Genomic DNA, 144179 nt, shown 5'->3' with positions numbered 1-144179 from the left:
CCTAGTCGGTTGACTAACTCTTTCATTCGGTCAACCAACAGAATACATTAATTCTTTCTTTTTGGTCTGATTCTTTTCTAATGCTTGTAATTCTTCTCCAAAGCTCTTGTGATGTTTTAGTTGGCTTCAAAAATCATCTCGTGGATATGTAAGTGTTCCAAAAATGGGGAAGTTAATTAATGTTGGGAATTAAAAATGAAAATCATGAGTTTTTAATGGTGAATTCATGTAATCAACTTGTTTGACCTTGAGAAATAGTATGAAAATGAATCCCAATGAATAATGCTAAATCACGTGGTAAAAATATCATTAGCTCATGTGAGGATATAATCTTGAAATGTCTAAGTGTGCATGATGATCATGATGAGAACATTTCTAATAATGAAGCGTGTCGATATGTTTACTTGAAAACCTTCATGAGCATTGCATGGTATTATTATTTATGGTATGGAAATGAATCTCAATGAATAATGCCAAATCATATGATGAAAATATCATTGGCTCATGTGGGGATATAATCTTGAAATGTCTAAGTGCGCATGATGAATATGAGGAGAACATTGCTAATAATGAAACATGTTTGATATGTTTACTTGAAAAGGATATCCTAAAGAACGCCTGACACGGGTAAGGTGGCCATAAACCCTGTAGGCGATGCTCAAGCTAAGTGAATGGCTAAATGATTTTTCTATGTATATGTATGCATGCATGTGAATGAAAGGCCTTGAGGGCCGATATGCTGCATGGAAAATTATATATTCATGAGAAATGAAATGATGCATAAAATGCATAATGATGATGGCATGGAAATGATCATAATGATTGAGAAATGAAATGATGCAGAATTGCATAATGCCAATGGCATGGAAATGATCATAATGATTGAGAAATGAAATGATGCATGAAATGCATAATGACAATGGCATGGGAATGATAATAATGATGGGATCTAATGGGAAATGCTACTCGTACTTGGGAAGTCGGGTCTATTCCACTTTGGTTTATCCATGCCTTGACTCTATTGATTTATTTGTTGTAATAAATACTTGCTGAACCTTGTGGCTCACCTTGTTTATTCTTGTCATTCCAAGTAAGGGATAAGTTATTGCTGAGGGCGAGTCAAATGAGGCTAGAGCTTGGGTTTAATTGTGTACAGGGATGTCCCAGCCTCAAGATCTATGAGTGTAATGTTGAGGGCAGGAAATAGAGGGTTCAAATTGTTGTTAGAACCTTAGTGCCCTTTATTTGAAAAATGTATGGGCGGTAAGCCCAAGATGATAAGGTAAAGGGTATGTAATATTTATTTTAAGCTCCTATTGATAGTGAGCAAAAGTGGAGAGATTTTATTTTGGCTCCGGCTAATTAGTGAGCAAGTAAAAAAAAGAAAAAGTTAATATGGTGTTTATTGTTCTTGGATCCATTTTGTGATGACCTCCTTTCGGATTTCCTATGCTAGCAGGATGATCCGGGAGAGGGTGTAATTCCTTTATAAATAGATTGGTTAATTATAGCAATAAGTATATGACCCTAAAGAAATTATGGAGTATCAAGATAAATAATTATTTAGAGGTTAAATGGGGTTTTGTATGTATATACATTTTAAGTATATATGTACATAGCATGTATGTATGTATTTAAGTATATATGTATGTACATATGTATGTATAAAATTAGTAGGTGTATAGATAATTAGTTTAAATACATAAGTAAATATAAGCATATAAATATAGTAGTATAATTTGGTACGTATGTATATAGTTATGTAGATATATCTGTATATACAAAAAAAAAAAATTCTGGAAAATCCTAATTTTGCAGAAGCAGTGCGCGGCCAGAGCATGGCTGCGCCTGCAAGCGGCGTTCAGGGCAAGGAGGGGCTTTTAATGCCGAAGTGACCCCGGAATGGCCTCTAAGACGCGTGGCCATCGATGGTGAGGCAAGGCACGTCGAAATCGGGCTATAAATAGTCAAGTTCGCACAAGCCATTTCATCCGAAAATTGCGAGACTTAGATCGGTCGATTGGGAGAGAGTTTGAGAGATTTGAGAGCAGGGTTTTGATCCTTGAGTCTTGGGCATCGTTTCTGGAAACTTTGGTGGCCAACGGAGCAGCAAGGAGGGAGAATCGAAGCTTCACCGGAAAATTGCAACTCGCCGGAGCCGCGCCTTCAATCGACGATTTGAGGTATTTTTAATGCTTTTTTCCAGTTTTTAAGGCTATTTTTGGAATTAGAGGGTCGGATATGGGGGGAGAAGAAGCTTCGTTTGAAGCTTCGGGCTCAGGCAGTGTCGCCGGCGGCGAGAAGGCTACTGGAGAAGATGGACCAGCACGGGTGCGTGGCTACACGCGTCCGCGAGTAGGAAGAAGGTGCTTGCAGCCCATGCGCCCGTCAGAAAATAAGAAAATAAAAATAGAAAAGAAAAGAAATAAAAAGAAAAATGTAAATAAAAGAAATAAAATTTTGAAATTTTTTTATTAAATCTGAAATGTTGTTTATGATTTATTGGTGAAGAAATTTTCTGGAAAATGCTAGATTTTCTATTTTGGAAATAAAGAAAATTGAGATTTTAATTCCAAAAAATTCCAAGAAAATTTCAGGATAGTAGAAGTATTATTTAAGAAATATTAGTGAAGAGAAATTGAATAAAATAAAAGATTAGATGATTATTATGTGATAATTATATATTTAGCCATTAGGAAATAAGGGAAAAATAGGAATTTAAGTTGGAAAATTCCATGAAAATTCCATAATGATGAAAATATGTTATAAGGAAGATTAGTAAAGATAAATTATATTTTTTTGAAATGCTAGATAATTTTATGCAATACTTGAAGAAATAAGATTTAGAATTAAAGAGAAATTATGAAAAATAGTAAATTGATATTCTAAAAATAAGTTTGATGTCTAGGAGTCTTTGAGGGCAAGAAGTAGCCGGTCGACACGAATTTCGAGACTGACACGTCTTTCGAGGCGACGTAACTGTAAGTATACCGCTTGAACTTAGTACAATTATAAATGTTAATTTCGAAAATGCTTTTATCATATTGGTAAGCTATGATGTGAAATCAACACGTAGACTACATCAATGACATGATCATGAAATGCATAGATACGCATTGATACTGTTGATCACACGCATATGAGGCCGTAGGGAGTACGAACTGGCACCGTTGCCTTATCAAGGGTGCACCCATACACCCCGACTTCGAAAGAGGTGGCCGCTAAAATGATAGGCAGCATGAGAGGTGCAGTTGACATCTATGATAAAAGACATTGCATACACTCATGACATTGCATTTGGTCCCCTTACTTAGATGGTTCATCATCTAACATGGGTTCGTCCTTGGAACATTCAACGTTCCAGTCGGGACTTGCAGAGATGATTCCGAGATTAGTGATGAGTAGGGGCATGAGACATCGAGATACGAGTATATGTACCATGATATATTGTAATATGGATAGTTTAAGAATTGTGTACATTGTATTTATCATCAGCTTATGTATTAACTTGTAATAAACGCCATGTCCAGTTATTATTATATGCGTTGCCATGGGCAGGTTCGATTCAGCTTCCGCTTTGTAATTATTATCTAGTATAGATATCTCATCTAGCACTAGATATGGTCTTAGGGAATCTTGGGATAAGTAAAAAGAAAAATATAGACCAAATTTCCTAAGGCATAACACGCCCGAGAAGGTGGGCTGTTACAGAGGGCCGCTACATCGCGCTTCTCCTCAGCTTTGTGAGTCTTCAATGATTTGCAGTGAGGGGATGATTTCCAATTCCCTGGAATTTCTTTTCCAACCACCCTGGTGATAATTTGTTTTCTATCAAAAGTGAGAAATGGCCATCACGTGACCAAAAGTGAGAATTTATATTACCTGAAAAATATAGCTAATCAAACACCACCAAAACTAGAATTTATATGGAAAATGACCATTTTTCATGAAAAATATGCCCAATCAAACAAGCCTTAACTTCTTATTTCTTGGACATCCATTGAATAACTCTTCCACTAAGACAAAAAATGTAAGTTGTTGTACCCTTCGTGTCATCTACTCATCCAACCCAATCATGATTAGTAAAAGATAAAAGATCATTGCTTTCACTTTTCACATACCTTATCCTATAATTGATTGTACCCTAAACATATCTCAAAATTCTTTTAAATGCTCTAAGATGATGTTTGCTTGATCTATGCATATTGATGCGGTCACCAATCAAGACCTAGTTCAAGGTTGACTCGACCAAATCGAAACAGTATCACCGGAATAGTAGCCCCAGAACAATATTTTAATACTTCTTAAGTTTTAGAATTCTACTTGATTTAGGATTCTATTTCATGTTTGATTAGGGTTTTATTTTTATTAAGATTCTAGTTGAATTTTATTTAGGATTTATTTCTATTAGGATTCTAGTTGACTTTTACTTAGGATTTATTTTTATTAGGATTCTAGTTGAATTTTAGTTACAAATATTAGATGGATTTGGATTAGTCAAACACTATAAATATACCTATAAGTTAGGGGTTGTAATCAAGTTTTTCTCAATACAAATTTCAACAACCTATTTGGGTTTTCTTAGCAAAACAAGTATTGTTTTTGCGCTTTCTTGAAAGCCAAGATTCGGTCATTGAAGTTTATTTTTTCAAGAGTTTATTTTGGTGTGCCTTTTTCACACCCATGCTACACGCTGCGTCAGGTGGTATCAGAGCAGTTCATCAACCAATCAGATAGCCAATCTTGAAGGTAATGGTAGTAACTAGTCTCGTGACGATGATCAGGGGCTGCTCGCGGTTTGGAGAGCAATCGAAGAATAACGAAAAATAACTCGTACAATGCAACAACAATTAGAGCGAATCCGCAACCAATTGGGCGTTTTATAATGAGTTAAGGATAATCGGAGTCGAACTAATGGTGTGAATCAAGCCGGTTATGTTAAACCAGGAAGACTAGCCATTAATCACGTCCTCGTTAATCCTAGAAGACTAATGATGGATGATAGCGATGGTGAGGATGATATTAGTCGTATGATAGCCAACCCTAGTTGTAGATCGAGGGGTTAGGAGGAACGCACAACAACACAACCATTGGGGAAACGATGAGTGTAAACTAAAGAATGGTTTTTCGGTGAGTTTGGAGCTTGATTTCGAACATTATGTTGTCCCAGCAACCTCAACATTTGCAAACTCATGTTTAGTTTATGCTGTTAACATGACAGAAACTCCAAGGTTGTTGACTCATACTGGGGTATTTTCCAATCCCGAGGGCTCAAGTATTGCTTCGCAATCCAAGGATGATAGTGTTTCTTCTGATCGGCTTGACTCTATAAAGAAGATGGAGGCTATAGTAGCAAATTCTTCTACAATTTTTATTTCATGTTTCTACTTGATTTAGGATTTTATTACATGCATGTTTGATTAGGGTTTTATTTTTAATAGAATTACAATTGAATTTTATTTACAATTTATTTCTATTAGGATTCTAGTTGACATTTACTTAGGATTTATTTTTATTAGGATTCTAGTTGAATTTTTGTTACAAATATTAAATGAATTTGGATTAGCCAAACATTATAAATCACGACAAGAAAAATAAGTTTTAGTGACAGAAGCCCCGTTGCTAAAAAATAAAAAATAAATAAAATTTTAAATTTAAATTTTAGCGATGGGCAAACCTGTCACTAAAAAGAAAAAAAATTAAATTTTAGCAACAAGCTACCCAGTCGCTAAAAAGAAAAAAAAATTAAATTTTAAATTTTAGTGACGAGACGAACTAGTCCCTAAAATGAAAAAAAAAATTTAAATTTTAGCGTTTGGCTAACCTTTCGCTAAAAAAATTAAATTTAAAATTAAATTTTAGCGACGGGCAAACTCGTCTCTAAAAAGAAAAAAATAAATTTTAAATTTTAGCAATGGGCAAACTTGTCGTTAAAAAGAAAAAAAAAATAAATTTTAGGGACGGGCAAACTAGTAACTAAAACGAAAAACAAAAAAAAATTAAATTTTAGCAACGAGTTAACCCGTCGCTAAAACATAAAAAAAAAATTAAATTTTAAATTTTAGCGACGAGCTGACTTGTCGCTAAAAAGAAAAAAAATTAATTTTAAATTTTAGCGACTGGCCTAACCCGTCACTAAAAAGAAAAAAAAATTAAATTTTAGCAACGAGCCAACCCATTGCTGAAAAGAAAAGAAAAAATTAAAATTTAAAATTAAAATTTTAGCATAGTTTATATTTAAATTAACTATCTCTTCTTAATTTATCTCTTCTTTTTAGTTTAAATTTATCAATTAACTCGTTTAATTTAATTTAATTCAAATAATTTATTTTTTAATTAATTAATTTAAAAAATTTTAAACCATGAGCTTCCCCACATAGTTTTCATAGTTAAATGTAAAATTTATAAAAATTCCAGTTAACTTCAAAATAAGAACAAAATTTTTCGTTGCTAATATGATAATTTATAAACTTCTATTTGAACTAGTAATGAATTAAAATTAATAAATATTAAAATTAATATTCATTAAATAAGTTTAGAAAATTTTGGAGTGTAAATGTAATATTGGAAAGTTTGAAAGAAAACTAAAAATTGCATTTTATCATAAAATGAAAATTTAAAATCATATTATATTTTAGATTAATTTATTTGTGTTTTGAATACCATGTTTTTCAAACTATATATAAACTCAATATCGAAAATATAATATTTATTGTCACGGGTATTTCCCGCACTACTTCTTATGGGCTGGGCTTGACCCAACAGGCCGACCCAATCGCCTGAACCCTAGTAAGCCTGAGCTCATCAGAACAAGGTCACACATTGCTGAAATCCAAGCTCAAATCGTGGAATCAAGCGGGCTCCTAGCAAGACTTCCAGCGAGCTCTCAGAGATATACTCAACGAGCTCCTAGCAATGCTTCTAACTAGCTCGCTGATCTAACCATTCAACTCGCTGGTTAAACTATTCAACTCGCAAAACAACAAGAATACGAAACAATCGGAAGAAGGGACCCACTCACTTTATGTGAGACAAACCGGATCCTTGGTAATACGGAGCCCACTCTCGATTTTATGAAATTGATAAGGACATTTTGTCCCCATGATGTCACTTTTCCAATCTTGGAAATTATGTAATTGTAAACACCCTCCACTATAAATAGGGGTCAAAAACACAATTGTAAAGGGGGAATGACAATAATAACATACTATTACTCTGTCGGAATGCCCAAAGGACAGTTGTGGAGTAGGCATCGTTTTGGCCAAACCATGCAAAAACCTCCTGCGTACGTTCTATTCCGTTTCTCCCCTTTGCATTTGGGCTTATTTCCTTATTGCAGGCCTACAAATCACGGTCGGCTAATTCTGAACGTCGATATAAGGCCCGCTTCTGAATACTTGAAAGAATGTCATTACAGAGATGATATAAAACAAAACTGAACTCAACTCATTTCATTTCTAGCAGCGAAAATTTAAATAAGATTTAATTACATTCCCAACATCTCATAACTCTAGGCTCGATGGCCATACAAAATAATAAGAGGCTCAAATGCCCATAACATAACAAATTCTCATTGTTACAAACCTCACCAAATCGCTAACTAGGATCTTTAAAGCTAGGACGCATCTCTGTACACCACATCCCTTGGCAGCAATCCTATTGGACTTGCCCCCAATAACCGACTTTCCTTCATCTGGAATGGCAAAGAAGATCAAGTAAGCCATAAGGCTCAGCAAGTTCGAGAAACAAAAAGCAGTATGTAGGATCCAAAAACATGATGACACCAAGAAGAGTAATCAAGGACTCCACAATTATATACAAGATTCATAATTCATGAATTTATCAATTCAACTTAATATATCATGTCACCATGTATCACTATGCAAATGTGCATACAATTCCAATATCATTATCAATTCTCACAGGCTCGCAAGCCATCAATCAATACATGCAAGAGTGCATCATTTCATTATCAATATCAGTTCTCCCAACTCACAAGCCATAAGTCGATGCATGCAAAAGTGCATAAGTTCCATAAAACCTCACAATAAATATGGAGCCAACCTGCCGGGCTATGGCCACCTCGTCCCATGCCAGGTGCTCTAAGGTACCATTTCTCTCTCCGCGCAAAATAATAGGTGCGCAAACCATATATATATATGTAACATGTACATGTATGCATCATGTATGCATTGGCTAACCACATGTATTTAAATTGTTGTTTCTACAATATTCATACTTTCATCATCACTTACGCATACCGGGTATTTTTCCATCATCAGATAAATTCAACATATCCTACTTCATAATGTTTACCACATTCAAGATGTAATTTATGACACAGAAATGCTTGATGTAATTTATAACACAAGAATAGTTTTTGAGACATGCTATTTAATATCAAATCTCGATTCACCAACTGAGTAGTATTATAAATTTAATAACTATTTTTTCCATCATATGATTGTAGTGATTTCATTTAACTAGTGATAGTATACATTTACTTGCATTTGGCTCATAGCTCAAATTCATTATTAGTCCCCATGCAATCAAATGACCACACCACGCAAAATTGCTGGTCAAACATAAACCTGAAATTTTTCTAAGGCAATGGACCAAATAGAACATATTTTGAAAATGTCTTCATTTTGAAAAACTAACTCCCGGTATTTTGATAACTAGCATTCATTGTTGTAAAAATGTTTTTTAATGAATTTTTCAAGAAACAGAAACTATGTATTTCGATGGGAGTAAAATTGTAAATTCGTGAATTTGTACTAAAACCAAAATTTTATCTTTTTATTTTTATGAATTTTGATTTTTTTGATATTTTTATTGAATCCAAATGTGGGGGTACTTTCTTATTTACATTTATGTATTAAAGTAAATGAAAGGTAAAATATAAATTAAGGAAAATGCAAACATTTACTTAATGTGAGTAGGTAGCTCCCATTCAAAGGCTTATGGGAAGAGCTAGAGATGAGCTTGCGATCAAGGCTTATGGAACGAGCTCGATGTCATGAGTTTGTGGCTTACGGAGAGAGAGCTCAAGAGAGCTCGCAGAAAGGATAAGCGGAAAGAGCTTGGAACGAGCTCGAGGTCATTCGCTGAACAAGAGTTCGCTGAACGAGCTTGCGGTCAAGGGGTTGGGCAAGAGTTCGCTGGACGAGCTCGTGCCAAGAGCTCGAGGTCAGGTGCGTGGCCAAGAGCTTTAGAAATGAGCTCGCGAGAACGAGCTCGCGATTAAGCTTATGGTCAGGGAGCATATAGGTGTGAGCTCGCGGCAAAGAGTTGGAACGAGCTCGCTAGAACATCAATGAAGCTGAACGTGTGTATATATATATAACTGGGTTTGTTGAACAGAACAGAATAGGGGCATTTGCACGACTATTTAAGCATGAGTATATGGTGGATTAGCTAGGCAGGGCATGCTCTAATAAGCTTTACAAATCTTTAAGGGGGTATTAGCTCGTTACGCATGTTGTATATATGTATTTACAAATGAATCTCATATATGGGTGAACAATATATATATTTTCAGTTGAGCTTTTGTTGTTTGTGTGAGACCTCCAAATACCTCAATGAAATCATTCGAATGGACTAAGCATTTTACATTCAAACACAACACATATACATATAAGAAACATTTGGATCAGCGAGCTCATTTGGATATGACACACACTCACACACACACACACACACATATATATATATACATTTAACACTACTTATTTGGATGCAGAAAGAGCAGAGGTTCTCATCCTCACCTAGCTATATAAAATGCCATTCACGAAGAAAGTTTGGGGTGAAAACAAACCTCATTTCGAGACCACAAGGAGACCCACAAAGAGATACAGAAACAAAAGGTTGAACACAGTGAACTAAAAAAAATAACACAGCGAGCTAAAATGAACTGAAATGGACATAGTGAACCAACATGTACACCTCAATCGTATCAGTAGAAGATGATGTAAAAAGAACTTGCAGCATGAAATTAAAGTAGAAGGTAAAAATCAAGGAAGCTTGCATTGAAAATGAATATATATATATATATAGGAGAGCTCGCACTAAAAATAAGTGGAAGTGCGTGAAGAACTTGCAGAACAATAAATGAAAAAGCAGGAAATCAAAGAAGTGGAATACTGAATGTATAAACGAGCTTGTACTGAAAATGAAGAGGGAGTGCAAAAAGAACTTGCCTGATAACTTTTCTATGCAGAGAAATTCTCCATTCCTGAAACTGCTATCCTCCTAGACGAAAAATACAAGCAACTAGGAGGGAAGAGAAGAAATAAGAAGAGGCCATAGATAGGAAATTTGGGTACACTCAGGAGAAAGGTTGCCAGTGCAGGTGCAGAATGAATAAGGAAAATGCGCAATCTGCAACTGCCACTTGGTCAAAATGACCTGATTGCCCTTCACCTTTACAATGGTCAAAAGAAAGACCAAGGGCACTATTGACATTTTGCTGGCCAACTCATTTTATTATGATTTTCCTTTAAGAATTTCAAATCTCAATTCTCAATTAGGCTCAGCCCATGCCGTGGGCCATTCCATGGCCCAACTCACTAACCCAAATAAATTATCATAATCCAAGCCCATTCATAATATAATTAAAATTCAAAACACATCTCAATGGCCCAATCTACTTGGGCTTTCTCCACATTTTTGGATTCCATTTAGATGGACTACCAAATTCTCATTTCCACTTACCCTTCATTCCATAAGCAAAGAAAAATATTTTCAACCCTCGATTAATTAAAGCAAAAATTTTTTAACCCAAAATAAAATACCCGAAAACATCTAGACCCCCTAACGGGTCGTTACAGTCGACATTTATTATGTTAATTAATTTATTTTATTTCATTTTATTTAGTTTCAATAGCAGTGACAGAATGTATTCTGTCTGTAAACTAAGGTTGTATTTTTAGATATTTTTATTTCATTTCATTTAGTTTAGATATCTTGAGAGTATTTTGGAAAATTTAGTTTAGATATTTTGTCACAATAAAATGTAATTTAGATAGATATTTTGTCGTAATTAAAATTAATTTTAGAAAATTTGGAAGAAAATATTATAAATGTATTTTATGCACATAAATAATTAAGGAGGACTCTAGATCGGCTGGTCGCGTGCGACGGATTTTCCTTTCACTAAATTACGGATTTTTTGTAGTGAATATATCTAAAAGTTAGGGGTTGTAATCAAGTATTTCTCAATACAAATTTTAGCAACCTATTTGGGTTTTCTTAACAAAACAAATCTTATTTTTGCGTTTTCTTGAAAGCCAAATTTCGATCATTAAAGTTTGTTCTTTCAATTATTTATTTTGATGTGTCTTTTTCACACTAAGTCTCCAGCCATGCTTCTGAAATACTTCTTATTTGTTCTTTGAAATCCATCTTCTAAAGATAACTCATCATTTACATTTAGAGGAGTGCTGACAGGTTTACAATTTGACTTTCCAAATCTCTTCAAAAGATCTGTGGCATACTTATTTTGACAGAGATATATGCCACCTGCATTTTGCATGATTTCTAAACCTAAAAAATATTGCAATAGTCCCAAGTCAAACAAACATATCAAACACCTCCATCACTAATGAATTCCAGTATATATTATATATCACCCACATACAAACATACAATTAATAAATCATTTCTAGATTTTTTAACATATAAAGTGGGTTCACTAACACTCTTTCGAAAATCATTTTTCACAAAATAAGAATTGATTACGATATACCATGCTCATGGTGCTTGATTGAGCCCATAAAGAGCTTTGCATAATTTATACACTTTGTGTTTAGCTCCTTTCACTTCAAAACGCCCTTGGGTTATTCAACATGCACATCTTCAGCCAAATCACCATTAAAGAAAGCTGATTTAATATCTAATTGTATGTAAAACCAACTATTATGAGTAGCTATAGCTAGAATTAGTCTTATTATATCTAGCCAAAGATTTTTGAAAAGTCAGTACTTGGAACTTGAGCATAACCCTTCACAACCAATTGGGCCTTATTTCTACTCATGGTACCATCTAGGAGGGGTTCCGCAACAAAAGAAGCAAATTCACAAGAAGCATAAATATTTGATAAACTTCCTACCTTTCTAGAAGGAGAATCTTGTTGAGCCAACTTACTCTATTCATGTTGTAATTAAGTTTTGATGATTAACAAAATTGATATTTTATACAAATATACTAATTGTAGTATTGAATTATTTTTTATTAATTTGTAAAATAATTTTTCATAGTATATGTATTACCAAAAATATTATTTTTCACTAAAATTATTTTCAAGTAATTTTAAAATACATAAAAAATTAATAATTTTTTTTTTTCAAAATTTGGATGAAAGTTGACTCTTGATGCTCCAACGGTCATATTTTTTACCATTGCTACAGTGACGATACAATGACACTCCAGTAATTTTCAGAATACCTATAAATGGCCCAAGCACGTTTTGAAGATTAAGAAGTGTACATATTGCATATTCAAAACAATTAAAAGCTCTCAAACACTCTCAAGCAAACATCCAAGCAATCTGTGTTGGTCCCCTAGGGTATGGCTACTCAAAAGGGGGGTGAATTGAGTAATTAAAATTTTTCTCTCTTTTAATAAATATTCTTGATTAATGATTTTATTTAAGAATATATATTTGATAAATATAATAAATTATGTTTGAAATTAATAATTAATGCAAGCCACAAAATATAACAAAAATAAATAATATGAGGCACAACACAATTTATAGTGGTTCGGTGTTTCCACACACACCCAATCCACTCTCCCAAGGTCTAACCACCATTGGGGTTCCAATAAATCAAAATCATCAAGATTTTTACATTAACTCACTTTGAAAACTAGATACACACCTAAATTATAATGGGTTCTAGGCAACTATTACACCAACGTTTTCTCCCTAGCTTACCTTAGAAACTAGATTCACCTAGATTTTAATGGTTCTAGGAAACCTATATAATCCTCAATAATAATTTAAATGTTTATAAATAATTTGTCCACACTTGAACACAAATAAGCAATTAAGAACAAATTATACAAGGAAATAATATTTAAATAAATAAATAAATTTATAACCTCAACTTGAGAAGTTCAGATTTGTCGTAGAAAACTTGAAGAACTTTTCTCCTCTTGCCTTGTGGCTCTTCGGTGGATGTGCAATATATTTAAGAAAAATACTCTTTTTGTTAATCACCAAAAATACTATAATTTATATATATTAAAAATTCTCTTTTTATTAATCATTAAAACTTAATTAATATGAGCAAGTTGGTTCAACAATCCGAGGCTCTCGAAACATTATTGAACATCCATCAAAGAGCCACAATGTAAGAAGAAGAAAAAGATTCTCAAGTCAACTACAAATTTTCTCCATCAAATTTGAGGTCACCAATTTATTTATTTATCTAAATATTATTGTCTTGTATAATTTGTTCTCTTTATTGCTCATTTATTTGTGTCCAAGTATGGACAATTATTTGTAATTATTTAAACTATTATTGCAAATTGTATAGGTTTCCTAGAACTACTAAAATCTAGGTGAATTTAGTTTCCAAAGTAAGATAGGAAAAAAATCTTAGTGTAGTTGCTTAGAATCTGTTGTAATCTAGGAGTGTATTTAGTTTTCAATGTGAGGTAGGGAGAAAACCTTAGTGATTGGTTTAGTAGAACCCCAATGGTGGTTAGACCTTAGGAGAGTGGATTAGGTGTGTGTGGAGACACCAAATCACTTTAAATTGCCTATTTTCTCATTTATTTATTTCTATTATATCTTGTGATTTGCATTAATTTATAATCTCAAACGCACATATACATATCTACACAAGCTTATCTTGTATAAAATTAAATAGCAAGAATTTTAATTAAGAAAATTACTTTAAGATTTTAAAGGCGCATATTCTCTTTGCATTTTAATTTTCAATTTTGAGTTTTGAATTCATTTTTAGTTTTCTATTTTGACAGCCTGTTTTTAGAAAATTGAAAATACGTTTAGTTTACAATTCTGAAAAATTATTTCTCAAAATAGAAAATTAGAAAATGCATTCTATTTGAAATTTTGAAAATAAATTTTTTATGACATTATATTCAATGAATTTGATTATCATACACTTAAGGACTTTGAAGAGCCAACAATATTGAATCTACTATGCCTCTTTTTTTTTTGGGGGGGGGGGGGAGGGGGGGCATAATTTACATTAATTTGGTAAGGAAATATCAAATGTGGATGGCAAAGCCTGATATTCCTCCCAAGTAGTGCTATCCAACTAGCAGGTAACTGACTCTTTCAACTTCAAAATAACCAACACAGCCATTAGCCAAGCCCACCCATTATACATAAGTCTTTCTCTCCCCTTCCTCCCTTCTTCGTCTGCTTCCACCATGCCTGACACCTTCCTTCTCCTCTGTCTCTCTACAATTTCTCTACTTTCCATCACTAGTCTCATCGATTCTTTAACTATCTTCCGACATTGCTGCCCTCAAAGCCTTCAAAGCGTCGATCACCCTCGCCACGATCCAACCCTTTGTTTGCTTCGGCTCCTGGAATTTTTGCTTTGTCCCATGCGCCAATCCTCATTGCATCCATTTCACCTATGGCATCAACTGTGACGGCAACCCCACCGCATGCCCCTCCTAAGTCACCTAGATCACCATTGACCTTGTCGGATACTCCGGCACACTCTCACCAGAAATCAAAAAGCTCACCCGGCACACTCTCGATGGTCTCTCACAGCTATTGTCTAACATCTCTGCTATTTAGGGCTTCTGGAATTTACCCCATCTTTCTAGGGAAGCCTCCTAAAAGATGTGTCTTGGTGTGAGAACGAAGGGGAAGGAAGAGAGAAGTGGGTAAGATTTTTTTTCCGTGTTTTGGGTTTTTGGGAGTGTTTTAGCTGAAAACACTCAAAACAACATTTTGTTGTTTTGAGTTTTCTTTACAAAATTTTCTCTTGTTTTCGAAAATGCGTTTTAAAAAACATGAAAATAAACACATTTTCACTGTTTTAAAAAACTGAAAACAGCATGAAATCAATAAAGAAAACATGCCCTTAATCACTCAATTCACTCCCCTCTTAAGTGGCCATTCCCTAAGGGACCTACAAATCTGTCGTAGAGTCAATTGTGAAAGCAGTAGGTCCAAAAGAGTTTATTGGTTCCAAATCAAGATATGAAATTTCTCTTTTGGTATGTAAAACATATTCTTCTTCTCAATCTCATGCTCCATTTTTAGTAAAGATGACATCTCAGCTAATAATTAAATTATTGGTGATGGGATTAAAGGGCCTACAGCCTTTTGTTTCCTCCCTATAACCGATGAAGATGCATTTAACACTTTTCTCATCAAACTTCCTCTTAATTCTGAGATGGAACAAAAGCATAAGTAATGGATTCAAAAATCCTTAAGTGCTTTGAAAATCCTACCAAACAAAGCTTCACAGGGAGTTTTTCCTTTAACAGCTCATGCTAGTGATCAATTGAGAACAATATTGTTGTAGCCATTGCCTACCTAAAATTTGTTTAGAAGACTCTTGTCTTTTAACATACTCTTCGCTACTTAAATGAATGTTCTATTCTTTCGCTCAACTACAATATTTTGTTGGGATGCATAGCTAACTGTGAATTGTTTTTGTATACCAAAGTTCTTGCAAAATAACTAGAACTCTTCAAATGTAAATTTATCCCCACGACCTATTCGTAATTTTATGATTAAGTTTCCAAATTCCTTCTCTACGATTGCCTTGAAATGTTTGAAAAAATTGAAAGCCTTAAACTTCTCCTTCAAAAAATACACCCAAGTCATCCTTGAGAAATAATCAACAAGGTTGAAAAAATACGTACTTCCATTCAATGATGATGTTAGCATAAGGTCATAAATATTTGCATGGATAGGCATTAGTGGTTTGTTGGCTCTCTAAGACTTGCCCACTTGAAACTTTTTAGAATGTTTTTCTTGAAAATGTAAGGCTCGCATTTGTTGTTGTTAGATCACAACAATGGGAGGTCTGACACCATATTTTGCTTAGCAACAAATGCAACCCATTGAAATTGAGATGAGCATATCTTATATGCCAAAGTATTGCATCATCACTTGAGGCTTTGAATGCCTTAAAGGCTAACTTGCAAAAAATTGATAGGAAACATTTTTTTTTCAAACATCTTTACTAAATACACCAACCGCATGCTCCTTTTATCCAAAATCATGCATTCACTGTTATAAAATATTGCATAATAATTGTTCTTCAACAACTAGCTCAAACTCAAAAGATTCCGAGCTAAGTTAGGAACATACATAACATTATAAATAAATTTCTTACCAATTGTGCAATCCATAATAGTTGTGCCTAAACCACACACGTGAATTAACTATTTTTATCCAAAGTTACTTGTGAATCCCACGAATCATTCAATCTATACAAAATAATTTATGTTGCCATTCATGTGGTTCCTATAGTTAAATTATCCGAACAATCATATTTCTCTTCATGAAAATTTGTTTGCTCTTTTTCTATATAATTCCTTGCAATATGACCATATTTCTTCCAATTGTAACACTAAACAATATTGTTTCATTTTTTCTTTTGTTCCAACAATTGTTCTCTTTGTGATTAGTTCTAATATAGTGCGAACATGGAGGTAGAGATGCAACATTACCTTGGATCCTCTCTTAACCATTTAATCTACTATGATCTCTTCCATGATATGAATGTCTACACCCACATCCACACTTATTGCCAAATCCATCTCATCCTAGGCCATCTTATTACTTAATATCAACCTACATTTGAAGAGCTTGCTCTAGAGATGTCCCAATTGATTTAATCAATCAAGCTTCTATCGAATTCCATGCTAGTTCTTGCTCCAACATGAAAGTTCCATTTCAGGGAAGGATGAGGTGCCAAGCTAAAGGTCCCCAGGCAAAGAGGTGCCAAGCTAAAGTTCCATTAGTTCAATTGTTAGATAATTGTCTCAAATAGGTTGCAATTTTATTTCTGTATTTTATGAGATAGATATATATGTGTGTGTGTGGTGTTATTTTTCTTTAGTTATAATGCTGATGGTTGATAGGTGGCAGTGTAATGTCCGTTTGATTTGCATCCCTTTTACCCACATATATATATATATGCGCTTGGATATAAGGAGAATTCAGAACACATGCTTTTACACTATCTCTCGTCTTCTCTCACCCTTTGTGACAGAAACCCTAAATCTAATTTGATCCCTTGATCTTTCTATGTACTCTTAATGTATTGTTTGAGAAAGAGCGATGCTTGTGAGAGTGTTGTTGATTCTTGATGAGATTGTAAGTTTGTGCTCATGGGTTACATCGTATGTTATTATAAGTTAGGTATTTTCAGTTCATAAGGTTTGGTTGATTGTAATCCTATTTTGCGTCATCTTGTTATTTGGATCTACTAGATTGACTACGGGTCAAAAGCCCCTACCGTGAGTAGGATTCAATTTCAAATTCGAACACGTAAACTCCTTCACCTCTTTGTGTGTGTGTGTGTAAGCGTTTCTTTATTGTTCTTGCATATCTGGTTACTTCGATCTTGTGGGTGTTTTGGTTTTGGATAATCAAATAGGTTCTACAAGTGGTATCAGAGCCCGTGTTGGTACCAAGATCGAAAGAGACATTCGGATTGTCTCAAGATTGGGCAAGAACACTTGAATAAAGTACGAAGGAAGAACTGTGACAGTCAGCAAATCTGATGACTGAGAGTTTTTGGCAACTGGCATTTTTTTTTTAATTTGCTAGTGACATCTTAAATCTGGTATATCGAACCCTTCTTGGTGTTTTCCTGTTTACTTATAGTGTTTTCTTGTTTGTTCTTTTTGTCTTAGTTGTTGTATTTTCTGTGTTTTGGTTGCACAGGAAAATGGGATCATCAAGACTTGAGATCGACAAGCTTTATGGCCATGGGGATTTCAACTTATGGCAGATGAAGATGAGGGCCATCCTAGTGCAGCATAAATGCATAAAAGTCCTAGAGGATGTGAAGGCAGTGGAGGGAGAGAATGACAAGATAGAGTCCACTCCCTCCCAAGAGATGCAAGAATTAGCCTACAGTCTGTTAATTCTCAATTTGTCCAGCAATATGCTTAGACAGGTAAGTAAGGAAAATAATGCCGCCCAAGTATGGTTAAAATTAGAATCTCTATATATGGAAAAATCACTGTCTAATAATATTCACTTAAAAGATAAAATGTTTACCTTTAAGATGAATCCTGCTAAATCATTAGAAGAGAACATTTATATGTTTAATGGAATAACTATTTCTCTAGCCAATATAGATGAAGAAATATCATAAGAAAATCAAACAATTCTTTTATTGAACTCTCTGCTTGAGTCACATAATGATCTTAAAACTGCAATGAAATATGGAAGACAATCTCTTACCCTAGAGGATGTATTGGTAGCTTTGAGGTCTAGGGACCTAGAACTAAAGAAAGAAAAAAGGCATACCCCAGCAAAAGGCCTGCAAGTAAGGGGTAAACCTGGTAGGAAATCCAAATCTAGGGGAAGAAATCACCCTATATCAATATCCAAGGATATGGGAAATCCTAAAACTTTAGTTTGCTGGTTGTGTAAGCAGGATGGACATCCCAATAGGCTTTGTCCTAAGAGAGGGAAGGGTGTTGACCATTATAAAGAAAAAGTAGATACTGCAAACCTCTCCGATAGTTATGAAAGCGGGGAAGGCTTAATCATCTCAGAGCAAAGCCCAAGTGATGAATGGATTGTTGGTCTCTTAGGGTATGGCCACTCAAGAGGGGGGTGAATTGAATGATTAAAATTTTTTCTCAATTTTAATAAATATTATTGATTAAAGATTTTATTAAAAAATATATTTGATAAATATAATAAATTATATTTAAGATTAATGATAAATGTAAGCCACAAGATATAAGAAAAATAAATAATATGAAACACAACACAATTTATAATGGTTCGGTGTTTCCGCACACACCTAATCCACTCTCCCAAGGTTTAACTACCTATGGGGTTCTACTAAATCAAAAATCACCAAGGTTTTCACACTACCTCACATTGAAAACTAGATACACACCTAAATTACAATGGGTTCTAGGCAACCACTATGCCAAGGTTTTTTCCCTAGCTTACCTTGGAAACTAGATTCACGTAGATTTTGACGGATCTAGGAAACCTATACAATTCTCAATAATAATTTAAATGTTTACAAATAATTTGTCCACACTTGAACACAAATAAGCAATTAAGAACAAATTATACAAGGCAATAATATTTAAATAAATAAATTTGTAACCTCAAATGGAGAAGTTCAGATTTATTGTAGAAGACTTGAAGAACTTTTCTCCTATTGCCTTATGGCTCTTCGGTGGATGTGCAATAATGCTTTAAGAGCCTCGAATTGATTGGATGTTTTGCTTGAGAGCATTTGAAAGCTTTTGGGTGCTTTGGATATGCAATGGAAGTATTTGGATACTCAAAAAATGAGTTTGGGGGGGTATTTATAAGCATTTTAGCCACTAAAGAAATGGTTAATATGAAGTTTGAAATTTAAAAAATGTTTAGACATTCTCAAATAATAAGAAAACATGTTTCACCTTTAATTCAAAATAAATTTACTTTTTGCATGAGAAATCAAAATTTGAAAGTTCAAATATAAGCTTTTGAGACATAAATGATTAAAACAAGAAAACATGTCTAAAAGCAATCTCCTTTAATTCAAGATAAATTTACTTTTTGTATGAATAAGAGAAAACATATCTAAAAATAATTCTCCTTTAATTCAAAATTTAAAAATTCAAATATAAGATTTTGAGACATAAATGATTAAAACAAGAAAACATGTCTAAAAGTAATCTCTTTTAATTCAAAATAAATTTAATTTTTGTATGAGTAAGAGAAAATATTTATATCATAAAACTATTTTTGTTAATTATCAAAACTTAATTAATATGAGTAAATTGGCTCAACATTCTCCTATTTTTTGATGATGACAAAAAAACATGATTTATGAGATGATTAATGTGATAAAATATTTTTGAACTCCCCCTTAATTTTATACTATAAGCTCCTCATTTCAAAAATACTAATAGCATAAAAATGTTTTGGATATAGCTTAATAGATAAAATATTTTTTAAGAATTTTAAAGACCAAATCTAATTGCCTTGATTGCACCTGCTTAATGTCATATCTCTCAGATATACTAACTCAACGACTATGTCAAAATCAGTGTGGTGAGATTGATATGACACATTGGAACTTTTTTCGACATTGGAACGCATTCCAATCAAGTGTACCCTGGCCAGGGGTTTCTACAATCAAGACCACCATTAATCACATAGGATGTTTACCTCACGCAAGAGGTCGATGGATCCCATTAGCAATTACCTATCTTCATATGCCACTACACAAGGACCACACAGTGCATCTCCCACTCGGTAACTGGATGGTTCTTAGTAACGGCAAATCCTTGGCACCGACACACAAGACAACTGTGTTGCCTTCGGTCAAAGGACCAGTAAGACAATCGAAGCCTGTGATAAACCATAGATCCCCTGAGCCATGTGATTTATCACGTGCTTCATATTCAGTAGATGTTCCATTAACATCCACCCATATGTATACTATATCTATCTCATGGATTATGGCATGCGACTCACAATCTTTTATCATTAGCATCTCATACTAATCAAATGTAGTATCCTATGTGCCAGTTCTTAGTCGACTAATCATAGTCTCCATTTGAGAAGTCTAAGGATTAGAAATTATTATTAAGATATCCTTATTACAAAGGTCAATTGTCACACATTCTTAACACTTAATAATAAGACCTTCAATAGAAAATCTAAGGACTCATTCATATGTAATGATTGGAGAGCTATAAATAAATATATGACCTCAAAATATGAAAACACATTTTTTGTGTATATATATTGCAAGAATTACATCATTAGTCCCATATATATAAATGTTAGATGTCATCTAAATTTAACATTATGGCACTAACACTAACACAGCCCTGGGCAAAATGCGATAACTCGTCAAACTTTCTTTCATATTCAGTTAGCATCATGTTGCCTTGTTTCAAAACAAGGAACTCTGCCTCTTTCTAGTTGCAGATATTGGTTGGATAGTATTTTTTGAGGAAAAGTTCCTTAAATTGATCCCAAGTCCACACATGTCCCTGAGGTCTAGATATGGCAGTCAAATCCCACCAGTGCCTTGCTTCCTGTTGTAACATGAATGTGACGCAAGTCACTTTCCTAGAATCTGGGCAATCAATGAGATCAAAGATCTGCTCAATCGTAGTTATCCAATCTTCAGCCACGAGAGGGTCCAACCCACCCTCGAAAGTTGGGGGTTGAAGCTTCCAAAACTACTCAACTAGGGTCGCATTGTTTCCTAGATTTGATTGGAGAGGTGCAACTGGTGGTGTGGCACTATGTTGCAAATGGCATCAATGAATTATTCATTGGGATTGTTGATATCGTTAGCCTTGCTCTGTGGACCCCTATTATTGGTACTTCTAGAGCGCGGGTTTCCATTACTTTATAAAATATAAACAAAATAATTAATTTCTAAATATAGGATCCTTTTAGGGAGGGAGAATATCTATATATTATTTTCATTTTTTTTGTGGAACTACGTGTTAATTACAATTTGTAAGTCCATCACTTCTCGCAACTAAAAGGCTTCCAGGTGAGAAGGGGGACATGTGGACCACTTAAATCCCACACTTACCTTAGACAGTTTAGGCATTTGTGACAAAGCCCTTCTTATGATTACACATATCAATAAACTCAATAATAAATTAGTGTTTAATTACGATTTATTATGCAAGCATTTCTTGATTGACTTGATTCCCAATTGATTTTGTCCTAATAGGCTCTTCATAAATAAGTATTTCCACTATAATTATGAACAATTAACTTCGAAGCACTTTAACTAACTGAAAAACACATACTAATTAATTACAAACAAGAATCATTACCTTTCACATACTATTTTAACGTGAGTGTCATACATGTGCATATGTATAACAACATATGTGCAAAAATATAACTTAAGAGAATAAGCATAATAATTCTTATGCCTTACTCAAAGATTGAAAACTTGAATAGGACATGGTGAATTTCAATTTGCCTTTAAAAAAAAAAAATACACCTTACAAATCTCCCTAAAAGCTCAAAATTTTGTTTTTGTTTTTTTTTTTTAAAAAAATGAGTCTATAGGAAAGTAAACCTTACTCTAATACTACTATGAAACACCCGTAACTTTATAACGAGAATCAAGACTTTCTTTAACTTATATATAATTCCAAAATCAAGATTTATAGCATTTATATAAAAAAACACAAGAAAAATTTTGTTTCAACAAAAAGAAAGGAGAAACTTAAATAGGTTTATCTATTAGACATCCGTAGAAAAAAAAAAAACTAAAACTTAAATTCTTGAAATCACCACACGACATGTCCATGCTCCAAACTCCTTATTCATATTCACCTAGGAGGGAGAAACATAGAGGTGGTGAGATAAATCTCAGTAAGCACAAATGAACTATTAATCGTATTTAAACATGAGATAACTTGAATTTGCATCATGAGGAGACACGTTAGATTCTACCAACTTGTGGGGGTAAGAACCTTCATGTGTAGCTATTAAACTCCAATCTCAAAACTTGCTAGTAAACATGACATAAGGGATCATAACTTGATTTCATGAAAAGACATAAATAGTTCATAGTGTACTTACCTTCAAACTTGGTTGGAAGAAAAAATAGATATTAATGCTTTTCTCTTAACAAAACCCTCACACCTTGTTGACTAGGTCGTAGCAAGGAAGAAATAAGGGAGTAACAAAGAAAAGAGAGGGAAGAAGTTGGCCCAAATGCTAGAAAATCTACCTCGTCTTACAGTTCCAATCCAAGAAGAAGAAGGAGAAGAGAAGAATAAAAGAAGAAATTTGAGTAAATGGAAGGAAGAATAACATATATAGCCATGGACTTGAGATTCAATCCAAAACTAAATTGGAATAAGATTTGGAATCCAAAACTAAATTAGAATAAGATTTGGAATCCAAAACTAAATTGGAATAAGGTTTGGAATCCAAAATTAAATTTGAATAAGGTTTGAAATCTGCAACCTTTAACTTCCACATTTGCCCCTTACTTTATTCTTATTTATAATACATTCATTTAAACCCATTTTTCAATTTATATTTACAACCCAATAAATTCTACAAACTCTCAATCGCTCTCCCATATGAATTCAAACCTTACCTTTTCTCTTAAAGATTTAAATCATAACAACATACTTAGAGAAATTCAACTTATTCATGTCATATCCAGAGAACTTAATTTATTTATATCCATAAAATTCAAAGAATTCTCAAGAATATTCTAGAAATTTGTGTGTCATGGTAGGGCTAAAATCTAAACTATCTATACTTTTCATTTTGGTCCCTAACGATGGTTTCAAGTATCACAATTGGCATGCTATTGATATGGTAATGAGGTACCTTAAAATTACCATGAACCTTGGATTACATTATCAAAAATTTCTCACTATCCTAGAAGGATATAGTGATGCTAATTGGAACACCCTTTCAGATGATTCCAAGGCTATTAGCGGATACATATTTTGTATAGTTGGTGGAGTTGTATCACGGAAGTCTAAGCAACAAACTATTTTGGCTCAATCTACAATGGAGTCTGAAATGATAGCACTAGCCACAGTTGTATCATGGTTAAGAAGTCTGTTGTCTAATATTCCTTTATGGGAGAGACTGATTACAGCTATCTTGATCCATTGCGATAGTATCGTGGCTATTGCAAAAGTTTAAACCCGTTATTATAATGGAAAAAGGCAACAAATACGTCGTAAACACAATACTATTAGAGAATTTCCCTCTACTAGAGTTATTAGAGTGAATCATGTACGAACTGATGAAAATTCAATTGCCTTTGACAAAAGGATTAGCTCGAGAAAAGGTTTTCAAAACCTCAAAAGGAATGGGACTTAAGCCCATAGATTGATGAGTCACTTATGATGGAAACCCAACCTATGGACTAAAGATCCCAAGAAATAGGTTCAATGGGTAATAACAAGTCATGACGTGATATGAGATGAATCATGTTGTTAAAATATAAGTTTTATTCTGAATATCTTACTTTGAAGCATGAAATCCTAAAGCGGTATAAGGATGAGTTATGTGTTACTCTTAACGGGTTCTATAACTCTAAGTGGAGTGGAGTACCTAGCTACAAGAGTACTCTTGATAGACTCACCTAAGTGAATATTGTGGAAGTGTGGCTGCTTCCTATATATGGAATAGTGGGCAAATTCTCTAGATCATTCACTACACTAGGATAAACATGCATGGCCGTAAAGGACAGGCTTTAAACTTCACCCTGGTAAGGTCGTGTGTGGGATGTTGTTGGAGATAGAGTTTAAAACTATGCAAGGATTCAAGTTGATAGACACTCTTGCTTATGCACGATTTTACATTGTATTGCTCGATGAAAATGTTTTAAAAATTCAAGTGGGGGATTGTTGGAACATGTGCAAAATTTTTAATAAAAAAAAAAATCAGTGTTATCTCTTAGAGATTGTGGCCAACCATCCATACCATTGTTCCTAAAATAAATGCATGAGAGACTCAATCCACAATTTTTTTTAAAATATACTGCCTGATTATTCTCTCAAAAAATCTTTCCATGATCTCCTCATCTCTCCACATTTTCTTCCTTGTTTCTTCTTCTTTCTGTTGTTGTTTCCTTTGCTATTTAAATGAAGAGAAAGCATAGTTTCGTATAGGAAAAAATACCAGCATTCAAAGGAAAAAAATTATTCTTTACAACTAGAAAAATTATGGTTGTTTCTGGTTTTTTCGAGCAATCAAAGGGTGTTTGTATTTCGGCCTTCTTCAGTGCAAAAGAGGTCTGAGACAAAGGTGATTATGGGTTGTTTTATCCTAGGGACAATGGGGTTGTTATACTGCTTGCACAACCTTGGGTAAAGCCGCAAAACTTCTTAAAGAAAGCAACCTTGTCCGCGACTCAATCTAAGATTTTTTGGTAACTTTGTTCTATTTATTTTCTATTGTAACAAGATTTGTTTACTTTCTGCTGCTACAAAAAGACTCCTGAAAACCGTCTTAAAGATCTTTTGTTTAGACTCCTCACAAAGAGATCAAATTTGAATCACAAGAAAATATATTTTTATTGAGAAATCTTGTACTGTATCTACGGGTTTCATCAATGAAATCTCGAATTCTCAACATAGTGTCCGCAACTTTATCATTACAATGCTTGACCCCTGATGATTTTGGAGCAAATCCCACTCTTCCTTTGAAGTGTTTGCTCCCATCACTTTTGGAAATAGAGCATTTGTTACGCCTTGTTGAATGATGAACAAAGCCTTAGCATTCTTCTTTTGTTTCTCCTTTAACTCATTCCACTAAGCTGTTGTCAATCTTAAAGCTTGCTTAGGATTAGTGAGTTCTTTAAATCCAATCTCGACTAAATCCCACAAATCTTAAGACTTAAAAAGTGTTCGCATTTTCACAACCCAAAATTGATAATTTGTGCCATTAAAAATAGGAACATTCTGGGTAATAGCGATCTAGTCTTTGCTCAAAAGTTTGATGTAAAAGGCCCCACTGAAGACTGGGAATGCTCTACATGGGTTGGGGTTGCTTTCAAAATGACTGATGAAAGATAAAGTATTTCAAGGACTTCATGACTAGTGGCATACAAGAGCACTGCTTCCGAAAAAGGTCGAGACTAATAATTCCAACGATCGAAAATAGGTAGGGTTCTTGACGTGGCGCTTGCTCTCACACCTCTGGTGGGTTTCAACGAGCATGATACTCGCATCAACAATGCAAAATCCTGGTGGTCATGGGTGTGGTTGGTGGTTTATAGCTTTGAGCCTTCTTTTAGCTCTTCTGGTTGTCGATTGCTTAGCCGGCTAAATCGCTGTGTATTTTCTCACCCAATTACCCCTTCCCTTACTCTCCTGTTTGAAAAACAAAGCACTAAATTTTTTTTATTGAAAATTGTTTCTCACCCACACAATTAACACATTAGTAATAGGTCCTCATATAGGCGGTTGGACCTTACAAATAGGAGACATTTACTTCATGGAAATGGATCCCCTACCAAAGGATTCAATGAATGAGGATTAGATATTGCCCAGTGAAGGAAAAAGCGCAGAATATTTAATCTGAAAAGTTTTCTATTTCAAATGCCCCTTCTCAAAATACATCAGATTATAGTCCAATTTATACATCTAGATGACAAAAAATTACAAAAGAATTAATATGGTCCTTTGAATACATTCATCCAATCACCAAAATTTTAGGAGAGATTTGACTCAAATAAGTTCAGTACGTGAATGATGTTGTACTTTTGTACATCAGTTTTAATGATGAAAAATATTTATTGGTTTAATCCCTAAGTCATGTGTCAAGTGTGTGGTTTTCAACATATATCAATTTTAATATCAAGTATCACTTTGTGAAAATGAAAACCTTGTTTTTGACTAAGTTTGGAAGGTTAGCACCTTATAAGGAGACCTATAAGAAAATGTTTTCTTTTTAGAAAACTATATCCCAGTAATTTAATATCTAACATTCATTAGTGCTAAAACGATTTTTAATGAATTTTTCATTAAATATAAAGTATATATTTTGGAGATAATAAAATCGCAAAATCTTAAGTTTGTACTAAAACCCAAAATCTACTTTCTTATTGATTTGGATTTTGATTTTCTAGATATTTTTATTGAATCCAAATAGGGGGTACTTTGATATTTACATTTAAAGTAAATTGAGGTAAAATATAAATAAAAGAAAATGTGGACATTTATTTAAACTAAAGAAATGTAAATAAGTTGTGATGTATACATGCTGTGGATTATGCTTTCATGCAAATGTTTTTGAATATTTGTCATGTTCTTATGCATGTTTCGAAACCTCTTTGAAAAAGTTTTCAATGTTTTCAAGTGCATATGCTATTTCGAAACATCTATGTAATAGCATTTGTTTTAAATTTTGAACTATGTTTCGAAACCTATATATCATGTTTCGAAATCTCATTTCCAGATAGGTGTGTTTCGAAACCTATGATGGTATGTTTCGAAACCTCATTTCTATAGAGGTATGTTTTGAAACCTATGATAGTATGTTTCGAAACCTATGTCTTTGTCAGCAAAGATCCGAGATACTTTTTGCTTTGCATTTTTAATATTTATCTAAAAGCTTCTCAAAACATTTTTTAATGCATTCTCCATGGCTTGCAATATTCAAATTCAAATTTGAAGTGGAGATCATTATTATGTGTTAGTGGGGAATAGATTATGTCTCCCACTCATTGTTGTCTCTTAGTGCACATCCAGTTGTAAAGGCTGTATGTTTCGAAACATGAGGACTATGTTTCGAAACCTGTTATTTATGTTTCGAAACCTACTTTTCTGTCTTGTCTCTAACCGCTATAAAATGACTAGATTTCTATCTTTTGGTATAAATAGCAGGCATTTCAAGACAAGAACGGATTGATTAAGCAAGAATAAGATAACACACACTAGAGACACACACACAAGCACAAGTGATCTAAATCCTTCTTGACAAAGCTTTCAAAGAAGATCCACTCATCCATTCCTAGATGTGCATTGTGGTGTGAAAAGGAGAAGCAAGTTGAAATCCAAAGTATCATCCTTCCAGCTCTTCTCACCTCAACTTAAGAGGTTTGTACAGCCATTTGGTAAGGCATTCTATTGCTATACATTTGTTAGGCTGTAAAGATAAACTTTATTTATCTTGATTGTTGTAAGGTTTGAGTTTTGCCTAAAACTCCTTGTGGTGTAAAGGTTTGAGTTGAGCCTAAAACTCACTATGTCAAAGGTTCGAGTTTAGCTTTAAAACTCATTTGGTGCTAGGTTTGAGTTGAGCCCGTAAAAACTCACTTTGTAAGGTTTTAGGATGAACCGTGGTAAAACCCTTGTTGTGGTGATCACTAGTAAAAGTGATTGAGATTGAAAATCCTTCAAGTGAGTAAGCTTGAAGGTAGTGGACTATGCGGGGTGCCGAACCACTATACATCTTGTGTACAAGTGTTCTTTAGCTTTCGCTTATCATTATTGCCTATTACACATGCTTGCATAAGTTTTGTTATCAAAGACTAAAATAGTTTTCTTGAAAATAAGTTTATACATATACATAGAAAACATATCTTTGGTATACTCTTAATTACATAAATCATCTTTTCCAAATATCATTATTTTGAACTACAAGGTAAAAGATTTCGAATCAAGCAAAACAGTGAAGTAGATTTCGAAACATACATTTCATATTTAGAAACTTGTAAAATAGTGAGATATATTTTGAAACATATATAGTAGGTTTCGAAACCTACTTAATAGAAAGTCTTATTTCGAAACATATATCTTATATTTCGAAATATAGTGTTTTGCCATCAATCAAAGTTTTAAATTATTGAAAATTTACTCAAATCCCAATTCACCCCCCTCTTGGGATATATTTGCCATCATTAGGAACCAACAAATGATTCTATAGAAAAATTAATTTGGTTTACTTTTCCAACATTGCCTCCTATAAACCAAATTTTCTTTTCATCCCGAGTCTTGCAACCTGATTTTTGAAATTTTGACCTCCAAGTGGCTTTGTAAAGACATCTGCTACTTGATCTTCTGTTTTGCAATACTTTACTTGAATTATTCCATCATAAACAAGTTCTCTCAAGAAGTGATACCTTATATGAATGTGTTTTTTCCTCCCATGTAGAATAGGTTCCTTTGTGATTGAAATTGTTAAATTGTTATCACAAAAAAGAGTTGTTGGACCATCCTGTTTGTGCTTGAGATTCTCCAAAACATCTCGCAACCATATTATAAGGCCTGCTTTCGAATATTCCCACTTAGCATAGGATACTCAAAAGAATGTCATTACAGTGATATATAGAACAAAACTGAACTCAAATAACAACTCATTTCATTTCTAGCAGTGGAAATTTAAATTAAGGTTTAATTACATTTTCAATATCTCATGACTCTAGGCTCGATGGCCATACAAAATAATGAGAGACTCAATTGCCAATAAATATAACAAATCCTCATCACTATAAACCTCACCAAATCACTAACTGAGATCTTTGAAGTTAGGACGCGTCTCCGTACACCACTATCCCTGGTTGTAGTCCTATAGGACTCACCCCCAATAATAGTCCTACCTTTACCTAGAACGACAAAGAAGATCAAGTGAGCCACAAGGCTCAGCAAGTTCGAGAACAAAGAACAATATATATGATCCAAAAACATGATGACACCAAGAAAAGTAATCAAGGACTCCATAATTATATACAAGATTCATAATTCATGAACTTATCAATTCAACTTAATATATCATGTCACCATGTATCACTCTGCAAATGTGCATAAAATTTCAATATCATTATCAATTCTCACAGGCTCGCAAGCCATCAATCAATACATGCAAGAGTGCATCATTTCATTATCAATATCAATTTTCCCTGCTCTCAAGCTATATTTAGATGCATGAAAAAGTGCATAAGTTCCATAGACCTCACAAATAAATATGAAGCCAACCTGCCGGGCTATGGCTACCTCATCTCGCGCCAGGTGCTTTAGGATACCCGTTCTCCCTCCAAGCAAAATAATAGGTGCGCAAAACATATATATATGTAACATGTACATGTATGCATCATGCATGCATTTTCCAACCACATGTATTTAAATTCTTGTTTCCGCGATGTTCATACTTTCAACATCACTTACCCATACCGGGTATTTTTCTATCATCAAATAAATTCAACATATCTTACTTCATAACGTTTACCACATTCAAGATGTAATTTATGACATGGAAATGCTTGATGTATTTATAACACAGGAATAATTTTTGAGACATGTTATTTAATATTAAATCTTGATTTACCAGCTGAGGAGTATTATAAATTTAATAACTATTTTTCCCATATATGATTGTTGTGATTTCATTTAACCAGTGATAGTATGCATTTTGTAACACCCCACTTCTCTGGAGTGTTAGGTAACGTAAGATTCCGGGTATATTTTTTTTTCCAATCAACGGAAACACAATACAAAACCGTTCCCCGAAGATCCCATTATACCTTCTCAGTATATCAACTATGAACCATCAATAAGCTAAGACAGGTACATCATCTCAAATACGGAAGCTAGATCGAAACCTTAACAGGTCATAACCAAAACCACTTTATTCATATTATAAAGTCGAACCAACGTTTACATGACGTCATCAAAATTAACAACATAATTGAAAACGGTATAAAGTAAACTATCCACTAATCACCGTCACTCCTCGGCGATCCCTTTCCCTTTTACACCGCTACCTTCACTTGGAACGTTTGAATATTCCAGGGACATAGTCCAAATTAGATGCTGAATCATCTAAGTGAGAGTTCAAAATCACATTTTTCATGAATGAATGCAAGACATGAAATAAACCAATACACCCGGTAAGCCCTAGCCCAAGAGAATCCCACGCGCTTAACCCTACCACGGGAAAAGAGGAATCTCTCTAAAGCTATGCCACCATACTAACTTGACGACACGACGCGATTCTAGTTTAAGAGGGGTAAGCCAACGCATCTCTCCACATCGCGCTTCCACTCTAAGCATCCGGGAACCACCATACAATCCCAACTCCAAAATTTCACATGGACCACCTAGTCATTCTAATGCAACTTCCCTGGCGAAACGACCTGGCATGGAAACCAAGGTGGCTATCTTGACATACACACCAGGATCAGATACCCCTATTATTCCGTTACGCCCTTAGAGAATTACGCCTACACTATCTAGACAACATCCTAGGCTGACATCCCACATGAACAACACAGTATGGACCACCTAGTCGTCTTAGTGCAACTTCCTTGACCAAACGGTCTGGCACGAAAACCAAGGCAGCTATCTTGACATGCACGCCAGCATCAGATACCCTTATTATTCTGTCACGCCCTTGGAGAATTATGGCTACACTATCCAAACAACATCTTAGGCTAACATTCCATACATGCACACAAAACGCAAGACAATGCTATATTTCACAATTCAATGCATCATATAAACAACAGTTTTATAAAATGCAATGCACAAGTTCAAAAATGTTTAGGGACGAACCTTCCTCATAAAACCAACCGTCACCGGTTACCATTTCAATGCACAAAACCATGAAATCACCATACATTTAGATAGAACAAGTACCAAGTTTTTGTAGTGAACAACTCATAGTAAATAAGTTTTGGGGGCGAACACTCACAACTTAAAACCAAGTTTTCCAGGTAGAACACTCACCTCGACATATTTGGATCGCCTCAATCCTCGTGCAATGCCTCGATTTGCGTGCTAAAACACAAACACTTGAATTTATTCCCAACCTCAAGCCAAGATATTCCCTAAACACCATATTTAATTAAGGAAGCATCAAAATCCATTTTCCTCAATTTTTCCATAATTTCCTTTATTTTCTCCCAATGTTTACCTCGATAATTCAAAAATAATTATTTCCTTAAACATTTTTCCAAATATCTCAACATCATAAATCCTAAAATAATTCAAGGAAAATATTGAAATTAAAATTACCAAAAAGGCCCTGCTCACGCACCCTCACGCCCCCAGCGCGTGTGTACAAGTGAAGGCTGACGCATGAAGCCACGCACCACCATCTTCCTCGTTAATCCGGCCGCCGAGGGTTACTCTGATGGCCACGAAAGTGTTACCTCCTTGAAGCCCACGACCAATCAATCACGATGCCACCGATTTCAAGCCGAAAGGCCACCAAAAAATGCCTCGAAAGGTGAGTTGCAGGTCATCAGTGGCGGTCCGCCTCCAACTCTCGGCCGAGCTTCAAATGTACTCCAAAATGCTTCAAAATGCTCCCAATCTCTTCTCCTTGATGCAAGGATCAAAAACCCCTTAATCACTCTCTCAAAAACATCCAAAATCGTGATCGATTTGTGCTTCAAAACTCGAAACCCTCGGCCTTTATTTATACCCAAAATCTGGCCAACTCTCGACCAATCAACGGCCAAAACTTGGTCCTTAAGCATCCTCACGCCATATACAGCCTCCCCCAAACCACCCTAGGCCGTCCCATCACCGGATTCAGCCTCCATGTGAGGTGGATTTGCAGTGGCCGATTTCCTTCACTGTGCGTTCACATTGCAACTTCTGTTAATTACACTTTGACCTCATGCTTTCATCTAACGACTTTTCTGCCTTTTCCATGATAGCCCTAACCTATCTAACTATATCACTAAGGCCCACAAGATTAGCACTCTTCATTTTATCCTCAAAAATCCCAAAAAATTACTGTTTTGACCCCCATCGGGCAAATTTAGAAAATTGCACTTAGGCCCGGTTGATCTTTTTTACCTTAAATCCATTCGTTTCAACCCGAAATCACTTAAGGGTTGTTTTATACATAAAATATTGATCCTTAACACGCTCTATTGACCTCCCGGATGTCTGCTACGTCGATTCAGTTTTCTCAGCCCAATTGATAGTCGTACTAAAAACTATTCCCGATCCAATTTCTTTCATCACCAAAAATCATAACTTGAATCACTCGTCAATTATACCATTTTCCTTGGCTATCTAGGGTTTGGGGTACTCACTTCATCTAATTTGATCGTTTAAAGCTGCGTTAGTGTACCCTATAGTCTCATTTTTCTGAAAATTTCACTTGTACCCTTCATGAAATATTATTTATAACCTCAAATCATTCCCAGGTATTAAACATTTACTTGAATTCGTGCTCATAGCTCAAATTCATAATTAGTCCCCATGCAATCAGAATGACCACACCACGCAAAATGGCTAGTCAAAAATAAACCTGAAATTTTTCTAAGGTGAAAGACTAATTAGAACATATTTTTGAAAATGTTTTCATTTTGAAAAACTAACTCCCAGTATTTTGATAACTAGCATTCATTGTTATAAGAATGATTTTTAATGAATTTTTCAAGAAACGAAAACTATGTATTTTGAGGGTGGTAAAATCGCAAATTCATGAATTTGTACTAAAACCAAAATTCTATCTTTTTATTGTTATGGATTTTGATTTTTTTTGATATTTTTATTGAATCCAAATAGGGGATACTTTCTTATTTACATTTATGTATTAGAGTAAATAAAGGTAAAATATAAATTAAAGAAAATGCAAACATTTACTTAAGTTAAAGGAATGTAAATGAATGGGGTGTGAGCAGAGAGCTCGCAAGCAAACACTTATGGGAAAAGCTCAGGACGAGCTCGAGGTCATGAGTTCACGGCTTACGAAGAGAGCTCGAGGTCATCAGGTGAATAAGAGTTCGCTGAACGAGCTCGTGGTCAATGGGTTGAGCAAGAGCTCGCGGGGCGAGCTCGTGCCATGAGCTTGAGGTCAGGTGCGCGGCATGAGCTCGCGAAAAGAGCTCGGAACGAACTCGAGCCAAAGCTTGAGGGAAGAGCTTGCTAGAACATAATGCAACTAAACGTGAGTATATATATATGTGGGGGGGTTTGCCGAATAGAACAAGGGCATTCGAACGACTATTTAAGCATGAATAAGGTGGATTGGCTGGCAGGGAATGGCTCAAATAAGCTTTTCAAATCAGTGAGGGGTAACAGTTCGTTACGCATGTATGTATATGTGTATTTATAAATGGGTCCCATATATGGGCGAACAGTATATATTTTGAGTTGAGCTTTTGTTGTTTGTGTGAGACCACCAAATACCTCAATGAAATCATTCGAATGGTGACTTAGCATTTTACATTCGGACACAGCACATATGTATATAAGAGACATTTGGAACAGCAAGGTCATTCAGATATGATACACGCATATATATATATATATTTAACACTACTTCTTTGGATGCAGAACGAGCAGAGGTTCTCATCCTCACTTAGCTATATAAAATGCCATTCACGAAGAAAGCTTGGGGTGAAAACAAACCCTATTTCAAGACCACAATGTGTAATACCCGGGAATGATTTGAGGCTATAAATAATATTTGATGAAGGGTGCAAGTGGAATTATCGAAAGAATAAGGCTATAGGACACACTATCGCAATCTTAAATGACCGAAACGACCCGAGGGAGTACCCCAAACCCTAGATAGCCAAGGAAAATGGTATAGTATTGACGAGTAATATGAGTTATGATTTTTAGTGATGAAAGAAATTGGATCGGGAACAGTTTTCGGTACAGCTGTCGACCGGGTTAAGAAAACCGAATTAACGTAGGGATCATCCGAAAGATCAACGGAGCCTGTTAAGGACTAATATTTTATGTATAAAACAACCCTTAAGTGATTTTGGGTTGAAACGAAAGGAATTAGGGTCAAAACGAGCAGTCGGGCCAAAGTGTAATTTTCTAAATTTGCCCAAGGGAGGTCAAAAAGGTAATTTTTCAGAAATTTTAAAGGTGAAATGAATAGTACAAATCTTGTGGGCCTTAATGGTATAGTTGGATAGTTTAGGGGTGCTTTGGAAAGACCAAAATGAGATTAGAAGAAACTAGGGGGGCTGAAGTGCAAATAAGTAAAAGTATCAGTGTGAACGCAACAGGAAAGTCGGCCGCCGCCTTTCACCGCATGTGGCTGCCATTTTCGGCGATGGGACGGCCAAGGGATAGCTGGGGAAGGTGGTATACAGCGTGGGGAGGAGCTGGGTGGTGTCCATTGGCCGAAATTGGTCAAGATGTGACCGAAATTGATGATGGAAGTGACCGAACATTTGGCCAAGATTTTTGAAGGTTTATCCTCATGATTTAGGGATATTCGAGTGTGTTAAAGGCTAGATCTGGTGCCTAAGGGATAAGATGATCCAAGATTTGGTGATTTTTGGCCAAGAAAACGGGTATAAAAGGGGGATAAAGGCCGAGGGTTTCGAAGAAAATCGAAGGAAATTGGGCAAGTTTTATCTTAAATCAAGTAATGGGGTTAGAGGGATTTTGTTCTTTGAGTTAAGGGGAGCATTTTTGGAGATTTTGGAAGCGTTTGGAGCACAAATGGTGGTTGTTCGAGCTCGGCCGAAGGTTTGAAGCATTCTGCCTCTCCAGACCTACAAACTGGCCGTTTGGGCCATTTTTCGGTGGCCTTTTGGCCTGAAACTGGTGCCAATGGGATCGATTAAAGATGGGCTTCAAGGGGGTATGCTTGGTTTTTCCATTGGAGGAGTCACCGGCGATCGAAAATTTGGGGAAGAATGTGGCATGTGGCTGCACACGCCACACCACGCGCAGCCACGCGCTAGGCGCGTGAGAGGGCATGAGCAAGGCTATTTTGGTAATTTTTATTTGAATATTTTTCTATATTTATTCTAGGATTTACCATGTTGAAATATTTGAGGAGATAATTATTTTTGAATTATCGAGGTGAAAAATGGGAAAAAATAGAGAAAATTATGGAAAATTTGAGGAAAATAGATTTTAGTGCTTCCTTAATTAAATATGGTGTTTAGGAAGTGTTGTGGCTCAAGGTTGAGTGTAAGTTCAAGTGATTCCAATTTAGCACGCAAATCGAGGCAGTGCACGAGGATCAAGGCAATCCGAATATGTTCGAGGTGACTGGTCTGACTCTAGTTTTACCCTTGTTTTGGATATATCTTGGTGTGGGTGTAGTGAGTTCCGGTGAGCGGTCTTATCAGAACTCGGGATGCTATGCTTATGCATTTTATTCATGTATATATGGTATCATTTGCATATTGATCATGTGGTATATTGCATCAACTACTTTTACTTGCAAAAGAGTCTGTGCATGGCGTGTGATTTTCATATCATCGAGGTATTGGTTTTCGTGTCATTGATTGGTCCGTGTGGGACGGGATGGGGTCTTCTTGAGAATGGGACAAGGTTAATCTAGGTGAACGAGTGACACGGTAGGGCACTCAAGAGATTAAGTATGTCACGGCAATGTCAACCCCAACGGTGTGTGGAATGGATTTTTCACGGGAGGTTGAGTATGTTAGGGAGATTTCTCAAGTTAGACGTGTTTGCATGTTGTCGTTTTGTCTGTGTATGCCATGCTCGTATCTTTTTCATGCATTCTGTAAACTGTTTTATGCCATCACTTAGATGTTTTATCATCTAATCTTGGGTTATGCCCCTAGAACATTCAAACGTTCCAGCCAGGGACTACTGCGAAGGCAAGGACGTGGCTAGTTGAGACCAACGGTGTTTAGCTTGCTAGTCATTGTATCATTTGGAAGCTTTAGTATGTATTTGGTTGTGTATGAACAGTAGTATGATAATATCGTTATCATTTGGTAGTTTTGTAATAAGTGTTTCGGTGTTGGAACACCTTGTATGAACTCGTGGTAAGCCACGGTATTTTGATATTAATGTATCCGCTACGTTATAATATGTCTTGTTTAGTTGTTAAGAATATTGATCTTGTTAGTTAAACGGGCAAGACTGGGGTTCTCGGGATTCGTTATTTGCATGTGAAGATTGTTCTTGAAATCACCACGTGTGATGAACTTAAAAAAAAAAAAAAAAGATTCCTAAAAATACCCTTATATGACATGCGTGGTGAGGCGAGGTGTTACACAATGAGACTCCAACAAATACCCAGATATGATGATTCAATGAACACCAATAGAAAGAGAACCATACATAGCAACAAGCGTATATATATACATATATTATAGATATTCATATATATAATCCCTCACAGTAACTAAGGTGAAGAGACTGACAGGGGAACTTGCACAAGACAATAAATAAACAAGGGAGCTCGCACTAAAAAATATAAAGTGGGAGTGCAAGAAGAACTTGCAGGAATCAAGAGAGAGTAAACGAAGGGAACTTGCCTAATGACTTGCTGATGAGACTCCTTCGCTGAAGCTCCAGTCGGGAATAGACAGTGGGAGAAAAGAAGAAGAAGATGGCGAAGAAGAATGGATAGAGAAGAAGATGAAGGCAATGGAACAATGGGGGAAAACAGAGATATGCAAATCGGCACAAAAATGGAAACAACCACAGTGCGCAGAAGAAAAAGGGGCTGCGGCACCAGTTCTGTACGCCAGCCTTCAAAAGACTCATTTAACCCTACTTTTTCTGATAACAAACAACTTTCTAGGGCATTTCTGACATTTGACACTTATTCTCATTTTCATTCTTCTTTTCCTTATTCACATAAAAATTTAAATTTCTTTATCATTAGGCCCAAGCCCAATCCAACAATTATATAGCCCACCTGATAAACCCATGGACTCATTAACTAATTAATTGTGGCCCATTACATTATTTCCCAATTCTTAAAAATTAGACCCATACACTTATTTTCGCAATCACATGAACCATAAAATCAAATTTTAAAATCCAAAACTATTTCTATGCCATCAAAGTAGTTTATCATAAATATTAAAATACTTAGATCCACATTTAAAATGCTATCAAACTGACATTAAGTAGTAAAACTCCTAGACCCACTTTAGGGTCATTACACATACAATGTGACACCCAGCAAAAGATGTTGTAACATATTCAACTTTTGTTGTTGATAGAGCAACAATCGATTGTTTCTTTGAACTCCAACAAACGCTGCCACTTCCAATGCTAAAAGCATAACCCGAAGTGCTTTTACTATCATCAATACTTCCTGCAAGATCACTATCAGTGTATTCAAAAAGAGTAGTTGGAACATTTGCTTGATAAAAAATGCCAAAATCAATTATCCCCTTCACATATCATAAAATTCTTTTAGCAGCTTCCAAATGTTCTGAATACAGTGTTTCCATGAACTTGCTTATTAAACTAATAGCAAACATGATGTTAGGTCTTGTGGATGTGAGATACATCATATTTCCCACTAAACTCCTACACATGGTGGCATCAACAAGCTTTCCTTCACCTTCTTTTTGTAGTTTCAGTCCCAAAATACATGGAGTTGACACAACCTTTGCATTATCCATCTTGAATTTCCTTAAAATTTATCTAGCGTAGTGTTCTTGTGTGATTAAAATTCCTCTTTCTAATTGACACACTTCAATGCCCAAAAACTGATGTAGTTTTCCTAGATCAGTCATATCAAATTCTTACATCATTAAAACTTTAAATTCATCCAGCATGGATGAATTATTTCCAATAAAGACAAGATCATCAACATAAAGACTAACAATGATAAAACTCCCTCGTGGCCCATTCTTAACGTATAAAGTGTGTTCACGAGGACTCTTTTGAAATCCATTCTTTCCACACAAAAAAAATGCATTGATCTGGTTATACCATGCTCTTGGTGACTGTTTTAAATCATATAAAGCCTTTTTTTAACTTGTAAACCTTTTGTTCTTCTCCTTTCTTTACAAATCTAGGTGGTTGATCAACATATATTTCTTCTTGGATAAATCCATTTAAAAATGTTGATTTAACATCCACTTGAAAAAGCTTCCAATTATTTTGAGCCGCCAATGAAATGATTAATCGAATAGTGTCAAGTCTAGAAATAATGGCAAATACCTCATTGAAGTCTTTTCCTTTTATTTGAACATACCCCTTTGCAACAAGGCGAACTTTCTGAATTGAGCTTAGTTTTGAACACCCATTTTACTCTAATTGAATTCTTTTTTGGTGGTAGATCAGCTAGCCATGTGTTGTTCTTTTCAATCGCCTCAATTTTTTCCTTCATATCTTGCCTCCATTTTTCTTCCTTTATTGGTGCATCATATGCAAATGGATCTTCTCCTATGAAGAATGCAAACATAATAGCACTTTCTTGATTATCAGTTGCATCATAAAGTTCTTGTATACTTCTCATTCTTCTGCCTTACTAATCTTCCTCAGAATCTTCTTCCAATGGAGAATTTGAAGATGTAGGAGATGCATCATTCTCATTGGAAATGTTTTCTTCCTCATAGAAAATTGTAGATGTGCTCTTGTCTGATCCTTTAAAAGTTGCATTTTAGTCAAACTTCACATCTCTACTGATCACAATTTTCTTTATCATTGGGTTAAACATTTTATAAGTTTTAGACCTTTCATTGTAACCAATGAAAATACATTTTGATGTAGACGGGAGTGTATATGAATGAAATAACTCAAACACAATTCATTGATTCTAAACAATTACTAAATTGCATTGATGAAAAAGAGAAATCTCCAAAAGTTTAATCAAACATCAACCACCCACACCTTACAATGATAGAAAAGGCATTTAAATACCAAAGCCCTAAAGTATGAAGGCCCTTAATTGGGCTGGGCTCTAAACATAATTACGAAAAGATGAAAATAGACATAAAAATAACAAAACTCTATTTTTCACTTAGTAAATGATATCTTTGCCACCTTGACATCAAACTTCCCCAAGTAAGCTAAAGTGGTATCATCTTCATCACATTTTTCAGCTTTATCATCCAATTTAGTTCTCATTGCATCAAGAATATAAGCATAAGCAAGGCTTCTAAAAATCCTCAAATGTTCAACAGATTGTTTAGTTCCATACTAAACTTCATGAGGAGTCAAGTTTTTCAAACTTTTTGACGATGACCTATTAATCAAATTTTTTCACAAGCGACTGCCTCTGCCAAAATTCTCTAGGTAGTTTTTTTTCCTTTTCATTATACATCTTGCCATTTCCATGATTGTTCAATTTTTCCTCTCACAAATGACATTTTGTTGCAGTATATATTGAACTGTCAATTCATGTCTTATACTAAGATCACTGCAATATTTTTCAAATTCTTTTGAAAGATATTCAGTTCTACAATCCATTCTTAATGTCCTAATGGAAAAACCACAGAAATTTTCAAGGTCAACCTTAAAATTCTTAAATGCTTAAAAACAATCAGACTTTTCTTTGAGAAAGTATATCCAAACTTTTCTGCTGTAATCATCAATGAAAGAAATTAAATATTTGGTACCTCTAAGAAAAGAAGTTGGCATTGGTCCACACAAATCTGAATGTACGAGTTGAAATGGTTGATTGGCTCTCCAAGATGACGTGTGAGGGAACTGATCTCTATGTTGTTTTCCAAGTTGGCATGCCTCACACAAATCACGAACTTGATCAATTTGAGGAAGACCATCCACCATTTGTGTAACACCCCACTTTCCCATACATGTTATAACTTAGGAAATTTTGGCTATATATTTTTTTTTTAAATAACTCATAATGATTTAATTCCAAAATTTCCCTACTACCTGCCTAAAATGTGCTAAGCTAGGCATTCATCAAAAAGCGGAAGCAAGAATCGAACCTAAACATACCTCGAACCATATTAATATTATATGACCATTTCAAACATAATCCATAATACAAGACTATTCATTATAAGTTTTTCAACATGACATGAAACATAACATAACATGACTGATACATATTTGGATACTCATACAGAAATAACTTTATTGCATCTATAACGCCTTGAATCGCTACACCTCATACATTTCTGTGTCTTCGCTGCAAACTCCATCTGGAATGTTTGAATGTTCCAAGGGCAAGACCCACATTAGATACTAAATCATCTAAGTAAGAGTACATCATTTTATGCATGTGTATGAATGCAATGCACATAACATCATAACTCTCATTTTTGGGTCGATCGCACTTTAAGATTACTCATCATTTTTACAGTTTCCCTACCAGACTGAGGTATATGGGTGCACCCTTGGCAAAGCAACAGTGCCAGTCCCTAATCCCAAACCCATGCAACGTATGACCGTGAATCTCATTGTGCTCATATGCATATTTTATCATCAATACATGTAAATGCAATCTACATGACATGTTCACACCAAGACATAACAACATGATGAAACGATATACATAAAATCAGGTTTTGGATTAAACTACTCACAAGCTATTTTCATAAACTAAATCCAGTTGAGTAGTACCACTTACCTTTTACAAAGTTTGGAATATCTTGAAAAGGCGTGCACTTGCCTCGGTTTTCATGCCAAACTTCAAAATTCGTACCAACTACTTCACCTCAAGTCACAAAACACCTTATTCAAGATATTTATTTAAATAATTAATAAAACCTATTTTTTATAATTTTCTTGCCTTTTTCTCTATTTTTCTCCAATTATTTTCTCTAGCAATTCCAAAATAAATACCTACATCAATATTTTTCCAAATCTTTTTGCACTAAAAATCCTAAAATAATTTTCTAGGAATTTTAAAACAAAAATTCGGAAAAACCTGACTGGCCATGCGCTAGGGCGAGTGTCTGTGCGTGAAGACTAGTTTGTGAGCTTCACACGCCGGTCGTCTTCTTTGGCGCTGTCGATCATCGACAATGAAATCGATCATACAGCCTTGAAGCCCTCTTCAATTCAATTCAAATGGCATGCCCCGATGCTCGAAAGGAAGCCCAGAGGTGCTCCGACCGGCCGTTTACAGGCTCGGCCTCGTCGCCCTCCTTGATTTTTCGATCAAGCCTCGAAACCCTCTCAAACAGCCACCAAAACGCCTCAAATTTTTCAGAATGGATCCTCAACTCATGAGAAACAAAAGCCCCTTAATTTCATCCCTCAATTCGTTCAAAAATGAGGTCGATTTGAACCTCAAAATTTTTTAAAACTGTAGCGACCCTCCCAGATAATCCCACTAGCATAGGAAAATCCGAAAAGAGGTCGTCACATAAATGGATACAGAAACAATAACTCAAATTAAACATCAATTTTTTTTTTCTTACTGGCTCACTGATCTTCAGGAGCCAAAATAAAGCATTTCCAATGACATTTTAACTTACACAATTCTTTAGGCTCAAAGGCCATACAATCAAAATATAAGGGCAATTATCATTTACAAAAATAATCTCACTCTACATGCCCTCAAGAAAAATCACTCCCATAGATCTCTTCAGCTGGGATATCTCTGTACACAACCAGACCCGGGCTCTAGCCTCACTGGACTCGCTCTCAACAATTGTTTTTCCCTTACTTGGAATAACAAGAATAAATAAGGTGAGCCACAAGGCTCAGCACGTATATATTACAACAAATGAATCAATGGAGTTAAGGCATAGATAAATCAAAATGGAATAGACCCGACTCCCCAAGTATGAGTACCATTTCCCATTAGTTTCCGTCATTACAGTCATTCCCATGCCATTGTCATTATGCATTTTATGCATCATTTCATTTCTTATGAATACATAATTTCCATGCAGCACATTGGCCCTCAAGGCCTTTCATTCAAATGCATGCATGCATATACATAGAAAAATCATTTAGCCATTCATTTGGCTTGAGCATCGCCTACCGAGTTTTATGGCCACCTCACCCGCGTTAAGCACTCTTTAGGATATCATTTTCTTCACCTCGCGGTACATAGCCGCTGCACAAAATAATAGGTGCGTAAATAATAATACCATATAATTCTCATGAAGGTTTCAAGTAAACATATCGAACATACTTCATTATTAGGAATGTTCTCATCATGCACACTTAGACATTTCAAGATTATATCCTCACATGAGCCGATGATATTTTCATCACACGATTTAGCATCATTCCTTAGGATTTATTTCCATACCATTTCTCAAGGTCAAACAAGTTGATTACATGAATTCACCATTAAAAGTTCATGATTTTCATTTTCAATTCTCACCACTGATTAAATTCCCCATTTTTTGGAACACCTACATATCCGTGAGATGATTTTTGAAGCCAACTAAAATATCACAAGAGCTTTGGGAGAGAATTACAAACATTAGAAAAGAGTCAGACCAAAAAGAAAGAATCAATGCATTCTGTTGGTTGACCGAATGAAAGAGTTAGTCAACCGACTAGGGACATAGTCAACTGATGAAGAAGACTTAGTCGACTAAATAGGGACTTGGTCGACTGAGTAAAACACTTAGTCGACTAATAGAAGCCAAATTACCCACTTGGTTGACCGATTGAAACACTTGGTCAACTAATAGAAACCAAAATACCACTTGGTCGACCGATTGAAACACTTGGTCGACTAACAGAAAGCAAAATACATACTTGGTCAACCGACATAAATACTTGGTCAACTATAAAAGGCAAAACACATACTTGGTCGACTGATAGAAATACTTAGTCGACTAACAGAAGGCAAAACACATACTTAGTCGACCGATTGAAACACTTGGTCGACTAACAGAGGCCTGAAACTTAAAAATAACAATGATAACCCACAAAACTCAACATCCCAGGCAAGATACACCAAAACCTTGCTTCTCTAACATTCCTAATCAATTAAGTGTCATTTCTTTGAGAATTTAGGGTGAGCTAGACCCTAACGACAACTCTCGAAAAAACCCATTAATGATAAAACACAAAAGTTTAACAAAATGAGAAAATAATCCACTAATCATTATAGGCTCAAGATTTAGATCTTCTACGAAAATAAAAGATTCGAAGTCAAAGGAACTAAGAAGGAAACCAACTTGACCCAAGAGGAAAAATAACTAAGGCTTGCATTAACAAGGAAGATCAACATGAACTTTCATGGAAACAACATAGAAGGAACAATAACTTGCATTTAGAATGAGAACTTGCCTCCAAAAAGAAACAATGAGGTAAGGGAACTTGCCATGTAAAAGAAATCGAGAAGAAACTTGCACAACCAAAAAGAAATGCAAGAAGAACTTGCCTTAACGATGCTTGGTCCAAAGAGATGAACAATCAGCTGCAACTTCCCACTTGAAGCTTCAATGGAGATTAACAATGGAAGAAGAAAGAAAGAAGAAGAAGATGAAGAAGAAGAAGATGACTGATCGAGAGAAGGGGGAAGGAAAGAGAAAAAGACAAGGAAAAGAAAGAAGCATGGGGGAGGGATGGCTGCCAATCAGCTTTCCAACCACCCCCTTGGCCAAATTACCACTTTGCCCCTATCCTTTACACACACACCACAACTCATTAAACTCATTTTGGTCTTTTACCTCTTTTTATTTTCTTTTTCATTTTCTTGTTTACTCCATAATACACACAAGTTATCTATAATAAAAACTCATTTATGATATTCCCATTTCACCCTTACTTTTCACACACACAATGAACCACTTCAAGCCCTCATTAGACTTTTCACAATTCATTCTTTTTGATTAATTGAAATACACCAATCTTAATGCTCATGGGCCCAATGCCCATTTCACTAGCCCAACACAATGGCCTCAATATATATATTCTTACGTCCAAGGGCTTTACAACCTCATTCTTAAATAAAATACCACCCAATACACTTGGTTTCAATCCAAGTTTCCTTTAAAAGCCCAATCCCTTAAATTAGGCACTTCACAATATTTATAGCATCTAATTCTTGAGGCTAATTTATCACACATAGTAAATCATAATTCAAGTAAAACTCTAGACCCACCAACGGGTCATTACAAAAACCCTCGACCAAACTTCTTGTATTTATAGCAAAAATCAGGCCTCTAATCACTAATAGATGTCCTTCTCAAGGTCCCTAGCACTTCTACTTGTCCTAGATGAGTCCAAATTCAACGAAAACAGCACTTAAAACCCTCGATTTTTTCAGCCACTTTTGGCCGAAAAGTTTGGTAGTTTTCGGCCATGCCAAGGCCAATTGTCGACCAAGATTGGTCCTAGGGCCTTGCCACGAGGTCCTTTGCCACTTTTTTGGGCCTCCCATGGCCAAATTCGATGATGGGATGGAGCTTGGTCGGTGATTAGTGGTTAATTTTGTAAAATTTTGTTATAATTATAAGCCCTGTTTTGATTTTAAATTGGTTTAATTGAATAGTTATTTACAATATATATAAAAATATATAATATATATCTATAATATATAAATTGAATGCCATGCGTGAAGCATATATATGTAACATATAACATATATATAATATATAATATATAATATATTAATAACACTCAATTGCTTGCTTGCAGGCATGAAGAAGGTGGGTTTGGAGACTCAAATTGGATTGAAGAATGAAGAATTCAAACCCAGTCCATGAAGAATTAAAGCCCAGCACATGTTTAAGGCCCAACTTGAGCAACCCATGGAAGACATCATTTGGAGAAGGCCTAAGCATTTTTTAATCCTAATAAAGATCAAAAACCCAATTGTAGAAATTTATTTTTTATTTTTTTTTTAATTTTTTTTATTAGTGCTTTATTAGATGTGTTTTTTAGCTAAAATCCATTTAACTTTAGGTGTGTATTATAGCTAAAATTCATTTAACTTTAAGTGTGTGAGTGCCCATTAGATATAATTATATTTAGTTGAATAATTAAAATTGTGTGGTTTGTATTGCATCTTGTGGGCTATAAATATCTCACTTTGTTGCACTTGTAAGGGGATTATTATTTTTGAATAAAAGGTTAGTTGTTTTCTTAAATTTTCTCTTTGAGAATTGCTCTTATTCTCTCTTCTTTTCTCTATTATTTTTCTCTTGTGATCTTACTTACTTTCTTTCTTTCTTCTCTTGAATTCTTATGTTATTTATTGTTACTTTATTATCCACCGTCTAAATGGCCGGTTAATTTCTGCCTTTAAATTTCTACAATTTTAATTCCTTTCATTTTATTATCCACCGCCTAAATGGCCGGTTAATTTCTGTTATTTTAATTCCTGTCAATTAAATTATGTTATTTAAATTAGGCCATTTAAATTCCTGTCAATTAACTTTTAAATGGAGATGAGTAGCTAAATCTAATCTTGGGTTAAGATAAGGACAGTATCCAACGCCAATGATTTCCAAAGAAAGCTACGCTTAAAATGAGTGACATTAATTTAAATTTCAGTATGGGTGTGTAGTAATTATTGAGAAATCACTAGATTTGGATTGGAACGTAAGCCCAACTTAGAGCTTTCATGCCATGTATAGGAGTTACTAAAACTGAAAACGCTATCATACCTAAACCCGAATGATTAATTTAGTTGTTTTGTGTATTAATTATAATTGGATTTATGGTAGTTGCTTAAATTAGAATCTCGCATATCATGTATAGGGATTGCTTAAACTAGAACTATCATTATCTCTAATTGCATTTAATAACAAACCTTCATATCTGAAATTAAATTAATGTTGCTAATCTTTTCTGCTAAAAATTGGGGATCAACGGGTTGGTGCTGAAATTATTTTAACTCAAGTGCTATCCAATTTCATAATCATACATTCAACGTTTATTTCAACTTCTATCTTGCTTTATTTTCTAGTATCTATTATTTAAAATTCCATAAAAAAAATCTTGTTGCCAATTCGTCCAAATGCATGTGCGTGTGTGTGATATTCTTTTTCTTTTGCCATAAATAAATCTCTCAGTGGACAATTTGGACTCATCCAGAAAAATACAAATTTAAATTTGGACTATAACTGCACTCGTACACTGACGAGTATAAACCTCTCACCAAAATAAAAAAAAATATAAAAGTTTTAATGTGTTTTTATTGTGTTTTAATTGCAGGGTGAGAGTGCAGCCAAATTTTGGCATCATTGCCGGGGAGATTGAGGCAAAAACAAAAAGAAAAAATTATAAATTAAATAAAAATATATATATATTTAGATAACTATTAGTTACTAAACAGTGCAAGAGACTACGATCAGGTATGATTATTGAAACATTAATTGATTCATTAGCATCATTATCTGTCGTTAAATTGTCATTTTCATATTCTTTATGTTTCAATACTTTAGCATTTATGTGTCTTCTAATGCATTTGGCCATCTCAAGCCTAGTAAGGGGAGGTTTTCTTTTAACTAGAGTCAGAGGGAGAATTTTTATCTGTCGGGCTATGACCCGGATCTTTACACTGATTACCCCAGTTCCTATAACCATTGGAATTATCCTTGAAACGATGACTCTTTGTTCCAATCTCATGAACCTTTCTCTCCAATATCTCACCAATTCGAGTTAGAACAAGGGGTTAGATCTGATACTTATCAACCTTAGGATGAAAATTTCTTAGAGGACACCCTTCAGGAGTTTATGCAAAGTCAAATGAGTTTTAATGCACAAGTGGCCGAATTTCAAGAACAAATCACAAGGGCCATAGGTGACATTTTAGAACAATTGATTGAGCTTACGCAGACCTCGAGCGTGAGTGAGCCTGGCGAGTTTCTGAACCAACCCAATCAAAATTTTGAAGGGGGAAAATTGTCATTCAATGCATCCATAGGTCAAGAGTTGGTCCAATTTACATCCATCCCTAGGAATGATGAGCCAATTGAGAGACTTGTTGAACTTAGGATGGTATAACCAATCATAGAAGAAAAATTGGACTAAAATGATGTGAGAAAAGAAGAAACCTGGGAGGAAGAAGAGGATAAAATCTGAAAGCCAAAATGTGAAGATGTCATAGGTCTATCCACATTTAAACCTAAATTTCTATCTTTTGGGCTAGTCTATATTATTGGGGATCAAATTAAACCAGACATGTGTGAGGTGTTTGTGTGAATTAATATGCCATACTCTGATGTAATAAAACCAACACCTCCGGATGATATATTTTCAAAATATGTATGTGCATTCATGAGAAAAATCAATTTACATAATTTTGAAAATAACTTTAAAAGTGGTGTAATGAATGAGAGTTATTATACGATTAGGTGGGCAACCACTCATTTGATCCTTAACTATAAGAAAAGAAAAAAAAAACTCTAAAAAAAATAAAATAAAAATATATAATAAAATAAAATTTGTTTTTCTTAAATAAATATATATATATATATAAAGATAGAGAAAAGAGGGAGACAGACTTAACGTTGGTGGTAGCCATTTTTCTTGGGCAGTGCAATCACACTGCCCTATAAAGAAAAAGGCATACTGGAAAATGTTGAAAAAAGAGGCGCCAAGCGTTGAAAAAAGAGGCACACTACCAAATATTGAAAAATGAGACGCAAAACGACTCCAAGGTTGACGATGTAATTATGGCATGTCTCGAGCCGAGTGTAGAATAGTGATGCCCATTGCTCTATAAGAGACTCTATATCTGTATGAGGCAAGCCACACTTCTTGAGCTTAGTCTTCTCTCCTTTGTGTTATTCTCCGATCAAGTACTCTCATCCCTTTTGTAGGGTTCATAATTCTTTACTTTCTCCTTATTACAGTTGTCTTTTTTAAAAAAAAAAAAAATTGATCTTCAGCTCTCAAAAATTCGCAAGTATTATCCATCTCTCTCGTAAAATGATTTGAAAAAAATTTATGCTGCTAGGTGTGAAAGACTTGGGCTATTGATGCGTAATAACATCCCTAAAGATATTCGTTGGCTGATCGAAGCAAAAGTTCGATTAGCTTGCGAAACTTCACCTAGTTTTAAGCACTTCCCAGACTTAGGGAATAGTAGTTTTGCAAAGAAAATAAGAGCTAAAAGAGTGAATGGTTGTCACAAATGTGCTCGATGGACCTATAACACACGATGCAAATCTATGGGGTTTACGTCCGTAAATCGAGAAGATAAAATTAGTTTCATAAAGGATGGACTGAGTAAGGAGTCTTTGGATGATATCCGATTGACTCTTGAGACGCATCCATGTGGAATAGTGCAAAGAGAACTTCTTACTTTATGGACCCAGTTCATAAGTGACCACCAACGCTATAGTCTTGGGAATCTGACTAAAAATTATCCTGTTTGCCAATCTATAAGAAAGTTGCGCTTAAAATGAGTGACATTAATTTAAATTTCAGTATGGGTGTGTAGTAATTATTGAGAAATCACTAGGTTTGGATTGGAGCGTAAGCCTAACTTAGAGTTTTTATGCCATGTATGGGAGTTACTAGAACTGGAAACGCTATCATACCCAAATCCAAATGATTAATTTAGTTGTTTTGTGTATTAATTGCAATTGGATTTATGATAGTTACTTAAATTAGAATCTTGCATATCATGTATGTGGATTGCTTAAACTAGAACTATCATTATCTCTGATTGCATTTAATAACAAACCCTCATATCTGAAATTAAATTAATGTTGCTAATCTTTTCTGCTAAAAATTGGGGATCAACGGGTTGGTGTTGAAATTGTCTTAACTCAAGTGCTATCCAATTTCATATTCTTACATTTAGCGTTTATTTTAACTTATGCCTTACTTTATTTTCTAGTATCTGTTATTTAAAAATTCATAAGAAAAAAATCTTGTTGCCAATTCGTCCAAATGCGTGTGCGTGTGTGTGACATTTTTTTTTTTTACCATAAATAAATCTCTCAGTGGATGACCTAGACTTATCCAGAAAAATACAAATTTAAATTTGGACTACAATTGCACTCGTACACTGACGAGTATAAACCTCTTACCAAAATAAAGAAAAAAAATACAAAAGTTTTAATGTGTTTTTATTGTGTTTTAATTACAGGGTGAGAGTGCAGTTAGTCGGCCATGGCTTCCAAGCTCTTTTGGAAATTACATTATCACCCCTCTCATTTTTTGAATTACATTTTAGCCCTTTCCACAAGGCCCCTGGGTTTTCCAACATTTCTGTTGAGACCCTTACATTCTAAATTTCTCGTTTGACTCCCGAGGTTCAAGGAAATACGTCATTTCGACCTCCCTTGAGTAATTTCAAAAATTGCACTTTGGCCTGGACCTATGCTTTGATTGCAAGACCCCCTTGTTTCACCCCGAAACCACTTAAAGGTTATTTATCGAGCCCAATTTGACTATTTTAAGGGTTTTGTTGACTTTTTGGAAGTCCATCAGGACAATTCGATTTTTCAGTCCAATCTGAAATTGTACCGAAAATTGACTTCGAGCTGATTTCTTTCGTTGCTAAAAGTCATATCTCGAATTGCTAATGTAATACCGCATATTGCAAAGTGTCAAGTAAGTTCAAGGAACTGAAAATTAATTTGAAAATTTAGTTAACTAATTGTCGAATCAACCGGAGAGAGTACCCTAGACCTTAGATTTTTAAGGGAAATAGTATGGTAATGACGAGTGATTCGAATTATGATTTTTAGTGATGAAAGAAATTGGATCGAGAACAGTTTTCGGTATAGCTATCTACCAGGTTGAGAAAACCAAATGATCGTAAGGAATGTAATACTCAAGATATTTAGATTCAAATACTTGAGGAAATAGGATGTTTTAAGAGATTGTGGATGTTTAGAGATAAAAGTTTAACTTCTGAGCCAGGGGTAAAATCGTAATTTTTGAGGTTCGGGTAAAAGTGTAATTTACCTAAAAATTAGGGGCATTAGCATAATTAGTCCATTTTTCAGGAACTAAAATGCAAATAAAAATTAGCCAATGGACCATGTTGAAAAGAGTCTAAGTGCAATTATCCAAAAGTTCAGGCCAAAGTGTAATTCTTGAAACCTTTTTACTAGGGGCATTTGAGAGATTCAGGAAAAGCCTCATAATGACATTAGAGATAAGATGAAGCCTCGTGATAACGTTAGAGATAAGATGAAAGCTCATGATGACTTTAACAATAAGATTTGATTGGATAAGATTTTGTTGGATATGATTTGATTTGGATAAAGATTTGATTCGGATAACAATGATTGCATAAAATCTTAGAAGATTTGGAAATGATTATATAAAATCTTAGAAGATTTGGAATGATTGCAGAATATCTTAGAAGATTTGGTAATGATTATATAAAATCTTAGAAGATTTAGAATGATTGCAGAATATCTTAGAAGATTTGGTAATGATTATATAATATTTTGGAAGATTTAGAATGATTGCAGAATATCTTAGAAGATTTGGTAATGATTATATAATATCTTGGAAGATTTACAATGATTGCAGAAGATCGTAGAAAGATTTGGAATGATTAGAAAAGATTTTGGAAGATTTGAAATAATTGCAGAATATGTGCTTCTTGGTGGCTAAGTTTCCAAAACCTATAAATAAGGGTTCATGGCCAAAGGTTTCTCATTCGAAATTGTGAGAAGTTCGTGCTAAACAAGAGTGCTTCGGGTTTAGTGGATAGAGGGTTTTTTAAGCGTACACGAAGCATCACAAGCGCAGAGCACTTAGGCAGCGCGTGAGGGCGTGTTAGGAGGTGGTTTGGTGAAAATACTTGAGGAGTTGCACAAAAGTCGAGGTTGGGCACAAGATTCAAGGTGTTCTGAATTTCGTTCAAGGTGAGTGTTCGCCCCCAAAACTTGATTTATTGTTCTTGTTCTATCTGAACATGTGGAGATTTCATGCAAAATGGTTTTATGCATTGAAACGGTAATCGGTGACGGTTAGTTTATGAGGGAGGTTCGTCCCTAAATGTTTTGAAATTGTGCATTGCATTTTATAAAGCTGTTGTTTATATGATGCATTGAATTGTGAAATGTGGCATTGTCTTGAGTTGTGTATGTGTACGTATGGAATGTCAGCCTCGGATGTTGTTTGGATAGTGTAGCCATAATTCTCCAAGGGTGTGACGGAATAATAGGGGTATCTGATGCTAGTGTGCATGTCAGGATAGCCGCCTTGGTTTCTGTGCCAAACCATTTGGTCAGGGAAGTTGCACTAAGATGACTAGGTGGTCCATACTGTGTTGTTCATGTGGGATGTCAGCCTAGGATGTTGTCTAGATAGTGTAGCCGTAATTCTCCAAGGGCGTGACGGAATAATAGGGGTATTTGAAGTTGGTGAGCATGTCAAGATAGCCGCCTTGGTTTTCGTGTTAGGCCATTTGGCCAGGGAAGTTGCACTAGGATGACTAGGTGGTCTATGTGAATTTTGGAGTTGGGATTATATGGTGGTTCCTGGATGCTTAAGGTGGGAACGTAATCTGGTGAGATGCGTTGGTAGCCCCATTTAAGCTAGAATCGCGTCGTGTCATCGAGTCGGTATAGTGGCATAGCTTTTAGAGAGATTGCTCTTTTCCCGTGGTAGGGTTAAGCGCGTGGGATTCTCTTGGGCTAAGGCTTACCGGATGTATTAGTTTATTTCATGTCTTGCATTCATTCATGAAAAATGTATTTTGAACTCTCACTTAGATGATTCATTATCTAATTTGGACTATGTCCTTAGAATATTCAAACGTTCCACGTGAAAGCAGCGATGCGAAGGGAAAGGGAATTGCCGAGGAATGACAGTGATTAGAGGATGTTTTTATATTATGTCATTTCTGTTATGTTGTTTATTTTGAGAACGTCATGTAAACGTTGGTTCGACTTTATGTTATAAATAAAGTGGTTTCGGTTATGACCTGTTAAGGTTTTGATCTAGCTTCTACATTTGTATTGGTGAACCTATCTTAGTTTATTGATGGTTCATAATTGATATACTGAGAAGGTATAACGGGATCTTCAGGGAACAATTTTGTGATGGGTTTGTATTTGGAAAAAAATTTATATCCCCGGAATCTTACGTTACGTAACGTCTTCTTGAGAAGTGGGGTGTTACAGCTAAATATGATGTGATCTTCTTTTTTATTGTTCGAGTTTTAGAATACTTCCTTCGAGTGACTCAGCTAAATAATATTAACAATTTGCTTTATAAGACCCTGAATGCCACGAATTACGAAACATTTCACGCATTATTTATTTCAGATATGGGGTTTTACAATTTGCTTTGTTGATAACAACTTCAAGCCTCTATAATTTAAATGACCGTACCTATCATGCCACAACTTGGAGATTCCTTCCTTCATGTTAGTAAAGCAAGAGATAATGCCAATGACTTTAAGATGAACATGGAATAGATTATTGGTTGCCAAAGGAATTTTTTCACAATCTGATTTTTTCTCATCAAAGTGCACATATTATCATGGAAATTAACATCAAATCCTCTTCTCATAAGAAACCCAACATTGAGTAAGTTACTTTTCAAACCAGGAACATAATATACATTAGACATCTTTTCAATTTTTCCACCCTTGGTTTCAATTATAATATTTCCACTACCTTTAATTGCATAAGTTCTTGCATCACCAATTGTAATCTACCCAAGTTTGATTCCAACAATTTGGAAAACAATGATTTATTTCCTGTCATGTGCTTACTAGCACCACTGTCCAAATATCAAACATCATTCTTGTGATTATCATGACATGTAAGCAATAAAGTTTCACAATTGTTGTTCTCGATTGTGAGATCTTGATGGATAAAACTTGTTCCAGCTTTTTCATTCTTCTTATGCCAACACTCAATGCTCTTATGGCCTGGTTTGTGACAACTATAGCACTCAATGTATTCCATTTTTTTATACCAACAATCACTACTTTTGTGTCCAAGTTTATGACAATTATAGCATTCAATGTATTCTTTTTTACCTTTTTGTTGATATCCTCGGCCTTGTCCCCGTTGAAAATTGTTTGTATGGTCACCCTTTTCTTCTTCTTTAGACTCTCTGCCACTTTGAAATCCTCTTCCTCTTCCACGAGAATTGTAGCCTCTTCCTTGACCTCTAGATATTCCTCTTCCCCTTCCTCATCCACTGTAATTATTCGAATCAAGGCCTCCCGAAATTTGAGATTTAAGAGATTGGTCAGGGGAAGGAAGAGTCTTGTGCTTTACTCGCAATTCATGAGATTTTAATGATTCAAGCAAAGCATCTAATTAAAGTGATGGTCCTTAAATTCTTCAATAGCGACTGCTATAAAGTCGATTTTTTATGGCAAATTCCGAAGAATTTTCTCCATGACCTTTTGATCTTCTAAAATCTCACCATTGAATGACATTTGTTTTACTGTAGAGGTCAGTCTTGTAAAATAATCTGAAATATTTTCTTCTTCTTTCATTTCAAGTTTCTCAAATTCTAACCGCAAAGACTACAATTGTACCTTTTTTTACTTTCTCTTCTCCTTGATGTGCAGTTTGTAAAATCTCCCATGCTTGCTTTGAAGTTTATGCCTTGGAGATTCGTTCAAACACCAGTCTTAGAATTGATTGGTAGATATGGAAAAGAGTTGTGTTGTCTTTCTCTCTTGTCATTTAAAGCATTTTTCTATGCTTGAGTCAATCCATCTTCATTCTCCGGTTCTACGTAGCCTTCATCAACAATGCTCCACAACTTTAATGCTTTCAGCAAAACCTTCATATTGTGGCTCCAATAATCATAATCTACCCCCATTAAAACGAGGAATAAGAGAAACTAGATTATTTGAATTTGTCATTTTTGCCTTCCAAAATCTGTTACTGCTGCTGCTGTATTCAGAACATTGGTTCTGTAATTTTTGTAGGCAGGCTCTGATATCAATTTGAAGGCAAAAGGGCAGAATATTTAATCTGAAAAGTATTCTATTTCAAATGCTCCTTCTCAAAATACATCATATTATAGTCCAATTTATACAACATCTAGATGATAGAAAATTACAGAACAATTAAATATGGTTCTTTGAATACATTCATCCGATCACCAGAATTTTAGGAGACATTTGACTCAAATAAGTGCAGTACATGAATGATTTTGTAGAAAAATTAATTTGGTTTACTTTTCCAATACCAGATCTCTCTTTTTGTGAGTTTTCTTTTTCCTTTTAAAAGAATGAAGACCACTAACTAAAAATCTAAAATCCTTATAAAAATTATTCTTTAAGTAGAACTCTTGTTGGCTTACCGCCCTTAGGTAGCCCCTTGCCACTAGTGTCCTCAATTTCGACATAGGAGGTAAATCATAGATAGGCTTTTGGCCCTTGCCTACGTCAAGTGTCAAACTCATGACCTACTAGAAGTAGAACTCTTATTTCTCTTTGCTAAGAGAGATTGCAAAATATCAAGTTGTACAAAAAAAAAAAAAAAAAAACATAACCGTCAACGTAGTTTAAAAATTATTAAAATAATCGCAAAGACAGTTATACTTTAAGAACTAAACCAGTTTTGGCAATTTACCATTCAGAGGACATACTGCCAACAGGGTTCTATGCATGCTTGGTTTGGATTTTAGTTTTTCATTATTTAGTCACTAATTTAGTTTACTCTGGAAAGAATCAAAAAGGGTAAATGACCCTTCTTGGAAAAAAAAAAATTCCTCAATTTGGGGTTTTCAAAGATCACCTTCTATGCATTTGTTGGCAATTTTAATAACATCTGGTTCCCAGAGAGAAAAAACTCCAAAGAAACATCAATAAACAACTTCAGGAATAAAATGAAAAATCTAGGATTGATGGACTTGGGTTTTGTAATGGTAGGCAAACCATTAACATTGTCGAATAACTGAACAGGATCCCAATCTAATTCCTTAAAGACTAGATGGATAGATGTTTATCATCAGCATAGTCAAGAACTTTATTAGTTCCCAAAAGCTATAAGCACACATCTATCAAGTATCAACCATAGGATCGGATTGTGCTCCAATCTTGCTTAATACAATTGGGAAAAATACAGAGTTTAGGCAATCCCTTTAAATTCAAAGCAATTTGACTATCTCGTCCCGCTGTAAAAGAGTTATTCGAGAAGCATGAAACGGTGCAAATATAGTTAGTTATACAAGGCTCTGCACACCCCATTACCAAGTTTTTTCATGTTCTAATAATCATCGGAAGAAAACAGAGAAACTACAATGAGGAAATCAAATTTGTAGATGGAGAATTAATGGAACCCAATAAGAGAGGAGCTCTGTGCTGTACCTTCAATGGAGGAAATAAAATAAGTCTTAACCTCCTCAATAAATGTCTTCAGGAAAGGCTCCAGGCCCTAATGGGATATAACTTTTTCTTTTTATAAATCTCAATAGGCATAGCAGGTCCAGAAAGAACCAAAATGATTCAAGATTTCTCCCAAACTGGCTTCCTTCTCAAAGCTCTTCATCAACCATATGTCACATTAATACCAAAATGCCAACTTGTGCAGGAACTAATCCCTTGTCTCAAAAGAAAATTTTTAGCGTAGGGAGGTCTTACGTTGTTGAAGCAAGCTTGATATGGCAAAAGCGTACGACAAAATGGAGTGGGATTAATTTAAGTTCTTGCCATGGGTTATGCAAAAGTTGTATTTTCCATCTCAGTTCATTGGATGGATCAAGCAAAGCTTGTCAACAGTTCGCATTTCCTTCCTCATCAATGGAAGCCAACAAGAAAAACTGCTATGAGAAACACATCATGCTATTTATTGAAAATATTCAGAAGATACACAATACTAAAAAGTCTTATATCTTGAACCCTCATTCATATCAACTCAGACATGACAGCGAGGGCTCCAAGACCTCATCCTCAGCTTATTGAAAACAGGATCACAACATTCCAAACTCCTAAAATCTTTTCAAGGAGCTAGGAATCTCTTGTACCAAAGAGCGGACTCTTTAAGGTATCTTTTCAAGCCGTTTTTGAAATCAACGTAGTTGAGACCATATCCCACAGTGTAACCTGAATTCCACTCGAATGTGTCGAGCCAAGACCACGCCATGAAACCCTTGAGGTCAACACCTTGCCTGTAAAAGACAATGAACTTATGAGTGTCACGACCCAATAACCAGTTCAGCACCTTAATTAATGTAATACACTATCCCATTGTTGCAGGATGAAAGTTTGTTGACATAAGACGACATTACTAATCCTTTGTGTTCCTTTCTTTGAATTTCGGAGTGTGATGCACATGATCTAATCCTAAAATTACATGTGTGCGTATTGTTTTGGACAATAAGAAAACAGTTTGCCTGCAAGTAGGAAGAATTAACTCACCTGATAGCTGCTTCAATGGCCCTAAGATGGGCCTTGTAGAATGTAATCCTTTCTGGATCTTTGATGCTTTCAGCAACTGTTCGATTATTGTAAAATGCCATGCCTGAAAATGATCAACAGTCAACCATATGACTATATATGTGGAATTCCAATCAACTTGACTTTCGAAAGGTGTGTCAAAACCTACCGTTCTCTGTAATATACAATTCGGGATTTTTGTAATGATCTTTAGTGTAAACCAGTATCTTTTCAAATCCTTCTGGAGCGGAATATGAAGTTCCAACCTGCAAAATTCATTCGGATACTTCTGTTACTGAAAGAAAGCTAAAAAGCATATTAATCGTCAGAAGGATCCTCTTTCTCAAACATACTGGGAAACCGGCAGCCGATCCATTGGTGTTCTCACCTGCAAAATGATATAAGAACAATATTAACACTATGTTTTAAATGATCAGTTACAACATATGACAACAAACTAAAGGCAATGAATAGAGTAACTCACTTGACATTGTAGTGTAAGAATCTGATGAGAAGCTAAGATGAGCTGGCTTATTACTGAAGGGCACATGGACCACATAGTATGAGGTATAGTAGTTTAGTCCAATGAAGTTATAAGACCCTTTGACTAACAAAGTCTCCGCAGCAGTGAATTTTGGTAATCTGTCTCGCACAAGCGTTCTCATTGTTCGGGGATAGTCGCCATAGACGACTGGATGAATGAACCTATCAAGAGCAAAACTTCATCTCAGTATGAATCAAACTATAGTTAATTAAGGGTTTTTGAAAATACATATCTTTTGGAATTAGCATTAACTCATCAACTTAATACACGAAAAATATTTTTAAATGCAAGGATTTTGGATTAATTAATTAAACTAGACAATTGCAACACTCACCATCCATACATAAAGTCAAGAGCTCGCATGGCTGCTCTTTTATCTTGTATTGTGTTGGTATCGGGATACATCCAAGGAACATTTAACGCTATTCCAATTTCGCCCTTTTGAGCAGCCTGCAAAATATTCCAATTGTAAGAAATATTTTATAATTTATACATGATAGGCACAATAATAATAATAATTACATAAATAATAATAATTAAGAGATGAATTAAAATAAAAATATTAATTACTTGGTATTTCTTCTGATATAGTCTCACGGCTTTTGCATGAGCAAGAAGCACATTGTGGCCGGCTGTATAAGGTTCTGTAGCAGAATCACCACCAGGGCAACCGTTGTTCATCCATGCTGAACATCGAGCAGGGGGCATATTGCCCAAGACATAACCGAGAAAAATGAATACATAGGGCTCATTAAAAGTGATCCAGTGCTTCACCTTATCGCCATATAAATGGAAACAAAGGTCTGCATAGTCATGAAAGTCTTGCCTGCCCATCCACATATATAAAAACTTGTTAATCTCAACAATAATTGTTCTTATTATCACGTTTGTAAATCATGAACTAAAATTTTAAGACACACCATATGATAGTGTCCTCATTATACGAGACCTTTCTCTTTGAGAGTTTTTTTTTTTATTATTATTATTACATAAAATTGCTGAAACAGCAATCTAATTGGCCAGATTTCATGTCTAATAGGTGGAAAATTTACTTACTGAAATTTAGGGCTTAAAAGGCCGCCATATTCATCTTCTAGGGCTTGGGGAAGATCAAAATGATAGAGTGTGACAACAGGCTTAATACCTGCATGCATGTTTAGGAGAATGAAAAATAAATAAAATTATAATCTGTAATACTTAATTAAAGACTAATTTTAGGGTCAAGAGAGGGACCATGTGCTATAAGCTCGTTAATGAGACTGTGGTAGAACGCGATTCCTTCTTTGTTCACTCCTTTACTAAGCCTCCCATCTGACAATCAAAATATTTAAACCATTGACTAAACGAATATATTACATACACACACATGTAGAAGATGCAAGTAGAGAAAGAAATAGCCCAACTTGACAAATACTCAATCCGATGAGTAAATAGCCCAACTTGACAAATACTTCCCAACCAGACGGATGGAGTAAATAGCCCAACTTGACAAATACTCAATCCGATCTTTCTTTGTAACAATCATTTGAATGATAAAAGTCGAATCAAGAATACAAGAAATAGTATACAAATATGAGACAGTGCCCAAGTCATGTGTACATCAACATCAAGCAAAACAGAATCGTAGACCCATTATTAGGGTTTTGGATCCTATTTTCATTTAATATTTTTTTCCAGTAAAATTGAGGGTAAAGATAATAAAATGTCTTGTCTTACGAGGCAATATTCTGGCCCACGAGATGGAGAACCTGAATACATCCAAACCTACTTCCTTCATTACTTTTATGTCCTCCTGCATGGATGATTTTGGCAAATACCATGAGGTATCACTCTTATAATTATGTTTAAACAAAAAAAAAAAAAAAAAGTTGCACAGAAGCCATTTTGTAGTGAAACTATAATACCTTCTCTTTTTTAAGAAAAAATGTTTAGGGTTTAATCAATTAAAAAAAAACATTTTTTTTGTCTTACAATTTTAAATTTTTATTCAATAATTAAAATAAAAACTCAGTTTTTTTAATTTTTCAGTATTATATTACAACTTAAAAAAACACCCTTTTAATATTCTCTAAAATTTCTAAAAATAAATGCTATAACTTTTCAAAATATAAAACGTTAAGAGATTTTTAATTGTAAAATATAAAATAAAAACTAAAAAATATATACTTTTTGAAATTAAAGGGGATCTTAAATTTTCTAGAATATAAAATTATCTTTTTATATATTTTTAACATTACAATGTAATTGTCAAATTTTCTACCATAAAAGCTATAAATTTTATTTAAAAAATTAAAGATAAAAAAAATTCAAATCATTTTTCACTACTAAAGAGTAGTGCATAAGCGATTTCAACTCGAAAATAGGTTTGGACAGATTAATTATTTTGTTTACATAAAAGTTGAGGGTCGTGTGTTGCCTGCCTTGTAACGATGGTAGAAATCGTTAGCTACGCTTGCATTGCTGCCATCAGTAATCTTATCTGTAAAAAAGAATAAATTATGTAAAAAATTATTAAAAATTTGTAATAATATAAGAAAATAAACACTAATATATTCTTTTGAGAAACACAATAATGACTGGAATCGCTAATGCTATCAGCTGGGTGGTTTAATTATTTTACAAGTGTAAAGTAGAATAGTATGTGATAAAGTATGAGTAACCAACAAAATAGATAGACAGAGGTGGTCTACCTGGGAAATCGTGAATGAACTTGTCCCATACAGTTTCTCCCCTCAAGTGTGCTGCACCCTCGTACTGATACCACATCCACAAAACAAAACGTTGAGATATATTCAGCTTGCAATGTGTGTTGATTTTGTCTTAGATAATTCTATATTCATGAACCACCTTTTTTTAAGGCAAAAAGACAATTAGACATGAGCCATCTCTCTATTGATTTATACTATAATTAGACTGTGGACGTAAATAGTTTTAAAATACCACTTGATAGGCAATTGTACAAATGAATAAATGCAGGTCTCAGAAGAACGCACTTGATAGGCAGCCGAGGATGCGCCGAAGAGAAAACCTTTGGGGAAGTCGTTGCGGTTGAAATGGCCGGCGGAGACTAAATCCGTTTGGACCAATGAGGCGGCGACGAGGAGAAGGGCAAGCAGGAGGAACCGTCGGCAAGCCATGGGTCGCTGCTTCTGCTTTCAAGCTTCTATGCTTCAACACCCCCACCCCCCACCCCCTTTAAATACTGCTGCCAACCCTCATCCCCTAATAGTGCTCAGTATGTTTCGTGTTTAAAAGGGACGATATAGGCTGTCTAGGTAGTTTTTTTTAAAAAAAATTTTAGAGAGGTACATAAATTATTATTTAAATTAGTGGCTGCCCTCCAAATCTCTAAAGTCCAAAGTCCAAACTCCTGTTACCTTTATTTCACTCTCACATGCTACTCTCTTCGTCGTCTTCAACCAGCTAATCATCATTGCTAGCCAATCACGATTTCATTGCTAGCCAATCACGATTAGTGGAAGGCCACTATTCTATTTAGGTATATACTGTTCTCTTAATCTACTTTAATATTTGAAAATTCTATTTAACTTTTCTTTCTTTTAATTTTAAATTTTAAAGTTAAAAAGGGAGAAAAAAATGGACATCAAAAAGTTATTTTTAATGAAGAAACAAGTACACACTAAGTTCTCAAAAATTTTGGTAGTGATGGGTCTGGAGTTATTTTGTAAGCGATGAAAAATTCTAGAAAGTGTAATTAATTTCTTATATTTTTCATGGTTGTGTTCTTTCTTTAATTTATTTTGCATATTTCAATTCAAATATCAAATCTAAGATTATTCCTCAATTATATTTGAATTTGATATTTGTATTGATTTTCATATTTGAATTGATTTATTATATTTATTATAAATGTTTATTAATTTTTTATCTAAAAATATTAGAAGAATAAATTTAAAGTGAAATATTGTAAATTTTAAACTATTATTGTGATAATTTTGAATATTTTTATATAGTAAAAAAAAATTATTCGTATTCTTTATCTATAATTTTATTTTTAAATATAGAGAGCCCCATATATAATTTCGCTTAAAATTCCTAAAATCTCATGATCAACCATAATTGTGCCTAAATAAATTTTGTTTATATAGATTTAGAATATTATCATTAACTATATTTTGTTGAGTTCGTGTCAATTAGATATATTTAGAATAATTTGATTAGACTCATTACAATGTCATGAACACAAAATGCAATTCAATTTAATTTCTTAAAATTTTATATATACAAACTGTTTCAATACAAATAGTATAATTAATATACCTTAGAAAATTAAATATAACTTTCATTTTTTAAAAAATATTAAACTTACATTATAGATTTATAATGAAGGGATTGAACAACCTTGAATTCATATAATACATACACGGTGGGGTTGCATGCGTGTGTGTGGAATTGACACATAGTTTAACTTATTATATTATGTAATAAAATTTTTAGACGTTACATGATTAATTTTAATTGATTCATGTGAAGAAGAAAATTTAAAATTAATTGTTTTACGATTAATGATTGTCAGTTGTCCCACTCACTTGACTTTACACATGCATCAATTATTTCACAGACAAGCACCACAATTTTGTTTTTTTCTTTCAACTTAAATCCTAAGTGTGAAATTTATGCGGTATATGGCATTTGCCCATAAATGGAAAGTGAGTCCTGGGAGCAGCCGAACGTGGTGCAATTTGAATGGTGTGGCAAATACGGTGCTCTATAGCCTATAGGAGTACGGCCACTATAATAATTGGCAAACCTGAGCTCCGAAAAATTCAACTTGAACTCGAATTCAGTTAACACGAAACAAGCTTGACCTCAACTAAGGTTCAACTAGCCCATTGATAAATCGAGCTCACGCTCACTATCACTAAATAAAAAGGTTGGTAGGGGTGTGTATTCGGTTATAGAGCCCATTGATAAACCGATTTAGACTTCGAACTAACCGAACCGAAAAAACATATAAAAACTAAACTGAAAATAACTGATTTGGACTTAAACTAACCGAACCAGTGATTAAACCGATAAAAAATACAAAAATCAAACCGAATACATCTTGATTGGGGAATAACTTCTATTGTCCGTGTGACACTAACCTGGCAATAGATTGAGAGATGACACCAGAATTGGATTCATGAAAACCAAAGACATCACTGACCAGAATGCAAAATATGAAAAGCAAAAATTCTTCAAGACAAGACGAGAAAATCAGAATTGATAAGAGAGTTTTTGCTTAGACATGCCAACAAACTCTCTTATAAAATAGATTGGGAGATGATACCAAAATTTTTGCTTAGACATGGGAGCAGTGGACGAGAAAACCAGAATTGGATTCATAAAAAAACAACAAAACTCTCTAAAGTTTGTTGCAGTTCTATTCATGAAAAAACAACAAAACCAGAATGCAAAATATGAAAAAATACTCCAAAAATAAATCCAGAAAAAACAGTCCAGAAATAAAAGATATTCAATATAGACTATAGTTATTACTCCAGAAATATTCAATAACACTCCAGAAAAAACAGTAACACTCTAGAAATATTCAATACATAGATAGTTTTCTCAATAGACACTCTAGATATTCAATAGATAGTTTCACATTATAACACTCCAGAAAAACATTCACCTAATAATGATTCATGAAGGCTAACAAAGGCTAACACCAATTCATGAACAAAAATTCCAGCAAATAAAGATAACAGTAACACAAACGAAAACATCACCATGTTTATGATATCTCTGATAGCAACATATATGATATATCAACAGATAGTTATCCCAAAACACAATCCAACATAACAGAATAAATAAGGCTAAGAGTGGAAAGCGAAACAATAACAGTGCATTCACTTATATATCAATATGCATTCTGCACAATAATCCAGTACAATAAAACAAATTAACAATTCAATACTGCACAACTGCACAATTTAGCTGAAATATCAATATGCATTCATTCACAGTTAAAGCAATACAAAAATAAAATTTTGATTAAGTTGCTAAAATCGTATTACAATCAAAACCACACGACGATTAAGTTGTCGAAATCGTATTACCTTCTCAAATCGATGATGGGACGACGATACCCGCACAACCGCAAGATTGTTCACTCCTAAGTTGTTGAAACCAACCAGATTGTTGACGCCTTGACGGTGATGAGGTGAGGACTGAAGGGGGTGAAATGGGCTTAGGGTTTGCTGTCGTGTTCGACAGGGGAGTGGGCTGGGTCTCACACTATTAGGTGAATGTGTTGGGTGGGGAAGATTGAAGAAGCCACGGTGGAGGGCTTGAAGCCTTGAAGGCGTTTGGGTCTGACGACGATGGCGAGCTGAGGGATAGCCGTCAATGACCTAGGGCTAGGGTTGATGCTTCAACAACGATTGAGGGGGGGTTGGTTGGGTGTTGGGTGGGGGAGAAACCGACGACGAAGGTGTTCGGTGGCTCCGACGGCGAGGGCAAGGTGGTCGACTACGGGTGAGGCGGTCTCTCTCGGCTCGGGCGGGCTATCGGTGGTATCACGTGTGAGTGATGCGCAAGAATGCCAAGGAAGAAGAAAGGAATTGACAGAAATAGATGGGGTAGCAACGCGAACGGGTCGGTTTTCTTGGAGCCTAAAATGTTGCTCTGGTCGGTTCGATTTTTTGGGTATTTTTACCCAAATAACCGAACCGAACCGAATACCCGACTTATTTTCCAAACAATAACCGAACCCGAACCGCCCACCACTAATAACCGAACCGAATAGACCGAACCGGTCGGTTCGGTTCGATTTCATCGGTTAAACCAATGTTTTGCTCAGCCCTAGAGGTTGGGTGGCAATGACAATAGAGATAAGGGTGTGCAGCGACGACAAGAGACAATAGAGATGGAGAATGCAACAACGATCAACAGCGAGAGGCAAGAAGACAAGAGGCGGTGGAAATCGAGAATGCAACAACAATCGACAGCAAGAGGCAAGGCGACTGCTAGAGGCGAGGTAACAAAGGGAAGAGAAACAAGAAAATATAAACTGTTAGAGAATAAGAGCAACAGGCAACAAAGTGAAGGTGTTCCTTCTTACCCAGCCAGGTTGATTGGACTGGTACCAAAGGCGACGGAACATTGTGATCCGGGAATCTGCATAGTGGGGGGTGGCCGACACCTACAAGCACTCCAACACTTAGGAGCGAAGCCAAGATTTTGATTCAGTTGGGGTGAATTTAAATAAAAAAAATATAATTTCAAAAATAAAATAATAACGATAATATTAAAATGTAAAAGCTTTTTATAATTGTTCATTACGGCTTTTCATACTAGAAATTATAATTATTCAAAAAAGTTATCTTGATTATTTGAATCTTTAAACTCATCATGACCACGAAAGGCACTTTATCGTAGAAGAAGTCGAATAAAATCAATTAATATATTCAAACGAATTCAATAATTACACAGTATTTGTTCTAATTGTTTGAAAAAAATTATCTCAATATTTTACTCTTGATTTATTAAGCCTTCATAATTATTTCGAGTTTAATTGTGTGCACTATTGGCATCTCCAACATTAACTTAAAGTTTATTTTTTATTTTTTAATTATTGAACCTTTCTTTTACAAAAAAAATCACCACCTCTTTGTTTTTCATTATTTGTTTTAAAAAGATAACAGTATAAGGAAAACACAGCATCTTTGCTTATACTATATTCCAACCAATCACTAAATTCATTTAACCAAATTGGAATGAATCGTCTTAATTTCAAGACTGACACTGACCTATTTACAAATAGCCTTTTCTAATTTGATTTCAAATATTAATATTGTAATCTATTATTCTAGTCCTTAGCCTGGAATTCATAGAAAATTCTTCAACATCAATTTGCTCAATACTTGTTTTGTTAATTTGTTCATTTTCTTCAATATAAATTTTCTTCATACTTGCTTTCTTTACTTCACAATTTTCTTCAATACTTGCTTTCTTTACATCATCATTGTAAAAAAATAAAATTATGAGCAAATTATACAAAATGTTGTGATGGTTAATACTGGGTCATTATATACTTGCTTTCTTCAATACTTACTTTTTTTATTTCTAGTAGTAAAGTACAATATAACTTTCTTTATTTCTAGTAGTAAATCATTATAAAAATATTTTTTAAAAAAAAAATCTATCCCAGTAGGGGCAACTGCCCCACTGGGCCTCACATGGCTTCGTCCTTGCCAACACTCAAGTCAGAATGTATTCAAAATGGCAGAGTATTGGTAAGGCTTGGAAATAATATACCTTGACATGCGATCAAGCTGGTTTATATAGAGATAAATGTATCATGCTTGTTGCCAACCGTCAATGAGAGGATAAAGGGCTGAGATGCGCGATAATGATAGGGATCATCCTCAAGGATCTTGGATCTGATAAGTGATATTTTACTCTTGTGTTGGTTTTGATGATGAAAAATAAATGATTTATATTTTAAGTCAAATATATGGTTTTTGGTTTTCAAATAAAAACCTATTTCAAATGAGTTGTTAAATCAAAATGAATTATGATTTCTATTTAAACATATCTGATAGAGATATATTGAAAATCAATTGTTGAAATTTTGATGAGGGAGAGATATATTTTGATGATGGAGTTATTTTATTAACATGGTGATTCAAATTAATTTTATGTGAAAAATTAAGCATAATAATAATTTTATCAATTGAATGTAAAAAAATATTGTTATAAATTTCTTGATGACATTTGAAATATTGTTGAATGAAAATTAAATCTAATGCCAAAATATCTTGTGATAAATTTATTATGGCATTTTGGAATATTATCCTTTAAATCAAAAAAAAATATTTTTGAGTGCATTAAATGAACTCATATTATTTCCCCAAAGTTTTTCATATTGGTTCTCAAGTTTCAAAAATATTTAGTCAAAGTATTTTCTAATATACATGTGTTGTTTATGATCTAGGAGATTGAAAAAATAAAATATTAAATTTCAATTAAATCTCAAAATATTGGAAAGTGAAGTTAAAGGCAAATTTGTAACATTTGTCGACTAAATGTTAAGTTTTTCTAAGAAAACTATCGACTATGCCTTGCATTTGTAGACTATATGCCTTGCATCTATCGACTATTCTCGTGGTTCTGTCAACAGAATAATTTGATCTATTGACTCTCAGTGTGTATTTTGGAAGAAGTTTTTTTCATATTTTTTATTTGTCGACTATCTCCTTCAATCTGCCGCCTAACAGAATATAGAAATTATTTTTGTCGACTAACTTCTTTATTCTATCGACTAAGTCTTAAATTGTTTATGAATCTGTCAACTAACCATTTTTTTCTGTTGATAATTTGTGTACCTGACAGCTTCCAACGACTAGTTTCTCAATCTCCAACAGCTTAAAAATGACTAGTTTTGGACAAATCTTTTGAGAAGCCTATAAATACAAATCAATGAGATCTTGAGAAGACTAACAGATGGAAAGAAAATGATTTCAACTTACATCTTATACACATTTGTATTTATATTGATAGTGCTTCATTTTTCTCTCTTCAAGACTTTGATCTTAATTTGTATGCATTCATTCAATGCTTGTTTGTATTTTGAGAGATCTTGTAATTAAGAGATTTATCTCTTAGATCATCTCTTTATTAGACTTCTTGTATTTTCTAGTTTGGGTAACTAGAGGGCCTACTTGTGTAAGTAGGAGGTTGTAATTCTTAGTGTTGAACTAGAGGACCTACTTGGTTTAAGTAGGTGGTTTTAGTGGATTGAGTTTAAAATCCTTAGTGAATAACTAAGGTAGTGGACTAAATTTCATTTAAGCCGAACCACTATAAATCTTTATGTTTATCTCTTGCTTATACTTTTTGTTTCATTTATTATTTCAAACATTTCAATAATCTTCACTTGTATTATATTCTTATTTGTTTTGTAATAGATTTCAAATTTTCAAGCTAATTTTAAACTACTCAATTCACCCCCTTTTGGGTGTGTACCATAGCATTTTAATCCTATCAATGAGAATTATGAGCTAATGAGGATCAATGCACAAAGTTGTTCAGGGTTAATGAAATTTGATACTGGCGCAACAATCTCAACTTAGATAGAAATATTATCTGAGATATTAGGCTAAAATCTAGTTTGGGAGCTAGGCTAGGTGCCAAGTTGTGGGTATGCTATCTAGGCACGACCCAATGAATCAATCCAATCCAAAAGGGAAAAAAAAAGGAGAGAAATGAATTGGGAAAAGTGGGTTTCTTGGAAGAGAGAGAAATAGAGCAAAGTGGGCTTCTTGTGGAGAGAGAGGAATTGGAAAAAATATATATATAATGATGTTATATATATATGTATATATATTAAATAATATATTTATAAAATATATAATTCAATAAATGATATAAAGATAATATGAATGTATATGTATATATGTTAAATAATATATTTATAAAATTATAAATAAATTTATTAATACACTTATAAACGAGTATATTTTCAGGAGTTAATCGCAAATTTTTAATCGAGATCGTTCATGATCCTCTAATCAAACTAACTCATTAGCTAACAAGTCAAACTTAAACTCAAATTTTAAGTTTAAGACATGAGTTTATAAATCAAATTTTAAAATTAAGTTAAGACACGATTTGTTTATATTAACAAACAAGCTTTTATCAAATCAAATATCGAGTTGTTTACAAATGGATCGGCTCATTTGTAATTTTTATTTTTTATATATAAATATTTGATATAAAAAATAAAAAATATATTATGTATTATAAAATTTGTATTTGTATATTATAATATAAAATATAGTTTTATACATTAAAGAAAATAGCGCAAAAGAATGCCATTTGGTTTTGGATATTTGTAATTTAAAAAGTTATGTGTGGTCCCGTCCGTTCAATATCATATGGAAAGGACAGGCTGCCAGTTGATCGAATATCTACATAATTGATGTTTTCGTAGCCACTTATATTCTAAAATTACCCTCTCCCACATATCTCATATCTCGCGCACAGTCATAACTCACACATCGCCTTCTCTACTTATCGTCGCCTTCTCTGCTCTGTCGCCTACAGTTTGTTTGTCACCGGAATTATCTCGTCTCACCGAAATTTTTAGGTAATGAATTTGGATTTTTGATTTTGCAACTGGTTTAAGTTCGAAAGTTTCAGTACAATAGTCAAGAAATTCATGGTTCCCCGAACTTTATATCTTTAATTTTTTTTATATTTTATTTTCTAAAAAAGTAGTCAACAAACCTAAATTTTAATTGAATAGTGTTGATTAACATGTTTTTTTTAGACTTATTTTTTTTTATCTAAGTATTGCACTGAAATAATTTAATTTTAAAAAAAATAAATAAATATTTTTTATACTTGATTTTATGTAAAAAAATATATTTTTTATCTAAGTATTGCACTTGATTTTATGTAAACAAATACATATTTTTCTTATACATATTTAAAAAAAATAATATTTTATGTAAGTATGGATTTTCCGAACCCGTGGATTCGAGAAATCTGTAGTTCCCCGAACTCAAGAGTATGGGGAACACATCTTTATTTTTTTATTTTTTTTATTTTATGTAATTATTTTTCAAACCTATTTTTTAATTAAATATTTTTTATTAACAGGTTTTTTATACTTAATTTTTTTATCTAAGTATTGGACTTGAATAATTTAATTTTTTAAAAAAATAAATGCATATTTTTTCATAATTTTTATTTAATATACAGGGAAATTGAGGGTGATGATTTTTTTTATATTTTATATTTTAATTTTTTTATAGTGATGATTTTACATCTTTAATTTTTTTATTTTATTTTTATCCAATTATTTATAAATTAAAATAAAAAATATTTGTAATGTTTCCCGAATCCTAGGATTCGGGAAACATGGCTTTCCCCGAATCCTGAGGTTCAAGAATCATGGCTTTTTTCGAGTCTTAAGATTCGAGGAAGCCCAAATTCCACGAATCCTAGGGTTCAGGAAAGACTTTCCCAAATTTTAGGGTTTGAGAAATATGGATTTGTTGGAGTTTTTCCGAATTCAACTTCCTGATCTCTTACAATAGACACTAATACATACATACATATATTATTATAATTTTTAAAACTCGTTTACTTATCCGTAGAATGATTTGTGGTGTTTTTTGAGTAGTTGTTATCTTCCTCGTCAAACTCTGCCCACATCGTCGTCAACATTTGACTATAGTAATCTGTGGCTAACTTCGACTGACTGAGTGAAAATAACTAAATAATGGTATACGTGAAACAATAGAAATGAGTGATCTCTCTACTTTGGTAAAGAGAAAATAGTTTTGCAATGGCGAGCATGAAATAATAAGAAATGAATTACAGAGTTTGGTCGATGAAATAATAAGAAATGGGGCGCTTGAAGGTTCCCGAACCCCAGGGTTCGAGGCCTTCAGTGAGCCTTGAACCTGGGGTTCGAGAACCTGCTTCAAGCGCCCCAAACCCCAGGGTTTAGGGGGCCGTAAAGCTTAGCGACATGGCCACCACTTTCTCTCTCTATATATATATGTATGTGTGCATGTATATATATATGTGTGTGTGTGTGTGTATAGATATATTTATGTTTGTGTATGTGGTGCTTATGTGACTGTTAATGTATATATGTGTGTTTGTGTATGTATGTGTGTTGTTCTATTGTTATATTTTCATCTATTTTTTCATTTTTGACTGCATGGCATCTCATATTTTTTGTTATATTGTATTCATTATTAATAGGTGGGTGGCGAGTAATTAATTGAGGGAGAAAGTGGGTGTGAGAGTAAAAATGAGTTTTTAAAAAAAGGTATTTTAAGTATATTAAAATATGGCTATGAAGAGCAAAAACGTGGCTGCGAATAAAATTTCCTTCACGCTTATGCCCCATCCCCATTCTTTCCTCCCCTTCATGCTCTGCATATAATCAAATATATTTATTATATTTTTAGTTTTAAAAAATTTATTAATTAATAATAAATAAGTAAATTATTTAATATATTAAAAAAAAATTTAAACATTAAAAATTTAAAAATAAAATTTAATAACAGATTAATAAATACACATTGATTTGATTTCGAAAATGATTGTGTACCTTTTTTTTATATAAATGATGAGATTATTTTGAGGTTTGAAAGCATAATGTATTTTTTTACTTTATGCATTAGATACTATCTTCAAATTTCCTTTATAAGAACTCCCACACTAGGGGTGTAAATGGGTCGAGTCGAACTTCGCTTAGCTCAACTTGACTCAACAAATTTTATCATAGGTTTAAGCTCGAGCTTGAGTTCGAGTCGAGCTTGGAAGCTTGGCTCGAGCTCGAGCTCAATTAGCATAGCCTGAGCTCAATTAGCATAGCCTGAGTTCAATCTCGACTCGTGCTTGGCTCATCAATTTGATTGACAAGAGAGCCCTAACTCGAGCTTGGGCTCGGGCTCAAACTGAAATTTATCAAAGTTTTAGAAAAAAAAAATATAATAAATTGATGTATAATAAAAATAAATATCAATCTGATAATCAACAAATATACCTAAATGAACCCAACCTGACAATCAACAAATATAACATCGACATGATAATTAAGTAATAATAATTTCACAAATTACAATAAGTATAATATCATTTACCATATAAAAAGATAATTAGATTACTTGTATAGTTATTTTCAAAATATAAACATAATCAAAATTACTGTACAACAAAGATGTTTTTAATTCAACTTTAAAGTAATTGCTCCGAATATCAACCTACAATTTGAAATTGTGATATTAATCAGTAATCATAATTATATATCAAATCACATATATCAACCTACAAAATACAAACACATCAAAAACTTCCAAAAATCACATACCTTATTTTGTTTCATGTGGCAAAAGAATTAACTATTTAGTTATTCAATTAATGTTATTCTATCATATATTTGACTAAGATAAGTATATAATCAATTAACCACTTAAATGTTTAGATTTTATTTGATTAAAAAAAATCAGTAGAGTACAATATTTATTAGTTGTTACTCAACTAAACATTTCCTTACTCGATTAAAATAATAATTATTCTATTAAACTCATGCATTAATTGATTAATTTTTAAGTTACAACAAATCTTTTTATCTACACATTCATATTATGATATTATTATAATAAAGTAAAGTTTGATAATTTTATGTTAAATATATTTTTATTAAATTATAAATAATTTTATGAATGTATTTGTAAATAATCTTATTTATGAGCCAACTTGCGAGCCTCTACTCAAGCCAACTCACGAGTCTATAAGCGAGTTAGTTCTAGAGCCTCTATTTTAGATAGTTCACGAGCTTATAATCGAGCCAACTCATTAACCTTTATTCGAGTCAACTCGCAAGATAACGAGACGAATTTTATTAAGTTTAAACTCAGCTCATTTATAAATTGAGTTTCAAAATTAGACTAAAACTCATTTCATTTATCTTAATGAACGAAGTTAAATGAGATTTTATTGAGTCAAACATTGAACCAAGCCCAAACGACTATACTCATTTGCACCTCAAACCCACACCCATACCCCATTTCTATTTCTAATTTATGTTGTTATAATTGCGTGGTCCCAAAAACACTTCAAACTAATTTATGTTGTTATAATTGTTTGGTCCCAAAAACACTTCAAAAAATTAAAACGTTTGCATCAAAATTAAAAATTGATATATTTCATAAATCTTCCAATTATCTAAAATAAATTTTAAACTTTTTATTTTTTTAGTTTCTTCAATTTTTAGAATAAATTAAATAAAAAATATTAGCATTTATCTTTTTATTACATAAAAAAATTATATTAAATATTATAAGAAGATTTAAATTCACATTCTTATATTTTTAATAAGAAATATATTATTATCACCATTTGTTTCACAACTAAGTATATTAACAGTATGTTCTCAAGATATAAGTCGAGCGGTCGGATAAGTGATATGTCGAGTTCACATCGGTAGGTCGTGAGTTTGATTCTCATCCTGCATAGTGAGGCAAAGCCTCACACTTGTGATTTACCTCATATATCGAAAATCCTAAATATATTAGTAATATAAATAATGGATCAGAAACAAAGATTACTCAGTTATATTTTGGATTAAATAATTTTTCTTTGTTTTAATAATTATTTTGTGCTAAAATAAAAATAATTGTAATGAGAATCTGATATATTTTCAAAAGCACAAAAACTTTACCGACCCATTAAATGTTTAAACTTCGAGCATGGTCGAATATAATAAGTTTACTAACTCATTAAGGGAAATTCTATTGGCAGCCCGTGAAATTGCTCTTCACAGCCCGCACCATGCAAAATGCTTTCCTAATTTTAAAATTCTCATTTTAGCCTCCACAGCCCATAATAGAGAGCCCATAGCAAAGAAGAGAGAGAGAGAGAGAGTGGGTCGGCTGCCATGGCCGACCCACACAGATATATATATATATACACTCACACACACATGGAAGCCATGGCAGAGAGAGAGAGAAAGAGAGAGAGAGTGGCCGACCCACACACACACATATATATATACACAAACACACCTATATATATATACACTCACACACACACACATATATATATATACACACACACGTATGGCTGCGGCCATGGCAGCTACAGTCATGGAACCTAGCCATGGCAGTAGTCGAGGAACCCAGCGTTCCCCGACTCGGGGCGATCGCAGCTGACGAAGGTAGCGATGCTGCCATCGTCGCCAGGGTAGGGAGGGGTGGGGCGAAGGTTTCAGAAACCCCCACACCTCACGGTGCGGAGGTTTGAGGATCCTCCGCACTGTGAGGTGCGGAGATTTGAGAAACTCTCGCACCGTGAGGTGCGGGGGTTTCTGAAACCTCCCTGCACATGGCCGCGGCCATGCTATGTGTGTGTATATATATATGTGTGTGTGTATGGGGAGGGGATCGGCCATGGCCGACCCACTCTCTCTCTCTTTCTCTTTCTCTTTCTTTCTCTCTCTGCCATGGCTTCCATTTGTGTGTGAGTGTGTGTATATATATATATATGTCTGTGTGTGGGTCGGCCATGGCAGCCGACCTACTCTCTCTCTCTCTCTTATCTCTGTTATAGGCTCTCTACTATGGGCTGTGGAGCTTAAAATGGGAATTTTAAAATTAAGGAAGCATTTTGCATGGTGCGCGCTGTAAAGAGTAATTTCACGGGCTGCCAATAGAATCTCCCACTCATTAATTGTGTTACACTTTACCGACCCATTAAATTCCACTCCTACCCTTAGGTTGTGAAGGGTGAAAACTGTCTTAACCATTCCCAATGTAAGGGCAGGAATGGGATTTAACTTGGAAGAAGAAATATGGCGATGAGAGAGACCTGTTCGTGTTGGCGCCAAGAAAACCAGGGCAATGGGCATAGGCTGCCCACCAGATAGTGGCACCATCACACCGCAAGGTGCGGGGGGTTCTGAAACCTCCCTGCACATGGCTGCGGCTGCCATGGCTCCGGCCATGCTATGTAATACCCCGAGAGCCCAGAAAAAGTTAGTATATATCGAGGATAATGTAAGGAAGAAAACAACACCAGCTGGATACTTTTTGGGCTGAATGTTGGCAAAGAACTCCCAAGTTAAGCGTGCTTGACCTAGGGTAATCTAGGGATGGGTGACCCCCCTGGGAAGTTCGCGTAGGCCCATCAAGATAAGTTGTTTCGGTCCTTCCTATCGCTTGAACGAGATGTTACAAGTGGTATCAGAGCTGACCCCCAAGCCTCTGAGTGCGGTGGTGGGGCAAACCTCAGCGAGAAGGCTAAGTCCCTGGGGGGGGTGCGTGTAGGCACCTTAGGCGAATCCCACATCGGCCATGCATCGGGGGGAGATCTAGGACCGGTTGTAAGGTCGCATGACGAGGACGTCATGTGCTCAAGGGGGGGAGAATGTAATACCCCGAGAGCCCAGAAAAAGTTAGTATATATCGAGGATAGTGTAAGGAAGAAAACAACACTAGCTAAATACTTTTTGGGCTGAATGTTGGCAAAGAACTCCCAAGTTAAGCGTGCTTGACCTGGGGTAATCTAGGGATGGGTGACCCCCCTGGGAAGTTCTCGTAGGCCCATCAAGATAAGTTGTTCCGGTCCTTCCTATCGCTCGAACGAGATGTTACATGCTATGTGTGTATATATATATGTGTGTGTGCGTGTGTGTGAGTATGTGTGTGTGTGTATATATATATATATGTGTGTGGGGGGGGGGGGGATCGGCCATGGCCGACCCACACTCTCTCTTTCTCTTTCTCTCTGTCATGGCTTCCATGTGTGTGTGAGTGTGTGTATATATATATATATATATGTCTGTGTGTGGGTCGACCATGGTAGTCGACCCACTCTCTCTCTCTCTTATCTCTGTTGTAGGCTCTCTATTATGGGCTGTGGAGCTTAAAATGGAAATTTTAAAATTAAGGAAGCATTTTACATGGTGCGCGCTGTAAAGAGTAATTTCACGGGCTGCTAATAGAATTTTTCACTCATTAATTGTGTTACACTTTACCGACCCATTAAATTCCACTCCTACCCTTAGGTTGTGAAGGGTGAAAACTGTCTTAACCATTCCCAATGTAAGGGCAGGAATGGGATTTAACTTGGAAGAAGAAATCTGGCGATGAGAGAGACCTGTCCGCGTCGGCGCCAAGAAAACCAGGGCAATGGGCATAGGCTGCCCACCAGGCAGTGGCACCAGCAGCAGAGGACCACGTTTGTAGGGTGGGGTCTACCTCCTCGACTGATCAATTGACGATCCCACTTTGTCTCTCCTCTCCATATACGTAGATTTCCGTTTTAATATATTGCTACCTTCTTGTGCAAATATATATATATATATAAAAAAAATGCTATCTGCATGCTGCATTAACATTCATAATGATATATTCTGTATCAAGTGTTATATATTAGTATATAAAATATAATTATTATAAATATAAAATTCAAATAATAATATTTAAAAAAAAAAACAAAGAGCATCTGACAGGCTGTCGTTTGAATTGCGGTCAAAACAAGAAGAGAAATAAAGTGAATCAAGTGGGCTCTTTTCAAAATCCTTTCGTTTTTGGAAAGTCGTAAACTGACATTTCATTCTGCACGCCACATCCATGACCATGACAGACAGCATGAGTGAGGGGGTACCACTCTACTCTGACTCTGTGTCCACGACACTCGAAGACGTGGCGAGTGGGTGATACTCTCGTGCATCACGTGACCGTGATCAGTGTGGTCCCTATGTGAAACGGAGAAGACAGGCTGTACTTAATTTGGACTCTATTATTGCCTGTAACGTCTCTCGCTTTCCTTACGTGCCATTATTGGTTGATTAAAGCAGGAAGAAGCGCAACAGTATTATTTTTCAATTCCATCACTTTCTTATAATAATAAATTTCACCATACCATTTTTTAATTTATTTTTCAAAAACACTTTTCATTGAGAGTAGATTTTCAGGCTACTTGCAGCTTTTTTCTCCATTTTAATTCTTATGTTTTATCTTTAATTTATAGATTTATTTTTTTTTATAAATTTTGTGATTAAGTCAATATTTATCCGTTCGATGAATTTTTTTTGTCCTAAATTTTTTTCTCTTAAAGTCTCTCTCTCTGTGCTTTTCTCCATATTTCTCTCTAAGTCACCATTGAATATATTTCATTAGGTTTTGGTTGAATGCATGCACATCAAATATAAATTCAAAAATTACTTGATTGTGGGATTTGAATTAATTGCACAAACAATTCTTGAGATTTGCTGTAATTGGAAAGATTGTTGTACACTAGAAAACAGACACTAATTAGTCTTTAGCACTTTCGATGAGATAACAAATCTGTTTCAAAGAAACTGTATGTTACACAGACCTCAATTTTATGATCCCTTTATATAGTATTGTGCTTTTATTTTCTCTTGCGAAGTGTCGTATTATTTCAATATTTTTGTACTGTTGATTTAAATATAGTATTATAATCATTATTATAATTATATTTTTTACCAGTAATTACAGTATTATAAATATAATTATTAATTGCTAACAATATAATTATTTTATTGTGATTGGGTAACAATCTTAAAATATATTCCTCATGGATAAGTTTTGTTTCAAGAGATGGCTACTCTCGTGAATTATGTTAAAACCTTTAATAATGTGGTGCAAGGATCTGTTCCTGTAGCCTAGATGCCTGTTATTGTGCTTGCAAGCCATGGCGAAAAGCCTGAGACGAGTTGAATTTCAAGATATTGCAGCAAAAGATGTTGTTTTACCTCATTACTTTGAATTTTGCGAGATTCTTGACTGAGAATGCTCATAATTTAAATGAGGGTGAAACAGATATGCTAACAATCAACGTAGTTGAGACATGGATGCATTCTGATTTTTTATGCAAAAATTATGTTTTAAATGGTCCGCATGATTCATTATACTATATATATATATATATTACAATGAAAATTGCGAAGGAGCCATGAGAATCCTTAAACCGAAAATATAAATCTGACGATTTTAGAACCAAGAAGTTCATAGTTGGGTGATTCCTTGATTTCAAAATGGTAGATTTCATGACTATGGTTAGTCAAGTGCAAGAACTTCAAGTAATCTTACATGAAATTTATACAAAGTGGATCTTTCCAAGTAACTATTGTTATTGAGAAGTTACCTCCTAGTTGGAAGGATTTCAAAAATTTCCTTAAGCACAACCAAAAGGAGATGAACCTTGAAGAACTAATTGTTAGACTTTAAATTGAAGAAGAGATAACAAAAGCTCAGAGAATAAAAGTTCCGATCTTGTTGCTGCTAAGGCAAATGTATTGGAGCATGGGCAAAGCTCCAAAGATAAGAAAACAAGCCGAAGCTAGGATGTAACAACCTACACTCCTAAAGCATGTCAGTATCATGCCACAACTTGGAGATTCCTTCCTTCATGTTAGCAAAGCAAGAGGTAATGCCAATGACATTAAGATGAACAGGGAGCATATTATTGGATGCCAAAGGAATTTTTGCCACAGTCTGATTTCCTCTCATCAAAGTGCACATATTATCATGGAAATTAACATCAAATCCTCTTCTCATAAGAAACCCAACACTGAGTAAGTTACTTTTCAAAGCGGGAACTTAATATACATCAAACATCTTTTCAATTTTTCCACCCTTGGTTTCAATTGTAATATCTCTACCCCCTTTAATTGCATGAGTTCTTGCATCACCAATTGTAATATGCTCAAGTCTAATTCCAACAATTTGGAATACAATGATTTATTTCCTATCATATGCTTACTAGCACCACTATCCAAATATCAAACATCATTCTTGTGATTATCATGACAGGTAAGCAATAAAGTTTCACAATTGTCGTTCTCGATTGTGAGATCTTGATGGATAAAACTTGTTCGAGCTTTTTCATCCTTCTTCTTATGCCAACACTCATTGCTCTTATAGCCCAGTTTGTGACAATTATAACACTCAATGTATTCCATTTTTTTTATATATACCAACAATCATTGCTTTTATGTCCAGGTATATGACAATTATAGCATTCAATGTATTCCTTTTTACCTCTTTGTTGATATCCTTGGCCTCGTTCTCTCTGAAAATTGTTTGTATGGTCATCCTTTTCTTCTTCTTTAGACTCTCTACCACTTTGAAATCCCCTTCATCTTCCGCGAGAATTGTAGCCTTTTCCTTGACCTCTAGATCTTCCTCTTCCCTTTCCTTGTCTACTATAATTATTCAAACCAAGGCCTCTTAAAATTTCAGATTTAAGAGCTTGGTTAAGGGAAGGAAGAGTCCTGTGTTTTACTCGCAATTCATGAGATTTTAATGATTCAAGCAAATCATCTAATGAAAGTGATGGGTCCTTAAATTCTTCAATAGCGGCTGCTATAAAGTTGAATTTTTGTGGTAGACTTTGAAGAATTTTCTCCACGACCTTTTGATCTTCTAAAATCTCACCATTGAATGACATTTGATTTATTGTAGAGGTCACTCTTGTAAAGTAATCTGAAATATTTTCTTTTTCTTTCATTTCAAGTTTCTCAAATTCTAATTGCAAAAACTGCAATTGTACCTTTTTTGCTTTCTCTTCTCCTTGATGTGCAGTTTGTAAAATCTCCCATGGTTGCATTGAAGTTTATGCCTTGGAGATTTGTTCAAACACCAGTCTTAGAATTGCTTGGTAGATATGGAAAAGAGTTTTTCTGTCTTTTTCTCTCTTGCCATTTAAAGCATTTTTATGTGCTTGAGTCAATCCATTTTCATTCTCCAGTTCTATGTAGCCTTCATCAACAATGCTCCACAGCTTTAATGCTTTCACCAAAACTTTCAATTGTGACTCCAATACTCATAATCTTCCCCATTAAAACGAGGAATAAGAGAAACCAGATTATTTGAATTTGCCATTTTTTCCCTCCAAAATCTGTTACTGCAGCTGCTGCTACTGTATTCAGAACACTGGTTCTGTAATTTTTGTAGGCAGACTGATACCAATTTGAAGGCAAAAGGGCAGAATATTTAATCTGAAAAGTTTTCTATTTCAAATGCCCCTTCTCAAAATACATCAGATTATAGTTCAATTTATACATCTAGATGACAGAAAATTACAAAAGAATTAATATGGTTCTTTGAATATATTCATCTAATCACCAGAATTTTAAGAGACATTTGACTCAACTAAGTGAGTACATGAATGATTCTATAGAAAAATTAATTTGGTTTACTTTTCCAATACTAGATCTCTCTCTTTGTGAGTTTTTTCTTTTTCCTTTTAAAAGAATGAAGACCACTAACTAAAAATCTAAAATCCTTATAAAAATTATTCTTTAAGTAGAACTCTTCTTTCTCATCGCTAAGAGAGATTGCAGAATATCATGTTGCACAAAAAACATAACCATCAACGTGGTTTAAAAATTATTAAAATAATCGCAAAAACAGTTGTACTTTAAGAACTAAACCAGTTTTGGCAATTTACCATTCAGAGCACATACTGCCAACAGGGTTCTATGCTTGGTTTGGTTTTTAGTTTTTCATTATTTAGTCACTAATTTAGTTTACTCTGGAAAGAATCAAAAAGGGTAAATGACCCATCTTGGAAAAAAAAAAAAATCCTTAATTTGGGCTTTTCAAAGATCACCTTCTATGCATTTGTTGGCAATTTTAATAACATCTGGTTCCCAGAAGAGAAAAAACTCCAAAGAAAAATCAATAAACAACTTCAGGAATAAAAAGAAAAATCTAGAATTGATGGACTTGGGTTTTGTAATGGTGGGCAAACCATTAACATTGTCGAATAACTGAACAGGATCCCAATCTAATTCCTTAAAGACTAAATGGATAGATGTTTATCATCAGCATAGTCAAGAACTTTATTAGTTCCCAAAAGCTACAAGCACACATCTATCAAGTATCAACCATAGGATCGGATTGTGCTCCAATCTTTCTTAATACAATTGGGAAAAATACCGAGTTTAGGCCATCCCTTTAAATTCGAGGCAATTTGACTATCTCGTCCCGTTGTAAAAGAATTATTCGAGAAGCATGAAACGGTGCAAATATAGTTAGTTATACAAAACTCTACACACTCCAATACCAAGTTTTTTTGTGTTCTAAGGGTATCTCCAACCCTTCACCCCAAATTTGGAGTAAAATTTATCCCAAATTTGGGGTAAGACCTAATTCCTCTCCAACCTTTAACCCCTAATTTGGGATAAAGGAATAGTTTATTCTTTCTTTCTTTATTTTTATAATTCTAAACATTTTTTTATAATGTAAATTATTTACTTATTTATTATATATCAATTTAAATTATTACCTAAAAATTACATAATTAACTAAAAAAAATTAATTATCAATAATATTAAAAAATAAAAACATTAGATTTACTATCTCAATTAATAAAATATTATATTGAACAGGACAAAATTTATTAATTATTATTTATTAATTAATTATAATTTATTAATATTATTTAAATATTATTAATACTAATAATAAGTAAATAAAAATGTAAAAATATATAAAGATATGATACAAAAAGAATTAAATTTTGTTATAATTAAAATGAGGGGGGCAAAATAGGAATAAATATATTACCCCAAATTTGGGGTCAAGGAATAGTGCAACCCCAAATTTGGGGTAATACTATTCATAATCCCAAATTTGGGGTAGGATTTGGGGTGGGTTGGAGAGGGTTTTACCCCAAACTTGAGATTTTACCCCAAATTTGGGGTTGGGTTGGAGATGGTAATCATCAGAAGAAAACAGAGAAACTACAATGAGGAAATCAAATTTGTAGATGGAGAATTAATGGAACCCCATAAGAGAGGAGCTCTGTGCTGTACCTTCAATGGAGGAAATAAAATAAGTCTTAATCTCAATCATTGGCTTCAGGCAAGGCTCCAGGCCTAATGGGATATAACCTTTTCTTTTTATAAATCTCAATGGGCATAGCAGGTCCAGAAGGAACCAAAATGACTCGAGCTTTCTCCCAAACTGGCTTCCTTCTCAAAGCTCTTCATCAACCATATGTCACATTAATACCAAAATGCCAACTTGTGCAGGAACTAATCCCTCGTCTCAAAAGAAAATTTTTAGCGCAGGGAGGTCTTACGGTGTTAAAGCAAGCTTGATATGGCAAAAGCGTACGACAAAATGGAGTGGGATTAATTTAAGTTCTTGTCATGGGTTATGCAAAAGTTGTATTTTCCATCTCAGTTCATTGGATGGATCAAGCAGCGCTTGTCAACAGTTCGCATTTCCTTCCTCATCAATGGAAGCCAACAAGGAAAACAGCTATGAGAAACACATCATGCAATTTATTGAAAATATTCAAAGATACACGATACTAAAAGGTCTTATCTTGAACACTCATTCATATCAACTCAGACATGACAGCGAGGGCTCCAAGAGCACATCCTCAGCTTATTGAAAACAGGATCACTACAGTCCAAACTCCTAAAATCTTTTCAAGGAGCTAGGAATCTCTTGTACCAAAGAGCGGACTCTTTAAGGTATCTTTTCAAGCCGTTTTTGAAATCAACGTAGTTGAGACCATATCCCACACTGTAACCTGAATTCCACTCGAATGTGTCGAGCCAAGACCACGCCATGAAACCCTTGAGGGCAACACCTTGCCTGTAAAAGACAATGAACTTATGAGTGTCACGACCCAATAACCAGTCCTTAGCATATGAATGAGCAATTGTGACGAGAGTTCAGCACCTTAATTAATTTAATAGACTATCCCATTCTTGCAGGATCAAAGTTTGTTGACATAAGACCACATTACTAATCCTTTGTGTTCCTTTCTTTGAATTTCGGAGTGTGATGCACATGATCTAATCCTCAAAATAAATATGTGCGTATCGTTTTGGACAATAAGAAAACAGTTTGCCGGCAAGTAGGAAGAATTAACTCACCTGATAGCTGCTTCGATGGCCTTAAGATGGGCCTTGTAGAACGTAATCCTTTCTGGATCTTTGATGCTTTCAGCAACTGTTTGATTATTGTAAAATGCCATGCCTGAAAATGATCAACAGTCAACCATATCACTATATATGTGGAATTCCAATCAACTTGAGTTTCGAAAGGTGTGTCAAAACCTACCGTTCTCTGTAATATACAATTCGGGATTGTTGTATTGTTCTTTAGTGTAAACCAGTATCTTTTCCAGTCCTTCTGGAGCGGAATATGAAGTTCCAACCTGCAAAATTCATTCGGATACCTCTCTTATTGAAAGAAAGCTAACAAACACATTAATCGTCAGAAGGATCCTTTTTCTCAAACATACCACGTAACCGACAGCCGATCCATTGGTGTTCTCACCTGCAAAATGATACAAGAACAATATTAACACTATGTTTTATATGATCAGTTACAACATATGACAACAAACTAAAGGCCATGAATAGAGTAACTCACTTGACATTGTAGTGTAAGAATCTGATGAGAAGCTAAGATGAGCTGGCTTATTACTGAAGGGCACATGGACCACATAGTATGAGGTATAGTAGTTTAGTCCAATGAAGTTGTAAGACCCTTTGACTAACAAAGTCTCCGTAGCATTGAATTTTGGTAATCTGTCTCGCACAAGCGTTCTCATTGTTCGGGGATAGTCGCCATAGACGACTGGATGAATGAACCTATCAAAAGCAACACTTCATCTTTCAGTATGAATCAAAATATAGTTAATTAAGGGGTTTTGAAAATACATATCTTTTTGGAATTAGCATTAACTAGTCATCAACTTATACAAGAAAAATATTTTTAAATGCAAGGATTTTAGATTAATTAATTAAACTAGACAATTGCAACACTCACCATCCATACATAAAGTCAAGAGCTCGCATGGCTGCTCTTTTATCTTGTATTGTGTTGGTATCCGGATACATCCAAGGAACATTTAACGTTATTCCAATTTCGCCCTTTTGAGTAGCCTGCAAAATATTCCAATTGTAACAAATATTTTCTAATTTATACATGATAGGCACAATAATAATTATCTAACAATATAATTATGGTTAACATTAGGTATTAGAGATGAATTAATTAAAATAAAAATATTAATTACTTGGTATTTCTTCTGGTATAGTCTCACGGCTTTTGCATGAGCAAGAAGCACGTTGTGGCCGGCTGTATAAGGTTCTGTAGCAGAATCACCACCAGGGCAACTATTGTTCAACCATGCTGAACATCGACCAGGGGGCATATTGCCCAAGCCATAACCGAGGAAAATGAATACATAGGGCTCATTAAAAGTGATCCATTGCTTCACCCTATCGCCATATAAATGGAAACAAAGATCTGCAAAGTCATGAAAGTCTTCCCTGCCCATCCACATATATAAAAACTTGTTAATCTCAACAATAATTGTTCTTATTATCATGTCTGTAAAACATGAACTAAAATTTTAAAACACAGGAAATACACCATATAATAGTGTCCTCATTATACGAGACCTTTCTCTTTGAGAGTTTTTTTTTAATTATTATTATTACATAAAATTACTTAAACAGCAATCTAATTGGCCAGATTTCATGTCTAATAGGTGGAAAATTTACTACTTACTGAAATTTAGGGCTTAAAAGGCCGCCATATTCATCTTCTAGGGCTTGGGGAAGATCAAAATGATAGAGCGTGGCAACAGGCTTAATACCTGCAGGCATGTTTAGGAGAATGAAAAATAAATAAAATTATAATTTGTAATACTTAATTAAAGACTAATTTTAGGGTCAAGAGAGGGACCATGTGCTATAAGCTCGTTAATGAGACTGTGGTAGAACGCGATTCCTTCTTTGTTCACTCCTTTACTAACCTTCCCATCTGACCATCAAAATATTTAAACCATTGACTAAATGAAAAAAAAAAATGAATATATTACACACACACACACATGTATAGAAGAGGCAATTAAGTGGAGAAAGAAACGACAATAAAATTGAGGGTAAAGATAATAAAATGTCTTTGTCTTACGAGGCAATATCCTGGCCCACGAGATGGAGAACCTGAATACATCCAAACCTATTTCCTTCATTACTTTTATGTCCTCCTGCATGGATGATTTTGGCAATACCATGAGTTATCGCTCTTATAATTATGTTTAAACAACATAAAAAAAAAAAAAGGCAGCCCAGAAGCCATTTTGTAGTGAAAAAATATAATAGCTTCTCTTTTTTAAGAAAAAATGTTTAGGGCTTAATCAATTATAAAAAAAAAAAAAAAACATTTTTCATTTTACATTTTTATTAAATAATTGAAATAAAAACTCAATTTTTTAACTTTTTAATATTATATTACGACTTAAAAAACACCCTTTTAATATTCTATAAATTTTCTAAAATAAAATGCTATAACTTTTCAAAATAGAAAACTTTAGACATTTTTAATTGTAAAATATAAATTAAAAACTAAAAAATATTTACTTTTTGAAATTAAAAAGGGTCTTAAATTTTTTAGAATATAAAAATATTTTTTTATATATTTTTAACATTACAATGTAAATGTCAAATTTTCTACCATAAAAGCTATAAATTTTATTTAAAAAATTAAAGATAAAAAAAATACAAATGATTTTCCAAAACTATATAGCAGTGAATAAGGGTCTGTTTTGGGCCATTTTTTATTTTTAATTTTTTGAAATAGTGAAAATATGTTTTTTTTTTTTTTAAAAAAAATCTAAAACAGTAAAAAATGGTTTTGGCTGTTTTCAGCCAAAACTCGGTTAAAAAACCAAAACGCAGAAAATGGTTGCTGCCATCCGACGAGCTCCCTCCCTTCTCTCTCATCTCTTGCTGCCTCTTCTCTCTCCCTTGCTTCCTCTCTCTCTTCCTTCTTGGCAGGCGACGCACCTGCCACAGCCATCTCCGCCGCCTCGGTTCGCTCTTCCTTTTCTCTTCCAGATCAGGGTCCTCTGCCTCTTCCTCTCTCTTTCCCTTGTTGGCCGGCGACGCGCCTGCCATGGCCATCACAGCCGCAAGCCGTCACCGCCGCGACCAGTAACCCAGATCCACCTGGCTTCGCCTTCTTCGTTTCAGCAACTCCGCCGCGCCTCGCCTTCGCCTATGCCATCGTTGCAGCAACCCAGATCTGCCGTTCGCCTACGCCGTCGATCACTTCCTCCTACGGCTTTTCCTCTCTAGGTTGAAGCCCTTGTACTTGTTGGAGGATTATGCATGATTTTGTATTTTTGTATGGTTAAAGAGCTGTGAATCTATTCTCTGAGGAAATATGTATGATTTTGTATTTGTATTTTTAATTTGGTGATTGTTTATAGATGGGATTCTTATTGGTGGTTCTTTTGAGTGGTTAGGTGATTCTTCTGGGTATAATTCTGTGTGCTTATTATTTGAAGGAAATATTCATGTTCCCTTTCAAATTTTTGAGACAGTACTCTTCACTCAATTCTTCATTTGATGCTACTAGCCATCCTTTTGGAGTTTGTGTTCTTGGGTTGTTGTAATACAAGCTTGGGGATTAATCTTCATCCTATTATGTGGTCTATTTGAAAGGAAACAAATTTTAAGAGCAGTGAACGTATTTTCTAGTTTTTAGTTTTACAAAATAGTTTATAAAATGACAAAAAGAATGTATTTTTGGTAATCTTAAAATAAATAAATAAAATTAAAAAATAAATTCAAAACTCAAAATTGAAATACGAGAATGTATTCTTCTAAGCGATTCCAACTCAAAAATAGGTTTGGATAGATTAATTATTTTGTTTACAGAAAAGTTGAGGGTCGTGTGTTGCCTGCCTTGTAACGATGATAGAAATCGTCAGCTACGCTTGCATTACTGCCATCAGTGATCTTATCTGTAAAAAAGAATAAATTTATGTTAAGAATTACTAAAAATTTGTAATAATATAAAAAATTAAACACTAATATATTCTTTTGAGAGACACAATAATGACTGGAATCACCAATGCTATCAACTGGGTGGTTTAATTATTTTAAAACTGTAAAGTAGAATAGTATGTGATAAATTATGAGTAACCAACAAAATAGATAGACAGTGGTGGTCTACCTGGGAAATCGCGAACGAACTTGTCCCATACAGTTTCTCCCCTCAAGTGTGCTGCACCCTCGTACTGATACCACATCCACAAAACAAAACGTTGAGATTAAGGACACAATATGTATTCAACTTGGAATGTGCATGTGTTGATTTTGTCTTAGATAATTCTATTTTCATGAACCACCTTTTTTTAAGGCAAAAAGACAATTAGACATGAGCCATCAGCTCTCTATTTATTTATTTATACTATAATTAGACTGTGGACGTAAATAGTATTAAAATTCCATATAATGATTAAGACAAGTGTACAAATGAAGAAGTGCAGGTCTCATATAAGAACGCACTTGATAGGCGGCCGAGGATGCGCCGAAGAGAAAACCTTTGGGGAAGTCGTTGCGGTTGAAAAGGGCGGCGGAGACTAGATCTGTTGGGACCAATGAGGCTGCGACGAGCAGGAGAGCAAGCGGGAGGAACCGTCGCCTGGCCATGGGTCGCTGTTTCTGCTTTCAAGCTTCTGTACTTCAACACCCCCAGCCCCCCCCCTTTAAATACTGCTGCCAGTCCTCATCCCCTAATATTACGAACCAGAGAAAAAAAAAAAACAAAACAAAACCTTAAAAGCGTGCTCAGTATTTTCGTGTTTGAAAGTGACATATTGTTATTTATGTACGAAAATTGGTGTTTTGTTGGATTTATTGTGCCTAAATGAATTTTATTTATATAAATTTAGAGTATTGTCATTAGCTATATTTTGTTGAGCTCGTATTTAGAATAATTTCATAGTCATAGTTTCATATGTCATTTAAATGCTAATATGTTATTTGAATTACTAATGACACATCATTTAAATGCTATCATTTAAATTAATAATATTATTTAAAACTTATCTTTGTTTGTACAAAAAAGATAATAAAGATTTTAATTAATTATTGATAATGTATTATTTAAATGCTACCATGTAAATATTTTTATAATGCATACAAACTTTTCTAACATGTATCTGACATATTTTCTATTTATGAGTGTCACCATTAAATCTTTGTTTACTCTTATTTAATTTTTGAATTAAAAATGACTTAAAATATTAATTTAATTATGAACAGTAAATATAAGATAAGAGACGGACATCGTATTTTTTAATAATTAAAGGGGCCTCAGGTATATAAATCCACAAAGATGTCACATTAACTTCTCGTTTCCTCTTAGCTAACTTTTGAGCAAAAAATAACTTAAAATATTAATTAAAATATCAACAATAGACATGACTAGGTAAAGACGAAGTACCATATTTTGTAATGCTTCAAGTAGCCCCAAATGTTATCTATATTTGTGTACATTTGTATATATATGTAATGTATGTGCATATCTACGTGTGTGTATGTATTTATTGATATGTGTATATATATGTAAGAATATTTTGACAAATAAAAAATATTTTATTAGTTCCAATATAAATAATAAAATAACTTACCAATTTTGAATTGATAAGTTAGTTATGGAGAAAAATTTTCACACTAAAATTTATGGTAATTGTAAAAATTAGCAATAACATTTGAGAAAATATAATAAGTACCCTTGAAATTTAACACAATATTGCAATTTCTCCCATATTATTAGTTAATATTGTTGTTGTTGTAATACAACAAATAAAATTTAATAAACTGGAGAGGTAGAGCACAATAAGGAACAAAGCACTTGTTTGTATAGAGAGGCAAGCGGCCAACTACTTGTTCATGGAAGAGTTCGATTCATTGTTCGAAAGAATTCGAGCCTTAGTCCAGGGGAAAGATCTCAGACCTTGAGTATGTCAAATAAGTAATTGTAAGGCTTGAATAAACAACTCAATGAGTGAAGCAAGGGAATGAGTAACTGCCTAGGGGAACCTACATTATCTAGAAGAGTTAATTCGTTGTCCAGGAGAATAGATCTACAAGGTAGCAATAGTTAGAAAGCATGCGGGGATTTCTCCCACTTAGACTGATGCTTAAGTCCGATGTGGTCTATATGATGCTTTGAAGAAGCAGGTGAAATGTATGAAGAAGCAGGCAAAATGCCATGAACAAACTGCGTAAGTAGTCAAGGAGAAGTACGTGATATTCCTCTAAAAAGATAAGTAGATAATTGGTCATGAATGTGAGTGGAATGTGAAAGCTTGGAAAAGAAACCTAAAATGACGAGTTGTGAGGCATTTTATACCCCTTCGATGTTGGTAAGACTAACACGTGGTACACATGCACTAGAATGCAAGTTGTTGTCTTGGGCTAAGCATGGAATGGGCTTGGTGAGAAACCCCCTAGAGTAGTCCTCTAGAAGAAAGAATGCCTTAAGCCTAGCCGTCATTGTGTAGGACAATAATGAGGCATAGTTATTTGAGAGAAAGGTCTCTCTTGTTGTTCTTTGGGAGAATATCTCAACCAAGTGTGCTATGTTTGTCATATAAGCCATGCAAAGTAATGTTTTATTGAGCCCAACCCAAGTTATGTATACAAAGACCCAATGATTTATTGAGTCACAACTTAACAAGAAGTAATGTTAATGAGGGAAAGACAAGAGAGGAAAATATGGTAACTCTAGGGCAATTATCCACACTTTGAACGAGCGACGCCGAAAGGCATAAAGTCATGTACAACATGCCACCTTCATACTTTGTGAGTAAACTGCACAAGAGGGAAACGTGTATAGCCATAATTGAATGAGAATGAGTGATTGTGCACAAAAATAGCCTTGGAGTTGGCCTTAGTTTCCTTCCTTATTTGTTCGGCTCAATTATACCACAATAGATGGGCTTTGCTAGTTTGGTTCTTCGTTATCTGGAAAGAACAAGGCGTGGTACCCAACACAGAGTTGTTTAGCTACTTTTTTCACCTTCAAGTAGTGATAGGGCCAGCATAATTTTTCTCCTTACAAAAGGTGCGCAACAACAATCCAATCTTCATCGGGTCTCTATCGAAGGTAGACCATTTAGAGACTTGGTGAATCATAGTGAGGCCCTCTTTAACATGGCATGTTCATCGGTTATGGTAAAGTGAGGAGTGAGGGAGGTTAACTTTTTTAAGATGGGCAAAGTATCAAACTACCGTAAACCATCTTTTTAGAGGAAAATCGATTAACTTTTTCGATATACTTTCAAATGATCGATTAAGGGGTGCCAATTGGCTTCTGGTGGAGGAAGAGTCCTCGAGGCCAACAACAACTCGATGTGTATAGCCTCAGAGAGAGGAAGAACACAATGGTGCTTACTTCTTTTTTTTTTTTTTTCTCCTTTTTGGCATTTCCTTTTCTTTTTTGCCTTTATTTTTTAAGTTATATGCCTTATTCACGAATTCTAACATTGTTACTTGTTTTCTTGTATAGATGAGGTGCCTCCAACAAATGACACAAGTAGGGTTGGCAATGGTTCAGTTTGGTTTCAGTTTTTGCCAAAACCATAATCAAACCAAACTTAAATTACTAAAACCAAAACCAAACCATTACCCATTTGGTTTTAAAAATTTAAAATCATAACCAAATCATTCGATTTCGGTTTAATCATGATTTTTTTTATTTTAATCTATATCAACAAATAAAGACAAATAACATTCATAAAATTTTTTGATAATTTCACAACAAACAAAGATAAATTCTAATAAAGTTACCTTATTCTTGCATAAAGTTACAAAACTTATTGGATATAAAATCACATTTCCAAACCTACAATTGTTAAGATCAATAAATTAATATGTGCATAATTAAATTATAATTTAAGCTAAAAAAAATTAGCTACGAAAGTTAATACCTTCATCAACAACATTAATATATTTTTCGTAATTAAATTGATGCATATCCATCTGAAATGAACGAGTCAACTCCATCTAACAAAATTATAAATATAAAAAATAAATTAATATGAAGAGAGATGAGGCAGAGAGCGAGAGGTAGCGAGGGTGAGAGAGATCGAGGGCAAGCGAGAGCAAGAGGGGCCACGCCCTAGCGAGAGCAAGAGAGATCTAGCGAGAGCGAGTGAGAGCAAGAGAGATGAAGAAAGCGAGGGCGATTGGCGAGCTCGCGCAAAGGAGCAAGAGAAATGAGGCAGAAAGAGTGAGAGAGATTGAGGGCAAGCGAGAGCAGGGGCCAAGCCCTAGCGAAAGTAAGAGAGATCCAGCAAGGGCGAGCGAGAGCAAGAGACATGCAAAGAGCAAGGGCGAGAGCGGGCGGACGAGCGAGAGGCAGCGAGGGTGAGAGAGAGTGAGAGCGAGGTTGAGAGAGGAAGGAGAAGAGAAGGGGAGAAGGGTTTGCAAGCAAGGCAATTGGGCTGGGGTGGGCTGGGCTCAGGTGGACGGGGTTGTATATAATATGTATATATAATATATTATATATATATATTCGGTTCTGTTCGGTTACCCACCATTTGGTTCGGTTTCGGTTTGGGTTTTGATTTGGTTTTAGTGAAAATCATAACCAAACCATACCCATTGAAATAGTGTTCGATTTTTCCCCGAACCAAACCATTACCCAGTCAAACGATTTTTAACCGCGTTGACCGGTTCGATTTCGGTTCGGTTCCCCACGGTTTCGGTTGCAATTGCCATCCCTAGGCACAAGCAATGGTTGCCTAAGAGCAAGTAAGGCAGGCCTAAAAAGCCCAAGTAGTGCAATAAGAAGCTGCGAAAACCCATAGGGAAACCGAAGTCCCTTTGGTGCAAAGAGGAAAAAAAGCGCACGTGCTAGCACTCCATAAGATGAAACCAGCCCATCAAGTTAGTTGCCAATTGTTCGTCTTCCCTTGCCACTATCCCTAACTCTTTCGGACAGGTCATACGGGTCAGCAAGGGAGATTCCTCTTTCGTCTCCAATGATGGCCACACTACAAGCCATTCAACAATTAGTTCCATATGAGGAGATTACATCGCAATTGGACGTGGAAGCCCTCAAAGTGCACAATCAATGCAATCAAGCCACATGCCAACTTCTTTTCATGCTAGAGCGTTGTGAGAAGAGAACCTTGGACTCTGAGAGAGCTTAAAAAATTCCTCCCCTTTTCCCAAACGTGCCCTTAGTTCACGATGAGGTGAGAGTGCTATGGAGTCGCCAACTTTAATGGGAGAACTTCAGAGTGTATCTTGAGGTCCTTGACACAAACACAATGACTGGCCTCAGGATCGAGGCGAGACTCGACTATTCAAGTTCAACAATTCAGTTCAACAATTCTATCTTGAGATGAGCAAGGGCTTTTTAGAAATGATCATGTTACATGTACCGACGGGATGATAAGCCCAATGATTGAATCGGACTTCATCATCGATCATTAAGATATCACGAATGGGCTTTCGAGATGATAGACCAAATGATTAAATCGAACTTCATCATTGATCATCAAGGTATTGCGAACAAGAAAAGCTTGAGCTTTATGAAATTCAATTAGGCTTGGATAAAGCTTGGTCAGGCTTGGTTCATGAAGTCCGCTTGGACTTTATCCGTGAATGAAGTCCGGGCTTTATTCAAAGACAATAATACTAAATTAAGTGAAAATATTTTTATTATTTGATGTCTTCAATCACCTCTCGATAGAAGTAAGATGACATTGACGATGCAGAGCAAGTAGTGATTCAGTTAATGATTTACTTTTTGGTCGAAGTCTTGCCATTTTTTAAAGCGTGTGTTGACCTTTGACTCTGATTACTGACATATTGGTTTGTATGTATGTATAGGGTGTGCAAGCGACGGTGGTCGTGAACGCCAATAGTCGTGCACGCTTGACACGAGCCCAAGCCGAAGCCTCAAGACGAATCGATGAGACGGCAAACTGGTAGCAAGGACTCCATTATCTCCAAGGTTGAGTTTGGGGTCTGGAGGGAGAAAACGAAGAACTATTGAATTCATTTCTTTAATTTTTTTAAAAAGGTTTCGTCAATTTTAAAGGACCCATCACATAATAATATTTTAAGTTTTAACTAAAATCTTGCGGCCACTTGCCTTAGATACATGGTGGGGTTGCGTTGTGCGTGGTTGACACATTGTTTAACTTATTATAAAATTTGATTAATTTTAATTGATTCATGTGAAGAAGAAAATTTATGAAAACGAATTGCTTTACAATTAATGATTGTCACAGTTGTCCCACTCACTTGAGTTGACACATGCACCAATTATTTCACAGACAAGCAACCACAATTTTGTTTTATTTAACTTAAATCCTCAGCGTTAAAACCTAATGGTTACGAGGATGCGTGCAATTTTGTGCAACTGAGTGACTTTACCCAGGGGCAAAAAAGTCATTTTCCCGTAAATAGAAAGTGAGTCCGGGGGCAGCAGCAGCACGTGGCGCAATTGGAATGGTGTGGCGAATACAACCCTCTATAATAATAGCCGATAAGAGTACGACCACTATAATAATTTGCTTCGCTTGCCGTCAAGCACGTGCAAAAATTCCATGCCACTCGGTACTGGTTTTGGATATTTGTAATTTAAAAAGTTAATGTCCCGGACGTCCGTTCAATATGATATGGAAAGGACAGGCTGTCAGTTGATTGAATATTTACATGATTGACCCCCCCCCCCCCCCCCCCCCCCCCCACGTCCTCTTAATGGTCTGCATTTCACATTTGTGTCCCTTCATGCCCTGCTTATAATCAAATGTATTTATTATATTTTAATTGACTGTGTATATCTGTATAATAATATTATTTATCTCAATTAAAGATAAATATTCAGTTTAACTGACATTTTTTATTATATAATAAAAATATACATATATTTATATTATTTATTATTTAATAAAAAAATAACACGTAAACTGAAATCTATCTCCGAACTAAATTAAATAGTATTACTCATATCCGTGTATTTCTGTGTAGGTGATGAGATTATTTTGAGGTTTGAAGGCGACCTGGCTGGCTGGCTGGCTGGCTGGCATTGTGGATTAGATTCCACCTTGGATTTTTCTTCTCACAACCCCACACCCCATTCCCATTCCCATTTTTATTTTCATTTATATTTATATTTATATTTCTAATTTCTGTTGTTATAATTGCGTGCTTCCAAAAACACTTCAAAATATTAAAACTTTTTTCGCATCAAAATTAAAATTCAACATATTTCATAAATCTCCCAATTATTGTAAATAAATTTCAAACTTCTGCTTATTTTTAGTCTCACTGATTTTTAGAATAAATTAATAAAAAATTTACATTTATCTTTTTTTAGTACATTAAAAATACATTAAATATTATAAGAAGGTTCAAACTCACATTGTTATATTCTTACTAAGGGATAGATTACTACCTAAATCATCATTTCTTTCACAACTAAAATAATGTTTGTTACTTTAGATATAAATTAAAAAAAATTTAAATTTTTATCTTTTATAATATGCTTATTAAACTTATTTGATCACTTTAAAAAAAAAAAAAAACATATCCTCTCGTTCGGATAACATATCACAAGTACATATGAGAAATAGTAGATAAAAAATTATATTATAAAAATAAGAATAATTATTATATTGCCCGATCCAGGAATGCCGGACGCGGTCAAACAGCGCCGGAGAGTGAAAATTCAGAGTCTAACCAGGAATGGGATTTAACTTGGAAGTAAGAAATCTGGCGATGATAGAGACCTGTCCGTGTGGGCGCCAAGAGAAGCAGAGCGTGGGCTGCCCAACAGCAGCAGCGGAACCACGTTTGTAGGGTGGGGTCTACCTCCTGGACTGATCAATTGACAATCCCACTTTCTATCTCCTCTCCATATACATAGATATCCGTTTTAATAATATTGCTCCCTCCCTTCTTGTGCAAATATAAAAAATGCTATCTGCATACTGTATTAACATTGATAATGATATATTATGTATCAAGTGTTATATATTAGTATAAAATATAATTATTATAAATATAAAATTTAAATAATAATATTTTTTTTAAAAAAAACAAGCATTTGACAGGCTGTCGTTAAACAAGAGAAGAACGTGAATCGCGTGGTCTCTGTTTACTGGGTAGTGCACTCTTTTCTTTTCTGTTTTTTTTTTTATTTTTTATTTTTTATTTTTTATGGTGATAAGGAAAGAAGTAAAGTGACAGATTCGTCCTGCACGCCATATTCATGACAGGATGAGTGAGGTACCCCACTCTTGACTGTGTGTCCACGACACTCGCAGAGGTGGCCAGTGGTGATACCCTCGCGCATCACGTGACCGTTACACGTTTCTGACATTGCGAAATCCCAACGAGACGGAAGATATCAATAAATTATTAAAATGTTATAGATAATGTTAATTAAAGTGATTCAAAATATATTTTCATATATTTGTTATGTACATTTTGTTTGTATTTATCATATATGTAAATTGGGTTTCTCATATTACTGTTATTTAAATAAAATTTAAATATGTATATAATTTATTATTTTTTAATGTGGGCCAAAATTTATTGGGTCGAGATATGTTATGAAGCAAACCCAATTTCCATGTGGATCATGCGTGTTATGCTTTGGCCTAGTTTGGTTCTTCTCTGTTATATAAAAGCTCTTTGATGCCCTAAACGACAGATCGCTCGTTCTCTTATTTCTAAAACCCTATTTCGATGTTTGAAGAGAAACACTCTCTCGTGAAACCTTATCTCGATCGATCAGTTTTGTTTCTGTGGTAAGGTCACACGATAAGGTAACTGTATTGTGTAATCTCTGTTGTTTTAATCGCTTAAGGCGTGCGAGATTGAAAAAAATTGAAAGAACAAATACAACTTGATCTTGAGATCAGTCGAACAGATCTTGGCACTTGTTCTTATAGGTTTTTTATTTTTCAATTCAAAATTTGCAATACTGTTTATTCTTGTTATGATCTTGTAATCCGATTGTTATCTTGAAATCTTAATGAATTGACTAGGGGTGATAAGCCTTTACCGTGAATATAATTTTTTTTAGATCCAAATACGCAAATATTGTGTTCTTATATTCTTTTAATTTTTGTTTTATTTTTCGTGATTTAAGCTTGATCTTATGGTTTGACCGAGACTTAGGTTGAGTAAGAAACCAACAGATAAAATATGTTATAAGATTATAGTTATGCTATTGAGAGTTTAGCAAAATAAAAATTTATAAATTGTTGGAAATTATTAAAATAATCAAATAAATTAAATCAATATTTCTGAAAATAGAGCTATTTGAATGAAATCTTCAAGTGAGGAGTTTAACGGTAGTTCTAGACACATTAGAACAAGAACCCCTCCAAGAATAATAATAATAATAATAATAATAATAATAATAATAAAAAGAGAAAAAGATTTGAGGACAGAATTAAGCAGCATGAATGGTCCAGCAATGTGACGGAAAACGGTCCCATATTTTAAATGAATGGTCCAGGTGAAGCGGGAAGGAAGATTTTGTTGAACACAAGTAATCAAATAACAGTAAGGCAAATAGTAATCATTCCAAGGGAGGGAATGAATGAAGCTTTGGTGAAAATTAGAACAAAATTTCTCTTTCACAATACAGATTTGTTATGATGCGGGTGTCGAGTTTGTTCCAAGGGTGGGGAGTGAGGTAGCATCTCCCCTTTAATTTTGTCTACATGGGGGTAAAGTTTACGTTTGTTATAAATAATATAATAATTTTATCTCGTTATATAAAATATATTAAATTATAAATAAGACTTTAACATTTCTTTATTTTTGTATCTGTACGTACAATTTGTATTTTATTTTTCTTAAAAATATTGAAATATGATATCATATGTTTCAAGTTTTGAGCGTGAAAATTAAATATTAAATTAGTTTTTAAAATAAATTAAATAAATTATTATATTTTTAAACTTAGTGCCACGATAGTCTTGATAGCAGAGGCCTCCCTCTTAATTTTATTAACGATATTAACTCTTGTTATTTAAATTGTAATTTAGATATTAGTTCAAAATTAGATCCCAAACATATTAAATTAATAAAAACGTTTGTGATAGCAATCTAGGATTCTCACGTTGTGGAGTGTTTGCAATTATATAGGTGAGGTTCTTTCAATTAGATTTCGGGGTTTGTGACCGTTGTTTGGATCTCGATCTTTGATAAAGTACATTTACTTGTATTTCATGTTAATTGAATTAAAACATCATTTATAACACTAAAACGACATTTATCAAAATGACTAACATAATCCTAAGTCTAAAAGTAAAATAATTTATTATTTAACTATTATAAAGTTTATTGACTAATTTGATTCTAGTTTAATGATTTATTTAATTACTTTTAAAGTAGTATAGCTCCCAAACTTAAAATACAATAAATTATTTGACACTTTACCTTTTTTTTTTTTTTTTTTTTTGTTTATTTACACAGCCATCAATAATTTATTTCACATTCTACCTTTTATTTTTTTTATTGACTCGGCAACAGCTGATTTTTATGTTATCATTATCCTTTCTATTTAGATCCTTAAATTTTATTTACATTATAACTTATTAAAAAAATACCATAGTATTTATTTACTTAAATAATAAAATAGGATAGATAAACATTAATGTAATTTATATTTTTGACCTTAAGAAGTGGTTTTTTCTATAAAATCTGAAATACTAAAGATAATTTGCATGAGATGCAGCTAGATGACTCGCATAACAAGTGGTGAAGTAAAATTTACCTCTTTTTTAATTACAAGCCTTGACAGTGACACATCACTTTGTTAACTATATATTAAGCTCTTAATAATTATGTTACATTTAATAAAATGGTATAAAAGCAAGATTTGATAAATAAATTATATTTTTAATAAAATATATATAAATATATTACATCCTATTTGCTTCATTTTTTTTTACATCTTATTCATGCAAGGTAAAGAGAGAAAGCTGAAGAAAGAAACAAAAAAAAAAAAAAAAATGCAACCGGCTTAATTTCTGATAATTAATTTGCATTGGCTTAGAAAAAGAAAATACATATCATAACACCATTGCAAGCTCAAGCAAGACGAAGACGTACGTACGCATTGTACATTTTATTATTACAACCCGATATTAAAATGAAGATTCCTATAAGGGGTAATCTTCACCTTATTGGAAAGGTCGTAGACTGCATGCAGTGGGCACACCATTGTCAAACTAGGCACTTCTTAATTACCTTTGATTGGAGCTCCTCCTTAATTAGTTTATTTAAGGAGGAATTTCTTGTACCATTCAGCTGAATATTTAGGATATCTTTTCAAGTTCTTGTAATCCACATAGTTGATGCCGTATCTGATAGTGTAACCAGAACTCCACTCGAAATTGTCAAGTAGCGACCATGCCAGGTAACCCTTAACCCTAGAACCCTCCCTAAAAACAACATATATAATTTTAATTAGTGAAATTTGAAAGTTTGCTAGCTCAATATGTTCAATATATTCCAAAAAGAAAAAGAGGGCCGGAATTGGATTGTTCATGACTCACTTTATGGCTTGTTCAAGGGCTTGAAGATGGGTATGGTAGTATTCTACCCTGTATGGATCCTTTACACCTTCTTCAGTCGTTTGATTGTTGTACTGACCCGTCCCTAATAAAAATGATCCACAAAAGACATATAAATAGTATTTTTTTTTTTCTTATCTTTTGGACAAAACAATCAGTTTCTTACCATTCTCTGTGATGTAGATTACTGGATCTTTGTAGAAATTTTTAATATAGTGCAATACATCTCTGAATCCTCGTGGAACGGAATACAAGGTTCCCAACTGCAAACAAATTAATTTGTCACAAAAAATAGAGTACTCCGGAAATAACTATATATATATAAGATGTGTTTTTTGGTTATATATATATCTAAGATGCAAAAAAGTTAAAAAGTCTTGTCATCGTTCTTGAACATACCAAGGGCCCAATGGATGTTCCATCTTTCGTAGCTGCAGAAGAGAATAATAAAAAATCACATTAGACACCTTAATTAATTCAGTAGGAGCAAGCAATCCTCGTCTAGTCTGTTTTGGCTGGCTGGCTGCTGCATTATTTAGAAGTGTAAAATATAATAAAAGAAAAAATGGAGTATGTTTTGTTAAAATATAAACTTACTTCCAAGACTGGCATAATAATCAGATGAGTAGCTGAGGTGAGCTGGCTTGTTACTAAATGGAACATTGGTGATATAGTATGAGCTGTAGTAGTTTACTCCGACGAAATCATAGGACCCCTTTAGCATCTCAGATTGTGCAGCAGTGAATCCTGGCAACCGATTTCGTACAAGGAGTTTCATTCTTCGTGGATAATCACCATAAACTATTGGGTGAAGAAACCTATCACATTGAACACCTTTGTTTTTTAGTTCATGGAAAATGCCTATTTGTAGGGCCTAGACTATTTTTTTTTTTTATAATTGTACGTGTTCTCATATCAAGGAGAGAGAGAGAGAGAGAGAGAGAGAGAGAGAGGGGAAATAAACTTAGTTACTTAGGCGGATTTGCTACTAATTAACGAAAACTTAAAAACCAATTAATACTACTCACCATCCAGTGAAAAAATCTTGAACTCGTTTAGATGCCAGTAAATCATTGTTGGACACAGGATACATTCCACCCACAACTAAAGTTAATCCTATTTCTCCCTTTTGAGATGCCTGCAGCAAATTGTTTAAATTATTAATTATTAGGTATTAAAGCACTGCAACAATATTAGACAAGCATGCATCTTGATCAGTGTCACATGCATGCTACGAGTACGATTATATATAAATGCGGAGCTTAATAAACTTTGTTCTTAAATTGCATACGAACGATACCATGGTAAAAGGGTAAAAAAAAAGTGTCCTTATTCATGAAATATATATGTTAATAAAAGTTGTTGCTTGCCTGGAATTTTGTTTTGAATCGTTTTACAGCTTCTGCATGTGCCAGAAGCAAATTGTGGCCAACTATGTAAGGTTCGGTTGCAGAATCTCCAGCGGGGCAGTTCATCCATTTGGAGCATCTTCCAGGTGCCATAGTGCCCAAGTCGTAGCCTTGTGCAATAAAAACATTTGGCTCATTGAAGGTGATCCAATGCTTGACTCTATCACCAAATGTTTTGTAACAAAACTCCGCATAGTCTCCAAAATCATGGCTGCCCATCAAAATGTTTGGTCAATTAATTATTCCAGTGACGAAATATATCTAAAATCCTAAATTCAACACTATCATATAGCTAGCTAGCTAGGGTAACAGGTTGGCAGTATGATTTCACCATCAATTATATAATATTATTGGACATGGTAAACAAACAATTCTCTTCTTTTTGATGTCCCTTAATTAGTTTGATACTTCAAAATATATTAGAAGATGAACCCAACAACCTTAGATTAGAATCAGATAAAATTGGAATTATTTTAATTAAGTTTATTTCTCTTAAAAATATTTTGGGTTCAACTCTTAATTATATAATAGGTTTATTTTTTTATTCCTTAATTTTTTTTATCTCTTACATATATATATATATATATATATATACAAATACGTAGTACAACTCTCTCTATTAATATATATATATATATACCTTTTATAATTTATTTAAAGTAATATAAAATTTTATTATTTTGACTCTGATATATTCTTTTAATACTTCTCTTAATTACAGATAAATGAAATGTTTTACTTACACAATTTTTTCACTCAGAAAGCTCCCGTACTCTTTTTCGAGTGCTTGAGGAGTATCAAAGTGATGGAGGGTCGCAAAAGGTGTTATACCTGATCATAAGAAAAGAGAAATTAAGCCAAAGTGAATTGCTTGCTTTAATTTTGGTGAAATTAAATAAAAACAATAAAGAAATTTATACACTTATTTGAACATAAAATTGCTTTTTAATTTCAAAGAGAGAGAGAGAGAGAGAGAACCATTTGCTAGGAGCTCATTGATGAGGCTGTTATAGAAGTCGACTCCAACCTGGTTCACTCCTCCACTTAATTTTCCATCTGGGTACGTAGCAAATAATTTAAACCAGCAAAAGAAAATCATCATTAATAAAATTGAATTAAAAGTAAAGAAAACATCATCATGCAACATGAGACTGCAGGTTGAAGTTCAGACAATTTTTGGTAGCAAAATCTATAAATCGCACATTATATATTATGTGCATGACAGCCGTATTAATTAGCTGATGAACTAATAATGCTCGTAGATTTGATATTATAATAATTAAAATACAAATAAATCTCGTAGATTTGCAAGAACAATTAAGCACAATTAATATATATTAAAATAAGTAGTGAAGGAGATCATCGTACTAGCAAATATTCTGGCCCAAGAGATGGAGAACCGGAAAGAATTCAATCCCATACTCTTCATTAATTGAACGTCCTCCTGCCACATTTTTCTACTTTTCAGTCTCCAGTCAAAACAAAGATTAATATTTTCAACCAAACAGTCAAAATTCTTTTTTTTTTTTTTTTCTCTTTGAAGGTGTACCTTGTGAAGATAATAGAAGCCATTAGCGACGTCGGCATTGCTTCCATCAGAGATCTTACCTGCAATATATATATATATATATTGTAATATAGGTAATTATGCAAAACCAGCAACTGAATAATTCTTAATTACAAACATCTTGTAATAAACTCCTGTAATCCCACGGTCCCTTTAGTTAATTAAGATTTTTATGCTTTTCTTTAGTTTCTTTTTTCGACATTTTTTTGAACCAAAATGAATGAAAAATCATTATTGTTATCATCGGCCGGGTGCTAACACAGTGGTAAGTTGTGTGTGCTGGCCGTTGGGGGAATCCAACATCCTGTATTCAAATCTCATGTTCAACGTTTTTCCTAGTTTTAATTTTGAGTGATCGCCTAACTATCATGTGCTATTTGAATTGGGAAATAACAGAACAAAATTCAAATCTTTTCATGAATTTGTAAATTTATTATATTTTAATTTTAATAATTATATCCCAATTAACTCAATTAAGTATAATTTTATTAAATATTTAAAATTAATTTAAAAAGCATGTATCATTATTAACGTAATAATCCACCTATTATAAAAAATATATATAAAAGTGAAACCCATCTAATCCACCTATTATAAAAAAAATATATAAAAGTGAAACCCATCTGTAAACATATAAGTAATATTCATTTTATTTTTTTTATAAGTGTATATATGAGTCCCACTCATATATTTTTTTTTTATAATTGATGACATATCACATTAGCAATGACTTTTGAATATTGGATAAAATTATACTCAATTAAATTAATTAAAATACAATTGTTAAAATTAAAATATTTAAATAAATTTATAAATTCACAAAAAATATTTTTAGTTTTTTTTTTCTATTTACCCTTAAATTTAAAGGTAAATGAACTAATAATTTCACAAAATTAATGATCTCAAATTTCAATTTACAACTGGGTATCACGCGCAAATATCTTTTGACATTTACCAGTGCATATAGTGTAAAAAAAAAATGAGAAAATTAACCACAACTGTTTGTGAAATTTGCACGGTTTTCCCTATCATGCACATTAAACTTAAATATTCGCCGACAACAATGTGTGTGTGAGAGAGAGAGAGAGAGACTCTTGAAATCGCGAACGAAAGCGTCCCAGATGGTTTCACCCCTCTTGTTCGGCGCGCCTTCGTACTGAAACACAACATTATACGAACACAATCAGAAGAGTTGATCAATTTGAATCTCTCTCTCTCTCTCTCTCTCTCTCAGTCTCACCATGACCTGTCTTTGAACGACAAAATTAACGTATCAAGTATAACATTAATAAAGGTAGAAGATTTCAAGACATCATATATATATATTATATATATATCGTACTTGATAAGCAGATGCAGAAGCTCCGAACAAGAAATCTTTGGGGAAGTGGGTGCGGTTGAAATACTTGGGGACGCTGCCGTCGGCCGCAGCCAATGAAGCAGCGACTGCGACAAGGAGGAGGAGGCTGAGCAACACAGAGGCTTTCGTACCCATGGCTGAGTTCTGGTTTCAAGCTTCCTGCACCGTCCCCCTCTTTATAGACGCAAGGTAGGCTAGTATGGTACCAGGCCAAAACGCCCAAGTTATTTCAAAAAATAATACAAAGTTTAAAACCTTATTACTCTAAATGGAAAGGTTTAAAGTTTATTTTAGGATATATAAATATAGTTTTATTCTTTATAATTAAGAGTACTTTTTTTTAATTCTTAAACTTTTTGTGCCTGTGAGAGGATTAGTTGAGTATTTCCTTTATTTTACGTTGTGCCACACGTTGCGTTAATTTATTAAATATCTATATGCATTATCCTCCTTTAATAGGCCTACCAAACACATGCAGCTACCTCTAGCTATCTTTCTTTTTCTTTTTTTTTTTGTCTAACCAAAAAGAATTTTTTTTTTTTTTAAAAAAAAGAGAGAGATTTCAAACTCCTCAACAAAGTGGACAAAATTTTCTATTTTTTACTTAGATTATCAGATAGATATGAAGATAATAGCGTTTTCTATTTTCTATAAAATAGGGTTACTTGAAATTCATCTTGAACATATACATTTAACATGCCATATGCACATTTTGTTATTTTTGGCTTGATATTCAACATGCATATTTATTATTAAATAATTTTTGGTATAAAATTATAGGTAATTTATGTCTTAAAATTTAAATAGTTGCATCGATGTTAGTTCCATTGTCAAATTAAATTGTCATTATTTTCTTGATAAATGAAATAATTTTATTTATATATTAAGGAAAAGCAATCTTCTCAATAGGGCAATTTTATTAATAAATTACGTCGCTATAGTGTAATTTTTATCTTGCCTCTCTTATTTTTTCACTGTACTCCATATGAAATGCACCTCTTTCCCTTTATGTTCCCTAAATACCAATAGTCAAATTTGCTGTAGCATTTTCCATCTCAAGAAGGTGACCTCTTATTAAAAAAGAGTCACATCAATAGATTTGTTATATTGTCCACATCAGTCATCGGTCAACATTATGTTGTCGATGTTGCCTGACGCTGGCTGCAAGGGTCATTGGAGGGTCATTGGATCCCACTCCCTTGGATCCCATTCCCTCTCCCATGGGTCCCACGCCCACACCCTCATTTGCTTAAGTCGGGCAAATTGTGATCCGGGCAATAGTTAAGAAGCAACAGTGCCCCAACCCCAAGAAACATCAGGTGTTTAAGAATGAAGAAGCATAATGAGAATTCCCGTACTGTAGCAATAGTATTATTTTTCAATTCCATCACATCATTTTCTAAGTTATTTTTCAAACACGCACTCTCTGTGGTACTTAAAATTTTGAACATTTGAAAATTCGCTAATGAAAGTCATTGTCCACGATCTCGTGTAAAATGCACAAAAGTCATTGTCCATTGCCAACCATTTTTGTGTATTTTAATTAGCGATTCTTCTATATATATATATATATATATGTCCTTGGAACCATCTTGGTTGTTTTATTTTCCCCCGTTAGTCAAAGTTTTACGAAAAAGCTTTTGTTTGGCAACCGCTTATAATAATAATAATAATAAAATGTTACATCCCCATTGTTTAATTTTTTATTTCTATTAAAAACAGTAAATTGTAAATTTGAGAGGAATAGAATGGGCAAAATGTCCATTGGACCAGTCTCTCCTAATTCCGATGTGAGTGCGTTTTGGTTGGCTCTCACGCTACTTTGAATTTTTGTATTAAATCAATTATTGTTATTAAATTTTGAGTTTTAATTTTTCTCAAATTTGTTAAAAATTAATGTGATATATATTAATATTATTGTTCTTTTTATTTGTCAGCGATTCCTTGCCTTGTAACCATCCAGCCTCTACAAAACAAAAGACAATAAGAGAGCACATCTCTAATGTTTAAATTAGATTTTTGAGAATGTAAATAATTTGAATAACTCTTGAATTAGAATTAAAAGTATACATTTTTTGTATGTGAGCTTATCTATTTATAGTAGAGTTTAGACGTTTGTGATAAGTATTTTCAAGAGACTAACTAGTATTTAGATTTTTGTAAATAAGTTTTATTCTTTGCAATATTATTGATACTTTTAGTTCCCGAGTATTAACCCACACGGAGACTCTTTTTGTGAGAATTTATTAAGACTTTCCAACAACACTTTTTCCATTGAGAGTCTATTAAGCAAATCTTCCAAAAACCCTTGTCTTAATAAAGGTTTTTAGGCACTTTGTAGCTCTCTACTCTGTTCTAACTCTTATGCTTTATCTTTAAATTGTAGATTTATCTTTCATGGGTTTCGTGATTCGGTCAATATGTATCCATTGGTAGATTTATCTTTCAACACATTTCATGGTAAGAGCAGCAATGACGACTTAACCCCTCCCATGTGCATGGGATAGTGTGTGAGGGCCCTTAAAGTGAAGGATTTCATCTTTTACACCCAAGCAATGACGACTTAAAAAGCATTATCCGCATTAGCTTCCAATCCCATCTCTTCCACCTACCTGCCCCTCCAAACTCCTCAATACACCGCCTTCCATGAGCCATTATGACCAAGGGAATAAGTGAATTTAAATGATATCATCTGAAATTTTTTTAGCTTTTGGATCCATGTCTACTTTGTTTGAGTTCATATCAAAATACTTTTGCAATAAGGATGAAATGTTAAACTAACCCCTCAAGTTTAATAAATCCAAATAAATAGCTGTACTTTTAAACTTAGAGCTACATTAACCATTATGGTTAATGATACCTTGATTTCATTTGGCTAAAGTATCAAATTGATTACTATACTTTAAATTGATCAAATGAATTATTATGTTTAGATTTGAGAATGCATTAGCTATTATGACAGATGGTAGATGTCATCACGTTGTAAGTGACATTTTAATTTCACTGAATATGTCAATTATATCCCTAACTAAACTCTAAATATTTAAAAATTTCATTCAAAATCATATTTCAAACATTCATGATCATGATTATCATTGCGTCGTGAGGCAATTGCACTATAGAGTATACTTCAAATTTTGATTTGAGCTTCAATAGTTACTTCACTAATACTGAGATTTTTTATTTTTTTTTTATTTTGCACAATAGACCTCCTCCTATTTTTAGAGTCAATACCATTATTCTTTCTCAAATTTATCCTCACCTTCAAAGATGGTAATTACAAGGTAGGTTCAAGGTGGGGCAACATTTCTCATCCCCAAACTCAATTCTCTGTATCACTTCCCATCCTTATCCCGTACCTCCGCGGGGCAAAGAAGTTAACCCCCAAGCTCGCCTCCAACAAGGGTGGGATGAGGATCCCCATTGCCTCGAAAATTAATTTATTATTAATTTTTTTGATAATAATAATAATAATAATAATAAACAAAAAAAATATAGCATTATCAAGACAAAAGAAATTATAACATAATTAAACAAATGTTTGCAAACCCTATCAAGGATTTTTGAGTTTAAAGAACAAAAAAAAATAATAGCAAAATCTCCCAATTAAAAACCACAATAAATTACATATCCACTCCCAAAGCCACGGAACCTTGCTTCCTTTGCAACTACAGTAACCTCAACTCAACTTTATTTATATATCCATAATAGATTATATAAAAAATAATTTATATAAATTTAATTTAATGTTTTCTATATACATTTATCTAAATTGCATCGACTACTCTTGTATTTTTAAAAATGTTATTCACCTCCCTTATTGTTAATAGATTGAGTAAATTGACCATTTTATGTCACTCTTTAAACTATATTTAATTTCTTCCTTTCTCTCTTTTCATCTCTCGTTTCCCACACACTAGTGATTATCTCTAGCCAGCTACTCTCACTTCCTATGTCATCTCCCTTTCTCTTGCAATTGATCGAGGGTTTAGGTTTCTATAGAAACCTTGACCAATGGCAGTCATGAAGGGAGAAGTTCAAATTGTAGAAATTCCAGAAGAAAGAATAGACACCAAAGAATGAGGTGAATTGGGTTTTTAAGAACTCTTTATATTTAAAGGCTTTTGTACAAAGAAAACTATTCGATCTTTTGGAATCTTGAAGACTAGAGATAAAAATATCTATTGAAATATTTAACTTTAGATAATTTAGGAAATAATGATACGAGTATTGTTGATTTTGTGTGATTCAAAATTATTTAAATGATTTTTCATTTGCATTTTGATTTATCAAATCTGATTGCATGTTGTTATATGAAATTGAGATTTATATTATATTCATTTTATTTGAATTTAATTGCTATGTATATTTTATTGATATATAAATCATGTGGGCCATTGGTTATATATGTGGGCTAAGTTTATAATGGGTCGAGCCCAAGTCTGTATGCTTTTTGTGTTGCTCTTGCTGCTGGCCTAGCCCATTTATCGATCCATTTGGCGATGTTATAAAAGGGCAATCTAATGCCCTAATCTCCAGAATGTCCTCGATTTTCTCTCTTGTACACTCTTTGAAACCTTAATCGATGCCTCTTGAAGCAAGACACATTTTGTGAATCCTTCTCTCTTGTTCGATCGATATGTTGTTTATATGGTAAGATCTGTTGGTAAGTAAAGTATTGTTTTAACCTCTATGTTGTTTTAAGCGTTTGAGGCATGAGACATTGGTTGGCTGAAAAAGCAAATCCGAAACCTTGATCGTAAGATCGATTTAGAACAGGTTCTTGTTTTTGGTTTCTGTTTTCAGTTGTATTTGCAATACTGTTTTACTTCCTTTCCTGAGATCTTGTAATCGGTTATAAACTTTGAGATTTTAGTGGATTGACTAGAGGCGAAGTCTCTACCGTGAGTAAGATCTATTGATCCGAACATGTATCTTGTTGTGTCGCTATTTGTGTGTGAGAGTTGTGGTTGTATTTTTCGTTTCTGTGTTCTTGTTTATTACGTTTGATCTGTGTTTGACCGAGAAATAGGTTGGTTCAAAAACCAACAAGTATGATTTGAGTGGAAATGAATTTTTCAAAAATCAATTTTAGAACAATTATTGTAGACTATAAATGTTGGAAATAAAATCTTGACAAGTTGAAATAAAAGACAGGAACGAAAAATGTACACAGATTTTATAGTGGTTCGGCACACCCAGCCTAGTCCACTACTTTGACTTCTCACAATTTTTTTTAACAATCTACTATATCTTTTACAGACTCAGTTATAACCTTAGCTTTTGACATGTGAAACTGTAACTTCTGTTTTTCAATGACTTTGCAGTAACCAATAACAAACATCTTTTACTAGAAGCAATTGTAACCTCTTACATTGTACTTTTTAAGGGATCAAGCACTAACCACAACAAGATAAGAAAAGTTTATAATTTAAACACCTTGAAAAGCTCTTATAAGATAGAGAACAAATAACAAAGTTAGCTTCTCACAAAGCAAAGAAAGAAAAAAAGAATATAAGTACTCCTTTATTTTTCTAAATGAAGATGAAAACTTGAAGTATTTTTTTGACTCAAGATAGTAGAAAGTATTCAAGAATAGCAACTTGATTCTTCATCTTCTTCTACTTTTATAATTGTTGTCAAAAAAATAAAATCTGGAAGTACAATTTTCTTTTTTCATATTAGAATATTAAAAAATCAAGATAAATGAATGAGGTAAAACTTTAGAGTCATTTTAAAGCCTTAATGATCAAAACTATGCATTAAAAATACTTGCAACGATGAGTTTAACGGCTATAAAAATCAGGTTTAGCACATATTTACTCAAGTAAGTTTAGCCTTTATATACTCGAGTAAATTAGGTCTCTACTCAAGTAAGGTTTGTCTCTACTTGAGTAAGTTTTGACTACACTCGATTATGCTCAACAAATACTTGATTATACTTAGCACACAACCAACAAAAACATGTTTTACTCAACTTATCATTCAATGAATACTCGATTTATTTTATGTTTTACTCGACTATCATTTAATACACAGATATTGTTTTGAACATCATCAAAACACTTTTGTTATCAATATAAACATCTAAATATCATAAACATCAAAGTTAAATGAACACAAGTGCTATTTGTAAAAGTTGATGCTTAACTAAAGACTTTCTCTTTTCTAGACTTAAATAAGAATCATTCTACTCATCAAATCACAACATGAAACATGAAAATGCAAAACACATAGAAACATGATTTTTCATTTACATTATAAATATGTATACACATGAAACACAAATAAGTCAAGTAACTCACTTTTACTTGACTGAAATAAAACCCATAAGACATAGCAAAAATGTTGAGCACAAAATACATTACTTAACAATAAAGCACATCACTTAACATAAAGATGCACTCCCTTGAGTATCATGATAATTCATTTATATTTATTAAAATAAGAGCACACATAAGAAAAATAAATCATATATATGATATATATTCTATAAGCTTTAAAGTATCATGATTTTTTAATCATACTTATCAAAACAAGAATATATGTAAGTTTAATAAAACATATATGACTTCTATTCTATAAGTTCTAAGTCATCATACACATATATTAGTAATGCATTATTTGAGTAATTCTTGAAAGATAGAAATTTAGAATTCTATTACTCAAATGTATTCAACCTAAACATGAGCAATATTAGGAAGTATTGTTTGAAAAACATACAACATTTAGAATTTTTAAAATACTTGAATGATTTTGCTTATAAAGCAACATACGTTCATCTTTATAAATTCTTTAAGAGTTCTTCCATAAAATTTTTGAACCGGACAACTTTAAGAATTTGATACTAAATATCAAATAAACAATGTAGGCTCTATGAATTGGAATTTAGAATTACTTGCCTAAGCATATATACCTTTACTCAAGAGTAAAGATGTTTGATTCACATAATTTAAGTGCTTAAGATATTCCTCAATCTTAAGCTTACTCTTAAGTGTCATGATGATATATGATATTTATTCATGACACTAATGCACTAGGATATTTAGGATATCCCTTAAAATCCTATGACTGATGTTCTACCATTGTGTTTAGTTTTTATGATGAAAAACAATACTTTGTTTCTATCCCTAAGTCATGAGTCAAGTTTATGGTTTTTAACAAAAATCAATTTCAAGTGCTTTGTTAAAATGAAAAGCAAAATGATTTATGATTTTTTATATCAGTTGGAGATTTGCAAAATCAAGTATTTAATCTTAAAATAATCTCCTAAAATGATTTTCAAAATAGCTTTGAAGTTGTTAGTCAAGATAGAGCTAAAATTGTTTTACGACAAAAGACCAACTTGAATATAAATGTGTTTGATGAAAATCCAATCTTAAGTATGAAAAATTATTTATGTTAATCTCATATTTCAAAATAAGTTTTATATTTTGAAGCGTGCACGAAAGGTTTTGATTCGAAATTCAAATGTCTAAAAAATTCTTTAGTTCATGCATCATGTTTTGAAACTCATTTTGGTAAGGTTTCAATATTTTTCTAAGTCTAAAAGGTTAGCACCTTATAAGGAGACATATAAGAAAATGATTTCATTTTGGAAAATTATCTCCCGGTATTTTGATATCTTCTATCCATTAGTGCTAAAACGATTTTTAATGAATTTTTTTAAGAAATAGAAAGTGTATATCTTGAAGGTGGTAAAATCGCAAAATTTTAAGTTTGTACTAAAACCCAAATTCTACTTTCTTATTCTTATGGATTTTGATTTTCTATATATTTTTATTGAATCCAAATAGGGGGTACTTTCTTGTTTACATTTATGTATTAAAGTAAATGGAAGGTAAAATATAAATAAAATAAAATAAGGACATTTACTTAAATAAGTTGTAGTGTATGCTGTCTTGAAAGATGGCTGTCAACAGATATCTTATCATCTGTCGATCGGCCCTTCATTTTTTGTGAATCTGTCAATCGATGCTCTAGCATCTATCGACCGACAGAATGCCATTCAATGATTCTTCGATAATGTGCACCATTTGTCGATCGATTTTTAAATATTTGCTAATTTGTCGACCGATACCTTGCATTTGTCGACCGTTTGTGTCGCAGAAACTCCCAACGGCTAGTTTTTCCACTCACCCAAAGTGCTCTTTTCACTACCAACGACAAGATTCGTGAATGGGCTCTCAAGGGACTATAAAATACAAGTCAAATGGGTGATTCAAATTAACCAAGAGATTACATTACAAGCTCCCAAGTGTCAAGATCATTGTTGTGCTTCATTGGTAAATTCGTTCTCTTTTCAAGGCTTTGTATTCATTGTGTTAAATTCATTATCAAGTCTTGTCTTTATTTTGAGAGAATTTGTAATTGGGAATATTGTTTCTCAGATCCTCTCTTGTATTTCTTTGTATTTTTCCTAACTTGTTTTGCTAGAGGGTCTACTTTGCTTGTATGAGGATTTTGATTCCTAACTTGTTGTGCTAGAGGACTTGTTTGTTGAAGCAAGGGGTTGAATACCTAGCTTGTTGGTAGAGTGTTTGTTTGTTTAAGCAAGATGTTGTATTTCCTACCTTATTGCTAGAGGGCCTATCCAAAGAGATATGAGGTATTTAGTGGATTGATTGAAAAATCCTTAGTGAGGAGCTAAGATAGTGGATTAAGCTTAGTTTAAGCCGAACCACTATATATCGTTGTATATCTTCTTTGCTTGTGCATTTTCTTTCATTTATTATTTCAAGCATTTCAATAATTCTCACTTGCTCTAAAATTTTGATTTTCATGAAAAAGATTTTTAAGTTCAATCAAAATTTTAAAACAACTCAATTCACCCCCTCTTGGTGTTGGTGCTATTGCTATTCAAATCTAACAATGACAACCTATTAATATATCAAGCATATTGACAAATAAGAAACAAATCACAAATAAAACATATTAAGGTTTTTAGCTAAACCTTATCTGAAGGATAAGACAATATAAATCCTATAAATCAAAACTCAAGTACCGACACTTGGGTATATGATCATTTGCTCAATAATCTTAATGTCTATCACTTAAATATCAAATATAAAATATTGAATACATTACTCTTAAACTTTGAGTCATGCTACCACATACATATCATTTAGAATATCACGAGGTCTACTAAACACTCACGCATTATCTTTAGGATGACTCTTAAGAGAAGTATATTAAAAGGCATACTAATAAAACATATGGCTACTCACATATACCAATAAAACTTTAGATGAATCATACTAAAAGATAATCCTATCAAAATAAGCTTAACAAAATATATGAGGACATTAAAGTTTTGATATAACGTAGTTATCATCAAAACATTCATAACATAAAACTCAACAAACCTTTATTATCGTCACCAATCAAGATTTTCTTCTCAATATCAATGGTCAAAAACCCTCTATTGCTGTCCAAATGGAGGCTTTCTTCTTTCTTCAATCCAAATGGATTTCATGATATGGTCATTGGAGACTTTAGCACATGGCATCATTAATATAGATGGTGTTAAAGTCTATCTTAATCGTAAGTGTGTGTACATATATGTATAGGTACAAAGACAACCCAAATTCTTCAACATATCTCTTTGATTTAATTTTTTTCTCACTCTGTGTGTGTGTTGGAGGAAGGGTGTTCTAGGTTCAAAGATGAACCCAGATTCAACCCCATTTTTTTTTTTTTGTCTAGGTTTGAAAATGAACTAGATTCAACCATTTTTTCTTCTTTTTGGATTCAATGATGAACTCAGATTCAACATCTCTCTTTCTCTCTCTCTCTCTCTCTCCTTCAATCTTTTTGTCTTTGTTTTGGGTTTGAGTATGAATCCAAATTCAACCTATCCTTTTCCAATTCAATCTCTATTTCACTCTTTTTTTTTTTTTTTCTTTTTTTGGGTTCAAAATTGAACCCAAATTCAACATCTTTATCTCTCTTCTTCAATATTTTTCTCTCGATTCTACGTTCAAAGACAAATCTAGATACAATTTCTCTCCCTCATGGTCGATGATGGCATTGCTAGCTACTTACAACACATTTTTATTTGTTTTGTTTTTGGTTTTGGTTTTTAAAGGTATTTTGGGATTTTTAATAAATTGAACCCATATTGCTTAATTATAGGGTTTATGATGCACGGTAACATATCTGGATGGAGATTGGTGGTATTTTTAAAAATAAAAGGGTGATTGATGCAATTTAAAATAAAATGATATCCGCACAGACACAAAAGAGACACAATCAAAAAGACAAAAAAAAAAAAAAAAAGACACAACTGATACAAGTATAACGAAGAAAACAAGTATACAACTTAACTGAACTGAACTGAAGGTTTGATTTTTAACAATTATGGGTAAAATGTTGCATATATATATATATACTTTTAACAATTATGGGTAAAATTATTATTTCGGTTTGATTTTTAACAATGAGGCGGCTTATCCGATTTCTTAAAATGTAGGTGTGGTCCCTGTGATTAAGGAATATCGATCTCAGGGTGGTTAGTATAACCATATATAGTTGTTTGAAAAGGAGGATGAGGCTTTGATTTTTAACCATATATAGTTGTTTGAAAATGTTGCAGTTTTCAAAATTTCAATCCCATTCCAAAATTTTGGAATGAAAACAATGAAAGTGGTGCTTGTTTCTTTCTGCATTAATTAATTATATATGTTCTCAAAATTGAATATATATAGTATTATTCAGAAAATTAAATATTATATATATATTATTCAATTTTCACTTTTTCTTTTTTCTTTTTAACAGGTCATAACAAAATCAAACAACATTTTCAGTTTTTTATTTTTTCAGCAGAAATTAAAATTAATATATAGAATGGAACGGAATGAAATTAAATTTTCAACAACGTTTTCAAACAGGTCCTTAATGTAAAGAAATCTGTGTCTTTTTTTTTTTTCTTCTATTGAAAGAGAACCTAATTAATTAATATTGTTAAATAAGATGCAAACATGTCAATTAAATTTATGCAACACCTTTGAGCTTCCGCTACAAAGAATTGACCATTCATGTGTTTTAGCAAAATGGCATGCATCTCTCCTCCTATATATTAACAAACCATGTATGCATGCGAAAGCCCATTTGGCCCTTCTACTTAAGATATTTTTTCTCCTTTTCTCTCCATTCTCTCTCACATTGTTGATTATATATTGGCAATAGCAAAGAAATCCATCAAACGATGTGCCTGTTGCCTCTAGAAATAAAAGAATGATTGGTGGTTTATATATTGAATTTTGTTTATATTTTAAATATTGAAGCATTAGTTCATCATTTCTATTGTATTTCTAGAAAAACTAATTTAAAAGTGATTTATAAAACTATATAATAATTTTTATGTTCTAATAGTTTATTAATGTGTAATACTATTTGTCTTAAGAGTAAAAATTATAACGTAACGGATATATTTTATTTTTTGATGAAATGTATTTATTTTATCTTATTTTTAATTTTAAAATAATTTTATTAATTAATAAAATATTACAAAATACAATATATTTATTCTTAACTAATACAAATATTTTATAACTAAAAGTAAAATATTATGAATACTTTTATTTAAAAATAATATATATTTACCATTAATTAGTCATTACCTTACCACAATAAATAACTTTACCTTATATTAATGTAGCATAGGACTGTTCTGTTGCCTAACGCGGGTTTCTAGAGGGTGTAGGTCTCACCCCATGTAGTCCACACCCCCCTCTCAATTTGTCCAGGTCAGGCAAATTCGGGCAACAAAAAATTTAGCAAATTCACTCAAATTTAACTCTTGGGTTTGTTGCCCTGCTGGCACCGTTGATTTACAGCTACGTGGCATTGAAGATACACTCTTCAGGATTTTGGACACAATAACTAAGGTGACATACATGTATTTGCACTTATACTTGCATTCTTTTTTTAATTTAGGCATTTAAATTTTTTATTATTTTAATTATATATATAAATTATATAATTTTAAGTGAATTTAACTCTTATATTTTAACATTTTTTCATATAGATACTCAAACTATTTGTTATTTCAATTAGACCCTTGAACTATAATTTTTGGAATCAATTTAACCCATTTTCAAGAGTAATATTTTATGTAATTAATGTATCTAACACTTATAATATTAATTAAACACGCAATAAAATATAAAAATATAGAAGTGTTACATTAAATGCCACTTTAAAGTTTTCAAATATAAATTTTTTTATAAATCATTATTTTAAATATGTTTTGCAAACTTATAAATTAAATTAATAATTATGTAATACTAAATTTTTTTCACATATAATTAAAGAATAAAGTATTAAAATACTAACAGAAAATTAGAAAAAAATTTACAAAATCTATATATAATAAAATTGAAACTTCAAATCAAATGAAAAAATTGAATGTAGATATGATGCCATTGTAAAACATAACAAGCTCTGAAAGTTCGATTTTACATCAATGAGCTCTCATTTGGTTTGAAATTTCAATTTTATTATATATAGATTTATTTTTTTTAATTTTTCTCTAATTTTTTGTTGGTATTTTAATGCTTTATTCTTTAATTATATATGGAAAAATTTAGTATTATATAATTATTTATTTAATTTATAAGTTTGTAAAATATATTTAAAGCAATGATTCATAAAAAAATAACATTTGGACATTTTAAAATGACATTTAATGTAACATTTCTGTATTTGTGTATTTTATTATGTTTCTAATCAATATAAGTGTTAGATACAACATTACACAAAAATATTACTATTGAGAAATGGTTAAATTGAATGGAAAATACATAATTTAGAAATGTAATTAAAATAACGAAAAGTTTGAGTGTTTATATAAAAGAATATATATGAAAATATAAGGATTAAATTATCTTGAAATTTCATAATTTAAGTTTATAATTGAAATAACGAAAATTTTGAGTATTTAAATAAAAAAATATATAAATATAATAGTAAAAATATATATTTGGCCCAATCACACTAAAAAAGGGCATGTTAAGGAGAGTTATACTCGTTAATATGTATTTTATTTTTAATAATTTATTACTGAATTAGTAAAAGTGGTTTGAGTACTAAAACAATGCAATTAATAAGAATTAAAAATTTTCAGCACTAATTAATTGCAACTGAATGTGAATGAGCACGAAGTCCACAGACGGACTATTTATGTCGTTAATATTTGTATTTTTAATTTTTCATATTTAAATTATAAAAGTTTTTGAAGTAAAACTGTAAAATATATAATAATTACATCTCACAAAGGCAAAGAGATGTGACTTCGTGTCACATCGGTGTGTATGGATAAGTATGAATGAACATCTGGAATATAATAACATAAATTATTAAATATCAAGTTTGCTTGTGTTTGAGGGTGAAGCTGTCCGTCCCTGTCTGTGTGTGCATCACTTTCCCACTTTTAATCATGGACGTCGTTACCTACTGGCATGTTTGGATTTCAAAATTTAGTGAGATGGTAATTTATGATTGATTTAAATGATTATTTAACTGTAAATATTAAATATGAAATATTCTTAAAAATATTTTCTAGAAAGTCTCTGAATTCTGAAATATTTCACCTTTAATTATTATTAATTAATAATGTTTGAATGTATGAAGGCTGATATGTTGGCCGACGCAGATTGCAAGAGCCGTAGGAAGAGGGAGGGGTGGGGGGGGGGGGGGGGGGGGGGGGGTGTGGGGCCCGCATCGAGCAACATAATGTTGCTGACGCGTGTGTTGCCCGATCCGGACAAGATATCAATTTCCTTAAATGTATAGTCTCTGCAACTGCATGTGCAGACAGACAGAAGTGGAAGTGGACGGATGCGACGAGTGGAGTCTATGAGTTTGGACACGATAATTAATGGTAATTGTGAATTATAATATGCTGCCAAACAACACGCCAAAATTATGTCTTTCTTAGTTTAGACTTTGGCCCATTCTCTGTCTCATTATATGAGATCTCTGTGGTCGGATGTGGAAAGGAGCGGACAGGCTGGAAGTCAGATTGAGCGTGTCATAATTGCGGTTTGGATAAAGTTATTTTAAGTTTTTTACTTTTTATTTTAAATGTAAAATAAAATAAAATAAATTTAAATTCAAATTCCATACATATATATATATAAATAATAAGTTGAAATTTTAAATTTTTATGCGCTTGAAATCATTCTGATCATTGCATAAATGTTTGGGCAGTTTGAAAAATTTGTGAAAACAAGACATGATGATAATTAATGTGCATGTGTGTATGTTACAAGTAATTATAGAGATGTAAGATAATTAATTATTAATGTAAATAAAACTTAAAAATAATTATAAATTATTTAATCATGTATGAAAAGTATGTTAATATAAAAACACTTTTTAACTTTTAAAAGCATTAGACTTTATAAGTGTGGTCTGAATGAACGTTTGAATTGAAACTATTGAAGGAAAAATGCTGAATGATTAGAATATTCAAATTAAAATTGTGGTCTGAGTGAACATTTGGACCACTTTAGTTTATCTTTTGTAAAACCGATTTAAACTTTACGACATAGTCTTCAGTTTTATAAAAAGGAATATACTACAAGATGCCATGAGAATTGAATACGACGAGACGTGGACGGGACAACTTATGGATAAAGTTGGCCAATTTATTAGGTTTTAAAATTTATTTTATTAAACCAATTGAAAAATAACACGTCATCAAATTGACCAACTCGTAAGGTACCGTAGCCATGTTCATATATGGAAAATAAATGATCAATCGTACGAGCACAGGTGTCGGCTGGGGACAAAAAACTGCAGGCAGAAGGGTGGGGTCCACTCCACAGTGAAGGTGCTGCACAAGTCATTAATGGTGGATTGATTCGTGGGTGAAAACTTTCTTGAGGTAAGTGAATGAATTTTGAGTGCATTACTTTTTATTATCTATGTAATTTAGGGATGCCTCAATTACATAATTTACAAGTTTAATTTATAGCAACATGGTATGTAATATTAATATTATTGTAGAGATTCTAGAGTTTAATTTGCATGTAATTAATAAATGATTAAATGTTAAAATTAATTTTTTATGTAAATAAAATGTGGGAGCACACTGATCACGTAAACTATCAGTGTACTGTTGTTCATCTGAAGAGTGGAAAAATCTTTTGCTTTTTATTATAAAAAGGGACATGCAAGAGCTCTAAATAAGTTTTTTACGTGACGTGAGACATTATGCAATTAATTGTACAGCAGAGTAATTATAGATCATCATTATTAGGAAACAGGACACTGTATGATTAGTTTGAGACACAATAATATGATCTCTCTCTTTAAAAGAAAAAAACAGTACTTTATCGATAGCTCCCACCTATGGGTCTTCTTGAGAAAGAAAACTGAATACTTTATCGATAGCTCCGCCTATGGGTCTCTCCTTGAGAAAGGAAACTGAGTACTGAATACTTTATCGATAGCTCCACCGATGGGTCTTGTTGAGAAAGGAAACTGAATACTGAATACTTTATCGATAGCTCCACCAATGGGTCAAGGAAACTGGAAAAGCTTGATGCTGCAGCAAAGCTTTAGTGAACAGAACGTGATATGCTGCGTCAACTCAAATGACATTAATTGATCGGATCATATATATGGGCTGAGCTGTTAAGTTACTTTTTGTGAAAGATAATGATTCTGCATTGGAATTATTAAGAATTTTGTATTAACCTCAAACGCTAAACTTTAATAGCAGATTAAAAAATTCACCTCGTTTAACTCGAATTAGATAATATATAACTTGAATCCAAGATGAAAGTCCTGCAATAAAGTAAAATGATAAATACATGCAAACGAGCAGATTTGTGATGCTGCAAACCCGACGCGGCAAGAGGGGAGGGAGGGGGGGTCTCATTTTGATCGTAACGTAACAATTTCGTACAAAGGACAGGTTGGACGCAACTTCAAAGCAAGATTTGATATCCTGAAAAACAAAATAAAGATTTGATAGGATTGTAGGATTATCAATGGCCACACACAGATATCCAAGAATGGGAAAGTAAACCAATGAGGAAAAAGCTGCTTTTGTACGTTTGCCAAAGTTGTGGGACACAGTACAGCACTTATAAATAATTCGATAATATTCCTCCTCGACGATTCTTATTCCATCCCACTGTAATATATATATATATATATATTTATATCAGTGTTGAAAACAGGGGCTGTTGAGGCCCACGCATTAATTGTGGCATTTATATATAGTAGCGATAGATATATATTAACTGGGAATTGTGGGGACAGTGGCTGGATATATTGTATTATTTTTTTAATTAATTCTTTATATATCTCATTTTAGACAATATATTTGTTATGTTTGCAAAACCAACATCTTAGTGTCGACACGCATTAATTGTGGCATTATTTGTTCGTTTTTATTTTCTGTCTTTTATTAAGTCACATTAGAAGAATATATCATTTAATTTTAAAGGTAATCAATCATCACTTTTAGATAATAAAAGTAATAATTAATATAATTTAAAAAGTTAAAATGCCTTTTTTATTTCTCCTTTTATCAACTCTACTCTAGTAGACAAATAAAACAAAACAAAAACAAAGGCGTGGTGTCATGTCAGGGCTGTCATTGAAATTAATTATCGTTCGAAACAAAGGCAAATGTGTACAAAAATGTTGTCAGTATGTCATGTTTGAGAGCAGACGTCAATCACGTGCAATTACATTTTGCTTTGCTTTTGCTTTGGCCTCACATCCATCCACGTATTAATCCGTACAAGATATACACTTTTTTTTTTTTTTTTGTAAAAAGTAGTAAACTTTTAAAATGCCCAACTAAATGATTGGAAGCGACAACCGACGCCACATCCTGCCTGCCCACGGAGAACTGGAGCGTGGCGACTTCTCACGCGCCACGTGCACGTGACCAGCCCATCAGCATAAACGCGACGGACCGGCACCGGCAGCATTTTGATGGGTACAGACAGTAGTGTTAGTTTTCTTAAACATAGGATTGAAGATATTAAAATAAGTGTATATCTAATACATGCATTAATGTTGCTATAGATACATACAATAGTGGTTCGAAGCTAGCTAAAGCTACAAAAATTAATTGGGTTTGTTGAACTACAAAACTTTGCCATGATATCCCCCTTCTATTAAATTTGTTGTTAATCTTATTAAATCCAACCTAAATTGTTTTTAACTTAAAAAAATTATCTATTTAAGACCTAGATCTTTATGAATAAAGATTTTATGAAATAACCAACACATTTTTTTGTAAAATTTACAGCAAATGCCTCCAGTGCCCCCACTTTTTATCCGACCATGTGGGTAAATATAAATATATATATATATATATATATAGTTTTGAAACTAACCTAAATATATAGCTAGCTAGATTGAAGAATTTGATTAATCACAATGGTTAATATTTGCAGGAGTTACCCTACAATTAATGGTCTGTCAAAGAGGAAGCTGATAACATCAAATTACAACACTGGTAGTAAACGAACTAGATCAGTGTGGTGATGATATATAACGTTGGTACGCAACAATCAAAAGAATAAAAAAAAAAAAAGACGATTGAACAAGTTGAAAGCAACAAGAAATGAAGTCAAAATGTGAGTGAAGTATACGAGGCCAATTAAACGTCTAAATTCAAGGAGTTTCAGTTGATTGGCATTAATTAATGTTGCTTTATCTATTACTCATAAAGCAAGGAGAATACTAATACATGAGCAGAGAATCTGCTAATTTATTCATTAATCAACCACAACAAGAAGGCCAAAGAGCCTATTTTCCAGCTTATGGAGGAAAAGGGTGGCTAAGGTCCACCCTTGGAACCTTAATTTTTAACTAACTATTTAAGAAGGAATTTTTGAAACCAAAGAGTTGAGGCCCTTAGCGATTCGCTTCAAGTTGTTGGTGTGGTGTAACGGACGAAATTGAGACCAATCTGTAGGTGAAGGCTGAAGTCCGCACCCCACTCAAATAAGTTGAGAAATGTCCATGCGAGGAAGCCCTTTACTTCAACGCCCTTGCTGCAAAATTCTAAGCCCATAATTATATTTCATCGTGTTTGCCTTAATAGTGTTGAACTTGGACCAAATAAAGTCCAGCCCATTATGGATTTAATAATTAAAAAGGAAGTCCAGCCCATTAAGGCCACGTAAAAAATATATGTATAACTTTGCTGGGTGTGGCGTGCGGCGCAGACGCAAGCAGCAGCATATTCACGCGAAAACCGAAAGTTGAAGAAAAGTCCAGGTACGATTTTGAAGCTTGGGTTTTTCTCTAGTTTTGAATTACAACTAGGGAGAGGTGTAGGGGTTCACGATCAAGTAATTTCTATATTCTCAATTATTATTGGTGATCCCAACTTTAGATATTAAATTTGGAATTTGATTGTACTTGATTCTTTTGATAGTAGATTTGATTTAAAGTTTAACCCCTGATTTTTTCTTCTATACTGGAGGATTTTTTCTTTTATTTTTGTGTTTGATTTTTTTAAGCACGTAATTGATATTTAATTTGCATAATTAATTTTGCTTGTGGCCCAACAAGTGCTATCAAAGCCCGATTTGAGTTGGACGTGGATTAATAGTGTGAATTAAGATGAATGAACAAGAATGCCTTGAATTACTCAATTTGGTAGCCTAAGATGGAAGATCTTTTTTATTGTAGAGATTTATCTGACGCTGTCAAACTTGGTTGTACTAAGTTTACTAAAAAATCAGATGATAAATGGAAAAAGATGCACGTAAAGGCAGTGGGGACTACGGGGCAATGGGTTGAGACTAGTGTGTTTTACCATATCAACATGGAAGTAGATGTTTCCCAACTGTTAAAAAATTTAGAGAAGCTTTATGAGAGAAAAACAGCTCAGAGCTGCACTTTTGTAATTAGAAGATCTATGAATTTGAATTACATGGATGGGCAATCTATTTTGGATCACTCCAGTGAGTTTCAGGATTTGATGAATCAGTTGGCCATTATACAAGTATTGATGGATGATCAGATACAAGCATATTTTCTTTTAAGCTCATTGCTATATAGTTGGAAAATTCTGGTGATATCTCTTAGTAATTATGCTTTGAATGGGATATTGACTGTATCTATGGTTAAAGATAGTTTTCTCAACAAGAAGATCAGACGAAAGACTATGGGTATAGATAAGTCACAAGCTATTGTCATAGAGAATAGGGGGAGAAGCAAAAGCAGAGGTTCTAACAGGCGCGACAAATCCATAGGAAAGTTACAGACAAAAGGAAATGTTACTTGCTAACGTTGTTAGAAAGAGGGTCATAAAAAGAAACTTCAAGTCTTGGAAGAAGGAATTAAAAGATAAGAAAAATAAAAACAAATTAGAAGAAAATACTATTGTTAGTGTGACAAATAAGAAGGAAGAATGGGTAATTGCTTCTTATAAAGAAGAGCAATGTGACAGTGTGTCAAATCCTTATGTCAAGTGGATGTTTTACTTAATAGTGTAAGACATAATATACACTCAAGAGAATGGTGAATTGGGTGAATTTGAAACCTTTTTAGATTAAAGTAATTTTGTTCAAAAACTTTTTGCCTTTATAAATCTTTGAAATCTGATGAAGACTATTTTCAAGTGTTAATCTTGATAGAGAATAGAATATGATAAGTTTAAGATCAAACTTGATGCAAGCGAATGTGCAAAGTAGTTTTAATTATTTAGACCTTTTGAAAACTATTGCTGTAAGTGTAGTAATAAAAAAGAGCTTAGAATGAGTGTTAATGCAATGCAAGTAACAATGTAAGAAATAATAATTTCCTGAAAGGAAAGGTGCTGAAATGAAAGATAAAAATGAACAAATGCAGCACACAAAGATTTTATAATAATTCAGCTCATTCAACCAACTCCACTACGTAGCTTTTAAAACCTGCATCAACTACAAACCACTTTACAACAATTTTTAAAGGTTTAACCGAAACCATTGCCTTTTAAAAGATGAGGTGTAACCACTATTTTTTTAAGGATTATGTGAAACTTCTCGCCTTTTAGAGATCAGGCGAAACCACAAATAGCTTACAAGAAGTAACGGATATGAGAACAAGAGAAGGTTTACAGTTTCAGCTCACAACATAAAATAATCTTCCTCTCAAACTACAAAGATTTTAAGAATAGAAAACAAGGATCTCTTTCTCTATTTTTACAACCAATAATCAGTGAAAGCTTGAAGTAATTCTTTAGCTTAAGAATGGAGTAGGAAGTATATGGACAACTTTTTTTCTTTAGCCTTTTTTCCATTTTAAAGTTGTTGTCAAGAGAATGATATATACAAGAAATAAGTTTCTCTTTTCTCAAAATAATCACTAGAATATTCAAAAATCAAGATAAAAGATTGAGGGAAGATTTAGAGCAATTTTAAAGTCTTATCAATCAAAATTGTGCATTAAATGCACTTATAATGACTAGTATTTTTAAGTTTAAACACATTTTTTACTCGGGTATAAAGAGTTTGCAATCAAGTTGTAATACCTGGGAATGGTTTGAGGTTATAAATGATATTTAATGAAGGGCATAAATGGAATTTGATGAAAAATGAGGCTATAGGGTACACTAACGCAACTTTAGGTGACCGAATTAGACATAGGGAGTACCCCAGACCCTAGATAGCCAAGGAAATTGGTATAGGATCGACGAGTGATTCGAGTTATGATTTTAGGTGGTAAAAGAAATGGGATCGGAAACAGTTTCTGGTACAGCTATCTACCAGGTTGAGAAAATCGAATGATCGAAAGGGATGTAATACTCAAGATTTTTAGATTCAAATACTTGAGGAAATAGGATGTTTTAAGGGATTGTGGATATTTGGAGACAAAAGTTCAATTTCTGAGCTAGGGGCAAAATCGTAATTTTTGAGGTTTGGGTAAAAGTGTAATTTACCTAAAAATTAAGGGCATAAGCGTAATTAGTCCATTTTCAGGGACTAAAATGTAATTAAAAATTAGTCCAGTGACCATGTTGAAAAGGGTCTAAGTGCAATTATCCAAAAGTTCAGGCCAAAGTGTAATTCTTGAAACCTTTTTACTAGGTGCATTTGGGAGATTCAGGAAAAACCTCATAAATGACTTTAGAGATAAGAATGAAGTCTCATGATGACATTAGAGATAAGATGAAGCCGTATGATGACGTTAGAGATAAGATAAAGGCTCATGATGACTTTAAGGATAAGATTTGATTGGATAAGATAAGATTTGAATAAGATTTTGTTGGATATGATTTGATTTGGATAAAGATTTGATTTGAATAAGATTTTATTCGAATAATAATGATTGCATAAAATCTTAAAAGATTTGAAAATAATTATATAAAATCTTAGAAGATTTAGAATGATTGCAGAATATCTTAGAAAATTTGGTAATGATTATATAATATATTGGAATATTTATAATGATTGCAGAATATCTTAGAAGATTTAGTAATTATTATATAATATCTTGGAAGATTTACAATAATTGCAGAAGATTTTTAGAAGATTTGGAATGATTGTAAAAGATTTTGGAAGATTTGAAATGATTGCAGAATATATATTTCTTGGTGGCTAAGTTTTCCAAAACCTATAAATAGGGGTTCATGGCCAAAGGTTTCTTATTCGAAATTATGAGAAGTTCGTGCTAGACAAAAGTGCTTCGGGTTTAGTGGATAGAGGGCTTTTTAAGCATACGCGAAGCATCACACGCGTAGAGCACTTGGGCAGTGCGTGAGGGCGTGTAAGGAGATGATTTGGTCAAAAACTTGAGAGTTGCACAAAAGTTGAGGTTGGCACAAGATTCAAGGTGTTCTGAGTTTCGTTTAAGGTGAGTGTTCTACTTGAAAACTTGGTTTTAAGTTGTGAGTGTTCGCCCCCAAAACTTGATTTATTGTGCTTGTTCTGTCTGAACATGTGGTGATTCTTGCAAATGGTTTTGTTGCATTGAAACGGTAATCGGTGACGGTTGGTTTTATGAGGGAGGTTCGTCCCTAAACGTTTTAAACTTATGCATTGCATTTTATAAATGTTGTTTATATGATGCATTGAATTGTGAAATGTGGCATTGTCTTGCGTTTTATGTGTACGTATGGAATGTCAGCCTAAGATGTTGTTTGGATAGTGTAGCCATAATTCTCCAAGGGCATGACGGAATAATAGGGGTATCTGATGCTGGTGTTCATGTCAGGATAGCCGCCTTGATTTTCGTGCTAGACCGTTTGGTCAAGGAAATTGCACTAGGACGACTAGGTGGTCCATACTGTGTTGTTCATGTGGGATGTTAGCCTAGGATGTTGTTTGGATAATGTAGCCGTAATTCTCCAAGGGCATGATAGAATAATAGGGGTATCTGATATTAGTGTGCATGTCAGGATAGCCGCCTTAGTTTTCATGCCAGGCCGTTTGGCTAGGGAAGCTGCACTAGGATAACTAAGTGGTTCATGTGAAATTTTGGAGTTGGGATTGCTTGATGGTTTTTGGATGCTTAAGGTGAGAACATATTCTGGTGAGAAGCATTGGCAGCCCCATTTAAGCTAGAATCGCGTCATGTCATCGTGTCGTTGAGTCGGTATAGTGGCATAGCTTTTAGAGATATTGCTCTTTTCCCGTGATAGGGTTAGGCGCTTGGGGTTCTCTTGAGCTAGGGTTTACCGGGTGTATTGGTTTATTTCACGTCTTGTATTCATTTATGAAAAATGTGTTTTGAACTTTCACTTAGATGATTCAGCACTAATTTGAACTATGTCCCTGAAATATTTAAAGTTTCCAGGTGAAGGCAGCGGTGCGAAAGGAAAGGGAATTGTCGAAGAGTGACGGCGATTAGTTGATAGCTTGTAATATGTCGCTTTCAATAAATGTTGTTTATTTTGAGGACGTCTTGTAAGTGTTGGTTTGACTTTATATTATAAATAAAGTGGTTTCGGTTATGACCTGTTAAGGTTTCGATCTAGCTTCCACAATTGTGTTGGTGAACCTGTCTTAGTTTATTGATGGTTCATAGTTGATATACTGAGAAGGTGTAACGAGATATTTAGGGAATGATTTTTGTGATGGGTTTGTTTTTGAAATTTTTTTTTATATATCTGGAATCTTATGTTACGTAATGCCCTTCTAGGAGAGCGAGGTGTTACACAAGTACTTTTTATCTTTATTCGAGTAAACAAAGTTTATAATCAACTAGGTTTTATCTGTACTCGAGTACAAATAGTTTATAATCAACTAATTTTAAAGTTTACTCGATTACAAATCTATTGCAAAAACATGAAATAATTATTCGATTACAAATCAAATTTAATCGATTATACATCAATTTTTAGTCGATTACAAAGGAAAAATACTTGAGAATAATACTCAATTATTTTTAGCACTTACTCGAGTGGATTAAATTGAAATTGATTAAATATAAACTCTTACTTGATTACAAAATGAGTACTTGATTATAATTACAAGTCCAAAAACTAGTATGATCTACTCGAGTACAAATATATATTTAGTCAAATAAAAATTCATACATATATACTTAAATATATATTAGCTTGTAATTGACTCTTTGCTCAATTAAAATAATGAGTATAAAAGAATTTTACTCAATTACAAGTTAGAGTATATGAGATATACTCGATTATAATTGACTCTTTACTCAATTAAAATAATGAGTACAAAGACTCAATTTCCCAGAGCAATGTTTTATTCGAATAATATAGAATCTTTTTTCATTTAATATTTTGATATAGTCAATTGATTTTATGCCTTACTCAATTAGCAAACATCTTTAATATTGTTTCGAATATCATCATTAAAACAATTTTCTCATCAACATCAACATTTAATAAATAACTTAGCATAAATATTTAGCCCAAATATTTAAGATATTTAAAACACAAGTGTAGTTTGTGAAAGTTGGTTAAAATTAACTTTTCAATTACACTCACTTGGTTATATAGAAAGTTTTAATAGAATTTTACTAAATTTTTAAAGAATAATAAGTTGAGTACACTGAATGTAACTCAACTAAAAATATACCTTTCTAGATCAAGGAAAGATTATTCTTAAAACAACATATTTCATAGAAATGTAAATACCCGAATAAACCTTTATTCACACTATCAATTTTATACAAATGAAACACACATAAGTCAAATAATTTACTTGCTACTTGATTGAAATAAAACATATAAATTTTTTCTAGATTACAAATATGTTAAGCACAATATATGTTACTCAACTAGAAGATTTCAATTTTTAGATTAAAATAAAAATTATTCTACTTAGTGCATTCATCGAATCACAACATACAACACAAAAATGCATCAAACATGATTTTTGATTCATGTTTGCCTAATCAAAAGTACACATTAGTTAAATAGCTTATCTGATATTTGACTAAAATAGAACATACATTTTATTTCTATTCTATGAGCTCTAAAGCATCATATTTAGCAATATTGGATACTTAGAGAGATACTTGAATGATTTTGCTTTCCAAACAACAAATATCCAAAGGATAAGTTCTTCAAGTGTTCTTTTCTAAAATTTTCAGAATATTGAGAATCTTAGGAGTTTGATATTTAAATATCAAATTGACAATTTAACCTCTATGAACTAGAACTTAGGATCACTGCCTAAGTATATAAACATTTACTCAAGAATTTTGATGATTGACACTTAAGCATAAAATAAAGTACATTTCTCTTAGATTTGAATAATGCTTCCAAATATTTTGAGCATTTAAGATATTTTCTAACTTTAAACTTTAAGTATCATGAGATCCACTTGACACTCATGCATTATGGATGCTTAAGATATGTCTTGAAATCCTAGAACAATCTATTAACATACTATACGCATATTGAGGCATAAATCTGGCAAATGACGCACATTATCCAAAGTCAATGTGCAACCAACATTACTATAAGAGAATAACACCAATTCCTATAATATATAGGAGTTGTACCACAATTAGCCATATTTATCACACTAAAATTCCTTGTTGTGTATTAAAAAAAAAGGTCTTTTCCAGGAGTAGAATGGTTGGATGTTGCTGAGTTAAAAACCCATTCAACATAAGGATTTAACACACTATTGCACTGGTTTTCTTCATAAGAAGCAACCACCAATTCTTTCTCCTCATGTGTCACACCAACAATAATATCTTCTTCTGACTTCTTTTTATTTTTCTCATCCTTTTGTTCCTTCTTCCAAGCCTTGCAGAGTTTCTTTTTATATGACCCTCTTCTGACAATGATAGCAAGTAATCTTTCCCTTTGTCTATGACTTTTCTCTAGATTTATTGTGCCCCTTAAAACCTTTACTTTTGCTTCTACCCTTATTCTCTGTGATGAGCATGTGACTCATCTGTACTCATGGCCTTTCATTTGATCTCCTCATTACGCAAACTAACTTTAACCATAGATACAGTCAATATCCTATTCAGAATAGAATCACTAAGAGATATCACTAGAGTTTCCCAACTATCTGGCAATGAGCTTAAAAGAAACAATGCTTGGATGATTATCCATAATGGCCAAATGATTCACCAAATCTTGAAACTCACTCAAGTGATCCAAAATAGATTGCCCATCCCTGTACTTCAAATTCACAAACTTTCTAATTGCAAAAGTTTTGTTCTGAGCTCTTTTTTTCTTATAAAGCTTCTCCAAAATTTTTCACAGCTGATAAACATTTACTTTTGTGCTGATATGGTGAAAAACACTTTTCTCAACCCATTCTTTCATAGTCCCCACTGCATTCTTATGCATCTTTTTCCATTCGTCATCTGATTTTCTAGCAGACTTGGTATAACCAAGTTTGATTTGGTCAAATAAATCTCTACAATAAAAAAGATCTTCTATATTTGGGTTTCAAATTGAATAATTGGATGCATTCAATTTGATCATAGTACTCATCTATTCATCCATCTTAATTCACACAATTAATCATGTCCAAATCGAATCAGGCTTTGATACCACTTGTTAGGTGATAAGCAAATTGATTGTGTAAATTAAATACAAAACACGTGCAAGAAAAAGATTAAACACGAATTATAAATAGGCACGAATATAAACAAAAATTTTTACATGAAAATCCTCCAGTGTAGAGGGAAAAATCATAGCCCAAACTCTGAATCAAATCCACAATAAAAAAGAATCAAGTACAATCAAATCCTAAGTTTAATATCCAAACTTGAGATCACCAATAATGGGAAATACAGAAAATTACTTTCCCATCAAATCCTTACAACTCTCCATAGTTGTAATCCAAAACTAGAGAAAAATGCGCTCCAAATTAAATCGAAATTGTACTTGATCTTTTCCTTCAATTCTTGGTTTTAGATTTTTTTTCTATTTTTTTTTCTCAATTCTGAGTTTCATATTTTGAACGATCAATATATCAGATCCTGAAGTTGTAGAGAAGTCTCGTCTTGCCCTGCGTCAAGCTTATGGGGATGAAAAGGCTATTTGGCTCTCCATTTTTTTGTTATTAAAAGGAGGTTATAAGTTTCTTTTAACAGTTTAGGTTGCGTTTTTTTACTGTTTTCAAGTCATTTTTAGTTTTCAATTTTCTAAAATAATAAAAACGCGTTCTCTTTACTGTTTTTAAAAATGTATTTTTGAAAACTAAAAAAAATTTATAAAGAAAACTCAAAACAACAAAAAGTTGTTTTGAGTGTTTTCATCCAAAGCAAACTTAAAACTCAAAACATATTTATTTATTTATTTATTCATATTTTATTATTGTAATAGGAAAAAATATTATAAAATTCATTAACTTTAAAATGTATATATTTTTTTATAATATATTAACATTAAATATTTATAATTTACTTGATAATCAAATTTATTGAATAAAATATCATTAAAAAAATATTTTCAAAATTTCAAAGAGAACGCGTTTTCTAATTTTCTATTTTGAAAAATAATTTTTCAAAATGACAAAGAGAACGCGTTTTCAATTTTCTAAAAACAGAGTACCAAAACAGAAAATTGAAAATAAATTCAAAACTCAAAATTAAAAATTGAAAAGTAAAGAGAACGCACCCTTATATTTCTGTCTATTCCATTAAAACCAAATTATAATATTCAAAAACCAAACTAAAAATAAAAAACTAAGGTTGCATTTTCTTTATTGTTTTTAAGTCATTTTTAGTTTTTGATTTTCTAAAATAATGAAAACACGCTTTCTTTATTGTTTTTAATAATGTATTTTTGAAAAAAAAATTATAAAAAAAAACTCAAAACTTAAAACACATTTATGTATTTATTCATATTTTATTATTGTAATGGAAAAAAATATTACAAAATTCATTAACTTTAAAATGTATATATATTTTTAATAATATATTAATATTAAATATTTCTAATTTACTGAATAATCAAATTTATTGAATAAAATATTATTAAAAATTATTTTCAAAATTTTAATGAGAACCCGTTTTTTAATTTTCTGTTTTGAAAAATAATTTTTCAAAATGATAAAGAGAACGCATTTTCAATTTCTTAAAAACAAACTATCAAAATAGAAAATCAAAAATTGAAAAATAAAAAGAATACAGCCTAAAATTTTGAAAATTTAAAATTGAGTCAAAGTGGATTAACCAAAAAAATCAAACCAATTGAATATTGTTGGTTCCATTTTACCCGAGGAATTTTCCCACCCCTCGTCACTATTCTCAATTCTGTTACAGATTTCAAATCATGAGAGCATGGAGTAGACACTTGGAGAAATTAACTCCCTATTACAACGCTGGTAATATGTCATCGAATTGATATGATATTATAATTTAATAATGGCAAAACTGGGTCCTCAATTAGCCTTAAGTGCATGTATAATTGTTTCAATAAATTTTCAAATAACAATACGTTCATACTTCATTTATTTATCTAGAAAAATTTAATTTTTTATCACTGTGTTAAATAATTATTATAATTGGAAATTTGTATTTTAATTTATTGAGAAAATACTTTTTGGTGGTCAAATATGTTTTAAGTAAATTTAGTTTATTGATGATTTTCAAAATATTTTGTAATACTCTTAAGTTTGGAAATTTCATACTCATATGTCTCTTCAAAATAGTCGAGTAAATTTTTGTATTAGTAGCGTATGTTATAAAGCTTGTGGGAAATTTTTTATGAAAAATCGACTAAGTATGTAAAAACCTTTTTGATAAAACTCAATCAAGTATCTTCCTTGTGCTAATCGAGTAAGTTTTTTTAAAATATTTGGTATTAATTCAATCAAGTATGATTTAAATCTAATCTAGTAATGCTTAGTTTATTTTTCAAATTAGTCGATTAGATATATCAATTTAATCGAGTAAAATTATTTTATAATAGACTATTAAAATCCCACTCGAGCATGTTATGCAAGCTCTATGTATCTTGAAGCTAAATCGAGTAAGGTGTTTTTGAAAATCGAGTATCTCCAAAACTATATAAATCTGAACATCTTTTTACTCAAGTAAAGCCTATTTCTCAATCAACTAAAATATTCTTTTAATTGAGTAAATATTTATGTTAGTTGAGTGAAGATAGATTGGATGCTGGTTAAGTCTCTGAACTTAAAGTTAATTGAGTATTAAGTGTTTGTACTTGAGTATATTAATTTGTGTTAGTCAAGTAATCTTAACTTTGTAATCGAGCGAGTAATACAAATTTAATTTTGTGGCTTTTATGACAATCAAGTAATAACTCGATCATACTCAAGTAAGCCATTTATATAATCGATTACATTATATATCCAATCAAGTAAGGTGGTATATTAGTCGAGTAAGTCTACAACTTTTGTCGAGTATTTTATGGTAGATTTTGAATTTTATAACCATTACTTAAAGAAGAAAGAAATGACACTTTTGATCGTTTGAACTTTTTCTCTTTATTTTAAGAAGTCTGGTCATGTTCTTTTGTAATAAGATGATAAATATGTTTATATATTGTGCAAAATGTCTATCTTTAATATGATGCATATCTCTTTTGACAAATTTGATTGTTATCAGTTAAAAGCTGTGAGTATGTCCAGGTATCAACGTAAAATAAAAGTCTCAATGCTTAAAGGCCAAGTGCTGTAAGAAATTATGCTACTGATGTCCAAGCAATGTAGAACCAACCTAAACCTAGACACAGTAAAGCCTAACTTGTTTTTAGGCCAATGATCATTGCTTGAGTGATAAGTCATTCATGCTCATCTTCCTTCACTTCAAATCATTATCTGGTCAATCCTTATGAAGATCTTAAAGTTATAAACAAGAGAGTTAAATGTTTTATTCATTCATATTTTGTAACTCTCTTTTGTTCAAGAGAATGTTTGCATTTATTATAATATTTCATATTTTTCTCTTGAAAAATCCTTTTATAATATTTGTGAGACTTGTAAAAAGTTATGCTTAATTCTTTAAAAGGTTGTTTTGGTTATGGCGGAGCCAAGTGTGATGGGATATAGCTGCTCTTATAAAAGTTGAAGTTCCTACTTAACCCATGAAAAGTGAAGGTTTATGAAAAGTGAAGGTTTTAGTTAAATCTGTAAAAATTATGTATGTGTTATAGTTAATCCTTAGCTAAAAACTAAAATTCCTCGGCGGATGTTTTCAAAATTTTTAGTGAAAAGTTAAGATAGTAGACTAAACTTGTTGGCTAAACAACTCAAAATACTGTATTCACGTGGTCTGCTTCTTATGTTTTTAATATTTTCTCATTAGATTTATCTCTAAGAGTATCATGCAAAATTGCTTTCTTTTTCAATGCATACACAAACTTTCTAATCTTTCAGACTTCGTGTTTCTCTTAAATGAATATATTTATTTACGAGATGTGCAGATTAAAAAATCACATTGCAACCATTACAGCTTTCTTTGCAAGCACGAAAGAATTTCAGCTGCACTGCTTTCATACATATCAATTGCATACGTCTTTCCACAAAATTTAAAGTTTATTTCTGAGAAATTCAAAGTGATTCTTACTGCTGTCATAGAAAAGGATTTTTTTAGTCTTCTTTTTAAACTCTCTCATATATATATATATAATATGTACATACATTCTATGTTTGGAATATGTTAGAAATAATCTAATGTGAAATGTGCTGAAGCATATAATCTTATATTGTTCTGCAGCAACTTATTTTATATTATGAAAAATATCTTTTAAATCAATCATAATACATAATTTTAATATTACAAAATATTCAAAATAGACAATTAACCCTCCTCTTGGGTGATCTTTCAAGGCTCAAGAGGGTTCCTAAAGTAGGAGGGACAAAGAGCCCTACTCAGGAATTCAGATAGGATTTGTTTCAGTTTGGAGTTAATTACTTCAATATTAACTAAACTTTACATTCAATTATTATTTGATAATTGAACTTTAAAATATTACCCGTTATTCATTTATCTTTTAAAAGTGTTTCTTATCCCTCACCCATTAGCTCATTGTGGGTCGGGCTAACGGTTCTACAAAGGTGTCAAATAAAAAACATACTCGTTTATCGTTAATTGCAGCCATGTAAGCAACGCAATCCTTGCCAAACACAGTGGCTAGGCGGCGACGGGCGGGACCAGGCAGAGGCTGTCGGTTCTGGAGGCTTTGTGGTGGGAAAAAGAGCGACGACTATTGTGGTGTAGCACAAAGGCGACAATGGCGGCGACGAGTGCTGCGGAGAGGAGGGAGAATGAGACTGCGATGACAACGAGCTTCTAGAGATGGGTTTGGGATGCGAGGTCTCGGGGAGGACAAGGGAGGAGATGTTGGCCGAGAACGTGGTGAGGGAGCCGGCCGGTGGTGGCGAGAGGTAGGAGAAAGGGAAAAATGGGTTTTGTTTGGTGGGCAGCGAGAAGGAGGAGAATGGGTTTTTGGGCTGAGATGGCGGTAGAATGGGTGGTTGGGCGACCGGAGCTAGGGAGGAATCCACCGAAAAGAATGGCTAGTGGAGGATTCAACGACTGGCGAAGGAAGAAATGAAGAAGAATGTTGGGAGGAGCCGAAAGCTCAACCCTAATCAACCCCTTTTAAACTCAAATATAAACGACCAATTTCATACACAAAAGAATGGACAAAAAAACATAAACAAGCATAAAACAAATTAACGATATCAACACAAGAGATTTACCATGGTTCACCCGTTAAAGAGGGCTACATCCACGTTGAGCTCCGACAAAGGGAGGTCACTGCACTATAGGGATAAAAAAATTTACAGCCAACCATTACAAAATCAAAAACTACTCTCTGATCTCACTGTACAGAAAATAATCCCTCAGAAATTTAACTCGGCCCCATAACCACAATCTAAGGTTAGAGGCTTACAACTTAGAGAATAGAACAAAAAACAGAACATCGAAACAGAGAGAATGAGGATAAGAGAATGATCATAACAAACCCTAGATGCAACGGATAATCGAAGGCCGTCTCTTACCTGATCCTGAGGAGACTGTAGCTGATATAAAGGAGACTCAAGTGGTGGAGATCGAGTCGTATAAAGGAAAGTGCAGAGCATCGACGATCGGGAGAGAGGCAGGCTAAAAGACAAGGATTAGCACGCCAAATGAAACGGCAGAGAGGTTGACGTTTTGGCCCTCCACCCAGGGCCCAAAATGCTACCGTTTTGGGCAGCCATAGGGGTTGCCAAAATGACCCTGCAGCCACTGCTAAAAACGGTGTCGTATTTAAAGCTTCACTTACAACAATCTCCACCTTGAAGCTTTAATCATTAAGGGACAATCCACTAAAAGTGCAGCAAGCTACAACCTATGCCATCATCACTTAAGATGTTTGGTCTTTCAACCAACTATGACATGCAGGAAGTCCAAATAGTGTTTGAACTTGGCTGCAGTCACAATTTTTGTCCCCATATCAGCTGGGTTGTTTTCTGTTGGGACCTTTTGAATAATTTCATTTTTTTGGCTACTTGGTCCCTTACAAAATGAAACTTTACATTTATATGTTTGGTTCTCTCATGATACACAGGGTTCTTACATAAATGTATGGCACTCTGACTATCAGAAAATACTACAACCTTACCTTGCAACATGTGAATTTCCTTTAACAAACCTTGGAGGCATATGGCTTCTTTGAAGGCATTAGTGACAGCCACATATTCTGCCTCAGTGGAAGACAGTGCAACCAAAGGCTGCAACTGAGACTTCCAGCTGATGCAATTCCCTCCTAGGGTAAATAAGAAAGAAGTTGTAGATTTTCGAGAGTCCATGTCACCAGCAAAGTCAGAGTCCACATATCCAACAAGATTAAAAACATCACAATTCTTTTTATAAATTAACCCAATATCAGCAGAGCCATTAATGTACCTTAACACATACTTTAAAGCTTCCCAATAAATTTTACCAGGGTTAGACATGAATCTACTAAGTAGAGAAATTGAAAAAGCTAAATCAGGCCTGGTACTAATCATTGAGTACATTATGGTTCCAATGATATTAGCATATGGGATTTTTTCCATTTTAAGCATTTCAGAATCAGACATTGGACACTGTTTTTTAGATAAGATGAAGTGACCAGCCAATGGAACATTTACTGGTTTACAACCAGACATGCCAAACTTTTGAACAGATTTCAACAAATAATCATGTTGATGAATTTTCAGACAAGAATTATTCCTATCTCTTTCAATAATCATTCCTAAAATTCTTCTAGCAGGTCCTAAGTCTTTCATGTCAAAGTTGGTATTTAACAGTGATTTTAACTCACAAATTTTAGACTTAGACTTGCTAATTAATAGAATGTCATCAACATATAGCATCAAATAAACAGGAGTATTAGATAATATGAAGTAGAAACAATTATCATATTCACTTCTGTTAAAACCAATCCCAGTTACAAAATTGTCAAATTTTTTATACTATTGACGTGGAGATTGTTTTAACCCATACAAGAACTTCTTTAACAAACAAACATGATCAGGATGTTTTTTTGTTAACATAGCCTACTGTCTAATCTATATAAATTAATTCTTCTAAGTCCCCATGTAAGAAAGCAGTATTAACATCCAGCTGTTCTAGTTCTAAATTATACTGAACAACTATTGCAAGCATTATTCGAATAGTTTTAAATTTAACAATAGGGGAAAAAATTTCAGTATAATCAATACCTTCCCTCTGGGTAAACCCTTTAGCTACTAATCTGGCTTTAAACCTTAAGGGATCAAAGGGTAACATATCTTTTTTGACTTTGAACAGCCACTTATATTTTATCAGCTTCTGCTTCTGAGATCTTGGGACCAGTTCCCAAGTGTTGTTTGTCATCAAAGAGTTCATCTTTTCGTCCATAGCTTGCTGCCATTTTAAACAGTCATGGGAGCTGACAGCCTCCTCATAGGAGGTAGGCTCACTACTCCTCATCTCCAAACCTGCCACTAAGGGACAGTAAACTAAATCTGAGTAAGAATATCTTACAGGAGGCCTTATAGTCCTCCTACTTCTGTCCCTTGCCAGCTGGTAGTCCCTTAGGATCTGGTGTGGAGAGTCATATTGCTCTTCCTCACCTTCAGGAGCTATAGATGGCTCCTCATGATCACTTTCATGATCAGAGGGTAAGTCAACTTCAGGGTTTGAAACATCTGAGGAGGAAGTAGCCGACAGATCAGGAACATCTGCTGGTTACTCCACCTCATTTTGGGTATTACTAATTATAGGAAAGTCATCTGGGGTGCCAGGTGTGGGATAGTCTTCCAAATTTTCTGATTTACAAGGGAAGATATATAGATTCATTAAGTATAACATCTCTGCTAATTATTATCTTGACTCCACCTGAACTCCTATCCCACAACCTATATCCTTTTGTTCCATCTTGGTACCCCACAAAAACATATTTTATGGATCTAGGATCCAATTTTCCCACTAATTGGTGGGCATATGCCTCACAACCAAAAACCTTAAGATAATTGAAATTTAATTTTTTGTCTGTCCATTTTTCTTCTGGACACTTTAAGTTCAAAACAGTGGAAGGGCTACCATTTATCAAGTGGGCAGCAGTGGAGAGAGCCTCTCCCTAAGAAGTTTTAGGTAGGCCAGTTGTAAAAAGGAGGCATCTAACCTTTTCTAACAAGGTCTTGTTCATTCTCTCAGCCACCCCATTTTGTTGGGGTGTATTCCTCACGATTTTATGCCTAACAATGCCATGAGAGTCACAAAACTCATCAAAGTCTCTATTACAAAATTCTAAACTATTATCAGTTCTTAGGGTTTTAACCCTTTTGTCTGATTGGTTCTCTACTAAGGCTTTCCAAGTTTTAAATTTGTCTAAAGTCTGATCCTTAGTTCTAAGAGGAAAAACCCAAACCTTCCTTGTATAGTCATCCACAATGGATAGAAAGTATCTGTTCCCACCGAGAGTAGGCTTTTGAGAGGGACCCCACAAATCAGCATGCACATACTCTAAGCATACCTTTGCCATGTGAGTTCCTGTATGGAAACTCATCCTGTGTTGCTTGCTTACACTACAACAAAAACAGGCATTAACGACCAAAAATTAGCGACGACATTAGTTTTGGTCATTAATGTAGTACAATTAACGACTAAATATAAATCCCGTCGTTATAAGATAACTTTTAACGACAGGCAAAATAAGTCGTCGTTAATATATCATTTTCTCGTCGTTAATGACTAAAATTTTTAATTCAAACCATAAAATAATAAAAAAATTATTAAAATTTAACTAACACTTATATAAGCAATTCTTAATATAATTATATTTTCTATAAATGCACAAATATAATTATTAAACTACGATAATTGAGCATTAGTTATTTATTGATAATACAATATATTGAAAAATTATGAACATATTAAAAATAATACAATATATCAAATTAATTTATTATAATTATTAGATTTATTTAAAATATATTTTTATTTTTAAATAATTATTAATTTGATGTAATAATTTAAATTATTTATCAATTATCATAATATTAAATTATTTTATTTTTATCAATTAAGTAATAATTAATATTATTTTTATAAATTATTTTAATTTTTTTAATTAACAATAAAATATTTTAAAAAAAAATGTTTGGTGGGAGCTGCCCGCCTTTTGCCCCCCTAATTCCCAAATCAAAATTTCCAAATCCCTAATTCCCCAAATCATAGCCTCTGAAGGCCATTTCCCTCCTTCGACTCTGCCGCCTCAACGCCTCCGCCGCCTTAAAGCTGCCTCAACGTCGCTGCCTACTCAATGCTGTCGCCGCCTCCAACTCTATTGTGGCCTCCTCTTCGTCGTCTCCTCACCGCCGCTAAATCTCCCTCTCACAACGACTAATTCATCCATCTTCCTCCTCTCCTCGATTCCTTCCGACAACGGACACCCCCGGACCTATGCCCTCGTCTTGCTCAACCAACGCCTCCCCCTGATTCACTCCTCTACTGTGGAAGTACGATACGTCCTTTTTCTCTCTTGCTTCATTCGATTTTGTCATGTTCGTGCGATTTGGTTGTGTGGTGTCGCCGTCTCGTTGTTCTTGTTGTTGTTGTCGGTGTAGAGTAGCATATCTTCGTGTCTGCGTCGACGGTGGGGCCAATCACGTTTACAAAGAACTCCCCTAGCTTTTTCCTCACAAAGACGCCGTTGATGTTCGAAACAGGTTTTTTTCTTGTTCTGGATGTTTTTGTATATTTTGTGTAATATTTATATACTTGTATATTACCAATTTAGGTTAGTTGTATATTTTCTCAGGGTATTGAGATCTACAAGGATATACTTCACCTGGTGCATGGTGGTTCATCACATACCTGACATACATTAAATAGTTAAAAATTAAGATCAAGTGGTTAAAATAAAAACTTGAATCTATTTGGAGCAGTCATGGAATGCATTTGAAGATGACACTCTAAATGTAGCTACTGTGAACATTCAACAAAGTGGCAAACTAGTTACTAGTGCACCTTCTACTACTGTAAATCAGTATTTACAGTAAGATTATCAAAAAGTGAGTGGATTGGTCTGGCGATCTTGAAGAATGTTTTGCTTTTTCTTTCACTCATTCTTGGATTTTTAACTGTGCAGGACTTTAATGACGAGATATTAAGAGATGCTGTGAATACTGGCCCTCTTGCCCCTGTTATATCGTTATATTTTAATGGATCATCGTATGATCCATCTGCAATTCCCTCTGCAGTTTGTATTTTCTCCTTGGTTTTATTTTTGGTTGATTTTTGTTCTCTTTCCCAATAGACATTTTCTTTACTTTTCAAGCAGGTAGGAGCACAATTAAAAGCATCTAACAGCAAATCTACCAACCCATTTGATCTTCCATATGATTCTGATATTGGATCCAGCACTATGGTATGTTCTATTGCATAATGTTTGGTAAATGTTGTTTAAGTTTCTGGAAGAACATAATGCTTGAGGTTTCTTATGTTATGATGTTGATAATTGTAATGTTTATATATTGCTGTTGACATCTAAATTGTGTCGGATAAGATTATCTTTCCAATATGGCAAGTCCCAAAAAATACTTCTTTTTGTCCAATTGTGTTGCACACCATATCCGATCATAACACAATTTTGTTGTTCTAAGATAGACGGGACATTACATACTCTACCAAATACGTTTTCTCCACTTAAACAAGAAGGTGGACAAGAATTATCAACTTTATTTTTTCGAAATGCAGTTGTATTCCTTCGAAAAGGGTGATCCATATGGCAAAAATTGTCGGTGACAATCAAAAAATGATGTTTTCTCACCGTACTTGAGATTAAAAGCTTTTGTGTTTTCCATACAGTACGGGCATGCTAATCTACCTGATGTCATCCAACCAAATAACATTTCATATGTAGAAAAATCATTGACAGTCCACAACAGAGCTGCTTTCATCATAAAATTTTGCTTTGTGGATATGTCATAAGTCAACACTCTTTCGTGCCAAAGCAATTTCAATTCATCAATTAAAGGCTGTAAAAATACGTCTATCTTACTTTTGGGATTTTGAAGGACCCGGAATAATAACCGTTAAAAATATAAACTCTCTTTTCAAACATAATCCAGGAGGCAAATTATATGGAGTCACAATTATTGGCCAACAAGAGTACAGGTGACCCGATTGACCATATGGAGTGAACCCATCTGCACACAAACCAAGCCTTACATTTCTAGGATCAGTAGAAAAGTTAGGATGTGTTCGATCAAAATATTTCCATGCTTCACCGTCAGACGAGTGAGACAATACCCCAAACTCTCTTCGATTTTCATAGTGCCACCTTATGTTCGAAGCAGTAACGGTTGAAGCATAGATTCTTTGCAATCTTGGTATGAGGGGCAAATACCACATTTTCTTAAAAGGAATTTCTTTAAATTTTCCCGTGCCACTTCTTGCAGACTTAAAATGAGGATGACTACAAAACTTACAACTCCTCTCAAATTGATCATCCTTATAATATAACATACAACTATTTGGACAACAATCAATCTTCTGACAATCAAGTCCAAGCTTAGAAACCAACTTTTTAGTATGATAAAAGTCATCGGGCACACGATTACCAGTTGGCATTATATGTTGCATAAATTGCATAATTTCATTATAACAACCTTCAGGCATGTTGTAATCAGATTTAATGCTCAACATCCTAATTGCAGCAGAAAGTTCACTCTCTGCATCACAACCCGAGTATAATGGGGATTGTGCAGCAGATAACATCTCATAAAATACTTTTGTATTTTCATTAGGTGGTTCCTCAATATTGTACGACTGATGACCACTTTCGCTAAATGCTCCTTGCATTGTAGCAGGTGCATGTGACGGTCCTACTACATCCATTACCATTTGCTCATACGGATTAAATTGATCTCTAAAATTATCTTCTCTATAATATTCATTTACAATAACATTTGGAGGCATTATTGGCATTTCTTCCCCATGGTTCGTCCAATAATAATACCATTTCATAAACTCATGCTTACAAAGATCCCTTTTCACCTCATTAACTGATTTAAACTTCAAACACTCACATTTCATACAAGGACATTTCAACACTCCTAGCCTTATGAAACTTTCTTGAGAAGATGCAAGTTGAATAAACTCATCAACACCAGTATAAAATTCAGGAGTGATCCCACCCCTTCTTGGCATACACCGATTATCAATCCATCGACGATGCAACGGAGCTTCCATTTTCAATTCAAAATTGTATAACAAGCACGATTCCTAATAGATATTTTATCCTTAAAACTAACTAAATTATATTTCATCATTTCAGACTGTCATAAGTAATTGATAAATATGAATAAAAAATAAATATAATAATAAATAATTTATTGAGATAAATTTTGTATCTTTTTTATAAATTGAGATAATAAATAATTAAGATAAATTTTAATATTTTTACTTAACTCTACATGTTTGAATTGAATTTTTCTTAAATACTTATTTAAATTTGTATTTCCTTTAATACTTAAACAATTATTAAAATTTTTAATTATTACATTTTTTATTTTATTTTGATTTGAGTAATTAAGAACAATATGGTTAAAATAATGTATCTAATGTATTTTCTAAGTTAGTTATAAATGTCTCACTTTGAAATTTAAAATCCATTAGTGTACTTATTTTATTTTATAACAATAAATTATATTACTCATTAATAGTATTTTATTTTTAATATTGTAATAAATAAATATTTCAATTTAAATATTAATCTAATTTATTTCTCATGTAATTTTTAATTTTTAGTGTTTTATTTTAAATAAAAAATTAAAATTTATACCTTTTTAAATTCTATTTTAATTTTTAAAATAATTATCTAATTTATTTCGTACATTATTTTAAATATTCTAATTTTACTTTTATTTATTATTTTTAATGTTTTAAACAAAAAAAATTTAGTTTTTAATGTCTATACTTAATCTTATGGCAACAAAATATATGTTTTCATAAATATTGTATTTACTTTTAGTATTTTATTTTTTACATATTTTATTTAAAATTACAATATTTTAAATTAAAAATCTGTTTTAAATTAAAAACAAAAAAATAAATGTTATTAATACAATTGCATAACAAAATAACTAAAGAAATAATTTATAAACAATTAATAAAGTTCACATTTTAATTTCTAAACATCACAAATAATATAAACAATTAAAATAAAACCTAAACTAATTTAAATAAAATAATCATTAAACTCAACATACATACTAAACACAAAAATAAATTAACTATTAAACTAAATTAACGCAATTTAAACTTTTATTTCCTTTACTACTTAAACAATTATTCAAATTTTGATTTGTTACATTTTTTATTTTATTTTCATTGAATTATTAAAAATATTATAGTTAAATTTATTGTTATAAAAACTAATAATTTTTCACGATAAAATTTTATTTTTTATTTTTAGTCCTTAATTTTTAAGAAAATATTAAAATTCGGTAGTGTATTTTTAGTGTTTACTTTTTTATTGTATTTTATTTTTAATATTGCATTTCTTATATATTTTAATTTAAATATTTATCTAATTAATTTCTCATATTATTTTTCAGTTTTAGTGTTTTATTTTAAATAATAATCTTAATCTATACCTTTTTAATTTTAAAAATAATTATCTAATTTATTTCATATGTTAGTTTTAAAATTTTTAATTAAAATTTTATTTATTATTTATTTTTTTTATATTTTAAATAGAATTCTTTTATATTTTTAATAGAATTTTTTTAATTTTTTAATGTATACACTTAAATATTTTCTTATGACAATAAAATATATGCTTTCTTAAATAGTAAGTTTATTTTTAGTATATAATTTTTTACATATTATATTTAAAATTACAATATTTTTCATTAAAAATATATTTAAACTTAAAAATAAAAAAATAAACATTATTTACACATGCACGGTTTCCTAGTCCAATTATTACATATCAAAATAACTAAATAATTAATTAGTTGTAGTTTAATTATTTAATTATAGTTATTTACATTTTAATTTTTAAGCATTACAAATAATATAAACAATTAAACTAAAACTAAACTAATTAATATAAAAATAAACTACTAAACTAAAACAAAAATAAAATAACTACAACTAAACTAACACAAATAAATTATAATTAAACTAACAGAATATAATTAAAACTAAAACAAAATAAAAAACATAAAATACTTACCTTGAGAGCACCGAAATAACTGAAGAAGAAGAACCAAGGAGACTGTGAAGAAGAAGAACCGAGACAGTGAGAGAAAGGGAGGGAGATGGGGGGCGTTCAAAGCTGTGGAGGAAGAGTGGGGAAGAGGGGAGGGGGCGGGGTTTTTTTAAAGGAATGATTGCGACGAGACAGCTTGCTCCCGTCGCTGATTTGCGACGGGAGATTAATTTCGTCACTATTTTGTGACGGAATACACCATCCCGTCACTTATTTGAGACGGAAATAGATGTCCCATCGCAATTTTGTGACGGTAATTTCAACCCGTCACTAAACCACTTTAGTGACGACTTTCCATCACTAAACCGAGCACAAATTAGTGACGGGAGCATCCCCGTCACAAAACCCGCCACTAAAACTGATTTTTCTTGTAGTAAATATTGTCGTTTTTGAGTTATAATTTGGTAGTTAATAATTATTTTTAACGACGGAAATCATACGGTCACTAATACAATTAACGACAGGTTTATCATTCCCGTCGTTAAAGACTTTTATCCTCGGAGGCAATAACAACGACTGACGACAGGAAAATTCCCGTCGTTAAAACTTTTTAACGACCAAAAATCAACTTTCAACCACTGATTTTCCCATCGTTAAAACCCGTTTTTCTTGTAGTGTTAGGATGCATGACTCACAAAAGTTCAAAGGATCTGTAGGCACTGAACCAAGATAACCTTGGTTTGATAGAGTCTTCAGACCTTTCTGGCTCATGTGATCAAGTCTCAAGTGCCAGAGATTTGTCTTATCAGCTTTAGCCATGCATGCAATTGAAAAATTAATAGAGGGTAATGAATAACCATTTAAAACATATAGACCATGTTTTTTAGTACTAGTGAGAATTAGGTGTTTATTCTTAAAGACATGCATATTCCATTTTTTTTACTTTATAAGAATAACCTAATTCATCTAAGGTTCCAAGAGATATGAGATTTCTTTTTAACCCAGGCACATATCTAACAATTCTAAGAATCTTAATCTTGTTATCATGCACTTTCAAAGATATATCACCCATGCCTTGAACACAACAAGTTTGATTGTTACCCATATAAACAGTTCCTGTTTCTTTGTTACTAAAATTTTGAAACCACTCAATGTTTGGACACATGTGAAATGAACAACCCGAGTCCATTATCCATTCATTAACAACAGTTGAGCTAGAAACAGTAAGAACTTCAGCTAGGTTATTGGAGCTGCTTGCAGCTACCGATGCATCCCTCCCTTGTTTTTGTTTTTTTAGCAAGTCATAACAATATTTCTTTATGTGACCCTCTTTCCCACAACGGTAGCATTTCCATTTAGGCTTTTGCTTACCCTTTTTACCCTTACCCTTAAAACCTGAACCTACAGTTTGGTTACTGTTTCCTATGTTATTTCTCTTATCAGATTTACCTTTAACAAACAGATTGTTAGCTGGTTTCTTAGATGCATTTAATTCTAATTCTCTTGCCCTAATTCTTGAGATAACAAGGTCTAAACTAGGCACAATACCAGTTTACTGTAAAGCATGTTTAACCACATTGTATTCATTAGGCAGTGAATTTAAAAGGATCATAGCCTCACTGGTATCAGCAAGGGCTTGATCAGTTCCTCTTAACAATAAACTAAGTTTGGTAAATTCATCTATGTTTTCATCTATAGATTTAGAAACATTCATCTTAAAGTTAAATAGCATACCCTTTAAATAAACTAAATTTGGAGCAGATAAGACAGAGTATAATGAATCTAGTTTATTCCACAGTTCAAGAGGGGTATTCATGCCATCTACTTTACGTATAACACTATCACCAAGATGCAAAAAAATAAGATTGAATGCTTCTTCCCTTACCTCATTAACTCTTGAGAGCTGTTCTGCTGTCCATTTCTCTTCGTTGGATTCAAGTGCAATAAGCACTTTATGATGAGAGAGCAGGACTCTCATCTTTTTCTTCCAACTACCGAAATTGCTTTTACCATTGAATGTACCGATTTCAAATCGGGTTGATGTCATCTTCACTTTGCACGAAGGTACCCTAGGAAACCTTAGACACTGACCAGACTCACTCAGCAAAAAATAATAGACTGACGAGAGACTTAACAGTAAACCCTAGGAATCCAAGAATGACAACATCACACCAGTAAGCCTTAACCGAGACAAACCTCAGTCGAAGGTACTGCGAGTATAAAAGGCTCTGATACCACTGTTGGGAGGAGCCGAAAGCTCAACCCTAATCAACCCCCTTTAAACTCAAATAGAGGCGACCAATTTCATACACAAAAGAATGGACAAAAAAACATAAACAAGCATAAAACAAATTAACGATATCAACACAAGAGATTTACCGTGGTTCACCCGTTAAAGAAGGCTACATCCACGTTGAGCTCCGAAAAAGGGAGGTCACTGCACTATAGGGATAAAAAAATTTACAGCTAACGATTACAAAATCAAAAACAACTCTCTGATCTCACTATACATAAAATAATCCCTCAAAAATTTAACTCCGCCCCATAACCACAATCTAAGGTTAAAGGCTTACAACTTAGAGAATAGAACAAAAAACAGAACATCGAAACAAAGAGAATGAGGATAAGAGAATGATCAGAACAAACCCTAGATGCAGCGGATAATCGGAGGCCGTCTCTTACCTGATCCTGAGGAGACTGTAGCTGATATAAAGGAGACTCAAGAGGTGGAGATCGAGTCGTATAAAGGAAAGTGCAGAGTATCGACGATCGGGAGAGAGGCAGGCTAAAAGACAAGGATTAG

The 144179-nt window shown here is 33.3% G+C and overlaps 3 protein-coding genes across 3 annotated transcripts; all 3 read right to left on the bottom strand.

Moving 5' to 3' along the window:
* Window positions 1–55930: 55930 nt before the first annotated feature.
* LOC127801891 (beta-glucosidase 12-like) lies at window positions 55931–60323 on the bottom strand. The gene is made up of 13 exons (XM_052337399.1): window positions 60080–60323; window positions 59777–59840; window positions 59507–59565; window positions 58803–58878; window positions 58320–58397; window positions 58143–58230; window positions 57657–57912; window positions 57421–57536; window positions 57027–57247; window positions 56896–56930; window positions 56712–56808; window positions 56525–56627; window positions 55931–56274 (listed from the first exon to the last, which is right to left on the bottom strand). Exons 1-13 carry the CDS (start codon window positions 60221–60223, stop codon window positions 56106–56108), a joined length of 1506 nt encoding a protein of 501 aa, XP_052193359.1. The 5' UTR covers window positions 60224–60323; the 3' UTR covers window positions 55931–56105.
* A 20541-nt stretch (window positions 60324–80864) lies between these two features.
* LOC127801890 (furcatin hydrolase-like) lies at window positions 80865–86113 on the bottom strand. Its single transcript, XM_052337398.1, has 13 exons — window positions 85927–86113; window positions 85592–85655; window positions 85321–85379; window positions 83543–83618; window positions 83315–83392; window positions 83138–83225; window positions 82641–82896; window positions 82391–82506; window positions 81992–82212; window positions 81861–81895; window positions 81677–81773; window positions 81490–81592; window positions 80865–81205 (listed from the first exon to the last, which is right to left on the bottom strand). The coding sequence occupies exons 1-13, from the start codon at window positions 86068–86070 to the stop codon at window positions 81037–81039; spliced, it is 1506 nt and encodes a 501-aa protein (XP_052193358.1). The 5' UTR covers window positions 86071–86113; the 3' UTR covers window positions 80865–81036.
* Window positions 86114–96430: 10317 nt separating this feature from the next.
* Window positions 96431–101482, bottom strand: LOC127801892 (beta-glucosidase 12-like). Its single transcript, XM_052337400.1, has 13 exons — window positions 101302–101482; window positions 101052–101115; window positions 99942–100000; window positions 99761–99836; window positions 99371–99448; window positions 99136–99223; window positions 98354–98603; window positions 98012–98121; window positions 97581–97801; window positions 97383–97414; window positions 97150–97246; window positions 96966–97068; window positions 96431–96851 (listed from the first exon to the last, which is right to left on the bottom strand). Exons 1-13 carry the CDS (start codon window positions 101452–101454, stop codon window positions 96686–96688), a joined length of 1497 nt encoding a protein of 498 aa, XP_052193360.1. The 5' UTR covers window positions 101455–101482; the 3' UTR covers window positions 96431–96685.
* Between the last annotated feature and the right edge of the window lie 42697 nt (window positions 101483–144179).

Source organism: Diospyros lotus, chromosome 5, assembly GCF_014633365.1.
Source record: "Diospyros lotus cultivar Yz01 chromosome 5, ASM1463336v1, whole genome shotgun sequence".
NCBI lineage: Eukaryota > Viridiplantae > Streptophyta > Magnoliopsida > Ericales > Ebenaceae > Diospyros > Diospyros lotus.
This window is presented reverse-complemented; position numbering and strand designations above follow the sequence as displayed.

What these genes read in the sequence shown, in the direction of transcription:
- LOC127801891 (XM_052337399.1), bottom strand. Translation starts at nt 60,223, where the DNA reads ATGGCTTGCCGACGGTTCCTCCTGCTTGCCCTTCTCCTCGTCGCCGCC. An exon ending in CATCCTCGGCTGCCTATCAA is followed by an intron (nt 59,841 to 60,079) that starts GTGCGTTCTTCT and finishes ATGTGGTATCAG; the next exon opens with TACGAGGGTGCAGCACACTT. An exon ending in TATATCAGAAGAAATACCAA is followed by an intron (nt 57,537 to 57,656) that starts GTAATTAATATT and finishes AATATTTTGCAG; the next exon opens with GCTGCTCAAAAGGGCGAAAT.
- LOC127801890 (XM_052337398.1), bottom strand. Translation starts at nt 86,070, where the DNA reads ATGGCCAGGCGACGGTTCCTCCCGCTTGCTCTCCTGCTCGTCGCAGCC. An exon ending in CATCCTCGGCCGCCTATCAA is followed by an intron (nt 85,656 to 85,926) that starts GTGCGTTCTTAT and finishes ATGTGGTATCAG; the next exon opens with TACGAGGGTGCAGCACACTT. An exon ending in CTTTTAAGCCCTAAATTTCA is followed by an intron (nt 82,897 to 83,137) that starts GTAAGTAGTAAA and finishes GTGGATGGGCAG; the next exon opens with GGAAGACTTTCATGACTTTG.
- LOC127801892 (XM_052337400.1), bottom strand. Translation starts at nt 101,454, where the DNA reads ATGGGTACGAAAGCCTCTGTGTTGCTCAGCCTCCTCCTCCTTGTCGCA. An exon ending in CAATGAGCTCCTAGCAAATG is followed by an intron (nt 99,224 to 99,370) that starts GTTCTCTCTCTC and finishes TCTTATGATCAG; the next exon opens with GTATAACACCTTTTGCGACC. An exon ending in GAACATCCATTGGGCCCTTG is followed by an intron (nt 97,247 to 97,382) that starts GTATGTTCAAGA and finishes ATTTGTTTGCAG; the next exon opens with TTGGGAACCTTGTATTCCGT.